This window comes from Zingiber officinale, chromosome 3A (assembly GCF_018446385.1).
Source record: "Zingiber officinale cultivar Zhangliang chromosome 3A, Zo_v1.1, whole genome shotgun sequence".
Taxonomy (NCBI): Eukaryota; Viridiplantae; Streptophyta; class Magnoliopsida; order Zingiberales; family Zingiberaceae; genus Zingiber; species Zingiber officinale.
Genome location: NC_055990.1, coordinates 164,703,769 through 164,839,145, shown reverse-complemented (window position 1 = coordinate 164,839,145; position 135,377 = coordinate 164,703,769). Strand labels below are relative to the sequence as shown.

The window sequence follows — 135,377 nt, the reverse complement described above, 5'->3', positions numbered from 1 at the left end:
CTCCACCTGTTACTAGCGTAGCACCACTGTTGATTCCCGATTTGATCAAACAGAAATCGAATGAGATGAAAATTAGTATGAGCACATAAATTAAGACACAAACAAATACGACAGTTTCTACCTTTTCAGAGAGAACAAAGACAGAAAAAGGAGGATACCTGAGGACCTTGTTCAACACCCTTTTAAAGGGGTCTCCAACAATGTGTTTTAAGGCACGGGCTTTTGCTTTCTCTACAAACTCATCGTATATACGCTCCTGAACAATTTCAAGATCCTGAAGATCACATAAATGTAAACTTTCATGACAAAACATTCTCAAAGTAAATAATGTTCATAAAACTTTGCATGTTAAAAGTAAGTAAACCTTATAACCATCTTTAGCTGGACTTCTAGAACATGCTTTGCAATCACAACAAAGCTGGACTTCTAGAACATGCTTTGCAATCACAACAGTCGCGACAGACAAGACAAGCAATCTTTACCTCCTTTTCAAGCATACCAGAGTACCTTGACAATACTAAGATCCTATATCACTGATATCAAGATGTTCAAGTCTAAAAAGGATATGTGATTCACATCCTGTTTTCACAATATCAAAAAGCTAAAAGAGAAAAATAAATCAAAAGCATTTTGCCAATATGGTTCAATTCTCTTCCTGTAGACAATGCATGCCATTTGAAATTTAATCACAAACAGGGTGGATATACAAACAAGATCACAATTCAAGCCATTGGATGTGAATATAGTAACAGCAATATAGCTCAACCACAATGAAACTTCACCAAAATAACAAAAGCAATCTAGCTCAACTCACAGTGAAACTTATACTCATAAGACAAAAAGGTAATTTAATAATATTAAAATCAAACCAAATCATGAGAAAAAGGCTCAAATAAGATTAAAGCACAATTAAGATTAACCCAAACCTAAAATTAACTTGGATTCATCCTATAATAAATCAAAATTGATCTAAAAATCTCTACTAAAAGTCCTAATCCAAGTGTTCCTTGAGTGACCCTCCATAATGATAATCCATTCAAATCGAAGCTTCTCATACTAAGGAATATAACAGAACCTGCAAACTGAATCCAAAATAAATAAACTATTTGGTATTCAGTTTAGGGAGTAAGAGTTCACAATTCAGCCTGATGACATAACTAGCCCATCAAGGGATACAGAGTGTGATTATATCCATTGTAGAATTTATATGCTTTCAGGACCAAGAGATACCAATTGCAAAACTAATCAGGTAGGCTGGAAACCTAAAGCCATGCTTCTCAGATGGCCAAAAGTTTAACAATAAAAATTTGTTAATATATACCAATATATTGATTAATGGGTGCCCATGAAAGAAATCTTTTTGTCTTTGTGAAATGTTAATATCATGATTGGTTAGCTTATGAAGATTCATAGGATTTCCTATGTATTTCTACCACATTTTCAATGTACAGATGAATTTATCTACTGTTCAAAGAAGGAACTTGCCTCAGCTAGGCCTTTAGGGCCAAACATCAGCAAAGCTACCACTCTAATAACCAATGCTTCAGGAGCACCCACTCCTAATAAAGAAGCACAAACAACTTTACCATGAAATTTCACCTTTTTCTCTGCCAAACAAGTAAAAGAACATCAAACATATTTTCCAAGTAGATTAGACATCCGTGGAAGTCTATGAAAACAAGAAAGTAAACCCAGCAGGAGGAATGAATCAGCTACAAGTAGGTAAGCAGTTTATACATAAAAGCAAAAGATGCTTAATTTAACTATTTAATAAGAAGAAGAAGAAGAAGAAGAAGACCGGAATGAAGCTTAGTATTAGTGATGGGTTCCGGAAATAAATGCATCAGCGTGATCGAACCCCTAATCTTGCCAGAATTAGGTATGCACACGCAACTCTCAAGCAAAGAACTCGTTTTTCAAGAAGACCAAAATCTTATGGAGGACAAGGAGTTACCTTTGCGCGCAAAGTTTCCAAAAGAAAGAGGCCTCACCAGCGGCTTTAGGCCGTCCCACATCAGGGGTTGAGGCAGGTGGAGTGCGGAAAAGAATATGTGGAGATGGAACGAAGGTGGGATTTTGGGAGAAGCCCTAGAGGGCAGACGGGAAGAGATGAGGAGGGCCACCTTCATCGAGTGGGAAGAGGAGGAGAGGGAGAGGGAGCAGTAGCAGAGTGATGCGAGGACCGTTGCAAAGCCCATCATGGCGGAGGAGAGATTGTTTTTGTTTTTCCTTCTTCTTCTTCTTCTTCTTCTTCTTCTTCTTCTTTCAAACAGGTAAAGGAAAGTGCTGCAAAATCTAAACTCGAGAGAAAAGAAGCATATGTAGAAAGCAACCACCACTCCAGCCACATAATCAGAGGGCAGTTTAATGGAGGCACTAAAGAATCCATGGAGGTAGAGATCTTGCGACGCAAATGCAGCACCTGATCACAGAACAAGGTAGGTTCAAAGATGTCCCCTTCTTTTTTAAAAAAATCTTTTAACAGAACCTATTCGCTGGTCGAGGGTGAGGTGGACAGTCCGGCCGTCGCCGTGAAGCATGAGGTTGGAGTCTCCGAACAGTTGGGTGTAGCCTTCCTCAAAGGAGATGGTGGCGAGGTTGGGCAACTCCGGGAGGAAAGCAGCCTCATGGGAAGGGAGTAGAACCGAACACAAAAACAGGAGGAAGTAGAAAGGAAAAAATAAAGTATGGACTACCGGAATGCGAAGAAGGTCTCCTCTTCTCACCCAAAGGGAGGAGTTGGAGGAGATGCGATGTGGTTGGATGGAGAAGCAAGGGCATCGTGTCTTGATCCTGATCGGGAGAGGAAGGGGAGTCGATCTAGGAAGGGGAAGAGGGAGATGAGGTTGAGAGAGATGGCAGAGGTTTAGGTTTAGGTTTAGGCTGAGAGAGATGGTTGGAGGAAGGGGAGCGATATAGGTTTAGGTTTGGAGGGAACTTCACAGTGTTGCAAATTTTGGCTTGTGGGAAAATTAAAATATTTTATTTTGGTTCATTAAGACCGGGTTTTAAAAACCACTATTAAAATCGGTGTCTATTAACGAAAAAAAGGCGCTCAAAGACAGCGCCTAAAAATCGATGTTTATGAGCGAAAATCTGCGCTCATAGACACCGGCTTTTGGAAAAACCGGTGTAAAATACTCAAAGACATCGGTTTTTGCTTAAAACCGTTGTTGTTCCACCGATGTCTATGAGGGTTTTTGTTGTAGTGCTTCTTAGAAGCCTTGGTCACCTTTTCTAGGTCAACTCTAGGGATTTCTTCCCTTGTGACCTTCTTAGTGACTTTCTTAGACTTCCTAGAAGTCTTAGTCACATTTGTTGTTGCAAAGATATTCCTAGGGATAACTTCTCTTGTATCCTTGACTTGACCCCTAGACTTAGAGTTGGTTTCATAGCTATATGGAACCCTATGGTAAGAAATTACATTTTTCTTAACCTTAGGTTTGTATCCCAAGCCTCTATGACCATTGGATGACTATTGTACTTCTAGACCTAGGTTATGCTCATTTTGCCCTTTTAGGATATTTTTCATCCTTTTTAGGGTCTTTTCTATTTTATCAAGCCTTGATCTCAAGATTTGATTTTTCATCATTAAATCCTTAGTTTTGGATTTTTCTTTAAATCCTTTAGCATTTCTATTTTTGGGCTTGTATCTATTATCCTTAGTGTTCTTGCCCAAGTGGTTATCTACCTTCCTAACCTTAGGTGTGATAGTTTTAGCATGAAAAGCCATATATTTTTCATTAATACTATCACGCCTCCTATTTTTATGGTAAATGATATTAAAATGATATAAACTAGAATTAACATGCTTTTTACCATAATTCAAGGGGATAGACTCAATAAATGATACCTTGGGGTTTACCTTGGAAGCTCCCCCTTAACTTGTGCTTTCCTTCTTTGACTTTGACCACTTTCTCCCCTTTTGGATATTGGCTCCGATAATGTCCTTTTGGTTACATAAGAAGCACACTATGTGCTCCTTGCTCTTCTTTGTAATAGGGGTGGTCTCTTTGGGCTTCTCCTTACCCTTCGATGCCACTTGACCTTTCTTCTTGGCCAATTGAGGACACTTACTCTTATAGTGCCTATGTTTCCTACACTCAAAACATATGATATGATTTTTATTTTTAATTAAAACATTTATACCTTCACATGTAGGGATGACACTCAATCCTCTATTTGATTCTTCATGACTTTTGGAGGTTGCACCATTTTCTTCACTCGACCCAAAGATAGAGGCCTCTTCTCGCTCCGGTGTCAACGATCCACACTTCCCCTCAATCCTAGAGGTGGAGGCTTCATCATCCTTATCTTCATTTACATGAAATAAGGAGTATGCTCCCACCTTGTCTTTTTCTTTGCATTTTGTAGAGGATGAAGTTTCTTGTTCCTCTTCTTCCGATGTTGAGCATTTGTCAACGTCGGACTCCTCTCCTTCTTGATCTTGATCCAATGAGTCGCCCTCGTTGGATTTTTCTTGATTTGGTACAGTGGAGGGGATCTCATGAGCCTTTGCCAATTTGCTCCAAAGTTTCTTGGCATCCTTGAATTCTCCAACTTGAGCCAAAATATTGCTTGGTAATAAATTGACCAATAGCTTGGTCACTTTATCATTTACCTCGCTCCTTTGAATTTGCCATTGGCTCCATTTGCTCTTCTTGAGGATCTTGCCTTTTGAATTTCTTAGAGCTTCGAAGCCTTCCATTGGAGCAAACCATTGCTCTATCTCCACCATCAAGAAATTTTCGATCCTTGATTTCCAAAGATCGAAGCTTGTTGAAGTGAACGGTGGAGGCACCCTCGTATTGAATCCGAATCCATCTCCGAATTCCATCTCGAAGTTGAGCTTTTGATGAATTCTTGACTTGATGAATTTTGCTCCAACTTCTTCACCCTCTAGCATTTTTGCCCCTTCCAGTAAATAGCGACCTCGTTCTGATACCACTTGTTAGGGTCGATTTGTAGCTAGAGGGGGGGGGGGTGAATAGCTTGTCGTGCTCTCGTTGCTTGCTTCGTCGATGATGATATGCAGCAGAATGACTCGAAGCCAAGCTATCCAATGCTAACACGTAGATTTACTTGGTATCCACCTCAAGATGAGGTGACTAATCCAAGGATCCACACATGATGCACTTCTCCACTAAGAAAACAACTCCTTCTCGGTCGCAGGCAGAGGCAGAGAAGCCTCGTACAAGCTCACACACAAGAAATACAAGAAGAGAGAAACAAGAAGCTAATATACAAGAAATCTTACAAGATTACACAATGAAACCCTAGCTTCCTCTTCTTCTTGCTTGAGTACACCTCTTGAGATGCTTGAGAATGGAACAACACTCCTCTCTAAGCTTCCAAGGACTGGTGTGTGTCACTCTCGGTGGAGAAGAATCCTGAAGTCACTTTGCTCGCTGAAGAAGAGGAATGCGAAGTAAACGTTCGCCAACGGCTATAACCTGTGCAACGGTTGGATCCCAATCGATTGAATGACTCTCAATCGATTGGAGAGGCTTTGAATCGATCGACTGATCGATTCAGAGCACCTCTATACTCTTTGGAAAGCGCCTGAATCTATTGTCTGATCGATTCAACCTCTATCACGTGATTTCAAACTCCCCATTGATTGGAGGTTTCAATCGATCAGCTGATCGATTCAGAAGCTCACTGTTCACTAAAAAACTCTTTCAATCGATTGGGAAAGTTTTGATCGATTACCCAATCGATCCAGACTATTTCTGCACAAAATCACGTCAACCAATCGATTGGTTGATCGATTGAACCCCCCCCCCCCCCCCAATCGATTGGCCAATTGATTGGCAAGTAGAAATTTGTGTAGATCTTGAAATGAGCTTCATTTCGCATCTGAGTCACCTCATTCCGATATCCAAGTCAAAAGTTATGGCCTTCGGAAGTTTACTACGTCCGAACTTCCTAGTTTTATGCCAACTCCCTATTGGACTTACAACCGCAAAGTGTTCGGTCAACTTTTGACCCATCTGGATTTCCTTGTGCCAAGTATCCAGTCAATCCTTTGACCTACTTGGACTTCTCAATACCAGGTGTCCGGTCAACCTTGACCCATCTTGATTTCCATGTCTTTCCATCTGCCTATCTTCTTTCACTAGGACTTCCCATCTACTTGACTTCACTCACCAAGACTTTCACCTTGCTTCACTCACTAGGGGTTTTCACCTGGCTTCGCTTACCAGGATTTTTCCACTGCCCAACTTTACTCACCGGGACTTTTCACTTGCCTGGCTTCACTCACTAGTACTTTCACCTAACTTCACTCACTAGGATTTCCATCTGCCTAGCTTTACTCACTAGGTCTTTCACCTGACTTCACTCACCAGTTTTCCCAACTGCCTGACCTCCAGTTAGGTCTTTCCTAGTCAAGTATCCAGTCAACTCTTTGACCTACTTGATTCTTCTTCACATCTAACTGGTCAATCTTGACCAGAGGGGAATTGTATCAACAATCTCTCCAACGGACGATTGCATCTGCAATCTCTATGTGTTGTCATATATCGAAACCCAAACATCAACACTCAAGTTTTAGCCAACTCAAGCTTAGTCAACCAAGTCCACCTTGACCTAGGGATATTGCACCAACATATTATTGGAGGAATCATGTTGATAACATCTATGTTGATGATCATATGTGTCTGGTGTGATATTGGAAGATTTATGTTGATTATACATATGTTGTAGTGTGCGTACGACTATGTTGTGTACGTGTCTGGTGTTGCTACTTATTGTATTTGTTGTTTAGTAGATATCAGTTGGATTTACCTATACCTATAGATATAAGTGTTAGATGGATCATTGTACTGAATGTACTTATGTGGATTGGGAGATTGCATTGATGATGGCGGTGTCTATATCATGATTATTACATCATGCCCATCATTGTATTGCATGTTGACAATTAAGTCTCTCTCTATGATTGAGAGAGTTGTCAGTCATTTTTAGCGCTGCACACTCGGTCCCTCATGGGTAGTGGTATTTAAACCAGTTGTCGCTTGTCCCGTCGTGCCACCCACCCACTCAACTTCGAAGTGATATCTGGCATTGTGAGCAGTCAGGTACCCTGATACTATGTAGTTAGATAACTACTTAGCGAATTATCTGCCTCGGTCGCTCTATAGTAGTTGGAGGGTAGTACAGTTATCACGGACGCAAGCTTCTCGGCCATACAAGGGTCGTGGTGTCTTGAGAGGTGGCAGGGGTGACTATGTGGCATGCATGCGCATTTGGATATGATGTGTGGTGCATATGTGCAGATATATCTGCATACATATCTTGTAGTTACTAGCTACATATGATTGTGATATGTTGCACTTGTTTAAGCTATGATTGTTACATATAGTTGTCATGCTTCATACATGCCATTTATTATACATGTATATGCTGTCGTATATATTGCTCAGGGGTTGTGAGCAGATTTGTTGTTGATCCTCAGTGAGTTTACTGATCTTATACCATATGTGTCGATTCCAGTTTGGGTATGTGCATTTATTATATCATTTTTTTTATATTGACCTTATGTGTTAGATCCAGATTGGGTATGTGTATTCATTATGTCGATTATGTTTAAAGGCATTGATTATGTCGGTATGATCATGTTCTTTTATTTCTCTACTGAAATTGTATATTTTGAACTCCATATTTTATATAGATCATGTACTATCTTATCTATTACCCACTGAGTGACCCACACTCACCACTGCATTTGTGTATTGTCTTTTTTCTCAGGTAGCAGGTAGATAATTGTGGAGTCCCTTAGAGTATGCATGTCTGCTAGTCCCACGTCACATCCGATAATGGTTTCTAGATTTGTTTCTTGCTTTACTTACATTACATGTTTTCTTATGGTTTGGCATTGTATTTGGAGTTTAGCTTTGTGGCTACTTTATGATTTTGGTATCCGGTTGTGTTTAAGTCGTGCCAGCACATATTGTATCTTTTTGGTTTGTATGGACTTTCCTTTTGTTTTCCACTGTATTTTTAGTACAAGCATGTGAGTTATTTATTATACAACTACATAGTTGTGATCATTTTATCCAACCAAGTGGGTTATGTATATAACTGCGTGGTTGTGTATGTTCCAACCGTGTGGACTGTTGATTATAGCTAGTGAATAGCCTTATGGCAATGTATATATGTTTCATATTGTCATAGTTACAGGAGAGATGTTGTCTGTTTGGCAGGTAGGAGCTCCTCTGGGGCGTGATAGTTTCGGCCTTCGTGTTGTTGTTACTATCCAACTTTCGAGCCAATGTTACTAACCGGCCTGCGAGCCGATGTCATATCTCGGCCCGTGTGCCACTTTATATTCTGGCTTGTGTATCGCTGTCATATCCTAGCCTACATATCACTGTCACATCTAGCTCCGCGCTATCGCCCCTGGATGTAGGCAGTATCTGATTCCATGCTGTCAGATCCAACTCCTCATTCGGTTCACATCCGTCTACTCTTTTGGGTCAGGATGATTTGATCAACGTCACGACTAGCTCATCGTCTACTAGAAGGTGCCCCTGAACTAGGGTACGCTTTCCATGCTATTTTCTACGCACTTCATTATTCCACTATTTATTCAGCTACTTATATATTATGGGACCTGCCTCGAGGTATCAGGGACCTAGACCACCCGGTCGCTGTCTGTAGATATCATTGACCAGAGATCTTCTGACGAATTGATCAACATAGGAGACAACTCATCATACTCCCTCCAATTGTTATGACAGTTCAGTTAATATTCCAACCACATCATTTGACGATTCATCTGACTTAGCTTCCGGATGGAAATCCGGAAGAAAGTAATAGAGTTGCTAAATTAACATCATATCTCCAATTATTATTATTATTTTCATGAATGCATGATTATGAGATTACTAATGAATACTGCGTAAGTGAAGCAATCCTTTTCAGTGTTTTGAATACTGGACCAGGTAAATGGGATTGTTCTAACTATAGTTTGTATGGGTGAGTTGGTTTGAAAGTGTTAGAACTAGCCATAATCGTCCTCGTCGTCTAATAATAACTAATTATGGTGATAGGTCGTCGAAACTTCTGCGGAACAATCGCTCCCGCACGGGAACGCCTCGTGGTCAAAACTGTTGGAACAGAACGGATCAACGACATTGATTGTCGTCAGACACTTGAATTTTGTAAATTGTGAGCTTTAGGGTGAGAATAAAGTGGAGAAAATGAGCAGGATATTAATATAATTTTTTTAAAATTAGTTTTTGGAAAGAGTTTTTTCAGAAAATATTTTTTAATAAAAATATTACTAAGTAAATATTATTTTGTAATTAACTATTTCATTTTATAATTCTCCAACGGAATCGCGATTGTCAACAACTCTTTTGACATTAACCATCGCAACGTCTTGACTCAGAGTTCATACAGATGATACCAATTTATTCCGGGTAAATACCATGGATGGTCAAGCTACTAATCAATAAATCCGCTAACATGCGCTGCTCCATGGAGATCGTCATTGAAGGAGAAAAAAAGATTTGAAATGCACTGACACCGGAGATGATCCTGACAGACCACTTTGACGTTTAAATTAGTGTTTTAGTGAATAGTTAAGCCAAAGGAAGACGATGGATAAGAAAATTAGAATTTGAAGGAGTTGGAAAAAGAAATCGAAATCCCCTCCTCTTGAAGGGTCTTTTATGCGATCCCCTTCGAGAGCATATCCACGTAAGAGGAAATAACATCATTGTGGGAGCCGGTAAAGGGATCAAATTTGATAACCATTAGTTGTCGTCTCCATTTCTCCGTCTTCATCACTGATATGTATTTGGGAGTTAGCAGCACAGCACGAACTCTAATCTCGCAAAACATGTGGGATTCATATAATTCCACCACATCATATTTAATTTTGATTTTCTCTATTAATTTTTTTTGATGTTCTTTAATTACCAATATCAATATTTAAGAAATGAAATTAATATGGTATTTAGTTTGGGTGTACGAATAAGAATAAGAATGAATTTAATAGTAAACTAGAATAAGAATGAGTTTAACCATTGCAATATTATTTTTTTATTTATAAATTGATATTAGATATAATTGTCAATACAATTGTTTAGTTTGTTAGATGTTTGGTAATACAAATGCAACAAATACAACATTTACGATTAAAATAAATAATAATATTCCTATAAGATTTCTATACATTTTGTCTCCAAAATTACTTCTATAGTATTTTATAATTATTTTCTTATTTATTATTCCTAATAACTTGAAACAAATTTTATTACCTTAGGTTTTAATTACACGTTCTATTTATTTTGTTTTATATCTAATTAAGTATGTTATTTAATTGAATTTTTTATTTAGTTGAGTATTTTTAAATGTTTTAAAATTTTTAAAGGATGTTTAAAATAATTTTCTAAAAGACTTTTTTTAATGTTTTAAAAATAATTGTGAAAGATTTTAATAAGAATTTTTGAAAGGGGTTTAAAATAATTTTTATAAGAATTTTAAATTAATTTTTAAAAAATTATTAAAAGGTTTTAAAAATATTTTTAACAGTTTTTTAAATAAATTTTAAAAGTTTTTTTAAAAGTTTTTTAAAAAAAAATAATATTTTTTAATTTAATCAATATTTTGGATTAATTTTTTAAATTTAATTAAGATTTTGGATTTAATTAACCTTTAATTTAATTTATGATTTTAATTTAATTAAGACGCGTAAGAGAAGAGAATGAATTCTAAATACATCATTATTAATTGGATGTTATTCGTTCCAAATTATTTAGGAATCATTATTATTATTCTTGACTCTTTAAATTCCCATTATTCCATTCCTAGTTTTCAAACCCTAAACTAAACTCCGCTTCATTATTTAAACTCCGCTTCCTTCCAACCCTAGCGTCCTCCAACAATGGATCACAGCCGCCGCCTCGCCGTGACCAGCCGCCGCCTCGCCGTGGCCACCCGCCGCCTTACCGTGACCAGCCGCCGCCTTGCCGAGGCCAGACACCGCATGGCCCTGGCCCTTGCTGCCTTCGCAGCTTCCACCGCGCCAACTGACGACCCCGTCCCCGCCGCGGGCTACGCAGCCAATGCAGCTGCAGCAGTGGCCTACGCAGTTGACGACCCTGACCCAGCTTCTGCCGTCGTCGACGGGGACGACCCTGCCGCCGCCGACTCCGTCAACAACGCCCCGCCGACCCCGCTGCGGCTGATCCCGTCAACAACCTCCCCTGCCGATACTGTCGCCGCTGATCCATTCAACAACCCCTCCCCCGCCGATCTATCAATAGCCCCCGCCGCTGATTCCGTCAACAACCCCCTCCCCCGCCGAATTTTTTAGATGGTCAGCACAATCACTTTTATTTTCCGAATTTCTTTAATTGCAAGACTTTTGTAGTTCTCTTGTTTTATAATGATATAGTTGTTTAATGTTACATTGATTCATGAGAAATTTAAATTGCTATCATCTATATTCGTGCTCTCCTTTCAAAATTCAAGAATTCTGACATAACCCAGAACTTTCTAGATGCTATAGAGAAGGTAAGTTTGACTTTTTCTGTTTTTTTTTTTTTGTGATTATTAAACTGATTTATAAGCTAAGTAAAAAATTAAAACTTCTTTTTTTTTCAAGCGTTGAGAAGATAGGTTATAGTATTTATGGTGCTTTTCAATCACACAGTCAAAGATAATCAACATAATTGTAGAGTGAGTTATAAAAAAATTAATGGAAAATGATTCGGTCCGGAAGCTGAGTTAGACGGACCGTCGGGTGAGATGGATGAGATGTTGACCGAATCGTGACGTCCTGCAGCCAGCAACCGGGTTGACCCAGCCCCCGGTACCCCGATGCTCGAGGCAGATCCAACGAATATATGAGTACAAAACTAAGTCATAAAATAATGAAATGCGTATGGAATATGAACGAAAAACATACCCTAGCCCGGGGGGCGCCCTCGGATGGGACGCGGATTGAGTTATCGCGACCCGGAAGAGTAGACGACGCCCGATCAGGATGGAGAGCTGGATCTGACGACGAGGAGCTGAACGAAGCACGGATACGGAGGACGAGCTGTAGGTCAGGATATAATACCAGCACGCAGACCGAGATAAGGCACCGGCACGCAGACCGGGATAAGATGTCAGTACGCAGGCCGGGACATCAGATCGGCGCACAGGCCGAGAGGTGCTTAGCGGCACGTAGGCCGGGACACGAAATCAGCACACAAGCAGACTTAAAGTCGGCACACATGCCGGGACAAGAGACCGGCACGCAGATCGGGATAAGGGACCGATGCCGGTGGGATCTGCAACGCTCCCAGCCATTTGGAAGGCCGGAGTCATGCCCATACACTATCGCAGGTCACTAGTCTATGCTTTCTGCCTTTCTCCCTGCTTTTACTCCCAAATTGCTACAAGGGCAAAGAGATTTCTGTCAAAAAAAAAAAGAACGGAAAGTGGAAATTTGTGTCCGTTTGGAATACAGCGTCTTCATTTGTTTTGCCGATATTAGTTCAAATTGAATGGATAATGAAATTACTTGTTTAGAATCATGTAAAATTAGGCTATTTTTTTTTTCCTAGTTTGGAACTTTGGAATATTGTGAAAGCACGTAGTTCTTGTTAAAAGGTTAGCATGCTATGAGGAATCAGATATAACTTTGTGCGCAATGATTCTACTCTGTATGCATTAATAGGACCGTCTCAATCTGTAATTTCAGTTCATGTAGTTTTGTAAAGATTTGAAATCGTTCAGGGAATAAATAATCGTGTAAAAACTTACTACCTGACCATATGTTATCTATACATCCATTAGTTTATGAAAACTAGAAACAGATATTTATATCTAACTATTAGTAGGTAGCTCTTGTAGCCAATCATTTTGTGTAAAGATGGACACACATGTTGAATGGATGACTGAATCTCAGCATGTTAAGCATCACTGCAATTATCTCTTTCATAGTTCCTAGCCACTTTGGATGCTTAACATGCAGGGATGTAACATTTCTGAACAGTTAAGTGCATTAATTTACCATATTAGTAGGTATGGAATTGAAAAAGGATGTTTACATTTTGGGGGCATCAATCAATTCTATGATAACGATTATTATGAGAACAATACTTCTTGTATGCATTTTGTAAGCAAGAAATACATTGAACATAAAGAAGAGATATGGACAATGAAAGAAAACAACATCAACAAGAAACACAAACATTATGTGGTCTGATGAGATCTGCTAAGTTGATGACTACATGAGTATAGATCTATTGACAAATATGTGCCATATCATACCACAACCTTGTTTGCATTACGGGTGGTCTATCACAGTGTGAAAAATTTTCTAGGTTGACATTGACAAAACATGTGATAGGATCTTGACGGTCCAACTAGAGTGGGGCAAATAGACAGTGCGTTCAATTTTGTCACACACAAACACAAAACAATGCTACCATTAGTAATGTGAAAGTGCGCATGTGTGTTTAATTGCGTCGAGTATAATCTCAATGGAATAAAGAAACTAAATACAAAAACGAAATATAGAAGACTGCTAAGAGAACTAAACTACCTCACAGTCGCCAAACCTGAAATCTCATTTGTTATTAGATCAATTAGTTTTTAGAGAATATGTCATGACCATTGGTTAGTAGCTACATTATGGTACAACATTAAAGGATATTTTTAAATGCTGAAAACTTTGCAAGCCAATTCTGGTATTTCAGAATAAAATTTTGATTGTATCGAGAATGAAATTGTTTTGATATGTTGTAATTGTTTTCCAATGAACGAAAGGAAAATGTTCTTGTTGTTCCTACATTATTTCATTTCCTATGAATGAACATTATGTTCCTTTCTGTTTCCACTTTGAATTGAATGTAATGTTACTCTCTTGTTAATTCTTAAAGGCTTATCATTGTGGGCTTTGACATATTGCAGTTGCCCTATGCGAAATTGCTTCTTGTTACAATAACTAATGGGGTTATACAGGGTGAAATGTGTAAGAGAAGTTGGTGTTCACTTTACCATCGATGGCAAGGGATTCTTCTACAATGTGCTGATCAGTAATGTTGCAGGTGCAGGTGGCATTGTTGCTGTGAAGATCAAGGGGTCGGCAACTGGATGGCTTCATATGGGTCGAACTTGGGGCCAAAATTGGCACATTGGTGCTGACCTACAGGACCAAGCACTGTCATTTGAGGTCTCTAGCAGTGATGGTGTTACTCTCACGTAAGAATTGGGCTTTTGGCAAGACTTTTGTGGGCAAGCAATTCCCATTCTGAATATAAATATCCATTGTTTTCCTTCTTGTACTTGTATTTTGTCTGTACATATTTGAGAACCAAGTTACCAATGAAGAAATCCAATTTTCTTTTAGTACCTATATATGTCTGTATTCAGCTCCAGTGTTCTTCTCCACTTTACATTGCAGTTATTTAAACTTCTGTCTTCTGTTGTGCTATATATTCTTTTTCTGTAATTTAAGAGTTGTTTAAACTTCTGTCTTCTGTTGTGTTTATACTTAACCTCATCAATTGTAGTTGTTTTCGTAATTTAGAGAGTTTATCTAAGAACTCATTTTCAAGGTCTGTCTCTGCAATGGGGGACGAAGGAAGGTTAAGCTATACTTTATACAGAACAAAATGATGAAATTACACACAGGAAGCAAGATTTTAGGGCACCACAATGGCATGTGCTTCCATCAATCTCCAAAGAATTCAAGAAAACTTCAAACACAAACTCTGTTGAGCTATGAAAAAAAAACGACAGCAGAACATAAGAACAGAGATTCTGAAGACAAAAGTAGGCATTTTGCTAAAGGGATCAAGATGTATACATACCTGCTCCCAATCAAAGACACGTAGTTCAAGAACTTGAGTTTCTGGATCCTTGATAACCAACTGGAATTCCTCATTCTACTCAGGATTAAGATTGCTACGTTTCACAGTGGTCTTCTTTGCTGGCAGATTATCATCTTGAAAAGTTAGCTTTACATATGGATCCGACTTGCCCAAAAGATCTTTCTTCTTCAATTTCATTGCCTGGACAACATTCACTTCCAGAATGCCAACAGGCTTCTTCATAGCTCTGTGAGATTGACACGAAAAGACACTCAGTGCTGGTAGTTAAATGCAGCTGATAATGTAATAAATAATGAGTAGAATCTCATTTCCTACTTCGCGGGATCCATTATCGGGACTTCCTAGTGTTTTAGGCCATATATACATGGCTGCAACTTGCTTCTTTATGGTCTCCTGTGGATCAATGCAGAAAAAAAAGTCTACATCAGGAAAGGCCTCATACAAATCTGAACAGGTTTAAAACAAAACACACATGGGTAGAAGTCGTAAACACATCGTTCGAGCTACAGACAAATATTGATAAAATGTTGGCAACTAGCAAGAGTAGAAGATGTGAAACCTATAAGAAGAGAAGAGAGGGGAAAGACCAAGCAGATCACCAATAGCATCAAAGAAGTGACACTGAATTTGTATTCTATAAGTGCATTGGATATTTTCCTAAATCCTATTAGGTGCCTTATCAAAAGGCCAGATGGATAGTTAGGTGAAAGAAAGTCAGGTGGATTCATATATAATAAAAACAGACAAAATCCTTTCTTGATCTTTATAGCTTAATAGAAATCAACACTTGCATAAAAAAAACAAGAGACTAAATAAAGAAAGGAAGAGACACAAAAGATTAACAACCGAGGAGGTTGTTAATCCAAGGAAGATGAAAGCTTACTAAAATCTCTTTCAGATGGAGAAGTCCTCTTATACTAGTTCAAACACTCAAAATGCAAAGCTAAACATAAATAGAATTGATTACAAGTGTTCTAATTTGCTACTAGGATCAAGGCTGTATTTGTATTTATAACTTTGATCGGGGCGCTTGGAAAGGTTCCAGACACCTGGATGCGGATAGAACTTTATCCACGTTGCAACGGCTCGCGACACCTATCGTGACGATGAAGTTTTCTTGTCCGGGTGCCTAGACCACTTATGGCGCCTGAATCGGGTTAAATCCGCCTCCGCGAAGCCGCTCGGCCGAGGCGCCCCCAAGCCCTCCCGGGGTCCAGGCACCTAGATTGGAAAGTCAACCTAGTGTTGACTTTTTGGTCTCAGTCTTCTACTCCGGTTCTGCTCGCATTTGTCCATCTAGAATAGGATTCATCCGAACTCAACTTCCGGCCTTCTCAAACAAATTTTTGCTTTAGCTTCTCATCCCTTAGAAACGTCGCGCGCCTCCTTCTCATCCACTAGCGTACTCTTTCGCAGCACCTTGTCCCTCAGACGCACCGAGCTCGTCGACTCTCTCCCGCGTCGTCCTTCTCGCTAACTGCATCTTTCGCTCGACTTAATGTGCTCCTAAGTTCCTGCACACTTAGGGCATGTTTGGTTCAGGGTTATTCTCCATAACCTTGGTTATCCAACCAAGGTTATATTGTTTAACCTTGTTTGGTTCAGGGTGATGAGTGATTCCAAAGTTATATTTGATTCTCGCCACATCAGCAAAATGAGGTTATATCCCGGAATCAGAAAACCTCTAAATCGTAAGGTTTTAGACAATTCCGGGGTTAAGTAAATTATTTTCTCAAATATAACCTTCCTTCTATCTCGACACTTTTCTTCCTTTTTGTCGCAAACCCTAGAGCAGCGGCGATAAACCAACGGCGGTGGCAGACTTCGACTTCTTCTCCCACTTTGTCTTCTTCGAACCAACAACGACAGACTTCTCCCTCTTCATCTTCTTCGAACCGGCAGCGACGATAGACTTCTCCCGCTTCACCTTCTTCATCGACGACGACAAACTTCTCTTGCTTCGCTTTCTTCAAATCGGTGGTGACAACAAGCTTCTCCACCTCGGGCCCTTGGAATCATTGGAAGCAGGCTTCTCCATCTCGGTAATTAATGATTACCATCTTGCAGGATGTTCTAGGGATTAACTTTACGATCGAGCTGCTCTGTCGCCGCCGGCGAAGAAGATCTCGCTGTCGTCGACGCAATCAGCATTATTGCCTCCGCCTGATCAAAAAACGAAGAAAAGATCAACTAATATAAATCAGAAACTCATTTTAAAAAAATCAACCTTTTCCGGAGAAATTGCATTGTAAACTTTCATCTTTCCACGGTAGAAGATGGTCAGCGGCAGTAAGTTGTTAAATCTATATATATTATAAGCATAAACATACAGATAAGATAAGCTTCTCCAACAAAAACAAAAAATAAAATGCTTGTGAAAAGAAATCGACGATTTTTGCTACTTGTTTCCATTGCTAAAATCCTCTCCCTCGAGCTGTGTTTGGAATTGGAAGTGGTCCATCGATGCCTTGTTCTTGGCCGTTTAGTTTAGTTCGGGGAAGATAACTAAATATTAATATTAATAATTTATTTTATTTTATTTTAAAAAAATTAATCAAATATTAAATTAATTTAACTATAAAAATATCTAATCAGTGGTAATAAAGTAAATGTTAGATTAGATTATGTCACGCCCAGAAGAGTCCCTGTCCGAGAAAATTTGAGATCTCCTATACTACGGACAATCAAAATTTTCTACAAGCACTAAATACTCAGCCACAGGAGGTGGAATAATAACAGTAATAAAATCAATCACCACGCAGTTTATATATATATATTCAGCCTCTGACTCGAAATCAACCCTACTCAACTACACTCGTAAAGCCCAAATCCGATTTTTCTTACCTCTTCGCCGTCCAGGCAGGCATGTAGTAGAGTAAATCCAAATCATACGACAAGCCCATCCAAAAGCAAGATTCCATCAAATCTCCATATGTAAGTCCAAAACAAAACTCAAATAAAGTCTGATAGCGAAAAGCTAAAATGAAACAACTCAAAAACCAGCAGCGGAGTAGCACTACGTGCAGTGGGGACTAGCGATGGAACTCCCTCCTGACAGATCAACCCGAAAATAACAACAATGGAGGCGGGGTGAGTCCAACAATTTGATATGCACAGTAAAGAAACAACACCTAGCACTAATCACGCGTACAGTCTCCTGATAAGAATGCATCTGAAATAAACAGGAGAATACTATACTAACTCCCGAGTATAAGGTCAAACAGTCAGATAAGGAATCATGTATGATGTCAAACATAGGTATCCAAACAATACGCAGATATAAACGCAGAACCACAAACACAGCAATAAACGATCACGCATACGATGCTAACGACGGTCACCCCGACGCCACCGATCATCTCATACAAAAGTGAGGCCGAGTGGGTAGGGCTGTTGCACTCTGTCGTCACTACTCCTAATGAGTGACCGAGTGAACGGGATCTTGTCAGTACACCTATCCTCCTACCCCAAATCATAGATGGGAGAGCGCAATGCTCTCAACTCCCTGAAGACGGGGAGGAATCCTCACGGATAACACGCTGGGTCACACTACCCACGAGCGGACCAACGGTGCCTAAGAGAGTCCCTGCTGCAACACACTCATCCCGAATCGACCACTAACCCACGAGTGGTGGTGTGCAGATCCATGTATCGATGTGCTCAACAATAATGGAGCGGACTATCGCACAGCATGCAATCATGCAAATGATGCATGGCAATAACCATATAAACATCCTGACCTAATCCATATATATAGAAAAATGCATCAAAGGTCAACGAATCAAAAACAATCCAAAGGTATACAGAAGGTATAAAACCTAAGTCCTGAACATGGTCAAGCATGGTATATCACTACCCCTATAAGCATGTATAAACAGGTAAAATATACCTGAGATGCAAAACCAATCAATCAATCAAGCATGTAAGATTTGGGTAGTGATTAACCGAATCAGATAAGAAACACAATTAATGCAACATGTTAATTTAATTACTAAGCATATCAAATGACATAAGTCAAAAGTACCCGCCTCCAATAGGAATGTCCAAATCCGACATCGAGATACTCGTCTCGCGTCAAAGTCCTGTAATACCAATAGATATACTTTTATTTAGCTAAAATTCAAATGAATTGCTAAATAAATCCTTAAAACTATTTAGGGCAAAAACCCTAATTAATAATCACCAATATACCTAATTCAATTAGGAAAACCCTAATTATTGATCAACCTTAACTGGTCATCAATTAATTTCTCCACAGCAAGACCTAAATCCACAACGTTAAACAATAACCTTACCTTTCACTGATCGGATCAAAGTTGGATATCAAGGAAACAACCAAGGCATTCAATGTTGTGGTAGCCGGAATCCAATAGCTTCACACCACTGTCACTGCCAATTGGAAAACAAATTCCATATCTAACTAATTGGAAATCCCTACAATAGCATACCAAAAATCTACATCACTGTTGAAATTAACAATACCATTACCCGACCTTCTTTTCCGGCGATGGTAGCAACCAGCAGTGGCTGGAATAATCAGGTATCAGCCCACTGCCGGAAACCCTAGGTCAGGCGTTGCTCCGTTCAGCCTCAGGTGGTGGCGGCGCCTGGTGCGGCTCGGAAAGGAGGAGAAGGAGAGATGGACCGGCAGAGGGGAGAAGATATCAAGCGGCAGCAGATGCAAACCCAATACTAGGGCACGGCATAGTAAGGGAATAAGAGAAGATATGGCCGGTGGTGGTCGGCGCTGAAAACTTAGAGCGCGGCGTGGAGAGGCCGGCTCTTACTCCTGTGGCCGAAGTGTCTCGGGAGGGTGAGGTACACAGCCCGACCGGTGGTGGCTTGTGCTAGGGCACGGCGACGGCGTCGGCAGAGGAGATGAAGAGAAACCGCCGGCCGGCGGTTAGGGCAGAGAGGAGGAGAAAGGAGGCGGCGTCGGGATGGGCTCGGGTGCGCGAGGGAGAGAAACGGAGGGATTAAGGAAAATAAAGAAAAATATAAAGAAAAAGAAAAGTAAAAAAGGAAAAGAAAAATAAAACTTTTCCTTACTAAAACTGGGTAGCCTAAACAGGCTTTTCCGGGCCCCATCTTGATCCCCGTTAACTCATCCGTACGAACTCCGAAAAATTCCCGAAAAATTTCTAAAAATTTCGGAAAATTCCCTTATTAATATTTGTCATTTTTCCGGTATTTTACATTCTCCTCCACTAATAAAAATTTGGTCCCCAAATTTCAATATCTACCATCAGCAAGTACTAATAACAGATAATAGAGTATAAATGCTGAACGGTAAACTAAATCACATACCTCAAGTGAAAAGATGGGGATATCGAGCTCGGATAGTGTCCTCGAGCTCCCAAGTAGCCTCCTCGTCCGAATGATGCTGCCATCCGACTTTAACCAGCCGGATAGTCTTGTTCCGCAACTGACGCTCTTTCCGGTCGAGAATCCGTACCGGAACCTCCTCATACGTAATGTCAGGCTGAACTGGAACTGGAATATCTGCCAGCACATGTGTCGGATCAGGCACGTATCTCCTCAGCATCGATACGTGAAATACATCGTGTACGCCTGACAGGGACGGTGGTAGTGCCAGCCGATAAGCTACCGCTCCGATCCTCTCCAAGATCTCGAAAGGGCCAATGTACCGCGGAACTAGCTTACCTCTGAGGCCAAATCTCTTCACCCCTTTCGTGGGTGAAATTCGCAGAAATACATGGTCGCCAACAGAGAACTCCAGTGGTCTGCGTCTCCGATCAGCATAGCTCTTCTGACGATCCTGCGCCTCTGACATCCTCCGTCTGATAGTACGGACCAACTCTGCATCCTGCTGAACTCTATGAGGTCCCAACAACTGGGCCTCTCCAACCTCATCCCAAAGGACGGGTGTCCGACAAGGTCTACCATACAACGCCTCAAACGGTGCCATCTGGATAGCCGAATGGAAGCTATTGTTGTAGGCAAACTCTACCAATGGCAGATGGTCCTCCCAACTGCCTCCGAAATCCATAACACATGACCTCGCAGGTCCTCTAAAGTCCGAATGGTCCGCTCGACCGCCCATCTGTGGATGGAAAGCTATCTAAAACGGAGCTGTGCCCAAGGCCTGCTGCAGAGTAAACGAGGCGTGAACCGTGGATCTCTATCCGAAATGATACTCAATGGAACACCATGTAGTCCGATAATCTCTAATACAGATCCGCCAATCGATCCAGGGAATCGGTCCTCAGTAGTAAATAGGCAAACTTTGTTAATCGATCAACGATTACCCAAATCGGGTCATGGCCTCGTCGTGTCCTCGGCAACCCTACCACAAAGTCCATGGTAATGTGATCCCACTTCTACTCGGGAATAGGAATCCTCTGAAGTCTCTGGTGTTCAGCCTTCACCTGCCGACAAACAAGACATCTAGCTACGAAATCCGCGATGTCTTTCTTCATGCCGTTCCACCAGTAGGAACGCCTCAAGTCTCGATACATACGGGTCCTCTTGGATGGATCGCAAATCGAGAACGGTGTGCCTCCTGGAGTCCTGTAAGACCGGATGAGACCGAGGTACGCATAATCGCCTCGGAAGAATATAATACCCTCCTCATCTCGTAAACTCGATCACGCCCGAAGCTATCCGATCGCGATGAATCGCAAATGCTGATCACCACTGTGCCTCTAGGATCCTCGTCTCGATCGACGATCGAGCAACCATGGTAACAATAATACCCTGCTCTGTTCCCTGCTCCTCAAGATCTAACTCAGAAACTCAGAATCAAGTCATAATCGGTGGCAAGCCAAAGTCCTCTGGACTTCCTGCTTGCATCGCAACCACATTAGCTTTCCTGGGTGGTAGCTAATGGTACAATCGTAGTCCTTCAGAACTCCATCCATCTCCTCCGTCGGAGATTAAGCTCCTCTGAGTAAAATGTATTTGAGACTCTTATGATCGGAGAATCTCAAATGTGACACCGATAAATGATGACGCCAAAGCTTGAGCAAAGATGATGGCTAACTCCAAGTCATGAACTGGTAGTTCTTCTCATGCTCCTTCAACCGACGAGAAGCATAAGAGACTACTCGGCCGTGCTGCATCAGCATGTAGAGACGCGTCGGTGTAAAGTACAAATCCATCCTCTCCGGAAGGTAAAACCCGAGCCGACACTAATCTCCGCTTCAGAAAGCTGGTCTCGCAATCCTGGACCATATGAACTTCACGCCTTTCCGGGTAAGACGTGTCAGTGGCATAGCAATACGCGAGAAGCCCTCGACAAAGCGTCGGTAATATCCGACCAATCCTAGAAAACTCCCAACCGGTGACAGCCTCGATCTTCTGAGGATCAACTGAAATACCTCTGCTAGAAACCACGTGTCCAAGAAAACCAACTGAGGATAACCAGAATGCACACTTGCTGAACTTCGCGTACAGCCGATGTCGTCTAAGAACCTCCAAGACTGTGCGAAGATGCTGTGCATGCTCCTCCTCGGAACGAGAGTAGACCAATATGTCATCAATGAAAACGATAACAAACTGATCCAGATACTCCAGAAAGATGCGGTTCATCAAGTCCATAAACACCGCTGGAGCATTGGTAAGCCCAAATGGCATTACCAAAAACTCATAATGACCGTATCTGGTACGGAAAGCTGTCTTCTGAATATCTGCGTCTCTGACTCTCAGCTGATGATATCCGGATCGCAGATCAATCTTAGAATATACTGATGTGCCTCTGAGCTGATCAAACAAATCCTCAATCCGTGGTAATGGATATTTATTTCTGACGGTCACTGAATTCAGCTGCCTGTAGTCAATACACAACCTCATAGTACCATCCTTTTTCTTGACAAACAGAACTGGAGAACCCCATGGTGAAACACTAGGACGAATAAATCCCCTGTCTAAAAGCTCCTAGAGTTGAACCTTCAGCTCGTTCAACTCTTTTGGTGCCATACGATACGGAGCTTTCGATGTCGGTGAGGTTCCCGGAATCAGCTCAATAGCGAACTCCACTGGCCTTCTGGGAGGCAAACCTGGCAGCTCCTCTGGAAATACATCTGGGTATTCCAGGACAACAGGAACGTCGGAGAGCTGCGAACTACTACTGATCAACAACAGAAAACCATAACAGCCGTGAGACAGCAGCTTCTGCGCCTGAATCGCCGAAATAATCGAGATGCCGTCGTCTCTGATGCCAGTGAAACTCCACGAGGGTTGGTTCGGAGGCCGGAAGGTGACCACCCTCGTCTGGCAATCAACGGTAGCATGATATACTGACAGCCAATCCATGCCAAGAATGATATCAAACTCGACCATCTCCAATACTAGAAGATCTACCGTAAGTATCATGTTGCCAAAGTCTAACGGGCAACCTCTGATCTCCTGGGTGACGTCTAAAGTATCACCAGACGGTAGGGAGACAATCAATCGCCGCAACCTAACAGTAGGTAATCTACCAATCTCCCGCATAAAGGTACGGGATATAAAAGAGTGCGAACTACCAGTATCAATCAAAATATCAGCAGTAAATGCATAAATGGAAATCGTACCGCGGAAAACGGATCCGTCGGCCCGCTGAGCATCCTCTCTGGTAATCGCATGAACACGACCAGTCTCTGGCGGAGGAGGAGGTGGTAATGCTGGGCAGAAGCCTGCCACCGAGGCGCTGCTGAACTATGTGCCAGATAAGACCGAGAGGATGGTGATCTACTGCGGTGGCCGAGTCTCGACATCGCCTCGAGGCGGATAATGTCTGGAACAAAACTCTGGGGTGCTACAGAAGCACTGGAGTACTCCTGTCCAAGCATGCCAAATGCTACTGCGGAGGGAGCTGCTCCCTGCTGACGCTGTGAAGATTGGGCTTTCTGCCCTCCTCGATATGCCCCTGACTGACTAGACTGCCCCCTCTGACCTGACCCTCCGGAAGCCGTGTGCTGAGCCTTCAGCTGACAATCTCGGCTCTGGTGCCCCGGCAGTTTGCAATAAAAGCAAACTGACTGTCCCAGAGAGCAAGCTGGGGTGAGGTGATCTCTGGATCCACATCTGAAACAATGAGTATCACCGGAAGGTGGTTGCCGGTTCTGCTGAGAAAACCGGGAACGTCCTGAAGAAGACCGCCCTGATTTCTGAGGCCTACGAGACGCCCCAGAAGCACCCTGACCTGACCGAGGCTGTCCTGTCGCCTGTGTCTGCTGGACCTGCCCTGATGTCTGACCCGTATGCTTTCTTTTCCTGTCCGGATATGCTGTCTGCCGAGCTAACTCTATCATCAAAGCTCGATTCAATGCATCAGAGTAAGATGTAATCCCTAATCCGGCAAGCTGTACATGCAGATAACCATCCAATCCCTGTATAAACTGCATCATGCGAGTTCTGTCCTCCGCAACTAACTCTGGACAAAACTGAGCCAACCGGAGGAATTCAGTATTATACTCGGTCACAGAGCGATAAAATCCTATCGGCGAGCCATCTGATAGGACAGTGGAAAGAAACGGCTCTCAAAAGCCTCTCTGAACCTGGTCCATGTGACGTTGCGCTCACCAATAATAGAACGCTGTGTAACCCACCAGGTATTAGCTTCATCCCGTAAATGATAGGCAGCCAGCTCTGCTTTCTCCCACTCGGAGCAAGCCATATAGAAGAAAGTCTGCTCCATAGTCTCTATCCATGACAGAGCCATACTCGGATCGAGATCTCCGCGGAAAAGAGTGAAACGAGTCTTCATTGACTCGGCCAGTGCTGGAATCCTAGCTCGTGCAGCGACAATATCAGTGAGCTGTGTCGGGACGGCTGCAGGAACTGGCGGAAACACTGGAGCTGATACTACAGGTGGTACCGTGGAATAAACCGGAGGAGGAACTCCCGATGCTGCTGTATATACCGGAGCATAAGCCGTTGGTGGTACTGCCTGGGGAACAAAAGTGGTGGCAGCTGGAGGTACGGTAGGTAATGGTACCGGATATGGTGCAGCTGCTGCTACTATAGGCACTGGGGGCACTGGTGCCACTGGTGTCGGGTACACTGTAGGTCCAAGTAGCGGTGGTCCTGAATACACCGTAGGCTGCGCTGGAGCAGATGTCGGGTACACCAATGGTACCCCTGATGGTACTGTAAATAGGGTAGGCGTGGATACCGTCGGTGTGGCCAAAGTAGGTATCTCTACAGGAGCTATCGGGATTTGAGAGCCCGATGCTCCCGCTGCATCCTGAGTCTGTCCCTGACTGACAGGCTCACTAACAGTGGGTATCTCTGGCATATCCAGAGATCCCGTGGTCCTCGCACGTGGTCGTCCAGCACCACGTCTCGCAGCAATACGAGTAGATCGTCTCATATCTGTTAAATTAAATTACAGATATCAATACCAATATAACCAACATAAAACAACAACATACCTATTTGCTGTCTGGAGATGTTCCGTCGCTGTCCAGTCCCCAATTTGACCTAAAAATTCCGAACGTACATATCGCCGGAAATCCAAATAAATCCGAAACGGAAATCCGAAACATAACCATATCGAAAATCCGATAATGCCCAGTTTGTCTCGCAAACCTGGCTAACCCAAATATCCCGAATACCAACAACAGGTATCCGATAAATTTCCAGAACACCCAAAAGCAGGTATCATAACCCGCTCTGATACCAAATAAATTGGTATCAGATAAATTCCGAAAATCCAAAATACGAAACAAAAGATCGTAAAACTGCCTAGACCACTTATGGCGCCTGAATCGGGTTAAATCCGCCTCCGCGAAGCCGCTCGGCCAAGGCGCCCCCAAGCCCTCCCGGGGTCCAGGCACCTAGATTGGAAAGTCAACCTAGTGTTGACTTTTTGGTCTCAGTCTTCTACTCCGGTTCTGCTCGCATTTGTCCATCTAGAATAGGGTTCATCCGAACTCAACTTCCGGCCTTCTCAAACAAATTTTTGCTTTAGCTTCTCATCCCTTAGAAACGTCGCGCGCCTCCTTCTCATCCACTAGCGTACTCTTTCGCAGCACCTTGTCCCTCAGACGCACCGAGCTCGTCGACTCTCTCCCGCGTCGTCCTTCTCGCTAACTGCATCTTTCGCTCGACTTAATGTGCTCCTAAGTTCCTGCACACTTAGGGCATGTTTGGTTCAGGGTTATTCTCCATAACCTTGGTTATCCAACCAAGGTTATATTGTTTAACCTTGTTTGGTTCAGGGTGATGAGTGATTCCAAAGTTATATTTGATTCTCGCCACATCAGCAAAATGAGGTTATATCCCGGAATCAGAAAACCTCTAAATCGTAAGGTTTTAGACAATTCCGGGGTTAAGTAAATTATTTTCTCAAATATAACCTTCCTTCTATCTCGACACTTTTCTTCCTTTTTGTCGCAAACCCTAGAGCAGCGGCGATAAACCAACGGCGGTGGCAGACTTCGACTTCTTCTCCCACTTTGTCTTCTTCGAACCAACAACGACAGACTTCTCCCTCTTCATCTTCTTCGAACCGGCAGCGACGATAGACTTCTCCCGCTTCACCTTCTTCATCGACGACGACAAACTTCTCTTGCTTCGCTTTCTTCAAATCGGTGGTGACAACAAGCTTCTCCACCTCGGGCCCTTGGAATCATTGGAAGCAGGCTTCTCCATCTCGGTAATTAATGATTACCATCTTGCAGGATGTTCTAGGGATTAACTTTACGATCGAGCTGCTCTGTCGCCGCCGGCGAAGAAGATCTCGCTGTCGTCGACGCAATCAGCATTATTGCCTCCGCCTGATCAAAAAACGAAGAAAAGATCAACTAATATAAATCAGAAACTCATTTTAAAAAAATCAACCTTTTCCGGAGAAATTGCATTGTAAACTTTCATCTTTCCACGGTAGAAGATGGTCAGCGGCAGTAAGTTGTTAAATCTATATATATTATAAGCATAAACATACAGATAAGATAAGCTTCTCCAACAAAAACAAAAAATAAAATGCTTGTGAAAAGAAATCGACGATTTTTGCTACTTGTTTCCATTGCTAAAATCCTCTCCCTCGAGCTGTGTTTGGAATTGGAAGTGGTCCATCGATGCCTTGTTCTTGGCCGTTTAGTTTAGTTCGGGGAAGATAACTAAATATTAATATTAATAATTTATTTTATTTTATTTTAAAAAAATTAATCAAATATTAAATTAATTTAACTATAAAAATATCTAATCAGGGGTAATAAAGTAAATGTTAGATTAGATTATGTCACGCCCCCAGAAGAGTCCCTGTCCGAGAAAATTTCGGCAGCATCTCCCCTATACGGCGGACAATCAAAATTTTCTACAAGCACTAAATACTCAGCCACAGGCGGCTGGAATAATAACAGTAATAAAAATCAATCACCACGCAGTTTATATATATATATTCAGCCTCTGGCTGACACAACCACGCAGTAATAATACTCTGACTCGAAATCAACCCTACTCAACTACACTCGTAAAGCCCAAATCCGATTTTTCTTACCTCTTCTGCCGTCCAGGCAGGCATGTAGTAGAGTAAATCCAAATCATACGAAAAGTCCATCCAACAGAAAGATTCCATACAATATCCATATGTAAGTCCAAAACAAAACTAAAATAAAGTCTGATAGCGAAAAGCTAAAATGAAACAACTCAAAAACCAGCAGCGGAGTAGCACTACGTGCAGTGGGGACTAGCGACTGGAACTCCCTCCTGACAGCATCAACCTGAAAATAACAACAATGGAGGCGGGGTGAGTCCAACACTCAGCAGGTACAGTTGATATGCAAAGTAAAGAAACAACACCTAGCACTAATCATGCGTACAGTCTCCTGATAAGAAAGATAAGAATGCATCTGAAATAAACAGGAGAATACTGTACTAACCAGGTCCTGAGTATAAGGTCAAACAGTCCGAGGGATAAGGAATCATGTATGCATGTCAAACATAGGTATCCAAACAATATGCAGCATATAAATGCAGCAACCACAAACACAAGCAATAAATGCATCATGCACATGATGCCAATGATGCGTCCTGGTCACCCCTGACGCCAGTCGATCATCTCATACAAAAGTGAGGCCGAGTGGGTAGGGCTGTGACAACCGTGCACTCTGTCGTCACTACTCCTAATGAGTGACCGAGTGAACGGGATGCTGTCGGAGTACACCTATCCTCCTACCCCAAATCATAGATGGGGGAGCGCAATGCTCTCAACTCCCGGTACTCAAAGACGGGGAGGAATCCCTGCCGGATAACACGTTGGGTCACACTACCCATGAGCGGACCAACGGTGCCTAACAGAGTCCCTGCTGCAACACACTCATCCTGAATCGACCACTAACCCATGAGTGGTGGTGTGTGCAGATCCATGTAACTGGCGATGTGCTCAACAATAATGGTGCGGACTATCGCACAGCATGCAATCATGCAAATGATGCATGGCAATAACCATATAAACATCCTGACCTAATCCATATATATAGAAAAATGCATCAAAGGTCAACGAATCCAAAACAATCCAAAGGTATACAGAAGGTATAAAACCTAAGTCCTGAACATGGTCAAGCATGGTATATCACTACCCCTATAAGCATGTATAAACAGGTAAAATATACCTGAGATGCAAAACCAATCAATCAATCAAGCATGTAAGATTTGGGTAGTGATTAACCGAATCAGATAAGAAACACAATTAATGCAACATGTTAATTTAATTACTAAGCATATCAAATGACATAAGTCAAAAGTACCCGCCTCCAATAGGAATGTCCAAATCCGACATCGAGATACTCGTCTCGCGTCAAAGTCCTGTAATACCAATAGATATACTTTTATTTAGCTAAAATTCAAATGAATTGCTAAATAAATCCTTAAAACTATTTAGGGCAAAAACCCTAATTAATAATCACCAATATACCTAATTCAATTAGGAAAACCCTAATTATTGATCAACCTTAACTGGTCATCAATTAATTTCTCCACAGCAAGACCTAAATCCACAACGTTAAACAATAACCTTACCTTTCACTGATCGGATCAAAGTTGGATATCAAGGAAACAACCAAGGCATTCAATGTTGTGGTAGCCGGAATCCAATAGCTTCACACCACTGTCACTGCCAATTGGAAAACAAATTCCATATCTAACTAATTGGAAATCCCTACAATAGCATACCAAAAATCTACATCACTGTTGAAATTAACAATACCATTACCCGACCTTCTTTTCCGGCGATGGTAGCAACCAGCAGTGGCTGGAATAATCAGGTATCAGCCCACTGCCGGAAACCCTAGGTCAGGCGTTGCTCCGTTCAGCCTCAGGTGGTGGCGGCGCCTGGTGCGGCTCGGAAAGGAGGAGAAGGAGAGATGGACCGGCAGAGGGGAGAAGATATCAAGCGGCAGCAGATGCAAACCCAATACTAGGGCACGGCATAGTAAGGGAATAAGAGAAGATATGGCCGGTGGTGGTCGGCGCTGAAAACTTAGAGCGCGGCGTGGAGAGGCCGGCTCTTACTCCTGTGGCCGAAGTGTCTCGGGAGGGTGAGGTACACAGCCCGACCGGTGGTGGCTTGTGCTAGGGCACGGCGACGGCGTCGCCAGAGGAGATGAAGAGAAACCGCCGGCCGGCGGTTAGGGCAGAGAGGAGGAGAAAGGAGGCGGCGTCGGGATGGGCTCGGGTGCGCGAGGGAGAGAAACGGAGGGATTAAGGAAAATAAAGAAAAATATAAAGAAAAAGAAAAGTAAAAAAGGAAAAGAAAAATAAAACTTTTCCTTACTAAAACTGGGTAGCCTAAACAGGCTTTTCCGGGCCCCATCTTGATCCCCGTTAACTCATCCGTACGAACTCCGAAAAATTCTCGAAAAATTTCTAAAAATTTCGGAAAATTCCCTTATTAATATTTGTCATTTTTCCGGTATTTTACAGATTATATACTAAAACCTCCAACCAAACAAGTTTTTATTACATTATCTAGGATTGAACCAAACAACATTAGGTTATATTGTATTCCCCATAACCTTGGTTATGTGATTACCTGGTAATCATATAATCAAGGTTATAAATGATGACCTGAACTAAACGCACCCTTAGATGTTAAACACAATCAGGACCTAATCCGATTTACTTGATCACATCAAAATTACCTTAAAGTACTTGCACTAAAAAAAAAGTGAGCAATATTCTCTCCATGGCACCAAGGCAATATAAAATAGTTCAAGAAGCTGATATGAGTGGAACCACCATGGAATTCTCTAAACAAGTCCATCGTATTCACTTTGATGTCGTACCACATAAAGAGCAAAAACTTAGTGTTGAACTCATTTGGCCCTCAACTGTTGTGTTGTGTCAATCAGTGAACCATATACACTTTTGCTTAAAAATTGTCAGAAGATGAATCCAGCATATTTTACACTGTTTAGATTGTTAAATATTAATGGAGATTAATGTTGTTTAATAGACAAGTCTTTAGAACGGCTATTTATGCACATCATACTTTATCCATTGATCAACTACAATAGTGATCACTGCTACTTTGTTTAAGAGATAACCCTCAGTAAGTTTCCCCCCTAACTTCCTGACTGCTACTTTGTTTTAACCATTTTCAGTTAGCAGTTTACAGTAGTTAGTACTCTATAATAGTCAAATGGCAGTTATAGTTTGTAGCTAAAACTTTCTTGAAGCACTACATTTTGGTTTCAAGTTACCTTTTTGGGTGTTGAAAGAACTCTGAACTAGTGATGCGGTCTCTACCTATAGTTATTTGAGTTTCCGACCATATATATATAGAGAGAGAATTATATAAATTTGTCTCCATGATCTGACACGTATTCTGTTAGTAGTAATCAGTAGTTATCTCATGGAACTCATGTTAATTATCACGCACTAATAGCACATACTTAGGTTTATCATGCACCAATAGCACATACTTAGGTTGCTGCCTGCCTGCATAGTCTCTTGTAACTTTGAACCTGTGCAGATTATGTAGTGGAACTCTAAAGCCTATACTTGACTTCATTATAGGTTAGAGATCAATAATTGTATATTAAGCTTTTGTTAAGTCTAACAGAAGGAAATCTACACACAAAAAAAAAAAAAGGGAAAAAAAAACTAGAAAGAAAGGCCAATGGTTAATAGTTCTCATGCTTGTATGCATTGCCTACCAAAAGAACATAAAACAATTTTGGTTAGCAACAACTTGCTATAAATATCATAAAGGAAGACTTTCTCACAATGTAAAGGGAATATCAAAATTCATTCCATAAACTTCCATGTCGTCTAACAAAAGAAGTCAGTGTGTAAATCTTAATATTGAAGGATCTGCATCATTAAGGTCGAATGCATCTAGACATGTTTAATTTTCTTTCTGGCAAGCAGTTACTTTATATTCCAAATTATTTCTTATGAACTGAATAATGATGCAACATAGAGCAATAGAATCTAAGTAATTGTCTCAGTGGAACAATATATATCCCCACTTTAGCAGCTACATTAGTATAGTAATTTGATAGGATGTATTGCCATCAGTTTCAGTTTAACAGGTTGATTCGATCAATTAAAACGAAGATATCAGATTAGCCACTGTTGCCCTTATGGAGAACATGGCCCCATTCTTGCAGCAAACTTTTGAAGATATATTTTTTCTATTATAGAAAATCTCAAGTTAACTTTGCTTGAATCTCCTTCCACTGAACTGGATAGTAACTTATCCAATTTGCATACATCCACTAGCAGGAAGATAGACACTGGCAATAACCTTTTCTTTTTCTTTTAGCTTTTTGGCTTCAATTTGGTCATTATGTGGTAGAAAAGGATGTGCACACACGATATTTTGAGACTGAAAAAAAAACATATTAAAGAATTAAATACCATCTTCTCTTAGTAAAGGTACCATTGTCCCAAGGCTCCTGAGGTTGAGTTTTGGTTTTGTAAATATTAGATACTATTAATTTAACAGAGATAAAATTTAAAGTTGCAGATATGTTAATTTGGTAATATTATTTTGAGTTTTGACTACAATATTTTTATTATTTATTTTAAACTTAATTAATAAGATAAAATTAAATATCCGAGCCAACTAGATGCTTTTTGACCCTACTTATTCTTTTTGTGGTCTGGAAAGGCAGTATTCCATTTCAACTCCTTTGTGATGTTGAGTTATCCATTAAGGAATATATTTCTTTCAAATTAGAGCTTTCTCTTCAATTATAACCTTGCTGATAAATATGATGAGATTATGTTTACTTTCTCACTGAAATATTTTTTTTTTCAAAAAATTAAATTTGAAAAAAAAAAATATTGTTTGCCTAATCATGTCGGTAATCTTGTTTGGGGTACCTTTCTATCTTCCTCAGGACTTTATGTACGCAATTGCCTACTCTTTCCTTGTGTATTAAATTAGATGATATTGATAGGTATTTTGTACGGTCATCTTTAAGCTTTTAGCCTAATCATTGTCTAAGACGAACTAATAGTGTGTTAGTCTTTGAATGATATAATTAATTAGAGTATATGGTGTTACTCTTAAATAATACTTTTGAAAATTTTCATTTCCACTTTATGATATTTATCTTTTCATTAGAACAGCTCAGAAAATTTTATAATCATCAAATATCCTTTATTATTTTCAAAATCTACTTATTCGCCTAAATCTGTCATTTTATTATTATTATTCCATTAAGGGAACTTTAATAAATAATGCAAACTTTAGGAGCTAAAATGAAATTTACCATCATTTATCATGCTTATTAATTTTGTGTTTGAAATAATATTATTTCTACTATTTTGTGCTATAAAAAGCAGAGTTCCAACTCACTACTCCCAAAACTCGTCCCTTGAAACTCGGTCTTCGATTTTAAGCGACTACGAAATGCGTTCTCCGGCGAGATTTCTACTGTCGTCGGAGGCGGAGCCGCCGAGTCCCCTCCCCTTCGACTCTGACGTCGTTGTCATCCTCGCCGTCCTCCTCTGCGCCCTCATCTGTGTCGTCGGGCTCGCCCTCTTCGCCCGCTGCGCCTGGCTACATCACTCGGTTACCTCATCGGCCCGCATCCCCTTCCCTGCTTCGCCCAACAAGGGCCTCAAGATGAAGGCCATCCGAGCGCTCCCCACGCTCTCTTTCAACTCCTCCTCCGCCTCTGCTGCGGGTGGCATCGCCCTGCTCGACTGCCCCATCTGCCTCGCCGAGTTCTCTGACGGTGAGCTCGTCCGCGTCCTGCCCCAGTGTGGCCACGGCTTCCACGCCAAGTGCGTTGACACCTGGTTTCGGTCCCAATCCTCCTGCCCCACCTGCAGACGGATCTTGGCGGTCGCCGCCCCGCTGCGGTGCCAGCAGTGCGGCGCGAACTCAGGCGCCGCCGCTAAGCTGCACGATGGTGGCGCATCCAGTACGTTCCTGCCCTAAACAACAAGCACGCCACATGTTTGTTATTACGTTTCCTCCTAGTTTTGAACTGATTTGTTGTTCATCTCGTGTGTAATTGCTACACGACAATCAGAGAGGCAGCTTGATATTCTACTAGTTTTGTGTTTTTTTAATGAAAAATGTATCAACTTTCTTGCAAATGGAGTACTTAGGGTAACCCTCACTCCCATGTCGTTTTGAGAACAAGATACTTATGATATTCTTTTGACTACTTTTGCCTCATTTTTAGTTATTGTGATCATGAAGTCGTGCTTTTCATAATTATTTTGATTAGATTATAACTTTCATCCTTTCTTTATGTTTTATTCCAGACTATAATACTCGAATCAATTGAAGTTTTTTATTTTTATCTTTGTTAATCATATTTTTTTTGGTACTATATTCCCACCGGAATTGAGTTCTAGAAGAAGGGAGGAATAAGGGATGTGGCTTTGCACCGTTGGCTAGCGTCCAAATTAACAAAAGCACGCGCGAGTTGTGATCGGGCCATTAGCAAATATCTCGTAGAAACTTTTTGACCGAACTTTCGTGAAATGAAAACACTACCCAGTTGGATGAAACCAACTCGGAAAATTTCCAAATTTATGTGATCTCATATGTTTTTACTTACCTTCCAAAAATCATTCGGTATGAATGCATAATTCAGCATTTGTAATTAAATGTCAATGTTCTAGTTGTCATTATTAATCCTTTAGTTTAGGAGTTAGGTTTGCAAAGCTTTTTATTTAAGAAAAGAGAAAATTTTATAGTTAAAAATTAAGAATTTGTTAATAGACCATTTAACCTTATCTTGTTCACCTGTCCCTCATCACCCAAGGAAACCAAACCAATAGCTGACTTCCCATAGCTGCTTGCAACCAATGCTCGCAAATGATGCTTGCCATCGCCTCCATTAATCCCTAAATCCACTCATCTCCCTGTAAGCTGAAGGTTAAACAATGACCTCTCATAAAACTTTAGAGAGAACCATGGAGATTGCGCAGCTTCATTGTGAATGGAAGCCAGATTAAAGGAATAAAACTTGGAAGGTTTTGTTTAGCAATCTTTCCACAAACACACGGCATATTTTTCTTTCTCAATCGGTCGTTGAACCAAAAGTTCAAGCCTTTTCGAACTACTTCCGGAGAATAATTTCTTCAGAGTTCATTGACAATTTTAAAGAATCATAATTCTACAAAACGATTAAAAGTCAAAGATAAAAATGTTTTTCATATGAAGGGGCTTCTGATTATTCTACAATTGGATGACTTTTCTACAAGCAATGGCCCAGACTAATTGAGAAATATGAATACAAGATTATAACTCTCTTAGAATTATAAAAGGGATTAGACTTGTCCCCAAACAAACAGCGGTATACCATGTTTCTAAAACGACAGATAATTTATAAAATAGTTGAACCACAATTCACAAAAGTCAAATTAGCATCCAGCGATCAAAAATAGTTCAGCAGAACAATTCCACCTGCTCAACCAAACTAAAGAAGAACGACTAATGAAAACAGATTTAAGTGGGGAACTAAATTAGACTAATTTGAGCGAAAATAAATACACAATCTGAGCGGCGAACTGCCAAGGCATGGCTTCTTTTACCATTACAGGAGATGATGATAGGTTATAGGAATATTCCAACTTCAAATACTAACAATAACAAAGAAGAAAAATGAAGAGAGAAACACGGCGTACGTCGCGCTTTTGCTTCCAATTTCCTCAGTCGTCGTCCTCTTCATCCTGTTCGACAAAATATTAGATGGAAATGAAGTACACACAAAGCTTAATTTTTGTAGTTCATTAAAACCTCATCCTCTTCATCATCTTCATCATCGTTCACCTCAGATTTGGACTTGTCGGATTCTTCGTCTTCATCTGCAGCAGCAGCAGAGGCAGCGGCGGGACGACTTCCTCCACCAGACTGTTCAGATAGTCAAGCGCCGTAATTATTGGAGTAAGAAATAAAAAAAAAAAAAATCTAAGGTGAGATCACTACTTACTTGACCCTTATTGTAGGCTGCCATTGTCTTTGTGTAATCTGATTTCAGTTTGGCCGCCTTAGCGACGTAGGGAGCCTTCTCCTGGAATCAAAAGGAAAATTTTAATTCAGAGGAAAGTTTTCAAAAGAATCGTGAAGCTGAATTAAAGATAGACTAGTTGAAGCAGATTACTGACATCCTCCGACAATGATTTCCACTTGTCTCCTCCTGCCTTGCCAACCTATTCCGATCGAATCAATAGAATGTTAAAAGAGTAAAAAAATTACGAAGCTTATGAATTGAACTAACTCCCCAAATCGAGGAATCTTACTACTGCGACCGACTTGTTATTAGGGTGTTTTTCCTTGTACGTCTTCCTGAATTCTTCCCTGCACGTCATCCAAGTTGAATAAACTAAATAAATCAAACAAAATAAACGAAAATTTCAAATACAATCAACAGCCGAGAAGAAAAGATCTCACATGAACACGAAAAAGGCACTGGGAGGCCTCTTAGGCTTGTTGGGATCCTTGTCGGCCTTCGACTTTCTAGGCTTCTTAGCTACCCGTTCCGATCCCTTCTTTACCGCAAGCCTTTAAGAAAAGAGCATCAGATCTAAAAATACAAAAACTACTTCCGGCAGCAATTTTCCAAAAATTCACTCACAAAAGGTTCACAGTTACTCACTTGGTTTCGGCCTTCTTGGGGGCGTCTGCCTTCGACTTTCCCCTTGTCATGGCGAGACCTAGGGCAAAAAAACCTATCATATCCGACGGAATCCGATAGAAACCACCGAAAAAACCTCACAAAAAACACGGGAAAGTAGGAAACTCTACCTTGCGATTGGAGTTTCGAGACGGCGTCGATGGATGGGGGCGCTGTGTGAGGAGGGTGGAGAGGAAGAAGGAGATAAGAAGGCGAGCGACGAGTGGGTGCGTGGTGAAGAGTAGAAGACTCGAAATCCGACGGCCCGCGATGGAGCCGCGGAGACGAGGTCGAAGCGAAGGGATTCGGGAGCGGGTGGTCTTATACTCGTACACGTCACCGATCCCTGTGATCTTCGCTCATTGGACTTCTGCATTGTGTTTTTGCCGTCTTCGGTCTTCAATTTCCTGGCTATGGGGTCCATGTTGATCTTGCTTTCTACTCCTTGGTACGTTAATACGTCTTTTTGTCGCGTTATCTTATTCAGCTTGGTTAAGATATTTTTGTGGATATGATTATTTATGGCGTTCGTTCTTAGCGGCAGCGGTAGTTGCTAGGAGAGCTTTGGACCGTCGGATGAGAATCGGACGGTGGGAGAGAGACAGGCCAAGAGGGGATATGTTGGATCATAAATGAGCACGTGCTTGGGAAATGCGAACTCCTGAAACGTCTGTCCGAAGACCCACTGGATAACCGCTGTTCGAATTGCGCATTATTTTGGAGGTCCCACTAGAAACGGCTAAAATATAGAGTCTTAAAGAGACAATGAGGGAGGAGGGCCTACTTGAATTATGAAGCTACCAAGTAGGGAAGGCAGTGATTGACCAACCAAACGAAAGGCAATGATGAAAAATACATTTTCTAAAAATCATATGAGAATATCACATTTTTAAATTCCAATAATATTTCTGAAAAAAAAGGGGTAACATAGATTCTTTACCGCTTGTATTGTTTCTTGCCAAATCATTGACCTAAAAAGCACACTTTCACTTTCAACTCTATACATTGAGATTGTCTACTAGCTTAGCAAGAAAACGCAACTTAGGAAATGTATGAATTCTGCAATCTGATTAGCTAATGAGTAACCCTATTTTGTTGGCATGGAGGACCTTCCATCCTGATATAATCATACATGATCCCTTGAAAAGGACTTTGACACCTTGTCTGAGTTAAATAAATTGTGTTATCACCAGCAACAAGCCATGAACTATGCACATCTACATGGAACAACCAATACAGGCCGTGGATTCCGTGTCTTGCAATTGAATTATCTCGGCCGATGAGTTTTGTTGTGAAGTGAGGGCGATTCAAGGTTGGGTTGTTGAAACGAACCTTCACCAAATGGGAAATGCAATCAATTTAATAAACTAAATAGCACTGCGAAGGAAAGTAAGTGACATATGAGGTCTGTGAGGTGCCTGTAGTTCAGAAAGCGTGGCAGAAGCAAGTGCCACTCGAAGCTTGTACATTCCAGTTTTATCGATAGTGTCAAGATGGAACTTTATTTGCCACGTGGTTGGTTGATGACAGTTATCTCCAGCCTTTCTGCAAGGAAAGAATACTATAAATATACAAGGTAAGATGAACTGTGATCCATGCAAACATATGACAAATACTACGATGAGAAGGTGCCGACGCAAATTTATAAAGACACTAGAGATGAAGGAGACAACCTAGAGGATTCCTCATGAAGTAATATCGCAAGGGAATTAAGTAGATAAATTTCTAATTGGTACCAAAAAAATTCAAGGGGAGAATCTACAAGTTAAACCTGGTAACATGAGCAAAAAACCAATCTTTTGTATAGTCACTAACGCCAATAGTGTAAATTAAGTCGCTGTCAGGATATAACTCAGCATATCTTTCCCATAAGCCATATTGCCTAAATCTGCAAACACAATTATTCAGATAAAAGTTTTGAGCAAGCTTAAAAATAAATATCATATACTTCTTGCAGTCTAGGGGATGAGTTACACATGGATAATATTAAACATTAATTTCTGCAAGGAGAGGGAATATAGATTTGGATAACCTATCGCAGTGATTAACATAAAGTTTGTTGATGAAGTTGGGGTTAGGATCCGGGATGAAGAACTCAGCAGCAGAACGGTCAGGGATGCCTATTTCCCAGAGAGTAGGACCATCTCTTGGTGGTTCATAAATTAGATCACCTAGATCAATTTGGCTACCTGCTCAAGAATTTCCAAAATTATTAATTCTATCGGGCAGGCGTATATCTTGTATAGTTGTATCCTAAATGTGTTTGATTGGATACGACCAGATATGAACAACAGAAACAACCACCTGAAGTAATAGTTAATGTTATTTCTAATTTGTAGTCTCCAATAAAACCAGGAACCCATGCATAAAGATTATAATCTCCAGTTCTCACATTATGTATGGAAAAATTCCCCTCATCATCTGCCATAGTCCAAAATTGGTATCCCTAAAATAATAAATTTCCTTAGCATATGAACTACAACTTATGAAATATAATAAGAGATTTATTTCATATTCATGTTAACCTTGCACTCTCTTTGCCAAGACCCAGGTTCACCTGGTAAAGCCAAACCAACAAAAGCAGCATTCGCATATAAATAGTCATCATTTATGTACCTGACAAAAGATGATAGATATATGCTGTTAGAAGTTCTTTTTCAAAGTTTCAGTTATCAAGTGGTTGCCGTTATCATCATCAAGCTATGTTTGTAACTATTGGGGGATGATTACAGGATGGACCAACTACAATTAATCACACTGTATTAAAGAAGTGTACATATATGGGATAGAAACAAGCATAAATACAGATAGGGTCATTTATATTCAGTTAACTAATTCAAGGCTTAAATGCTCTAGATAAGAGAATCATACTTATCTTGTACGAGCAGTCTCCCCATAACAGACCCTCTTTGCTCACTTTTTTGGAAGTCCTCAGAAACTGGAAATTGGTATGGCCAACTATCCATTTCCGTTTGTGCCTGCTTGATGAAGAAATACAGTGTAAAGAACACAATAAACTGCTAGTGTAATACTTGAAGTCTTGTTGTCATGATTAGATTCAACTTTATTAGCCCTGCTATTGTTAAATCTAATTGTCACTATGCTTTGCAATATCAATATCAGACTACTAAAAAATAATTACATTTTCTATTGACGATGAACAATTAGTAGTAAAAACATGTATTTTAATTACAACATACCATCTTAGACAACCTGGTCTTATAAACTATTTGTGTTAAGTTATAGTATGTATTTTGATGTAAAAAAGGGAACCTGAAGTTTTGCATCCTCCCAAAGAACTCGTGGATCTGTATCATCCATAGCAGAATTAAGGTAGATGAAGACTGGACCAAAAACCTTCTTCCAATATTCACCATTCCTAAACTTGGGCACAAGATCCACCCCAGCATAATGAGCACTCATAAACATCTGTGAAAAATATTTAAAAAAATGGAAATCAGGAAAATAGTGGCCTTACTGATCATAGTTGTCATTATAAATAGGCAACCAAAAGTGGCTTTGACATATACACTAATGCATCCTACAAAACATGAAGTGACTCCTATTGATTCAACAATTAATCAGAAGTAGCATAAAATTATGCCTAGCAACATAAAGCAAATAAAATGAATTCACAGAAATTTAGCATTATGAAATAGGTAGCTGAATATTATTGCTTTTAGCTAGTATGCAATATTATCAAAATAATAGATATAACTAAATGAACAGATCTTTTTCCATCATATTCAAATATTGCTATATATTTCTCACAATAAAATAATACAAAAAAATTCTTAAAATACCATAACCAACCTGCTACTTGATTGTTTCACAAAACATATTGATTGATTATCTACTATGAAAACACTATTAGATGTAATTCTGATATTGTTCTTTTCCTACACTGCTCCATCAATAACAATGTTCTCCTTTTTTTTTCTTTAGGAGCTTTAATTAAAAAGTAATCGAACAAAAGTGAGGAATTAATAATATATTCAAAAGTCGTAATAATGTGATACTCACAGCAAGTGTTGTTGGACCAACATGAGATGTTAATTCTTGCTTGACTGGGCCTCCTGTTCTGAACTCATTACTGGGCGTGATTTGCCAAAATCCAACAGGAGGTTTGAAACATATCCATCCATGGACTTTTATGTCTTTGTCTTCACAGGAATATTGGTACTTGTCGTCAACCTTAAGCCATTCAACATAATATGCCAAGGTCAACTAAAACAGGATACAAAATTATCAGTGTCTGCCAATAGCTTTTCCTTACCTCTGCTTTCAGTTCATTATTGATTGGGTTAGTTAAGAGAACAGCCTCAGGATATGCTAACTTCTGTGACCTATTAGGCATGCGATCCTCTGGCATTGGCATGAATCTTTGTCTATCACCTGCTATTGCCATGTACTGAAACCTGAACCCAAAAAAGCTAAAGTTTTACATGTAGGGGAAAAAAACTTGATGACACAATAAAAATATGGAGCAAAGTTACTGAGTTGGCATGGTTCATGTCGTAAATGAAAAAAACATTTATGCAACATAAAATAGGCTTAAGACAATTTACTTGTCTTTCCTAAGCTTGAAAGCTACCCTGGTCTCTGCCATATCGAAGTCTGGCCATCCTTCTAGGTGCTCATAGATGCCATAAGTGTAAAATCCTGAGCAGCCACAAAGCACAACAAACCTACATGCCTTCAAGTTTTACTTATGTAGAAACCATTTTAATATGGGATAGAGAATTTCTTTGAGAGACTATAGCTTCATGCACCTTTTGTCTATGTTTAAAGGGACATGCTTGCCTTGGAGTGATGGTTCCCACTTCCTTGTGAAGGACACTTCTATCTGAGTCTCGTCTTGATATATGAGTTCAGAATGTGTCCCCTCAATCCTTTTAGCCATTTAGCGTTAACCTATTTAGGCTCAGTACTTGATAAGATAGTGAACAAGAAAAATACCACCATGAAGAAACTACTCACACGTCAAATATACCAGAACCCTGAGGTTCATTCCATACTAAATCCCAGTAGCTGCAAACAAAAAGGATATTTGACATAACAACATGCTCTTGTATATATCTGTATCAACATTCGTGTTTTCATAATATGTTTAAGCATCTTTGATTAGATAGTTCAACTGAAACCTTTCCTTAATGAGGAAGTAAAAGCAAGTATAGAAATCAAGGTAAACAGTCCTGACTTGTATAATTGAAATGCTGAATTGATTGTTGTAGGAGTTCAGGAATCAATATATTGGAAAAAGAATTATTAATGATGACTATAATATTTCTAAAACGTTCTGAAAAGAAGACAAACAATTATATCAAAAATCTGATATTGTCCCATTGCAAAAAATAATGATAATAAGGATCTAATAAAACATAAGAAGCAGGAAGTATTACCAACTGGCATTGTTGGTAAGGGTTTTGAAAATTATTGGCAAGGCCCTAGGTTTTAGTTTTGATTTCATCAATCATCATTTAAGATGGGATTTTTATTTCCTTCCTATCAAGATAGCATACGAGCAAGAAAGGCTAAAATTTCTAAACTATGATTTTTATTCCTTCACAAGGAACGGTACTTTGATGATTTGACAAATCCTGCAAACTAGAAATTAGATATTATTCGATGGGATAAAAACGATTCATCAAAACATTAAGTATAATTTGGGTGGGGAATAAGAACATGGTCCGTTAAGTATAGTTGGAGGTATGAAAAAATACCCACGGTTCCCTTCTTTGTTTATAACTTCCAACAGATTATCAATGCCGTTGTATCTAATTCCAGTGATAAGCCCTCCGGGATTTGTCAAGGTCAATTGGAGAATACCATTGTCTATCACAATCTGGAAATTTGTAGTCCCACCAAAAAAAATTAGACACATACGTTCGAGAATCATCTAAAAAACAGTAAGATAGAAACTGGGAATTTTACATGTCTCTCTTTCGCTTCTAATCTCAGGCCAACAGTCGCCATCTTGTGAGGCTCCCTCGAGCAGGAACAGCAACTCGAAAAAGCGGCGCTGCAACGCAAAAGGAGACAACAGAGACCGAAAAGACAAATTAAAAACTGGGGAAAAAAAAGACAGATTCTATCCGATTAAAACAGATCAATATATCCATGAAGAAAGAATGTTCTTTCACCTTAATTTGCGAAGGCTTGCCATCACCGTGGAGGCGGTCCTTGGATTTATAACATCTCCATCTCTTTCTATGGTTATCCCTCGATCGGGAAACAACAAGCAAATGGATGGATGTCTTGAAAGCCAAGGAAATCTTTACCTGCGCCGGTGCCGATCTTTCGACGCTTGTCTGTGTTGCGAGAAACCTACGGCAAGCAGCACAGACGAACCAAGGGTCAAGGGCCTGCATCCATTTATTATTTGAAAAATAATGGTACGCATAAGGAAAAAAATGATATTATAAAATTTAATATTTTATTTCTCTTTCATTCTGTATTTTTAATGGATTTGATGATTTTATACTGCAACAAATATTTATTATTATTATTTTACTCGTGAATTCAGTTACAATTAGTTGTAATTATCTCTTGAGTTTACCGTCCTCTAAAATTATAATTTAGATTGGGATAGATAATAAAAAATCTCGATAATGGGTAAGTGGCTAAGTTGTCAGGCGTCGAGCAAGGTGATCTCCGGTCACTTGTCCTGCCCTAAACTATAACTTAGGGGATGGTGACCACAGAGAGGGATCGCAACCGATTATGTCCAAATTACTACCATGATCCAACCGCAAATGTAAGTGGTCCATTTTTTTTACTAGGGGATTTAGTCTCATGAAAATATTAGCTTGTATACATTTATCCTATACATTGATGGGCGTCTCTCATAGGTCCGAGCGTCTGGATGCTCGCTCAGGCTACCGGATGCCCTCCCGTGCGCTTAAATATTCGCCCGGGTACTCGGATACTCGCTTGGGCACTCGGATTCTCAAAAAGTGAATCAGGCCGCCCAGGAGTACTTCTGAGTAGTTGGACCTTTGAAGGTCGCCAAAAAATGTGCAAGGTAAGGATGTGCGAGTGGTAATATCCTCCACACCCAGTTCATGGACGATTGTTGAATGACTCTCACCGAGTCTAGGTGCCTCAACTGACTCTCACTGAGTCTGGGAGCTTCAACCGTTCTTGGTCGCTTGAGCAATGATAGTGTAATGATGTGACAATTTGTTCGAGGCGCCTAGAATTAATTCAGGCACCTCAATTATTTTTTTTATGTTTTTTAAATTTTTTTGGTAAGGGAGCTCAAATTTTTTTTTTTTTAAATGAAAAATTCTGTAAACTTTAAATCCCATACCATATATATTATTCTATGTGAGCACCTAAAAATTTTTATCTTAAACATTATAATCCAAGAAGAAAATTCAAAACTTAGAAAAAAAATTATTAGCTTTAAATCTATTATAACTAATCTTTAAATTTTAAATACATATAATATACCAATGATAATCTAAATTTTTAAATCTTAAAACACTATGATAAAAAAAAATAATCTTATAGAAAAAATTTTATTAATTCATCTAAATCTTAAATTTATAATTCTAAATACATATAAACTTATAATAATATACGAAAGTTATAATAATATTTTATTTTAATATTTTTTTTTAATAGGTGTGTTAGTTTAACTGCAATAAGTAATTTTAGAACGCCATTAGAAGAGTTTTGAGGTCTGAATAGGTACCAATATGAATCCAAATCAAACATTGTATTTGATGTCGGTTCAGATACTAATCGTCGACGGATATTCAGAGTGGGAAGAGCTAAAAACAAGGCTTCTTGTGACATATTTCGCAATTTACAGGGAAGGGGTGACGATGTTGAGGAGTGAGACCCTAATGTTGATCAACCTCCTGTACAATCTCCCGCTTCCTTCCTCCATTCCTTCCAAGGTCTCTTCCAGCACTGCCATCGCCACCGTCGCCTCCTCTCCCTCCTCTGTCTTCTTCCTCGATCCCCAAATCCCCCTCCATGGCTCCTCCTTCACCATCGACGATGCCGCTGCCGCCGCTGCATGGGAAGACCTCGAGAAAACCGCTGCCATAGCGGCCGCTGCCGCCTCCGCCAAGATCCCAACCACCTCGGCCTCCGCCGCGTCTGCCCATTGCCCTGGAGGTAACTGAGGACATCTGGCCAGATCCTTGATGGCCGCCGCGAGCCCCGCGATCTCCTTCTCTGTCCGCCGCAGCGACCGGGCCGTGGAGGCGAGCCGCGCGGGATCCCTCCGTCGGGAGGCGGCGCGTGCCTCCGCGGCGTGTTGCGCGAGGGAGATCGCGGCGGAGCGGTAGGAGCCCTGCGCGTCCGCGAGGCGGAGGAAGGCGTCGAGGAGGCGGTCGGTCACGGCGGAGCGGCGGCGGAGGGAGTCCTGAGTCTGCGGAAGCCGGATGAGGTTGTCGAGCGAGGCGAGCAGGCGGTCGATCCGCTCGAAAGCCGATGTGGCGGTGGCGGCCGCAGAGGAGGAAGAACAACCGATTTCGGCGGAGGCGCGGAGGGAGCGGATCTCGTCTTGGAGGAGGGAGAGGGTGGGGTGGGAGCGGCAGGGGAAGCTGGCGGAGCGAGTGTGGTGGGCATCGCGCCGGCGGCAGCGGGAGGGGCTGGCGCTAGGGCTCAGCCCTGACAAGGAGATGGAGCGGCGGAATCCTGCGACCATAGCGTTCGTCGGATCAGATGCTGTCCCGGTAAGCTTACTCCCCTTGCTTTCGCCTTCTATTTGGATCCTTTTGCTTGTTTCTCGCCGGCGGTGATGGATTAAGGAGCGAGCGAGAGTTGTGGGATTTATAAACGCCGGGTGCAGATCTGGGTGGGTTGGGTGGGAATAAAGTAGTAGTCGAAAACGTGAGAAGGCTCGCGGATAGGGAACAGAACACCACCTGCCCACCTGGTAAACAAAATTAATCACAAATCACGAAGTTAAGTGCTCAACTCGATTTGAAAATATGCTTAACTCAGAGGTTAAGGTCGGAATCTTTCTCACCTCGGCTTGGCGATCAAGTATCGTGCATGTGTAGCATAGACCATGGCACGAAGAAATGGGCACCTATGGTATGAGAAAGAGGGACGCGTGTCATATGACAGCGCATGCCAAGAAGCCGAGACCTAACGCACCAAGCATAATAGCTGTTAGCTCACCTACTATGTTGACACGTAGCGACCGCAGGGATTAAATATGTTTCGGTTGTTTGTGTATCGCATCAAGTGAGTGGGTCTGCGCTACATGTACTTCAGCCTAGGTACTATGAACCCTATGACAATAATATCTAATAAAATCTTCTCTGATTTATCTTCTACTCCTATTTAATTAAATTTATTTGATTTGTCTGACTAAAGAGTGTTTTGATCTCGTTTTGTATATCTTTAGACAATTTTAACATGCTTTGATATATCTTATCATTAAATTATAGGATTTTGTTCTTTTGATATTTTTAAGAGCTTTACCCGTTTATTTGGCTCTGTTATTTTTTTGTCGGTCTTGCATATGTTTATGATATGCTAACAGGATTTTTTTTAATCTATTTTAGCATCAAATTAAAGGATTTTGATCTTTTATTGTTTAAGAACTCTACACATTTATTTCAATCTTTTATTGTTTAATAACTCTACACATTTCTTTTAGCTACTTTGTATTTTGTTGTCACTATAATAATTTGGAATGCGATGGCTCTGGTCTTTCTTAGTTAGTTTGAGGTGGGTCTGGACTTTGCTCCACTTATATTTCTGAATGAGGGAAGAGGGTGTAAAATTCCTCATTCATGTATTCTGCAGTTGAACGTTGTCTCTCTTTCTTTCTTAGAACAAGTTCGAAGAGTTGCGATGGTACTTAAAGATGACTTTTAAATGTTCGGATAGCAAGCCAGCTGCTAACCATCGTTAGTTCCATATTAATGGGCTCATCTCAGACTTCTGTTAGCTTCAGTAATTTTTCTCATAACAAGTGAAATGACGGTAGATGATTGACGTGAGACTTCGATGGAGGATTAGTACGGGAGAACTTAATCTTTAAGTGTCATAATTTTTAATTCAGGATTCGAAATTAAACTTTGTTTATATTTACATGTGCAGAATTTAAAAATCTACGTTTGTTATAAAAAAAAAAAAATAGGTAACCATCAAGTTGCGAGTCAAAAAATATTGTTTAGGCTCTTTTCAAAAAATCTGAACATATTTTATTTTTTTTAGTCATTTCAATTTTTTATAGTATTTAAAATATTTTTGGTATATCATATATGTCTATATAAGTGACTAAACTATATGTATATAAGTGTCATGTTTAGTTGTTTGAGAAATTATTTTCTAATTTTAATAATTTTTTTTTTATAAAAAAGTTAGAGAACTATGAGCATCTTTTTAGTTTTCATGTGGTTCCTCTTCTCATCTTCTTCTCAATTCCTTCTTTTCGTCAACCTGTAAGATAATTGTTATTCTACTTAACGTCAATTGGTATCAGAGCAATTCAGATCCAATGGAAGGTCGTTGTGGTCGTAGTTACTGTCACAATAACAAATAGGTTCCGATTGAGGAAGCTGAACGTAGTCATAGCGTTTAGGATATAATAACAATTAAGGATTTACTGAGACAAGTCGTAGATTTAATCCAGCGTCTAGTGGAGATAGTGAAAATATTGAGGTTTGTGAGATCTCGGATCGTGGATTTGAGTCTACCTTTAAGAACCCCCAACGAACTATACATCATGAATGCCATGGTCGAGTGGAGCCCTATAGAGACTTCGATTTTCGAGTTGAATTGTATGAATTTTCTAGTACGTTACAAGCGGAGGGTTTCATTAATTGAATCAATGAAGTCGAGCAGATCTTTAACTATAAGCAAGTTTTTGATTGGATGAAAATGAAGTTGATTGTCATCAGATTCAAGTGATAAGCATCTGCATGGTGGGATTAGAGACAAACAAGACAAATCTCAAATAGCTGACTATAAGAAGATGAAGAAGAAGATACCATCAATTTTAAGGGTTCCTAAAAAATTAAGCTTAAAAGCGATACCATTAAATTAGAATAAAGTTTGGAGACGAATGGAAGGCCACATTCAAGACATAACATGGGATATACGAGTGGATGGTCATGTCTTTTGGATTGCCTAATGCGCCCAACACATCCATAAGGTTTATGTATAAAAATTTTTTGTCTTTCATGGTAAGTTTGTGGTGGTTTACTTTGTTGACATTCTCATCTACAATCTAACATGGTTATCACACTTCGATTACCTCCATGCTGTTTTTGAAAAGTTGAAACTGGAGTGCTTATTTGTTAACAAGAAGAAGTGTTAACAAGAACACTTCGATCACCTCCATATGGTGTCTACTGATGGTGTGTACGCAAATTAAGCAAAGATAGATGTAGTCTTGGAGTGATCTCAACCAAGAATCTTGCACGATGTCAGATGTTTCCATGGCTTAACTTCTTTCTATCGTCAATTCATAAAAAATTTCAGCACTCTAATTGCTTTCATCATCGAGTGTCTTAAGATATGAGATTTTAAATGGTCTGTAAAAGCAAAAACTATTTTTCAACTAATCAAGTAGAAGATGACTGAGACATCATTTTTGGCACTTCTTAATTTTGACAATTATTCAAGGTCAATTGTGATACATCCAACATTGATCTATGGGATGTTTTGAGTTAGTCTAGATATTCAGTTGATTTCTTCGTTAAGAAGTTATCCGGATTCAAGAAGAATTACTTTACCTATGATTTGGAGTGCTATGTCATTGTTCAATTCTTAAAGCATTATCGTCACTACTTAGAACGGAAGGAGTTCATTCTGTTCACTAATCACGAAGCCTTGAAGTACATTAATAGTTAACACAAGCTGAGTAGGCGGCATCCCAAGTGGATGATTTATTTATAGGAATTCAACAGTATTGATCCGGTAGTAAGAGCGGGCCCCCCCCCCTTTCTTGCAAAGTCAACGCCAAGTGAAAGTCACCGGAGCAGCCGCCCATCCGAGGAGAGTGTGGTCCTACCGGACGGATGACCGTAGACGGCCGACCCGACCGGACTGCCGGCTGGCCGATGGAATCGAATACCCGGATGGGTCTGGCCGGCTCGCACTTATGGTTGGAGGACACCCTGTCAAATCGGGGTTCCGACGCTCAGTTAAAAAGGTCACGGACCGAGCTGACCTTTTGACCGGCCACAGTCATAAAGCGCCCCTGTTTATTAGTCTCCACAAAGCACAGGTAAACCACTGCGTATGTCCGGTCGGATGTTGGGGGAGCTGTCCGCTCGGACGACAAGTTTGGAGCAAGGAAAAAGACCCGAGGATTTCTCCTCTGACAACCGGTAGGTTTCACGTGTGTGTCATGCTCCAAATCTTGTGACAGGGGATTCTGCTGTCCCATCGAGGGCATGCTTTGACTGTAGCGATATGGGTCAGGTAAGTTTTTCTGACAGCCACATACCTAGGAAAGGACAGGTAAGCTTTCTGACAGCCGCATACCTAGGAAAGGACAGAAGACACGTATGCACCTAGATACGCGTGCCCAGACCCTTCATAGCTCTATATAAAGAACCTCAGGTTTCGCCGGGGAGGTACGTATTCTGAGATTTTGGAAGCCACTTTGTTCATCGTAGCTTACCTGACTTGAGCGTCGGAGGGCTGTCGCCGGGACACCCCTCCCGGTTCGGTTTTGCTGCAGGTTCACCGGAGCACTCGAGAATCCAGCAGGGAGCGCCGCATCCCCAGCGTTTGTTGACTCTTGGTTCGAACAGGATCAAGTATGTTGAGGCACTAAGTTTGAAGTTTGAATCATGTCGTAGATGTTTTGACTCGTCGCTCTTTATTACTTACTATCATGAGCAGTAAAGTTGCAGACTTTAAAGTCTTCATAGATATGTATGCTGACCCTTCATTTGGAAGGGTATTCTAGGATATACATGATGATTTATGTCATAATTTTATTTTATATAATGACTATCTGTTTCGTAGATTGCAGTTATTCTAAATTGCTTTCAGATGCATCATATTCTAAGTGAGCTTTATAATGAGGGGTATTTTGGACGTGATAAGACATTGGTCTTCATCTCAATTAATTTTTATCGATTCAGGTTGACCAATGATATCACTCACTTTGTAAACCAATATTCTGTATGCCAACGGTCTAGGGGATTCTTACCAATGCATGCTTGTACGCTTCCTTATATATTCCTAAAGCCCCTTGGTTCGACATCAGCGTAGATTTTATATTGAGATTACTCCACATCCAATGAATCTCGAATTCTTGTTGTGGTTGACAAGTTTTCAAAGATGACGCATTTTGTAATCACAGGAAAACTATGGATGCTGTTTAGATTACTCATCTTTACTTCAAGGAAATCGTGTAGTTGCATGATATTCCTCGATTAGGCCATGACACTAAGTTTATTAGCAATTTTTGAAAGAATTTATTAGGAAAATTGAGAATACAATTAAACTAGTAGTGCCTATCACCTCAGACAGATGGTTAGATTGAGATGGTGAATTAGAGTTTGGATAATTTTCTGAGATGTCTAATAAAAATTAAGTCGAAGCAGTGAGACTTGAAGTTTCCTGAAGTAGAGTTTGGTTACAACAGATCAAGAAATATGACCACAAATTTGAATCTTTTTAAGATTATCTATGGGTGAAATCCATTCGGGGTTCTGGACTTAGCCTATGTTTCACGTATAGGACAATTTACTCCTAAAGAAGATGAAATGACAGAGCATTTTGGGATATTCATAAGCAGGTGAAATTGGAAATTCTTGAGAGCAATACTAAGTACAAGACTCTGGTTAATAGTCATCGTAAGGTACTTTTCTATTTCGAAAATTTTATCTGGGTTGTATTAATTCGTGATCATTTTTTTATTGGTGAGTATAATAAGATGAAAGATTGAAAGGTTAGATTATGTGAGATATTCCTACAAGTTACACCTTCTTAGTCATTTGAAGATTTGTGATGTCTTCGATATAAAACACCTCACTGCTTATTCTTTCAATACTGATGATATTACTATAAATTCGTGAACAAGTTCTTTGCAATCTGGATGATTGATGCATGATTAACATAGAAGTATCCAATCTTTAACGTGCAGAAATTCTACGTATTTAGGATATTTTTTGATAGGTTGGATATCCAATCTTCACCTGACTGCTTAGTTTATCTATACAAGGTTGGATGAGGGTTTATCTCTTTTTTTTCTTAACTGCTTAGTTTATCTATATAAGGTTGTATGAGTGTTTATCCCTTTTTTTTCTTAACTGCTTAGTTTATCTATATAAGGTTGTACGAGGGTTTATTCTTTTTTTTTTTCCTAATAAAGTTTTATTTTATAGTAAGATATAGCGGGTCTCTCTTTGGTTATGGTTTTTCTTTTTTACTTTCTGCTTAATTCCCTTCAGGATAATTCATATGTTATCCGTATCAACTCATTAATAAATCTAGGTCTGAATCTTATAGCAATTGGAAATTAATAGAGACTATGATGCGTGCAATGCAAGTACATGTTCATTTTCTTTGATCAATTGACAGGATGCGATTAGTGCATCACTCCCATCTGTTCACAATACGGCTTATCTAACTCCTCTGCCATTGCAGGTCACGCGGTGGTCTAATTGCACGAGAAACATGTCTTCATCTATCCTAATTGAGCGTTTGAGCTCGGCGGAGTGCTAAGGTAAGCCTCGAAGCATAGTCGGATGTGAGCGAATATGTTTCAAGGAAATTACGACTCGCACACCTCGGTCAGCTTGCCCAGTCGGTCTATTTGTCAGACTGACAGACTTCTTTGTCCGCTTGGGATCTTCGCTCAACCTATCAGCTCGCTCGGTCGGCCAGTCTCTTTGGCAGCTCGATTGGTCTGTTTGCTCGACCCTGCCGACCTCTTTGACAATCCGACTTGCCTGCTTCGATCGGTCTATCTACTTGATCCGGCTGACCTCTCTGACAGCTCAACTTGTTTGTCGTCTGGTCTGTCTGCTCGACCTGATCGGCCTCTCTTGCTCGGCATGTCTGCCTCATCCGACCGACCTTTCTTGTTAGGTCAGTCTGTCTCGTCCGATCGATCTCTTTGCTCGGACGCTCTGCTCACTCAGAGTGTCACTCTGAGGTTGACACTTGAATAGAAATCAACCTTTGTTACAGCCTAAGATCACCTCTCTTGCCTCTCCTTGTGGGAGGTTCTGTATGGAATAGTATAGTAAAAAAAAATTGATTATATTCATTTTAGATATTTTTTATAATTTATTTGTAAATTATGTGAAAAAGATAAATAATAAAATTAATTTATAATCGATTGTAATTAGTCTTATATTCTATTATAATAAAAATGCTAAATTAAAGAAGCACCCATAGATCATATTTGAAGCATTCGCTCTGTCTCGTATAATCATTGTCAAATTGAAATTCCTCCACATCGAAGATAAATTACTTCGGTGTGTTAAAAATTGAACGCATGGACTAGTCTTCACTTTCAGTCCAAGTGTTTGATTTATGGAAGCCACGATAGTACTGTTCTTGGACTCAGGTCATAGCAGGAATGTTCAGGATTACGATTTATTAATTTCGTAAGTAGATTTTAAAATTAATTAAAAGAAAATCATTTTAGGGGCAAATCACATTGCTTGTCGGATACTTCAATAACTTTACGTTCTGGGTAAGTCTAGATTAAAATGATAAACTAGTAGTTTGTTTTTTTTTTTTTTCCAAATCAAACTATTTTGATTTGAGTTGGGTCATGAATTCGGTTGGTTGGCTCTTGGTGCGGGATATGGACGTTAGAAGAACATAGTCATGGCCCTAACCGGGCCCAATACTAGCCTCAAATTATTCAGCTATGAGCGAGTTACTAATGCATAGGACATGACTACGGAGAATATTTCGAAAGTATACTTATCCGATAAATCGAACGGTATTTCTTAGTAGGAATAATCCATACTGAATAAAGTCAAGTCAACACAACACTAATGTGATATCAAAAAAATCATTAAGTTATTAAAATGTTAATGTCAGGGCGTCTTAAAATTCCTTAAGGCCCTAGGCAAAAAAATTAAAAAACAAATTTTTTTAATATATTTTAAATTTTCTTTAACATTTTTCATTTAGATTTGGAACCGAAAATAATAATTTAAAAAAATATTTTTAAAATTAGTTATTAAAAAGAATTAAATATTATTTTTTTTTTAAACTAATTTTTTTATATAAAATTTAGTTTTCTTATTTTGATAATAATTTTATTTTTTATTAATAAAATTATTAAATTATTTAATCTTTTTAGTTAGAATGTTAAATAGACTTTATTAATTTTAATTTTGAAAAAAATATTTTTGCTAATACATTTTACTTTGTATTTTATGATAAAAAAATCTCTAATTCATATTATTATCGAAAAAAAAAAGAGCGAGGAAGAAATATTATTAGCAAAGGAAGAGAAGGGCGTTCTCTCCGAGTATCATCGATGAGGAGGAGAAACATGTAAAATCGTTGATGAAAAAAAGAAAAGGACACAATACACTGATGAGAGAACTATTAGGATTTTTAAGAAATATTGAGGAGAAAAGAATTCATTAGGTTTTATAAGAATAGTATTACTAATTGCAAAATAAAATAGGAATCGGAGTAATAATAATAATAAAAAAAGAAATATGTCAATTTAAAAATGAATTATATTTAAGGCAGAATAAAATCTCATATAAAATTATGATAGACAATTAATGAGGAAATAAATCTCATATATAACTACAAGGTATAAATAGGAAGTGGAATCAATAATAAATTAATTGACAAGGTGTCATTAATGAATTAGCAAGACATTTATAATGAATTAATATTAATAATGTTAATTTAATATTTTTAATATCTTTAATTAATTAATCAATGGACCCCAATAAAATTGGTGCCCTAGGCATAGGCCATTGAGCCGGGCCTGGTTAATGTATGTATACATGCATATATGCACATACTAAACTAAACAAGATAACCATTATAATATTATAACAAAACTTCAGAAGGAATAAATTCATAATACATCAAACAACTCGAACAGAAATCTGAACTCGAATGAGATCGATAGCTAGAATCTTTGAGCACAATATGCTAATCTAGAAATAAAAGGAAATGCAAGGGATAGTGAGTACAAAATACTCAATGGGTAAAGGATAGATAGTGCATAATATTATATATAAAAAGATCAAAAGAAATAGTCTCGGATAATAATACTTACTACAAAAGTAAGAGTACCAATATAATCATCTGCTAGCCAAAAGTCTAACAATAATATAATTCTCTACTAATTCGCTCAGCCGTGTATAATACAATGAACAATGATATGTAATGATCAACATGGATATTGCACATTATATGCATATACAAATGCAAATAACAGAAATAAATCATCATACATGGGAGCAATCGCTTTACCATAAAAAGTACAAATGACCAAGACATTTAAATATGTATATATGGACCGCGGGAGAAACACTCTACCATGAATGGTCTCGTATGCAACCCGAAATGTTAGGGTCCTTGTGTGCGAGAGAAATGCTTTAACATGAGTGATCTCGTGGATAGACAGGTAGTAGCTATCAAGCTAAGAGTTATGGGAGAAACACTTTACCATGAATAGTCCCATGGCAGCCCAGGGTACAACAACCATATAATAATAATGAAACAAACATATCACAAATATATGCAATAAACATATCACAAACATATGTAATATCTTACAAGCATATACGCCAAGGTCACAGTCGACACACAACTCCAACTACCATTACTTTGAGTAACCAAGTGGGCAAACCTGACAAGTAGCTATCTAGCTACTGATTGTACTCAATTCTAGATATCACTACATTGAATGGTCAAGTGATCAATCACAATCTCATCAAGAGGGTATTAGCCATCTGGTTGTAATATCTTAACTAACTTCATGATATCATAAATACATGAAAATAACATGCCACAATCAAGTAGTCCTACATCAAGTAGTCTGACAAAGATAACTTAATAGAATATTCTACTGCTTTACTACAGTCTAACATCTATCACGTACAAGCATGAGTCTAAGCATATAACTATATACTATGGTATAAATGTACGAGAATAAGTCTATAACTACACATGGTTTGGTATGTCCTATATATATAACTAATTCGAGTATGAAAACAAGGAGACTACATAAATGTTAATATCGACAAACAAATAAAGACAAGCATCGTAGGAACGATATAGAGTGGAAGTTAGGTAAGTAAGTAGTTATCACCTAATCAACATGTAACAATAAATAATCATGCATAAAGATCAAAAAGATTATAAAGATCCAAGCAGGAACTATCCATCTTAATGTAGATGAATCTAATCGTTTTCAAGTCAAAGGTCTATTTCAAGTTCCAATCCTATAAATATAGAATGCTAAGTAAAATTAAGCACTAGAATCATCCTGGTAATCAGGAATAATATATGTATGTTAATTTCTCCTTTGATAATTTTCTAGATATCTCAACTACTATGAAATAAATCTAGAATTTAATTAGTCATATATCACTGATCCGATTGGAAATTCAATTAACTACCAAATTAATTAAACTAGATTAGTTAATTCTAAATTGATATCTAATTGTCCGTTTGATAATTACTCCTTAATCAATTATTAAATCAGTTAAGAATCCAATTAACTTAAAACTTTATGTAACTACCTAATAACATCAAATAAATCAATTAGTTAGTTAGTCCTTTAGCTATCCCAATTAATAATCTATTATCTCAAATTAATCATCATAATTAAACTCATTAATTAAATAATCTAGTACACCTGATTCTGTCAATTAATCTATTAATTAACTATTCAATTGATTCATCTTTTATCAAACCTTTAGTAATCAATATTGATTAACTGTTAATCATGTTAATTAATTTAATCAATATTTAATTCAATTACTTAATCAACTAACAAATCAATCTAAATTGTAATTTGAATTAAACCACTTTAATTAATATCACAATCTCACATACTAATTATTCATTCCACTAATTAGCCAACTTATTAAATCAATAAATTGCTTAATCACCTTAATTACCAATTAAACTATATGATTAAACATAATTAATCAGTGTACAAATTTATCGTAATTAAATACTTATTTCTTCTGCCCGACATCAAGGTATCGATAGTAGGAGACCGATGGTCGTAGCTGCAGCTTGCAATGCTTCGACAGACTGTGGCGGTTACTAGTCGTTCGCGACGAGGGACAGGAAACAAACGGGCGGCAAGGAAAACGGTGCTCACGAGAGCAACGACTCTACCGAAGGCCAGGTAGGCAGCGCTACCGATTAGGGAAGGAGACGGTCGTGGTGCCTACGACGGCCGTGGGGCCCACTTGGATGGAGAGGTGCGCCGGGCATGTGGAGGCTGCATGCTTGAGGAAGAGTGACGATGTTGAGTGGCAATGTTGGTAATGAAGATCAATCAGAGCGTGACTTTAATTAAATTTAGATTTAGAGTTTATAGCTTAGATAAATTTAATCAATCAATAGATCTACTGATTTATCAGCTCAGATTCTCTGTTCTAGGGTCTCTTGGATTAAGAGAGACCCTACAAGCATATTGATAGAGTGAGTTGGATCTCATTTGTTTAATAGATGAGGTATAACTTATCCCACCAATGAATGAATAGGTGTTTAGGATTGATCAAGGGAAATTGGACCAGAAGATTCTTGCCCCTATTTATCACCTTAAAAAAAATATGAAAAAAGCTATAAAAATTCTAATAACTAATATATACTCTTTGTATATTTTTTTCTTTATTTATTATCTTATTATTTGTTAAAGAAAATTTAATTATGTTAAATTTAAATAATTTAAATCCTCAGTGATCCAACTTGATATCGTCTCCTTAGGAGGTGGATCCTCTGATCCGTAAAAACTGAATTAATTCATGATCCAATCTTTATATTGATGGAGAATAATGACCCCCATCCCTTACCTCCTATCCATCTCCTTGTCCCTTGTCTCCTTGTTAGTCCTAACTATTAGAGCGTGACAAAATCCTTTGCAAATCACTAGACCTGACATTTTAATTAGTAACTTTACGGTCTTCTTTTTGTTCACTAGCATCAACAGCCGTGGTAATCAACAAATATGTCCCAACGCGTAACTCTGCAACTGGATGGCCTATCGAGGAATTGAGCCGCCATTAATTTTCCAAGCGACACAATCACATGCAATTCAGGGAGAATATTCGCATATCCTCCCATCAAAATCTCTGCAAACTTTCCCACTCATATGTCACAAACAGTACTGTCAATGGTGGGTAGCAACTGATTTAGCCTATAATCCAGTTCCGCCGGTTTACTTGACCAAATGATAGACCGGTTCGAGTAACCGAGCTGATTTGATAAGAGCAAAGGTCTTAATGGCCGCAGTAATTTAGTGTTGATTCTGAAAGGTAACATGTACATGTTGAGCACCACTTCGTAGTCATTCAATTCTCTTGCACATCAGATGTGATATAATTTATCGTATTAAATTCAAAGAGATCACTTACAATTAAGGCCCTCCCTACATGTGAAATAGCTCATGGTTATAGATGTGTTTCGGTCGGAAGGACTTTGTCGAGTGGAGCCTATCTAATGGTCCATCGTAGATAGGCAGAGTGTTCAATCATATCATCCAAAGAGAAAACGCATGATCCCCCGTGATTCACGAAGGCCATGTTCTAGCCAAGTTCAATTAGAGGCAGAGGCAATATAATCCGGTTACTCAGGCGGTCCCCGGTCTTAATGGCTCGCAGTTCCGTAACTTGTAATACTGAACAATGATGCCCATTCTCTGCGCAGCATGTTCTTTCAATCTCACGAAGTGACGGATGAACCAAACAAATTCAACTGCGGCGGCCGGTCCGTCCGGAGCATTATGTATGTATTATCCAGTGACATGCACATCCAATCAGCACATGGTTTTGGTGCCCTATCTCGGCGCGGCACATGGAATGTCCTAACTGTATACACACATCCATCGATATAAATACACTGACTGCCCACTCCCGTTTCTTTGTGCTCAAATCCCATTCCTTTGGCTGCAATGCTGAACGCCAAGAAGCTCATCAAGATGGTGAGGCAGTGGCAGAAGGTGGCCGCCCTCGGCAGGAAGAGGATCACGTCGGACTGCAGGAGCGGGGAAGTGCAGCGGTGCTCTGCGGCTTCGGTGGCAAGCAAAGGACACGTGTTCGTGTACACTGCTGACGGGCAGCGCTTCATGGTGCCACTGAAGTACCTGAGCAGCGGAGTCTTCCGGGAGCTACTGCGGCGGTCGGAGGAGGAGTTTGGGTTGCCGGCCGACGGCCCCATCACGCTCCCCTGCGGCGCTGCGTGCATGGAGTCCGTCATCAGCTTGCTCCACGGCCGGGGCACGAGGGACGTGGAGAGGGCCGTGCTTGAGTCGATCTGCAGCGGTGGAAGGTGCACGTCGGAGGCTGCCGCCGGAGCAGGCGGGAACAGCCGGCAGCTAATCCTCTATGGCTTCTGAATAGTTGATCGATCGACCGTTGTCGATTCTAATTAATTCTAACTATTTTAATTTCGCGATAAATTAACTATTGCCCGAGCAATTATATATTCTATTCAGCTCAAGATGGAGATGACCATTCTTTCACCTTGTAGTTGGGCGTTCAGTTTGTATCATAAACATTCACTCGTTTATCAGAACGAGTCAATATTCTACTTGTTTATGTAGAAGCTCTATAAGCTCGGACTTTTATGGAGCTCAATAATTCTCCTCATAAATTAGCAAGAAACTGTCTCCAATGAACAAAAATTATAGCTATCAATCAACTTTGGAGGATCCAAAGAATAATTCATCTAATTTTTTCTACTCTAACTCGCGTATTAAGACGATCAATACTGTTTTGTGTATGTTTTTAAAAAATCTATTTAAATAGTTAATACCTGAATTCATTTAAGTACCTGTGCCTTTTTATGATAAACAAGTGCCCAAACTGATCACGAATATAGACACACGACTATATCAGTACTTGTGAGTGCCAATGATTATAGGCAAAACTAAATTCATCCCGTATCGAGTATAATTGGACTACTCCTATTAAAATAGATCATGACTGTTAATAAACCATGACTCGACCTCAATTATTTTGGATCGGATTGGGGAGCAGCAGGCAGAAGAAGAGTGGGGCATGCATATTCATCAGCCTATGAGCCTCTGCTTATAGTGGCAGCACATGAGCTGCTCTCAGGCAATGCATGTATCCTAGTTCCTCCTCACATTGTTTCTGATGTATAGTCAGTCCACATGCAGCATTCCTTTCTCTATTATTTCTGCTTTGGCCACATTTATTACTAAGTGCCCTGCTTGTCGGGTTGCAAATGCCATCGATGCACGAATCCTACTTCTTAAATTGTTTATGATACACTGCCCATAGCATTCTTCTCTCTATTATTTCTACTTGGGGCTGATTTATTATTAAATACCCTACTTTACTTGTCGGTATACAAATGATATGGAGGGGTAGACCAGGTCGGGTCCAGCCTAGGTTCGGTCCAAATCCGACCCTGGCCCGTAACCGGGTCAATGGATTGGTTGCCCGTTTACCCAATTTGCCGAGCAGAGGGTCAAGAATCGGTGGACCGCTGGTTCGGCCCATTAGTTCACATTTTTTTTTTTTGCTTGTTGAAATTGGTGGTTCCTAGCCGTTGAGAGGGGTGGAGATTTTTTTGGATTTTGTTTCGACGGTTAAGATCATTTGACCATTTTTTTATTAATAACTATGACTTAATGCCTGTTACTATGCAAACTTTATAAATAGAGAATTTATTTCATCATTTTCACACACATTTTCTCTACTCTTAATCTCAATTTCTCATTCTCTATATATTTTCTACTTCTATGCACTTTCGTTTCCAATTTTCAATTAAAATGGGAAGAGGTCGTGGAAGTGCATCATTTCGAGCTTGGAAGGGAAAAGAAATAGTGAATCGTGTGAGGACCCCCAACATTCAATCCACCGATGATGAGATCAAGCGCCTTCCGAATTTGACACCCGAAACACAAAGAAACACCGATGCAATTATTTATAAGATTTGGAAATTTCTTCTCTAAAGTCTTTTATTTTCGCTAAACAATTGAGAATGTCACACTTCCATCAAAAGAATTGCGTGCAAAATATAAGCACACTTCCTATAAATTTCAAGCCGGCGGCGGTTATGGGTAGTTGAAACAACATGTAGAAATGAAACACTTTACGGAATATGTACTCAACCGTTTTCAAACACAATTATCTAGATTTTTTTCAAGTACTAATTCTGATTTATTTTTATATTCGACTAATAAATTAAAAGAATCATTAACTAAATTTGTTTTCGTAGGACATTTATTTTAGTTTTGGATCTAAATGCACATTTGAAGATTTTTGTAAAGAATCTCTTAATCCAGGTGCTAAACATGTTCCTAGGACTACACTTACTTATACAATTAAAAAATTAGTAAAACAAGGAAAAAAGAATTTAATTGATGAATTTAGTAAATTAGATAATAAAATTTCTTTATGTTCCGATATTCGAGTGATCATTGGCAAACACATTTGTATACGGGTGTGACTTGCTATTGGATCGATAACTCTTGGAATCTTCAAAAAAGATTATTAGCTTATAAAATTTTTCGATGAATCATATAATGCTCATAACATGTAACAATTATTATGTTTAATTTTAAGAGAATATGGATTAACTCATAAAATATTTTCAATATTATTAGATAATGCTGGTTCCAATACTTGTATAGATAATCTAACATTTTTTTGTGAACCTATTATTGTTGATTTATTTTTTCATATTTATTGTGTATGTCATATTTTAAATTTATGTGTTCAAGATATATTAAAAATTTGAGAAAAATATATTAAACCAATTAGAATTGTAATTTTCTATTTATGGTCACATCTATCTATAATGAAACAATGAGATAGGTTTTGTAAAACTAATTAAATAAGATCTAAATAATTTTCACATGATCTACCAACATATTAGAATTCAATATACCAATTAATTATCAAATTTATTTTGATATAAAAAAATATTATGTTCATTTTTTTACTAAATACTAATACTAATATATATTTATTTTCACAACAATGAAGTTTGTAAAAGTATTTGTGAAATTTTAAAAGTATTTTATGATGCAACCAAATAACTTTTCGGTATTTATTATCTCAATGCTCAATTAGTTTTAGAAAATTTTTCTAATATAGTATTAGTTTTAAATTAATATATTAATAATGAATCTTTTTATCTTCTTACATAATAGCTATTAAAATTAAATGGAAAAAATATTTTTATTTTATTTCAAAAATTTATTTAATTGCATATACTTTAGATTCTAGATTTAAATTAGAAATTTTATACGAAAAGTTAACTTTATATTATTACATTTTAATTCTTTTTAAAATTTCTTATTCTCTTGATCCAATTAATATTATATTTAATATTAGAATTTATTTATATAATATTTATAATCAATATTATGTAAAATATGGAATACAAACTAATATTTATGAAACACAACAAACTACTAGTAGTAATTTAAAATATACAAAAGCACAACTTTTATTAAAAGAATAGACGAAACGTCCATGAGGATCCTCAAGTTTCATACAGGAACTTGAGAATTATTTTCTGACTTCTTTTGATTTTAATGAAATAGATAACGAAAATTTTAATATCTTAAAGTAATGTTCACAGAAGACTCAAAGTTTTCCTATCTTTTCTATGATCGCCAAAGAAATTTTAGCTTATCCAGTGTCAACTATTGCTGTGGAGCAGACGTTCAGTGCCGACGGTAACATATTAGATGAACGGCGATCAACTTTATCTCCCGATACATTGGAAGCTCAAACATTACTTGACAATTGAACCAGAGCCGAGAAAAGAATCTAAGGAATGTAACTTTCAGATGACGAAGTTGAAGATTTTGATACCGAAGAAACGAATACAATAGGAATGAGAAATGGAAGTGAGTGACAATGTCACTTTCAAATGTAAAAGAGTAAAAATATAAAAGAACAACGTGTGTTTTGATTCTCCTATATATACCTTAAGGCAATACGTAAGCAAATTAAATGAGTGCAAGCTCTTTTTTAAATAAGTTTTAGATTTTAAAATTTTAAATATAATAATCTCAAACCGTGAACCAAATTTTGAACCGGTGGTTCCAAACTCTGAACCATAATCATCTTGGGCAGTTAAGGCTGTCAGGAATCATGAAACCGGCAGTTCTGAACTATCAAATTGTTGGTTCCGAACCGTAGTCAGTTCTAGGGAGGGGTCCTTCCTAGTTCAGTTGCAAATCTAGACCACTGATGGTAACAACTTCATAAATAATTAATATGTACTATTTATTCCAATAAGTATGCTCTATATTTGATTTGATTGCACCTACAAAATCCCTTTTTTTGGGTTTAAATCCTTCTAGAGTGATACGACACATTGTGAGTGACCCAAAAGTAAATGAGATTGATATTTAAGATGATGTAACAATCAAAGTCAATGTGAGGTGTTAGTCAAAGTTAGGGTGTATGCAGTCGAACAAATCACTTTGAATGGGGCTCAGCTCCTTACTTTTCATGGGCACAACTCCCAGGATAAACTCGATCGACCCTAAAGCCGATCGTACCTCAACTGCTTAGTTCCCCATTTTTTTATAGGCATGACTCCCAGCATACACCCAATAAGCCCAGAGTCGTCGGACCTACAGGGCTCAGCTCTCCACTTCTCATGGGTATGACTCCCAGTATAAACTTGATCGGCCCAAAAGCAGGTCGGACCTATGGGGTTCAACTCTCCACTTCTCATGGGCATGACTCCCAGCATAAACCTGATATGCTCTAGAGCTGGTCAGACCTCCGGGGCTCAGCTCCCCACTTTTCATGAGCATGACTTCCAACATAAACCTAATTGACCCTAGAGCTAGTCAAACCTACGGGGCTTGGCTCCCCACTTCTCATGGGCATAACTCCCAGCATAAATTCGATCGGGCCCAAAGTTCATCAGACGTATGAGACTCAACTTCTCACTTCTCATGGGCATGATTCTCATCATAATCTCAATCGATCCAAGAGTTGGTCGGACCTCCGAGCTCAGCTTCCCACTTCTCTTGGGCATGACTTCTAACATAAACCTGATTGGCTCAGAGCCGGTCGGACCTCTGAGGCTCAGCTCTCCACTTTTAATGGGCATAGTTCCCAGCATACACCCGATCGACCCTAGAGCTAGTCAGACCTATGAGGCTCTGCTCTCCACTTCTCATAGACACAACTCCCGGCACAAACCCGATTGACCTTAGAATCGGTCGGACCTTCGGGGCTCAACTATCCACTTTTTATAAGCATGATTCCTACACTACAACAAAAATGTTAAACGACAACACCACAAAGACAACGGTTTTAGAAGAAACTGTTGTAAATTTGGTAAAAGACAACGATTTTAGATAAAACCGTTGTCTTTGAGCTCCCATAAAATACAAAAGACAATGGTTTTGTGAAAACCGTTGTCGTTGAGCAATATTTTTTTAAATCAACAACGCATTTTACAACGGTTATCTAAAACCGTTGTCTTTAAGCACTTTTTTAGGCGATACGACAACAGTTTTGTAAACCATTGTCTTTTACTTTATTCTTTCGGTGTTTTTCCCTCTCTGTGAAAAATTTTTGGCGCCGTGTTTTCCGCCTTAGCCTTCCTGAACCCTTCTTATCCGTTTTTATTTCCCTCTCTCCATACGATCTCTTCACGCTCCTGCTGCCGAAAACCTAAGCATCTTCATTCAACCCCTCTCCGGCGAACCCCTCTCCACAAATTTTTAAGTGGAGAGGAGGTGGAGGAAGGTGATGAGTTTGTTCACCGGAACATGCGCCAATGACGAGAACTCGCCGAACCTTGTTTGCTAGCTTGACTGCGTCTAGGGCATGGTCGATGCTCTCCCTTTTGTCTGGTGGAAGTGTCATCAGGTTAATGTCTCCCTTCACCTCTTTCCTCTGCTTACTCATTAGGGTTTCATCTTACCTGCTTCTTGATGAGGATGTTGTCGTTGAGATCTCCGAACATGAACTCGTCATCATTGTGGAGGAGTTTGGGTGAGGGGGACGAAGAGGGGACGAACCGAAGCCAATCCCCAAGGGGAAAACCAAATCTCCGGAGCAAATCTTCCCGGTCATCTCGCCGTCGAGTGCATTCTTGATTTGTTCGCCCCCCAGTTTTCAGGGCTGCGTTAGTTGAGCACTGTACGGCAGATCGAGATGTGGATTTCCTTGGCGACGCGGATGTGGGCCTCCTTCGGAGCTTTCTTCCTTTGGCTCATCACTTTGGTCTACTTCACTCAGGTTCCCTTCCTTTGGCTCTTATTTCCGACCTTGTAGAGTAGGGCTTCTTTGTCGATTCATTCTTGTACCTGCCTTTTTGATAGTTTTCATTGATCTTGTTTCTCTATAAAAGACATAATTTCGATCGTCATTTTTATATACTTTGGCAGGGTTTCAGATCCTTTGTGTGAACTGTAATTTCTTACCAGATGAAATACATACTGAAGTTATCGCCGTCTTCATCACAGTTTCTAGTTTCTGTTGCTCATTCTCCATGGAGTATCAAACCAATTTATGGGTAACCACTTAACCGTCTTGTGTTTGGTCCACTTAACCGTCTTGTGTTTGGTGGTTCGATGGATCTTATTGCCTGCTGCTTGCGTTGTGATTGGTACTTCAACACTTATAGACAAATGATCTGCATTTTATGTTAGCAATCACATATTGTTAGCCAATTTATCTTATAAAATTGTTTTAGTAATCTGTATGCAATTCTAATTCATGACTCTTTTGTTATTGATGTGCATGTTATCATGAGCTTGCTAACGGTTAAATTATACTAACTCGACGTGTTTATTTCTTTTGGAACACTAAACTTTAAATGACTTGGTCTTTGTATATTTTCTCATAATAGATACACATAGCTGGACTCACAAGGGCATTTGGGCATTATGTGTGAGATCATACTGTTTCTGATATTGATGCATGAAGGTGCATAACTTGTTGAGCAACACAAGGCAAATATGTCAGTATAAATTTCTTAAAACATAATATTTCATATCAAATTGTTTCCATATTTGTGATGTTGCTAAATGCATTTCTATTACTTACATTTGTATTGCTCGTATGAATTAGCTTATCCACCCAAATCAAAGAATAAAGGAAAACAAATGTCAAACACGATTGTTCTCATGGTGATAATTATTTTTTCTTGTTGAACTCACACAGGATATTACTCTTGGTGTTTCCCTTGGTTCAACAACCCAGATCTCCATGTTTGTTGTAAGGATTTAATTTGATGTAGCTTTGAAATGAAATGTTGTGTATATGTTAAAGAATAGCTTACAATGTACTAATTTGCCCTTTTAAGGTTCCATTATGTGTTATGGTGGCTTGGATAACGGGAATCAAGATGGATCTTGATCTTAATCTGTTAGAAACTGACTCATTGATCATGGCAATACTAGTAATCGCATTCACGTTATAGGTAACTCATTGGGGTTTGTTTGTTAGTTACACTAACTTCTGTTGTTATTTTTCAGTTATTTTGAAATGCTAGGATTCAACCAAAATTCTTCCTGCAGGGCTCAACTAATGGTACTTTTACAGGATGGAACTTCACATTACTTAAAGGGGCTTGTTCCCTTGCTGTGCTACTTGGCAATTGGTGCATGCTTCTTTGTTTTCAAATCCCCACTTGAGTAAGTCTCAAAAAAATTAAGTCTCCTCCTTAAGTGCATCTTTTTCATCATTATGGTTCAAATTTATGAACTCTGATATAAATTTAACTGACGAATACATGAAGGCATCAGCCAACAAGTTCCATAATCAGAACAGCTGTAGTGACTATGGTCTAGCTAATAGCTAGTAAAAAATGGTAAAATATTCTTCATAATTACCCATTAATTTCCTACTTGTTGGCTTTACTCTTGAATTCAACACGTACTTGCTTGTAGAGCAGGAGCTGGCGAATTGCTGCTTCAACCAAACCATATTCCCCTGAACAAATTGAGTCTTACAATAACTTTTTTACATATACTTTTAATTTGAGTTTTGCTTAGTTGCTTTCGTTTACCTCATGACAGGTGATGCTAAGACGGTTTTGTCCTCATAAGACTACTCTACTGTTTGTTATACGAGATAAAACAAGGGTGAATATTTTCAGATGTGCATTTTTTAGCTTCCGTATTGGAGACTCCTAATCTAATGAAAATGAGTATTCATGTGCATTTTTAAAACAACGATTTTTAAAAACGAAAGCAACATATGGTATAGGTCACAAATATTTTCACTTATGACGAGTTGAAATGATATCAGCTGGTTCTAATAGTTATACTGATCCATAAAATTGGTATAGTTAGCACAATTTGGTTTATACCAATGTTAGTTCAGATCTTATTATAGGTTTGTAAAGATTATATGAAAATGATTCACATGGTATAGGCCATCAACTAGCTGGTAAAATCAGTTTTGTTCAAAGTTTTGGACCATGGTCACTCTGGCTTGTTATGCCCAAAGAGAGTAGCACAAACAACACCACTAAATTAGAAGTTGAAGCTTAACTGAATATACCAAACTTGATTTCCTCTTGTTAGAGTCAAGTTTATTATGTTCTAGTGTACAATTTTGTTCATACCACTGTGGCTTTAGTTTTGCTGATAGTTTCATGCTATGTGATGACCTTATTTCAGTCACAATTGAATGAGGCTATTTTAAGAGAGGATTATGGAGAAGCTGCAAAGCTGAAGTTGGCCATAATTGGTGCTACAAAAAGGATATTGTTGGAGCAGCATTGACTATTATGAATGTATGAAACTTGTCTTATACACTTATTGTATTTAATGTATATTCTAAGCACTCTTGTTGCCACAGAGAGCTATAGAGGAAGAGCGATACATCGATGCAACTTTCATTTGTGATCATGTTGGGGCAGGACTGGTCAGTTTATTGGAATTAACTTGTTGCCAATTCTTACATCATCTCCATTAAACTATGCTTGTCCCAATTTTTTGGTTTCAGCTACATGAAGCTATTCACTCCATTGAGCTTTATTCATTTTTCTATATGCAAGGCTATAACAGTGGTTGCCAATTTTTATATATTGATTGAAAAAGAATCAGCAAGTGAGAAAAAAGAGTTCAATGAAATCCTACAAGTTGAAGATTGTGATGAGACTTGTTCATTAGTTGGTTATTGTTCATTAGTTATAAATGAAACTTATTTGTTTATTTGTATTGAGATAAATTTTATTTAAACATGAGACATGTTTCTTCTTTTGTGATTGTAATTCTTGTATAAGTAACATTTTGAATGATATTGATGTGAGAAATATTCTTCCTTTTGTGATTATGATTCTTTATTATATATTTATATTGAAATATAATATATTGGTATTAAAAGATAATAATTTAAAAGATAACAGTTTAAAACAGTTGTTGTTGTTTATCACCCTCAAAGACAACGGTTAAAAACTATTGTCGTAGCCTCAAAAATGATTGTAACGGACAATGTTATTAAAAAAAATACTCTAAACAACAACGGTTTTAAACCGTTGTCTTTTCATTCAAAGACAACGGTTTTAAACCGTTGCAAAACTGTTGTCTTTTCAATCAAAGACAACGGTTTAAAACTGTTGTCGTTGTTGGGGTTGCAAGGTTGCAAACATAGTCCCATATTGAAAACACATGGAAAAGATCATGGGTTTATAAGAAAAAGATATCTTCATTGGCATGAGGCCTTTTGGGTAGAGCCCAAGAGCAAAACCATGAGGGCTTAGGCCCAAAGTGGACAATATCATGTCATTGTGGAGATATCTAAATTCTTTTCGATCCTACAATTGGTATCAGAGCCCGGACTGCCAGAAGGTTTAACCGCCGACTGTGCACAAGAGCTATGGTCTGATTGAACCATGTGAGTACAATATTGACCTCGAACAAAGAAAGTGGGGGCTCCTATGTTCGGATCAAGAGGACTAGACACCAGGCAGGAAGTCCTAGTAGGTCGGGTGGACCGAGGGGCAGGAAGTCCTAGTAGGTCGGGTAGACCGAGGGGCAGGAAGTCCTAGTAGGTCGAGTAGACCGAGGGGCAGGAAGACCTGGTGGGTCGAGGATCGGACGTGGGAAGCCCATGGTCCTTTGTTTGAGGGGGGGATTGTTGGGGTTGCAAGGTTGCAAACATAGTCCCATATTGAAAACACATGGAAAAGATCATGGGTTTATAAGAAAAAGATATCTTCATTGGCATGAGGCCTTTTGGGTAGAGCCCAAGAGCAAAACCATGAGGGCTTAGGCCCAAAGTGGACAATATCATGTCATTGTGGAGATATCTAAATTCTTTTCGATCCTACAGTCGTAGCCCCCCACTTTTAACAACACTGCCAATTACAACGGTTTTAAAGGCTTACGACAACGGTTTTTAACCGTTGTCTTTTAATGTTTTTGTTGTAGTGCTAGCATATATCCAATCGGCCCTAGTGTCGGTCGAATATTCAGAGCTCAACTCTCTACTTTTCATGGGCACGACTCTTAGCATATACCCAATCGACCCCAAAGCTAGTCGGACCTCCGGGACTCAGCTTCCCATAGGATCAGTGCACATGAGAGGGGGTGGTGAATCACGTATTTTTAAAAAACTTTTCTTTTTTGAAATATAAATGTGCAGTGGAAAAATAAAAATAATTGAGTAACGACAAACAGAATGCAAAAAGAAAAAGGATATGATTGGTTACTTGATTCTTCGGCGACTCCTACTCCAAGACTCACGATCTCTCGGACTATATCGACGGGCAATCCACTATAAATCTCTTTCAGAACAGTCAGAAGAGGGAATCAAATACAAGTATGAAAGACAGAAAAATGAAACAACCTATACTTTTCTTTTAGACAGTAAAGCAAATGACTTTAATTAAAATTACCAACACGAAAGATGTAGAGGTGAGAGCGCTCGTGTGTTGGTATCAGTCTGATGGTAGCGGTCGGATGTCTCGGCATAGTAGCACAATAGTAGAGCTTAGTTGAAACAACAGAAGAGTTGTTGAAACTTATAAAAGAGATGATTTATCAATGCTGGTCAAAGAGCTCTTTTATTGGTTGTTGAGGGCGCCTCTAATCCTCCTTGGAGGCGCCTCCAAGCTAAAACATAATCTCAAAAATTTCAAACTTGATCAACCCTATGAGCTTCGATTCCTATCCGTGCAAGGGCGCCTCTAAGCTCTTCTGAGGTGCCTCCAATGAGCCTTCGAGGCGCCTTCAACGCCTCTAGGGCTCCTCTGCACCACAAAACTTTATCTGTAAACCTTATTTCTTCGAGGGCGTCTCCACCCTATCTAGGGTGCTTTCCACGTGGATTTAAGGCACCTACGAGCACCTTTGAGGCACCCTGACACTGTTCATCTTTAGTTGATTTTTGCTATTTAACCTTGCAAAATGCATTAGAACAAAAATAAAGTGTAACCAGTAAAATAAAATTAGCACAATATAGAATTACATTATTAATTAGATCTTGTCTTACCAAGATCATGATCTAGTCATGATATCAGTTTAGGTTTCTAAAATGGACTTAAACTTGATCAACGCCTATAGTCCCAATTGGGACTCATTCTCATTAAATCACTTTCTTCTAGTGACTTACCTCACTTAGATTTGTCTTTTGATCCACCAGGTCTTCTCGCCAGTTGTCAGGTTCGTAAACTCAACTAGACTTCGACCAACTGTCAGGTCTCGCAGATCCAGCCGAGCTTTCTGCCACATATCAGATCACACCTTAACCTATCTGGACTTTCCACTAATTATCAAGTCCTACATGTTAGGATCCTTCGTACGGAGGCTAGAGAGGGGGGGTGTGAATAGCCGACCCCAAATTCGCTTTCTTTCTACAAATCGAGTTAGCAGAGGAAATAAAACAGTAGAAAGGAAACGGTGAGAAGATCAAACCTCAAACTCGATGGATGTAACGAGGTTCGGAGATGAACTCCTACTCCTCGGCGTGTCCGTAAGGTGGACGAAGCCTACCAATCCGTCGGTGGATGAGTCCCCAGAGAACCGGCTAATACAATATACTCCTTCTGGGTGGAGAAACCTCGCCACAATGTTTCTTGCACAGGCAAGATAGGAGTACAACAGATACAAGAAAGCAAAAAACGAAATGAAACACTTGCTTGCCTTTCTTGTTGACTGGAGTGATGAAGCAGCAGCTTCACACCAGCAGCAGCTGACGAGAAGCTCACGCGAAGCTTCAGCTGCGAGGAGCTCAGCAAAGCTCTGATAGCAGGTAAGAGCAGAAGCTCTAGAGCACAAGAACAGAAGTTCTAAGGAGGAAGCAGCAGCAGCAACGAAGCCCTGTAGCTTATTTTATACCTGCGAAGTAAAACACGAAGGAATATAGCCGTTGCGTCGCAACGGCTAGTGCCCTGATCGGTCCACAGATCGATCAGCGCTTTCTCCCGAACTCCGCTAGCTAATGATCGTGCTCTGATCGGTCGTGGGGACCAATCAGGGTATGGCATGATCGGTCTGCTGACCGATCAGGGCTTATTGAGTGCGGTTCCTCGCACTCCAGAGAGGCTGATCGGTCGGCGAGACCGATCAGATACTGATCGGTCTTGCGGACCGATCAGGCTCCCGATCGGTCCCCGGACCGATCGGTAAGCTCCGAAATCGTCGTGCCTTACATTTTGTTATCGATCGGTCGTGACCGATCAAATACCTAAGCGTATCCTTGATCGATGCGGTGACCGATCCAGAGCTTGGTTTTTGCCCAAACCAAATCCCAAGTCTCCCAAACCAACATCCGGTCAACCTTGACCTGTTGGTACATCATGCTTAGCATCCGGTCACTCCCTTGACCTGCTAAGACTCCCTACCAAGTGTCCGGTCAATCCCTTTGACCCACTTGGACTTTCCTCTTTGTGTCAAGTATCCGGTCACTCCCTTGACCTACTTGACCTTCTCAACACCAGATGTCCTGATCACCCTTGATCCATCTGGATTTTCCCTTGCCCGGCTTCACTCACCAGGACTTTCACCTAGCTTCACTCACTAGGGTTTTCACCTGGCTTCACTCACCAGGATTTCCAATCTGCCTGGCTTCACTCACCAGGACTTCCAAACTGCCTGGCTTCACTCACCAGGACTTTCCAGAATGTCTGGCTTCACTCACCGGGACTTCCACTTTCACCTAGCTTCACTCACTAGGATTTTCACCTGGCTTCACTCACCGGGATTTCCCGACTGCCTGGCTTCACTCACCAGGACTTCTCCGACTACCTAGCTTCACTCACCAGGACTTTTCCCCGTGCCAAACTCCCTGTTTGGACTTTCCCCGTGCCAAGTCTCCATACTTGGACTTTCCGCGTGCCAAGCTACCTGCTTGGACTTTTCCCCGTGCCAAGTCTCCGTACTTGGACTTTTCCAGTGCCAAGTCTCCATACTTGGACTTTTCGCGTGCCAAGCTCCCTGCTTGGACTTTTCCCGAATCAGGTCAACCAGGTCAACCTTGACCTAAGGTTGCACCTACAATCTCCCAAACACCTATTCTTGTCAAACATCAAGAATACAACTCTCTTCTCGTCAAACATCGTCAAACATCAAAACACAACTCGAGTCAGGTCAACCAGGTCAACTATGACCTAAGGTTGCACCAACACTACAGACCTAGTTGGATTTCAGCTTGGTGTTAGGTCCCTATACCCATAAATTCCTGCACACTTGGTAAAGATATCAGATCACACAGAACTTAACTTTAACTATTTGTCATTTATTAAAATATAAGTTTGACCATTAGTGCCAACTACACCAACACTTTCCACTTTTCATGGGCATGACTCCTAGCGTATTCCCTATCAACCCCAGAGTTGGTCAGACCTACAAGGTCCAGTCCCCTCATTCTCTTAGTCGGCTCTAGATCAGTCAGGCTTCCAGAGCTTAGTCCCCTTATTCTCCTAGCTAGCTCTAGCATGTTTAGGTCCTGAGGGCTCAGCCCCTTTATTCTCCTTGCCGGCTCCAGCCAGGTCAGGCCCTAGGCTCAGTTTGCTCATTCTCTCGGTCGGATCCATGCTGGATGGACCCTATTCTACTTTGCACATCTGCTAATATACGCCTGACCGGCTCAATATTTCAATAGTCACTCTGTTGGGCTCCTATCTCAATGACCAATCTACCCGGCTCTTATTTCAATCGTCGCTCTGCCCATGCTCCTATCTCAACAACCGTTCTGCCTGACTCCTATCTCAATCGCCGCTCTGTCCAACTCTTATCTCAATCATCGCTCTACCTGACTCTTATCTCAATCATCACTCTGTCTGGCTTCTATCTCAATTGTCACTCTGCTCGGCTCCTATCTCAATCATCGCTCTGCCCGACTCCTATCTCAACAACCGCTCTACCCAGCTCCTATCTCAATTGTTGCTCTATTCGGCTCGTATCTCAACAACCGCTCTGCTTGACTCTTATCTCAATCACCGCTCGACCCGACTCCTATCTTAATAGCCGCTCGACCCGACTCTTATTTTAATAGCCGCTCTGCCCAGCTCTTATTTCAATCGTCACTCTGTCCGACTCCTATCTCAATAGCTGCTCTGCTCGGCTCCTATCTCAATTCCCGCTCTGCTAGACTCCTATCTCAACACTCGCTCTAGTCGGCTTCTATCTCAATCGCCGTTCTACCTAGCTCCTATCTCAACAACTGCTCTACCCAACTCCTATCTTCTGCCCATCTCTTATCTCAATCGTCGCTTTGCCTGACTCCAATCTCAACAACTACTTTGCCCGACTCCTATCTCAATAGTTGCTCTACTCAGCCCCTATCTCATTGTTGCGCTGCTCGACTCCTATTGTAAGATACGATAATTAAATAATAAGTGTTATTGGAGAAATAACTTTAAAAAAAATTCTGAGAATTTTTTAAAAAATTCGGGATTTAATCCAAGTCTGGATGACACGTTTTAAGTGGTAGATTTATTAGGCTAAGAGGAACCTGTTTAGATATCCCAATTAAGTTGGGAGTTGACTGATTAAATTAATCTATAGTTGGTTAATCAAATCCTAAACCTAACTTCATTTGGCTGATTCCCTTCTCCTCTCCTTGATCCCGATCCCCTCTTTTCTTGCAACATCGTCCGACGCCGAGCCACTCGCCAATTAGCCGGAGCAACCTTGGCCATTGCTGCTACTGTCGGATTACAATCACATCGTGGCCCCTTTCGTGGGAGTCTAGCGTGTAGGTGCAGCGGAGGCCGGTAAGAGGGGGGTGAATTGCCTGCAAATAAAAATTATACCCTCCTCAAACTTTCAACTGAAAAATAGCAACACTAAAATCAAACAATTAAAAAAAAAGAAATCGAGAAGACCCGGAATTAACTTGGTTACAACCAAGACGGTTGTTAATCCAAGGCGATGAAAGACGCAGCAAGAAAACTCATTCTCTGAAGGCGGAGAAGCCTTTTACACACTTAGAAAGCTCAACAGTTACTAGGAAATCTAATACTGAGTTGAATGAATAATTCCTAGCTCCAGGGGCTTTTATATAGCTCCTGGAAAGTCTATCCCAAGGGTCCAAGACACCTCCAACAAGGTTCAAGGCGCCTCCAGCTCGGTCAGCGGATAAAATTTTATCCGCAGCGCAAACGGTCAAAACTGACCTGTTGAAGGCGCCTTCATGCTTCATGAAGGCGCCTTCAAGCTGGTTTTCCAGCTTGTGCTTCTTTTCCAGCTTCATTGCGTTGGCTTCCGATGCTCCGATAGTTTGGGTGATTCGGCTAACCGAAATAGGGCTCACCCGAATCTAATTTCCGGCCTTCTCCTCGAACAGTCTTCCTCCTCGGCTTAACGTCCCTCAAACGCCGCACACGTTCTTCTCGCCCACCGGTGTACTCTTCCGCAGCTCTCTCGTCCTTCGGACGCACCGAGCCCGTCGGCTCCCTTCCCGTGCCGTCCTTCTCGCTAGCTACGTCTTCCGCTCGACTTCCTGCGCTCATAAGCTCCTGCACACTCAGACACAGGGATCAAATACAAAGCAGGACCTAACCAACTTGGTTGATCACATCAAAATATCCACGGGGTCCAACATAGCGTGGCTATGCCACAATGCCACCCTCTTTTCTGATCACGCAGGTGCCACTTGTCCACCGTCCCCTCCTCACACCGGAGCATCATCTTCCATTCACGAAGCCGAGGTCATCCTAACAGCATTGCCATTTCCCCCTGCTCTAAGCCATGCCCTAGCTTCCTATCGTCGTACCGCCTCGCTCAATCGCTGTGAGCTCTAGCACTGCCTGCACACCTTCCTCTCATCTTGTGCCCTAATTCTAATCTAGAGCCGTTATAGCCTCCCTCTTCGCGCACACGTGATGCCTCGCATAGTCATTGACTAGTTGATCCTTTACAAACATCTAGCTCAGCTTGGTGGTGTAATTTGTACTAATGATGTAACTCAGGTTTTGATGAATGACAAGTGAATTAAAGTTAGAGTATTTTGTGATTTAATTACTTTACCAAGTGTGTAGGAGTTGAAGGATCTAAAGGACCTAACACTAGGCTGAAATCCAGCTAGATCCGCAAAATCTGATAATTGGTGGGAAATCCAGATAGATTTGCTATAGTTCTATTTTCATACTTTTTCCGCTCGACTTCTTTCTGACTTGAGCGTCGGAGGGTCTGTGCTAGGGGCTTCTTTCTTGGTTCTCGCTCTAACGCTCCCAACCGAGTGCTTGGTTTATGGTGTTTGCAAGGCCACGGGTACCATCTGCGATCATCCCCCTCTTTTTTCTGTCGATCCCAGGCCTAGGTCTTCTCCTATCAACATTCTTACTCTCGTCACTAGTCTCTTCTATCCGACTCAGTTTCCGGATGGAATAAATGATCAAGGATTTTAGTAGCCAGATAAAGTCTATCTTCAAGAAATTAAAATGCCTACTTGATAATAGTAGTTTACATGTAGTAGAAATAATAATCACTTTTAAAGGTGTAAAGAAGAACTAGCTAGTCATCTGCATTCGTAGAATTTCTACCTGCAGCTTATTTTTCACAAAAATCTCTCTCTAGACTTTGACGAGACATTTGTTACTTTACCAGTCCAGCAATCCGTTTGATTTATTTGATCATCCGGTTCGTGAGGGGCGATTAAAGCTGAAGTCGTTACTTTCAAAGCAACAAAAAGGAAAAGCATCTATTCGAGTGGGAGAGCCGAAAGAGAATTCCTCACTTCTTTGTCTCATACAGACTCAAGCGTAGCATCTCTTTCTTTCTTCCTTTCTTTCTCCATAATCCATTTAATTTCTAAAAGAGTACTAACTCTTTACTAGGTTGACCTATTTTGTCAAGTCAATCTATATATATTCATTTAACTTTTTTCAGTCCACCATTTGTCTTGTGCAATCTATTCAATTTGTCTCATTCATCTGCACCATTCCACTTGTCCAGTTCTTCAACCCATTCAAATCACTCAACTTGTCCAGTATATCCACCGAATCTCGTGACTGTAATCTATCGTGCATTGAACAAAAAAAAAAAATGAAGGTAGTTTAAACTTAAAGAACTTAATAGGGCAAATATTAAACAGAATTGTTATTATGGTGACTGTAATCTATTGCTCACGTGAAAACCTTGTTGATGCAATCATGTATATATGCTTTGCATGGAGCGTCTGTTTTATCATCGAACAAATTAATTAATTAATTAATTAATCAATCAGTGTTATGATGAGCCAGCATTGCTACATTGCTTCACGTCTACGGGTTCATCACTCACAACAACAGGAAAAGGAGAGAGCACTGCCACTACACATGGTCTTATCTTGGGACTGATCATTCTCTTCACTTTTATAATAATTTCTCCTCAATTCGATCGTTCATGGTTTTTTATCTAAATACATATTTGTATAAATTTATATTTTTAACAAAACCCTGTAATATTTTTGAAAATTACAAAAGGGGGGCGAGCAGTGCGCTTTCCTTTCCATTTCTACGCGCACAGCGACTGACACAGAGCTGAGAAAAAGTGACCGAGAGAGAGCAAGGCGATTGCTTTTTCCCTTCTTCCTCACCAGCTTTCCCCTCTCCAATCTGAAGCCCTCAATGGATGATCACCGACTGCCTATCCAATTCCCATTTTCTATGGAAGAATTCGCCGCCGGACGTCTTGCTTCCGCCCGCTAAATCGCCTCTGGCAGTGCCATTTTTTTGTTTTTGCTTTTTTTTTTTCAGCGGCAAAATGGTCGACGTATCGTCAAAACAAGAGGAGTATGTCTACGACAACCCGAGCGTCGCCGGAAGCTACAGCCCCAGCGCCGATGTCTCCTGCTCCGACTCCTCTAGCGACTTCTTCGCTACGTCTTCCTCCGCGGCTGCGGCTCTGCCTCCTGACAAGGAGGCGTTGTTCTGGGGGAAGAAAGCGGTGGATTTTTCCGGTTTGTAGCTTGCTTCTCGTCCTCTTGTTTCTCCCTTTCAGTTCGTCCTCACGAGTCACAGTTGCTTAGCTCGGTTCATTCAGAAGTAGAGATGATGAAGGAGAGATTCGCCAAGCTTCTCCTCGGAGAAGACATGTCCGGCAGCGGCCAAGGCGTCTGCGCCGCCCTGGCCATCTCAAACGCCATCACCAATCTCTCCGGTGAGATCCGATTCGTTCCGTTTTGCCGCCATTACTTTACACGGATCACAAATTGAATTTGACGTCGCTTCCTGTTGTCCGTAACCATTCAGCAAGTGTTTTCGGTGAACTTTGGAGATTGGAACCCCTGGCGCCGCAGAAGAAGGCAATGTGGCGACGGGAAATGGACTGGTTCCTGAGCGTGAGCGACCACATCGTGGAGCTCACCCCCTCGGTCCAGCAATTCCCTGGCGGTGGGTCGTTTGAGGTGATGGTATCTCGTCCCCGCACCGATCTCCATTTGAACCTTCCGGCGCTCAAGAAACTCGATGCCATGCTTCTAGAGATGCTGGATGGGTTCTGCACAAGTGAATTCTGGTATGTTGACCGAGGAATCCTGGTCTCAAATGATGATGATGATAAAAGCGGTGCGCGCCCGTCTTCTTCGTTCAGAAGGTCCTCCGTAAGGCAGGAGGAGAAATGGTGGTTGCCCTGTCCGAGAGTCCCGCCAAACGGTTTGTCTGAGGAAGCAAGGAAGAGGCTGCAGCTGTCTAAGGATTGTGCGAACCAGATACTGAAGGCGGCCATGGCGATTAATAGTGGAATCCTGGCTGAGATGGATATTCCTGATGTCTACTTTGAAACATTACCCAAGGTACAGACCTCTTCCTTCCTCAAATAAAGCTGCAAGATAATAAACAGAAAGAAGCAAAATCTAAATTTTGATCTAGCAGCAGACAGTAGATTTCAAAACTTCACAAGTTTTATTGTTATCTAGAATGATAATGTAATGAGTTGCAGAATGGGAGGTGCTGTCTAGGCGACATGGTCTACCGCTACATAACTGATGATCAATTTTCGCCCGAGTGCTTTCTCGACTGTGTAGAGTTTCCATCGGAGCACCATATTCTGGAGCTGGCGAACAGGACCGAGGCAGCCATTCATGTTTGGCAGCAGAAGGGCCAAAACAAGCACTCTCAATCTAAAGCGAAGAAGAGTTCATGGGGTGAAAAGGTCATGAGCCTTGTTAGTGACACAGAAAGATGCCTGCTTCTTGCGCATCGAGCTGAGCTTCTTTTGCACAGTGTTCGACTTCGTTACCCTGGTCTTCCGCAGACTACTCTGGATATGTTCAGGATTCAATACAATAAGGTAATTCTTAAAAGGTTACTGCAATGAAGTTTATGACTAAATTGATTGTGCACTCTAATGACAGTTTCTGATTCTGGATATTCTTCATTCATAATACATGCTGAGAGCCTCCAGTTACTAAATCTCTGTGTAGGACCATCTCGCATGACATTAGATTGATTCTTTTACAGGATGTAGGGCAGTCAATCCTCGAGAGCTATTCGAGAGTAGTGGAGAGTTTGGCATTCAACATCGTCGCACGGATTGAAGACTTAATCTTTGTGGATGATGCTGCTAAGAAATACGCAGCTGCTGAAGCTGTTTCTGTATTTAATCAGGAAGTTTTGGAAGGAATTCCATTGAAGAAAAGATCACCACCCAGCCTGATCTCGATTCATACTCCTTGTACCTCATCATTTGCTACTCCTATGTTTTGCTCATCCTCACCTATTGCGGAAAGTCCAGCATCCTTAAGCAAGGAAACTCCCGACGAACAACACAGGAGAAAGGTGGAGAAAACCTGGTCAGGGAACTTAAGTAATAGAAAAGATGCAGGAGATGCCCCTGAAAGGGACTGACTGAAAATGAAGGGATTGTTGATAATCCATTCCAAGAAAAGAGCAGAGAAGAAAGAACCAGTGGTTCCTCAGTGGATCAATTTAGTCCCGTTAAGCTACGACACTTGTTAGATGTAAGTCAGGAACTTGTATGCCCATCTTTTAACTTCCTTTTACTAAACTAAATGCCCACATGAACAATCTTGAAACTTTTACAATGTCCTCTGATATACTCTTGTGGAGTGTTTGTTTCCATGGTAGGTTAAAATGTTGAACTTAAAATTTTCTACTTTATGATATGTTAGTTTTCCATTAGTAGTACTGATTAGAGATGCAAATTGGGTAGTGTCAAAGGGTTACGCCATACTAGCAGCTTGCAGGGCAAATCCAATTCTCGAGCCGTACTAAAACCATGTCAAACTGAGCATAGTGCGGAAAGTGACTCGAATGGATCTCTATCATGCCTAACCCAGGCACATTCCATTGATTCCTCTCTTCTGGTTTAGATAAAGCTTGTTTGGAATTGTATGAGATTGTATTTACCTGTCTCTAGATGATCATAGTGTTCCTGCCAAGAACTCACACGCTGTTCCTTCCACTTCAATCATGCTTGCTCCTGAGGATTGTTTGATGTCCAGATCACACATCAGTTTCCTCACTTTCAATGCATCCTCTGTTCTACCAGTAATCGCATACAACTTTTGCAGAGCTACATATCCACTTTCCTCCAGTGGCTCAAGCTCAATGAGATGCCTCGCCACCACTACGCCCAACTCGTAATCACCATGAGCAAAGCATCCGCCTAAAAGTGCACGCCAAGCAGAAGCATTTGTTTCGAAAAGCATGCCCTCAAGCACTGATCTCGCCTTATCGAGATACCCCCCACGAGAAAGAGCATCCACCAAGCATCCAACATGTTCTGCCTTTGGCTCAACTCCATAGACCGTCTTCATGCAATTGAAGCCGATGATAGCAGTGTCAATCATGCCTACATGGCTGCAAGCCATCAAAATTCCGACGAAGGTAATCCTATCTGGTCGTAATCTGAACTTGATCATCTGCGCAAACAGGGAAAGAGTAGCCATTCCACATCCATTTACAGCCAATCCACACAGCATTGTGTTCCAAGACTCCAAGTTCTTAGGATTCTGCTCAAGGAACAACACCAAAGCTGCATCAAGTCTACCACACTTCGCATACATATGGACGAGGGAATTGTTCAGCGTTATCGAACGCCTGATCTCCACATTGTGTCGATTGATATAGCCATGAATCCATTCACCCAAATCCAGACTCCCCAACTGAGAGCACGATGACAGGGCAAGAATAAGAGTGACCTCATTTGGGCTACAATTCGACTGCTGCATTTCCACGAACAACTCGAGAGCGGACTCCGGAAGCCTACACTGGGCATAGCCACTCAGCATGGCGTTCCAAGCGATGACGTCTCTATCGGGCATGGCATCGAACAAGCCCCTCGCCTTCTCAATCTCGCCATTCTGCACATAGCCAGTTAGCAAAGTGGTGTGGAGCGCAGCATCCTTGAGAGGAACTCCGTCGAACACCTTGCGGGCGGAGTCCAAGTCGGAGACGGAAGAGTAGAAGCGGACGATGGAGCTGGCGATGAAGCGATCGGCGACGAGGCCAACCTTGAGGATGCAGGCGTGGACGGCTCTCCCGTGGCTATCTGAGGAGTGGAGGGAGGCAGCCTTCATGGCGGAGATGTAGGCTGCTTTCCCCGGAAAGGAATGCTGGGTAATTGCGAGATGGCTGAGGAGGAGGGCATCGTCGTCGCCGGTACTGTGGCGATCGCGCAGCTGGTTGAGTTTGGGAGGATCGGGAAATGGCGGGAGCGGGGTTGTTGGTGATAAGGGGAGCACTCCTGCCATGGTTTTTGAGTTCGCTCAAATGATATTTTTTGTATGTACGTATTTATGCGTATTGGTGATACTTCTGTCATAGACAGGATAATTTTTTTTTATTAAATAGTTTGACCTAAAAAATATTAGATGGATGATTATTCATTACAAATATTTTTAAATTTATTTTAGTAATCAATTGGAAAATTTGTATAGAATCAAATTCTTATCATTCAAAATATATAAGTTGTGTATACATAAGTGATCATCACTCTCCTATAATATTCTATATTAAAATACTTTATATCAAGGGAGCAACTACTTGTCAATTACTTCAAGTTAAATAATTTGAATAAAATTGATAAAGATTATTCGGGAATTTATCAAAGCATTTAAAATTTAAATTTATTAAAAGAGGCATGTTACTTTACTATTTATTAAAAAGTGTACATTTTTAAGTGTAATTCTCATTTTACTCTCTTGATAATCTAACTTTTTTTTATTATTTTTTTTCTCTATCATTTTTCTCTCTCTTCTCTTTTTTACATACATAGAACATATGAATAACATTACATAACATTTAGTTAATTTTTAATAACATTTTAATATATTTGAAGAAGTAAAAAATAAATAATGGATAACATATTTGAACTCCTTGTAATCTCATAAATATATTGGAATTGAAATGAGTGTAATCGGAACTCTCTAGGTCCATCAGTGAGTTTCGATCAAAACTCACTGATGGAGTTAGAGAACTCCGATTGCACCCATTTCAGTTTCTATGGATTTTTAAGATTTCAAAGAATTCAAATATGATATCCATTAGTTATTTCGGCTTTTCATAGATGTTAACATGTAAAATGGAAGAATCGTCAAAAAAGCTCATGTTGGGTCTAATATGAAATCATATCAGATCCAACGTGGACTTGATTGATATGAAATGATATCATATCAGGTCCAACGCGGGCCTGATTGATATGGAATGATATCATATCAAATCCAACATGGACTTTTTTTATGATTTTTTAATTTTATATGTTAACATCTATGAAAAGTCAAAATAACTAATGAATACCATATTTGAACTCTCTGAAACCTCATAAATCTATAAAAACTTAAATAGGTACAATCAGAACTCTCTAGGTCAATGGTTTTGATTGAAATCCACTAATGGACCTAGAGAGCTCCGATTACACTTATTTCAGTTCCAATAGATTTCTGATATTACAAGGAGTTCAAATATACTATCCATTTTTTTTAAATATCTAAATCATGTATCATAGTTTTAAAATTATTAAATCATATACCAATTTTCCATTTTACCCTTATATTCAAATTAATTCGAAAGGGAAAATTTTGCAGTTGAATTAATTTCTTTCTATATGTTTGAAAATTTTCATCATGTAATTTCGCTCAAAATCGAATGATCTAACTAGAGACCTCGAAATGATGTGAAATCAGTTCCTATTTGTTCGTCTATTTCTTCTAATTGTAAAAATATTATCAAAGATTAATTTGACTCAATATATTAAGAGTATGAATTTTTTTAAATAGAATGAAATCGATTCAATTGATTTATTTTTTTTAGTTAAATTGATTTAAAGATGAGGGTAAAATAGAAAGTGGGTATATGTATATAATTTGATAATTTTAAAATTATATATGTGATTTGTATATTTTTTTAAAAAAAATATTTACTGGATTAGACACGTAAGTGATGATGTAGGATTTATAATACTTAAATATTTTTCGTGGAACCCTTTATTTATATAGTCAAATATGATTTCGACATTTCAATATTATATATTTACGTGTTGATTAAATATTTTTTTTGTGGAAACGTTTCTCTGAAAAGTCAAATTTGATATCGACATGTCTATAAAGAAATTTTCTAAAAAAAATCTCATGTTCTTACCTACCGTGGGCGCTCAGCACTGGCGTCCATCACAGATTGAGGTGTCGCTTGGTCGTCTTCATCATTTTATTTATTTATTTATTTTTAAAATTTTAATTATTTTAATTAAATTTTATTTTTAAGATTTAGAGTTGTACCAGTAAAATTTATTTTTAAGATTTATCAGTTGAATTACAGTGGATCCTATTTAAAAAATTGGAAGTTTGAAAGTTGGAGATATGGTGACTTTGTTGGTCGACTATAGATTTCGTTTCGCTCTATAAAACATTCGCTCAACAAAATAAGTCATGTTAGTGTCAAGTTAGGAAAGGGATCTCCTATATTGACCCTCCGATATTCAAATCAGTCATTGGTAGTGTAGAAGGAAAGCGGAGCAACAGTAATGTAGGCGAAAACAGCGAATAACGTGTACCTCCGTCGATGATGGACCCCCTTTTATATAGACATCTGGTGGGCGACGTGCACACTCATTGAGGCATAAGCATGTTCTCTAATATGTCCCATGAAGGTGTCTGTCACGAAAGTACCTCTGACACCATACCTTAACAGGATCTGCTTGTCGACCATACCTCGTGTACACTAGCTCTCAAAAGGATGTCGACATTTACAACAATGGTCTGTTGCTTGACCGAGTGGGGTAGCCGCTTGGTTGGGACTTCTCCACTTCATCCATGACCAAGTCCCGTTGCTTGGCCGAGCAGGGTAGCCGCTCGGTCGGGACTCCTCGATTATGTCAGCCTCAATTGCTCTTTCCTGTGATGATTGAGTAGTAACATGTCCTCCCCTGTTTGTTTGGACAAGCTATCCGATCTCCTAAGCGTCTTGTTGCTCCACGCTAAATGTCGGATTATTTTATCATATTATTCTGAGCTAGATGAGTGGTCCGCTCGTCCATATCTCCCGCCAGTCAGACACTGATTGTGCCGACCGGCCATTGCAATCGACCTCAATTTGACCCTTTGACATCCTAACATTGATCATCTTGACTTTGACTTTCACTTACCTCTGTCAGGTGGGCCTCCTTATATTGCCACATTAACATTATTAAACAAATAAAAAAAAAACTTAAACCTAAAAAAAACTTAATTGTGCACAAATAAAATAATTACAAGAATTCAGAAAATCATGACTTTAATATTTACTAAACAAGTTCAATTATTAATTAAATCAAACTAATATATGTATAATCTAACCCTAAATCTTGTAAAATAATTGAATTAAAAATTTTAGTTGTGTAGTGAAGAAAAAAAATAGATAATTCACTATCTAACATTTTTTTAAAAATAATGCTTCTATTAACAAATATAACTATAACTATATATATATATATATATATATATATATATATATATATATATAATCGAATAAAGTAAAATGGCTGTTTATATTATATTATATTCTTATCACAAAAGTGAGAATCTATTGAATTTATTTATTTTTGTCACTTTTATTTAAGATAAAGATCGTCGTATAAAAACAAACCATTCTAATTTCACCTTCTTATCAACATCTTAATTGTTGACGGATTATTTCAATTTTATTAAAATTTTAAACTAGCAAAAGTAAATATTTATAGTGAAGTGGATATATTTATTTTAAAGAAAGCTATTAATTTCATTTTTAAATGGTTAATAATTTTATAATATGATTAATATATATTTCCTCTAGATGAAATATGGATTTACCTTTAAAAAACTCATTACGATCTTAATTTCAAAAAATAAAAATAAAGGATTTCATTTCAAATTTTCTCTCAATAATTTAGATAAATTTGAACTACTCGAAGAATCATGGACCACCTAATAAATTTTATTGTTTGGAAGTGTTAGGGTTCGATTCGATACTTGATATAAAAAATTAATATTAGAATTCAGTTATTAATCACATATAAGTTGTATGCAAGGACATGTTATCTAATAGCGCCCATATCAATCAATTATCCTATTGATAGATTTTAGTCTAAAATTGACATAGGATAATTAAAAAATATATAAATTATTTCTTAAATTTTATATTTATAAATAGTATTTTTTTTAAAATTTAGGAAATAAATTATATTCCTTACATATCATTGAGGTGAGAGAAAAAAATAGTGAAGTTGATATATAGTATAATAAAAAATGGATATCTAAATTTAATAAAATAATTTTTTTATTCTAAATTATGTGATCCTGTTCAAAGCAGAGAAGATGATAAACTGGAGATGTGGCTCAGAAGTTGACAGGATGAAAATTCCACATGGTCTTGCAACACAAAGATATTAGTGTCAGGCCAAAAAGGGATTCTCGACGTTGACCCTCCGACGCTAAGTTAATTTCCAGTAAAGAGGAGAATAGTTTGAATCATGTAGCAAAGAGCGTGTAGAATAATAAAATTACGCATACCTCCGCCTAGAAATATGAATCTCTTTTTATAGTGTTACTGTAGTATTTGTGCACGTATTTTAAAGCGTAACACATTTTCCAAAATGTCTTAGAAAAAGACAAGATAAAAAAAATATCCTTGACACATTTCCTTAAACTAACATGAAAATCCCTAATATAACAGGTTGGAAGCTTTTAATGTACGATTTATCTGCGGAACATGTTCTGTTATCAATGGCACAAACATCTAAAATGATATGGAGAGATATATAGATAAGTTTCATTATAAGTTGATCGACATCTGCTCGATTAAGACACCCTGTTTGATCGTGCTAAACAAAGCAATCTTCCTTCGCTCTGTTCTACATCATCGGACGATTGCCTTTTACCTGGATGAACATGCCATCCACTCGGCACGGACGACGATCAAAAAATGCATTGCATTGTCTGTTTATCTCATAGTCTTTTACTATTCGTTTGACCTTCCTCATCCATTCCATCATGCCATTCATCCTATCTAACCAGCCCGCTCGGCTAATTTTAACGTCTTCCTTACCTTTGACTTCTACGTCAATCAATTTCTGTCCTTTAACGTATATGTGATAGGACACTCTTTCATCATCATATTAATAGCATATTAAAGTTGGTAGAGCAGCCCTGATTAATTTTTCAACATCAAAGGCATTTTTTATAATATAAAAAGGTGATGATGCTTGTTCGGATTCTTACTGTCCGTCATAGACTGTCTATGTGATAAGGCAGGACAGAACAGAGAGATCAGTGAGAGCAGAGATGGAGGAAGCTTTGCTGGGGAAGAATGGAACAGGCAGAGCTGGGAAAGAAGAAGACATGGCGGAGATCAAGAGCGTGAAGCAGTTCGGTATTGCATGGGCAGAGGAGAACAAGCGTCTGTGGTACTTGGCCGGCCCCTCCATCTTCACCTCCATCTGTCGCTACTCCCTCGGCGCCACCACCCAAGTCTTCGCCGGCCACCTTACCACCCTCGAGCTCGACGCCGTCTCCACTGAGAACATGGTCATAGCCGGCCTCGCCTTCGGGATCATGGTCACTATTTACAAGCCCGCTCCGTTAATTAGTTCATCGATTTCTTAATTACAACCAACAATAACGCCCATATTGATCCAACAAAATATTTCTTGCAATTTTTGTCAGTTTGAAACCTAAAGCAGAGTCCCCCCTGCTGTTTTTTTCGCGGTTGAAATTTAGCGCATTTATGAAAAATTAATTAATTAGTCATTTCGCGGTTGATCTTTATCGACATCTTTCGTCTTCCTCGTCGATCATCATGAAACAGAGCAAGATTGTTAATTACTTGTTAAAAAAAACAACAACAATGGCAGATGGGGATGGGGAGCGCCCTGGAGACGCTCTGCGGGCAAGCCTACGGCGCGAAGCAGTTCCACATGCTCGGCGTGTACATGCAGCGTTCGTGGCTCATCCTCCTCGCCATGTCCGCCTGCCTCCTCCCTGTCTACCTCTTCGCAACTCCTCTCCTCCGGCTGTTCAAGCAGGACGAAGACATCGCGGTCCTCGCCGGCCGCTTCGCCCTCTACATGATCCCCCAGTTGTTCGCGTACGCCCTCAATTTCCCCATCTCTAAGTTCCTGCAGGCGCAGAGCAAGGTCCTGGTCATGGCCGGCATCGCCGCCTTCGCCCTTGTCTTCCACGTCGCCCTCACTTGGCTCCTCGTCGGCCACTTCCGGCTCGGCCTCCCTGGTGCGGCGGTGTCTCTCAACTTGGCCTGGTGGACCGTGGTGGGAGGCCAGTTCGCGTATATCGCCATGGGGAACTGCCCCGGCGCATGGAACGGCTTCAGCTGGGCAGCCTTCACAGGATTAGGCTCCTTCGTGTGGCTTTCCATTGGATCTGCCATAATGCTCTGGTAATTAATTAATAAAGGATGAATCGATCGAGCGAATTCCTCGCTACAATATCCCTCAATTGTCTTGTTGTTTCTTTGAATCTGCAGTCTCGAGTTCTGGTACTATATGATACTAATCGTCCTAGTTGGCCATTTGAAAGATGCTCAAATTGCAGTTGCTGCCGTATCCATCTGGTAAACGATAGAGAAAATTGAATTTCGCTTCTCATATATTTTCTTCTACGATTCAAATTAATCTCCTAATTATTGATCCCATCTCAATGCAGCAACAACATCAATGGGTGGGAGTTCATGGTGTTCTTCGGCTTCAACGTAGCGATCAGGCAATCACCAACATCGATATATATATATATATAAATATATATATATATATATATATATATATATATATATATATATATATATATATATATATATATATATATATATATATATATATATATATCCGAAGTACACTACTTCCTCTATTTGTTAATTTCACCAGTAATAAGCTAAGTTATCGATGATGATGCAGTGTGCGGATATCGAACGAGCTGGGAGCAGGGAGGCCTCGAGCGGCTAAGTTCTCGATCCTCTGCGTCCTCATCTCGTCCTTGACGCTGGGCATCATCTTCTTCAGCTTGGTGTTGGCTTTCAGAGACGTCTACGGAGTTCCCTTCACCAACAGCCCCGACGTGGTGCGCGCCGTTTCCGACCTCGCCGTCGTCTTCGCCTTCACTCTCCTCCTCAACAGCGTCCAACCCGTGCTATCCGGTCGGTGCATGCAATTAATGCCGTATAATCTCGTTCGATTTGTTAATTTGGAGGATTTTAATGCAAAAAGGGAGAAGTGATTCGAGTTTATAATTTGATAGCTTCACATGGGCAGGTGTTGCAGTAGGAGCAGGATGGCAGTGGCTGGTCGCCTACGTTAACCTGGGTTGTTACTATGGAGTTGGGATCCCGATAGGGTGCCTTTTGGCATTCTATTATAATTTTGGGGTTAAGGTACGAAACTATTCAAAGTAAAATAAAATAAAATATAGGTGGTCTAGTTGCAAACATCCCACAATGATCCCTCTCTACTCTCAGAAAAAAAAGAGTCCCCACTACATTCTTGCAATTTGGTACTTTTAATTTTAAGTTCACTTAAATGAGAGAAAAGAAAAAAGAAGAATGAAAGAGGTATTAGCGTGCAAAATAGGAGGGCCTTTACGAAAATTGATCCTGCGTCGAATTAACGCAGGGAATGTGGAGTGGCATGCTGGCTGGAGTGTGCTTACAGACTGTAATTATAGTCGTCATCACGGCAGGGACCAATTGGAAAAAGGAGGTAAAATCTTTGAACCTTTTTTCACGTGCATGTTGGTTCACAGATTAAATTTTCAATTAAAATCATAAAATTGTATTTCATATGATTGTCTCAGTCGAAAGATTCTAGACATTTAAGTATTCAGAAGTGTATTTTTTGATTCTAAATAAGTCAATTTGTTGGCACACTCGTAATCTGATTTGTATCTTATGCTCAACTGTGATGGGAATGAATGATTAGTGTTGGAATCTTTAGTGAAGTGTTTTTGTTCCTCTCAGGCAATGAAAGCAGGTTCTCGAATAAGGAAGTGGGGAGGAGAAGATGAAACAAGGGATGGTTCTGGAGTCATTGCGGGACCTCAAAGGCTCACATAACCATATTAAAATGTGTTTCAGAGAATAACTTCTTTGGCAGAAGAAGCTCAAGGTCAAGAAGATGGTGTGTTGTTATTATAGCTAAGTTTGATTTGGCGTAATATAATCAACATTATAATGTAATTAAATTTATTATATTTGGCATACATTACTATGTTTGGTGAAAGAATTGTATTATTTATGTCATCTTTAATTATAAGGATGAGATTTCATGTTTTTATTTGACGTCCATTATATTTTATAAAAAATATAATTTATATTATTATAAAATAATAAAAATATCTTATAACATTTACCGATGATGGTCGGCAGGAACAGATGACGGCAACGGCCAACGGATGAGGTAACGACCGGTGGACGGAATGACGGCCGCCGACCACTAGTGACTGATTGGTGCAGAAAAAAGAACTATAAGTATATTTGACATATTAAATTTTAGGATTGTAATATAATTAGATTATATACTATTTACTTTATAATCTATATTACATAAGTTTATTATCTTTTATAATCTAGATTATTCAAGTTTAAAATTGTACTTGCGTGATCCACCAGAAAATGCTCGCGGAAGGCCATTGAGAGCTGCACCAACCCACCTTGAGAGAACTCCGCAGGATTTAGTGGAAGAGCAACTCATATCTCTCGACAGAGCTCTGCTGGATCGAGTGGAAGGGGAACTCAACTCGGTGTGTGTTGCGTGAGCTTACAAGAGGGCACTTGGAGCTCCACTTAGAAGGAGCCCCATCAGGGATCAAGCATAAGTATAGCTCAACTCAAGTTGCACCACCTTGAGGGAGCTGGGTAGAGAGAGCGCAAATAGCTCCACCTCGAGAAGGTGCAAATCACTGCAATACTACTACCAGTACAAAACAAATTACCTTTTTCTTGTCCGACACGGACACAAAAGAACTGCTCCAGTTTATGCATCTGCATATTCATTGAACGAAGCTTGAAGGGTCTATGCCAATGTTAGCAATATAATTCCATCGGGAAGAGCCCATATTGGTAGCTGTTCTTCCTTTCCGTTGGTGGCCGAGGTTGCAGGCATAGAGGAAAGAAGGCACACTCTGAAGAGAATTTTCCTTCTGTTCTTTAATTTGCTCTGGTTGGCAAGAGCAAATACAGTGGCTTATTTTATTACTAGCTTGCCACTGTAATTTTCCTTCTGTTGGTAGCTACAGTGCAAGATTGATTCGTACCATTACTTGAATGCGTAAATACTAACTAAAATCCAACAACAAATTTTATAATAGGGATTTTAAAATAGAGGAGCCTGATCTAGGAAAATCTCCAATACTAGGAACCGGATTTGGGTGTTTGCTCTGCGGCATAAGATCGTTTTAAGGATCGGGTAATAAGAAAACTTAGATTAGATATCGTCGCTGAGGTCCATCATCTAGATAATAAGAAGTTCCAACAGGATCCATATAAAAGGCAAACTAAAGTAGTATTTATGTCCCTTGTCCTTTATCAAACTTGCATCCACTTAAACAGTGACCATAAACAGACAATAAATATTTTTTACTTATGATTAAAAAAGGCAAACTGTATCTCAGATTTACTGTCAAACTATTCCACTGTAGATACACAAAAGAAAAGAAACTATAATTTGTACTTACAAATGTGAAGAATTTAATGTCTTAGCTCCTCTTTGAAGAATAATTTCATACGTCCTATGACAGAGGTCTTGCAAGAATAACTCCAATGCTTTTGCTGTCAGTTTGTCGGAGAAGTAATGTATTAGTCATATCAAAATTCAAACCTCATTTTTGAACAGGTTGGATAGAAAACTGACTTCTGCTTTCACGAGAGAGAGGAAGTGAAAGAGATAAAGAAATCACTTTCAAAAATAAGAAGAAAGAAGCATAAACTATGATCTATTTTCATTTCACAATAGACACATTTGTCAATCCAAAATGTAAGAAGAGTAATACCAAACAAAAGATGCAGAATGAAAAAATGTCCTAAAATTACTCAAAAGCAATAACAAAATCATAAATCAAGACAACTATGACTTCGTTTCGTTCAGGTCATGAGGGAGTAAGTAGTTCATCTTGGAAAAAAGGCCACCTCATGCCAGGCCATATTAATCTTATATTAGCAATTTACAGAACGCTAAATTAAGAGTAATGTTAAACTTTTCCATGAGATGGAATTTCATTCAAAACAAGGTTTTTGCAATACGAGAGACCCTCACATTCTTTTTCTCTATGATCGTAATCAGATAATTTACTTTATTGAAATTTCATTTGATTCAGAATGTCATGTGCCCCATTTTCTCTATTGATCAGAAGAAGGAGGAACTAGCCATGAATGTCATGGAGTAAGAATCTTTTAATATTTGTCGCAATTTTAGTAAGAAGTTGGGCAGGCAAGCAGAAGTAACCATATAATAGTCTGTAGCACTTTTTGCATGAAGGATGTACAAGCAGGAGATATGGTCATTGTGGGTCATAGCATTTTGAAGAATTAAGGTAGATATAGGAGCCATGTGGTATATATATTGAGCATATCGTTTACCCAAGTAGTATCGCTGGGCCTATGGCAAGACACAGGCAGGTGGAGGACGTTTGCCCAAGCGCTGTGACATTTTGCATGGGGGAGGTCACGCACCCAACAAGACATTTTGCACCGGAATTGATCCCAAACCCTATTGGAGCAAACACTCATACATGTATTAACTGCGTCAATCCGTGGGGGCCCATGTGGTGTGTATATATATATATATATATGGCTAGAGGATACAAAGCTGGCAAGTTATAATTCAAAAATAGTAATTTCCTTTTTCACTTGTAAAGAATTTATTCTTTGATCAGTCATTCATTTTATCAAGAAGATATGCATATAATTAGGAGCAATGAAGTATGTAATACGTGCATTGTCTCAAGAGGTCAAGCAAGCAGGCTAACGAATTGTGGCTGATATGAGTTTGAAGTAATTGCATAGGTAGTCATGTAATCCATTTCAGAGGGAAAGGGAACGATCGGCTGCACAAATTACAATCAAAATGATCTCTCTTTCAGAGGGGGATAGCACTGAGTATTCGAAAAAAGCTGAGTATTCAGTATCAATAGTAATAAGTGCACAACCAAAGAATAATCTTTCCAAATTTTATCACTTATAATAACCTTGGACTATCTTTTAACATCTTCAATGGAAACAGATGAGTAAACAATATTAAGGTGAACAACAACATTAGTCAAATGGAACATGTAAGCAATAAAATATCATAAGGTGAATAACTATCAAAGAAAAAACAATTTATCAAAATAAATCTCCCAAAAATAATCAGAGATAACAATACAAAATTACTGAAGCACTTACACACAAGAAGAGGCACAGCTAGAGCAATTTTCCTAACGTCTTCATCTGCTTGCATTATCTTCTTTATTTGTGACCGTAATAGCAAAATTAAGTAAATATCATGAGTTCCAACTTGCTTCAAAATGAGCATAAAAATGATATGACACAAATCTATTAGCAGCAATGATTTTCACTTATAAAATATCAACCTAGCATCGTCATGGAACACCGACATTGGATTAGAATTCATTTGTTATTATCTTGAGAAATTATAATACAAATGGGAGGTTTCATGGTTCACGTAACTTGTTACAACTTACAACAATAAAATGCCATATAGTTCAAACTTGTAAGGGCCGGTTACAATTATCTAACTCCATCATCGAAGTCCATGGAAGACTATATCGCTAGTAATATTAACAACTATTCTAGCTTCAACATGATAGTACTAGATACTCGTGAAAAAAATTCTATAAGGAGAGCTACTGTTTGATAAGGAAACAGACAGAGAGGAATTACCGCAGGGAATCGAGCGCCGAGCTTCTTCCTCATTGCCTTAACCCTCTTCTGTTTCCTCCGTCAAGAAATTAAGTTCCACATCTTCTCATATGGACGCCGATAGACAGAGGAGATCGAGCGACGAAGAAAGACGGGGAAAACATGGTGAAAATAGAGGAAATTTTTGGTCAAAAAAGACGATACCGTGGGCTTAGATCGTAGGGAGAGATCCATCAAACGATCGCCTCGACTTCGTCGCGCCTTCTTCCGTTCTTCGTCCCAACCCTTCGCTTCCACGCATGAAATCGAACACAAGACTCGGATCGGACTCGGTGTGCGCTTTCGACCTTTTCAAGTTTACCGCATTAGAGGGAAGTTCGATTCTACTCCCTGAAGTATACTTATTTCCTTGAATACCCTCAAACGTTTGAAAATTGAAAGCAAAAAAAAACTAACGTGGACTTTCAATTAAAAAACAAAGAATTTTTAAGCTACAAAAAAAAATCATAAATTTCCAAAATAAACTCTCAAATTTATTTGGGAAAAATTATAGATAAAAAAAGAATTTAAATTAATATTAATTGTGATCGAAGCAGAGTCCCCTGCAAGAAATACGGAGGCGTCAGGTTCACCATCAATGGGCTGGACTACTTCGAGCTGGTGTTGGTCAGCCACGTCGCCGGCGCCGGGTCGCTCCAGTCCATGGCCCTTAAGGGGTTCAAAATCGGGTGGCTGCAGATCGATGTTCGGGAACCAGGGCGCCAACTGGCAGTCGAACGGCCAGTCTCTATCCATCAAGGTCACCGTCACCGACGACCAAACCCTGTTCTTCGCCGACCTCGTGCCGACCAACTGGGCGTTCGTTCAGGCCTACTCCAGCCACTTGCAGTTCACTCGAAGCAGCTGATATATCCATGCAACCTTTAGCTTTTGCCACAGCCATGCTGCCTACTTTGCCAAAGTTGTTCGTCATCATCGATCCGCGTTTCGACTTAGAGCTGTAATTTTATCTGTTTTAAAAAAACAAACAAAAAACAAAAAAAATGTGATTCATTATTATTATTTTTCATTGTCAGAATTCATAATCTTTGTTGAACTCCGATCTCTCAATCCGTAGCCTGATCAAAGGCTACCCTATTCTAGATAGATTACGTACAAAACCAAGCCAAACATGAACCAAGATTCACGCATCTCTGCTCGCTCGATTCAGCTATTTAATTATGATACACAATGAATAGCAGACAGGGAATCCCATTCGATTAGATTTGCATCCCAAAAGCAAAGTTATGCTGCCCAATCATTAGTGTCTGTTTGCTGATGAGCATTGATCTCCCTCTGGATCTACAGGTAGCATCTCTGTAGCCTTAGCAAATAAAGCTGCAGGTCTGATGCCACCATCAATTAATTACAAGCACAGTAGTCGACGACACAAATAATCTAAGCTCACGTCTTCCTTGCCATCTCTGTGTTCTCCTTGATCATTGCGTAGCTTTCGCTGTGCCATTAAGTACTAACAGGCCTCCTTCGGCCGACCTTTCTCTGTTAAGCTCGTACTCAATTTAGCCAGTAAAGGAAGCAGCACAGCCTAAGCAGCAGCTTTATATAGTGGATTAAAGCCATGCCTCTTTTTGCTGCTCCGCTCAGGTAAGTTTACTAATTAGTCTTTGGTCCATAAGCATAGAGCTGCTTATATTTATACCGTCTGGTAGTGTGCATTGGATGAGAGGGTATGGAGATGAAGTCAAGGAAGAAGAAGAAGAAGAAGAAGAAGAAGAAGAAGAAGAAGAAGCCTTCATGTTGCATGGAGCTTATCTGCAATGTGACAATCAAGGAAGAAAAGAAATAGGGTCGGTAGTGTTAGTGTTACTCAAGGCCAGTCAATGGGCTCCCTTCCTATATTCCAAAGTGTTTTTTTTCTTTATCTTTCTTTCAGTTTGATCTCTGTTAAAGCTTGAAGGTGAACTGTGATGCTTGTTGATCTCTTTAATGGTGAATTAGCATTATGTAGTCTTAAATCTACTTTACGGTAGACTGTATCTTTGGGAGGTGTGATGTTTGTTGGTTAACATAAAGATGTATGTTCTTAAGTTTGTGCTAAACTTAAGGTTTCAATGGTTTAAAACAATAACTTATCGTTATTATTAATATTATTTTGATGAAATAATATCTAAATAAAATAACTTACATTTTTAAGAATCCACATTAATTATCTTTTTGAAAAATACTAAATACACTTTCTACTAATATCCTGTTTTGTAGGAAGTTGCATCCTCATATAAATTTTGTTGGTCCACGTGTTGGAAGCAGCGATCGTCAACATTCCTTCTTTCTCTCTTCCCCTCAACTGTCTCCCTTCATTTTGGAACACACACCATTCCCTTTCCTCTCTCTCTCTCTTCTCACCATCTTCTTCTTCCCTTTGTAGTGTCTTCTTCACCACCAATGGATCCATGGGCGGAACTCCGAAAAATCTTAGAACACCCATTGCCGGAAAAGTCCATCTTTATGCGATCTCTTTCGTGGAAGGAACTCCGACTCCCCGATTCCATCAATTCCTTCGACGTCTTTGGCGCCGGAATCCACTTCAAGGAACCAAAACCATTGCCGCCGCCCAAAGATCCTTTCTCAGACTCCAATACTGCAATCGAATCAGACGACGAAGCAATCAAGGCCAAAGACTCTCCGAGGAACTCTTCAGAGCCCCTTCGCGACCCGGAAGAACGCTACCCCGAATGCTCATCCGACGCCGAGTACGAGGCCAAAAGATCAAGAAGTGAGGAGGATGAGGAAATGGGGGGGAGGTTGTTACTGCGGAGCCGGTCGGACACCGGGCTCATAGGGCCGGATCGATTCCCCCCGCCGTTGTCGACCATCGGGAGAGGGGTGAAGCCGTGGGTGTGCCTCAAGTCGTTCAAGAAAGATGGGAGATTCGTCCTCAAAAAGATCAGAGTCCCTACCCAGCAGTGCCTTCAAGCCACTAGGGAAAATGGCAGGCTCATGCTGCACTTGGCGCAGGAAGAAGACGATGCCAAAACCGAATGGAAAGGCCGAAATGTAGAGCGACAACCAGAGAAAGAAGAGAGAGCATAATAACTATATTATTATATAGGGATCAGTAGATTTCTGATGGAAGGTTTAATAATACGTGTTCTCTCTGTAATTTTGTTTTTTTCTTGGGTTGGTTCTTTGATGCAGGTCAACGCTTTTAGATAGGTTCGACATTAATTGTAGTAATACTTTGAATATTATAAATTTTGTTCGCGATGTTTTTGAATCTAATGCGTTGTGACTTTGACCAAATCTTTAATTTCTTGTGGATCACACCTTGATCGATTTGGAACGGTTCGACTACACCTTGTGATCTCAACAACCTTATCATTGACTTCGGCTTACTTTAAATCAATGGGGGCAAGAGATGGCTTCTCTGTTCTCAATCCATGGCTAGTTCTCTTCTAGCCCCCGCCATCCTCTTCTTCTTGTCTCTCTCTGCTGAAATCTGCGTCCGAGCTACAGAGTACACCGTCGGCGACGGCGACGGGTGGGACACCGGAACCAACTACCTCCGCTGGTCGCAGAACCACAACTTCACTGTCGGCGATGTTTTAGGTATATACCGGCACCGTGCGATCGGCATCTCGATCTACATATATATAGATTTATATATTCTTTTTGCGGTCTTATAATTAATCGTTACCGTTGTTTCAGTATTTAATTATGTGCGGGTGCTGCACAACGTGTATCAGGTGACAGAGGAGACTTACAGATCGTGTAACTGGAGCTCCGGTGTGATTAAGATGTACGACAGCGGCAGCGACCAGGTGACCCTGGCGGAGGCGACGAGTTTCTGGTTCATATGCGCCGTGGAGGGCCACTGCCAGGGAGGCATGCGGATGGGCGTCAAAGTGGCGGCTTCCGGTGGAGGCGCTGCTGCTCCGGCTCCGGAGGAGCGGAGCAATGACGCCGGCGACGCCGTAGGACGGGTGGTGGTGCGGCGGTGGTGGGTGGTTTGCTGGTCGGTATTGTTGATGGTGTGGGGCCTACGTGCTACGTAAGGATGGGCTGGGTCTTCGACGACTGTTACTGGTCTGGCCCACTTGGACGATGTCGTTTTTAAATTTTAATTTGATTGGGAATGTTAATTCATTTTATTTTCATCAATTATTGCCATCGCCCCCACTGATTGGCTCCGGTGGTAACTGCTCTAATAAATTTTAGATTAATTTCCAAAGATCGTTTAGGATGAACATTATCCCTGTTAGTCCAATTAAAAAATGATGTCGAGTTTACAAAATAAATTCTCAATGACTAATTAATCGATTGGAGCTTTCTGATATGGATTGACTTTCTGCCTATTTCTTTTTTTTTTTTTTTACTTCAAAGGCACGTCTTCATTGTGGTGGGCCTAGAAATTGAGAATAAATATGGAAAAAAAAATCGAAAGTAGTAAACAGAAAGTAATTGTGATACCCATGGCTGAGCTCGATGGCGAAGGATTGTTAAGAAAGACAAGATTGGTTGTAAAATCACAAGAGGACAAGAAAATTACTATTGTTTTTTTTTTTAAATTTTAGGAAGAACATCTTTCAAGTAAAGATTGTGCCTCCCTCGAAGTAAACACAGCATGTCACAGGGTGTTACAATATCAATAACATAGCATAGATTAAGGTAAACAATCTAGTTCTCAATACATTCAAGTGATTGATAGCATATTCTATAAACTCAGCGCCATGTTTCTGCAACCAAACTACATTCAAACGACAATTCCCTAATCGTAAGTATATGCGACTGTTGTACCATGTTGCAGATCATCCACAAGCCAGCTGATGATTTGAAAACACCTTTTAGATAATGTTCATATAACATCATTCCGGGATCCTTGAACTTGAAAGTGTTAAACTAGAGGTTACCTTTTGTGCACTTGAGTTGACTCTTACAATATAGAACAATTTTTATGTTGCTTCTTCTTCTTCTTCTTCTTCTTTTGCTTGGGTGGTTGAAGAACAATCTTGATAGCCGCATCGAAGACTGCCTTGACGTTCTATGTCACAGTTTTTTTTTTCAGGGCAGTAAACAATCAAAAAACAAATGAGAATGCAGTTAATTCATGGAATGGGGCAACTGAGGAGGAGAATATGTTACTTGCTGAGTCTTTGAACTGCATTCCAAGTAAGCGGCCGCGCTTATTTGCTTCTGCAGTTCCTCGCCCTAGAACATTATCAGATTTACCCCAAGTATTCTAAGCAACTCCACTCCACGGGTTGCATAAAGAAAAGATACAGTTTGTGATGAAGGAATTTAATCGAATTACCTGAGCACTACTTATAGGAACAGCTCCTGGGTGATCAATGAAAAATTGTTTATCATCCCGAAGATCTGCCAATAAATCGATTGCAATGTCAGATTGGAAAAGATACAAGATGACAAAATTTGGAGTCCAACAGCCAGAATAATCATTTTTGTAAGCTGAAAATCAGCCAGTATCATACATACATCAAATAATAGGTTTCGAGCAACAGAAACTGAAAAACAATGAAATGCTCACCAGCTGATGCATTTTAGATTTGTATTTCCAACTTAGGGAAATACACAGATTACAAAGATAACTAGGTTGATAGTAGATGTTTTTGCTCTATGGCAAGCTTTTTTGGTTCGTCAATCTGGACCTAAAGATACAAGTTTAATCCCCCATCCCCCATATAATAGTTCTAAATCTGTCTCCTATTTTTCCTGATCTTTTCCAATTACTAGTAGCTTCATGTCATTGATAATCACCTGGATCTCCTTCCCAAGCTTAAGATAGACCTTTTTCAAGAACCCCAGGTACTTACTGAAATCAATATATTTCATAAAATGCACTGCCATCCCAGTGTGTAAATGGTGGATCAGAAAGTTCAACCCTCAAGTGGTTTGGTTAACATTCTGTGGTAGCTTGCTACAAAACCTTTGGCATTCTCATCCATCATGGAACCTCTTCTATTTCGCTCAGATGGAAAACATGACATAAAAAATACCAGGAAATGGTTGTGGGGGCTTGACGACCTTAGAACGTAGTGTAATAGAATACCATAGTGATTCCATGTGAAGAGAACAAACTATGTGAACCCAAAATGGTGGGTCAACCTCCCTGCTAAAAGGACAAACAGCTGTGTAATGTGGTTCCAGAATAGAAAAGAGTAATTCTGCCAAGAATTACTTCACTAACATGTGTTTCTAGCTTTAAATTAAAGCAAAAACTAAGTCAACTAAAGTCTCAGTCAATATTAGCCAACTTGACTTCCAAACGCAATAGTTTGTTCTGGTAGATGTGTAATTATCTAAACAATTATGCACTGACAAAAAAAGGAAGACAACGACCATCAAAAATTTCCTCGGCTAATATCAATTGCCTGCCACCTATGGAGAACCTTTAATGCAAATACTGATCTTATTCAGTATCATCACGATGTAATGCATCCTAGTGAATTTACCGTTACAGGAATCCAATTTCTCATACTAAATCTTTTATCAATACCCAAAGGGCGTAGGAGGCTTACAAGCAACAAGTCAAATAATATGATAAATATGATGACAATACCAGAATAAATATACACAAGATACATACCCTTACCAATGAATGTACCACAAAAGATTATATTCTAAGAACTGGAGTATCACAGTAAATCAACATTACCCAGCTTTGTTCCAACAAGAATTATCGGCACACCAGGTGCATAGTGCCTCAGCTCAGGTATCCACTGGAAATAATAACCAGTACAAAACATCAGTAAATCATTAAGACTTAACGCCTTTGGCGAAAACTTTAAATGCCTTAATAAAGTAGTAGCAAAGGCAAACAGCGCAACACCTTCTTTGCAACATTTTCATAGCTGGCTTTGCTAATGAGAGAGAAGGCAAGCAAGAAAACATCAGCACCACGATAGCTCAAAGGTCTCAATCGATTGTAATCCTCTTGGCCTGTTCAAATGACGAAGATATTATTCAAGGCTTAAAGAAAACAGGTGTAAATAAGAAAAGGAAGATAATAAGCAGGAAGAAAAGAAGGTGATTTATATTACCTGCAGTATCCCACAGACCTAAGTTAACCGTGCTACCATCCACCACGACATTGGCACTGAAATTGTCAAAAACTGTAGGAACATAATCCTGTCCAGAAGAGAGAAAGTAGAAACATAAATGTCTGTAAAATGAACCTTAAATACCCTTTCCCAACATTTTTCATCTATGAAATTGTAAATAACAGTGGCAACCATTTTGTGACAATATAGCTATTTTTCTCACTTAAAAAGATTGAGTTTATGCTCTGAAGTAACCTAAAATAAGAGCTGGATAGAATGCTTGGTTGAACAACTAAATGAGTCACATTTTCAATATTTGTCCACCACAATATAGAAAACGAAATAAGTAATCAAACACAAAATACCACAATGATTTGCATGCGATGGAGGACTATTCCTACAATTCAGCACAGTAAAAAATAAAATAAAATTCTGCAAGTTTTTAACCAATCAACGAACATTTCTGGCATCTCCAGATCCTTGAATTGATTATTATTTTTCAAAGTGACCAGTAAGAAGGAAAATCACAGGAATCATGGATCAAGAATTGACTGTTCCTTTTTCCAAAATAATTGACATAGAAACAATAAATCCAAAAACTGTCTCAGCACAAGAACCGTCTAATACTGATAAGAACAAGATTACCATTTTCTAGTATAATTTTTTCTTGAGTGACAGCGTCAACATCTTTACGTTACTTACAGTTGGGAAAGTGTTGCTGGTGTAGGAGATAAGCATGCAGGTCTTGCCCACGGCGCCGTCTCCCACAGTGACGCACTTAATAAACCTCGAAGCACTCATCTCCTTCACCGATCTCCTCCTCTACCCTCCAATGGCACTAAAATTCACCAGAAACACAAAGCAAAGTCAAAAGAAAAAAAAAAAACTCCTCCCTTCGATCGCTCTCCTCCTATCTTCCACCTCCAGCTGCTTCTTCAAGTTCACATCGCGCAGCCAAAGCGAAGTCCACCTCCATTGACGACAACAGGCACGCAGATCAGAAAGGAGCAACAACCCTAAACCCACGCAGATCTGCCAACAAGATCCCGTTTTTTCCTTTGTCTAGTTACCGGAGTTGGCGAGGAGAGAGGGAAAAGGAGCGCTTTTGGGTTTGGGGAAGTTAGAGAGAGGGAGGGAGTATGGCCGGGAAACGGTGCGGCGGAAGCGGTCGGTGAAAACGCCACCGCACCAGCTTATATGCCCAATCACTTTGCTCCCTTCCATTTTTAAATTCCCGTCCCTAAAAACGCCATATTTTTTGATTTGGCCCTTGTATTTTATTGGGATGATATTTCATAATATCAAAAAAAAAACTCCATAAAATTTCTATTTTATTATTTCCTTGAGCAAAATACCTATTTTATCCTTTCAAACTATTACTTAAACCGCTCACAATTTGTTAATGGATAAATATGCATTTTAAAAATAAAATAAAAATTGTTAATGGAGTATTGAAGAGGTAACATATGCACTGATTTTAGATGATAAATTGGCGTATTGGTTGAAGGTGTTAACTCTGTGCCTAATTTAGACATTTCAGCTCACGAGCCGTACGAAAATCTATATCATTCAACCGATTAAAGTAAGCCATAAAAAAACACTAAATTAAATGAGGTCACGTGGAGTTGTAACCTAACTCACTTGTAAGTCGTGACCACATTGATGAGCATGCATGTGTAAGGACAAGACAATAAACCTAAACGATATTGTAGTAGTTATTTGAGTTGGAAGATTAGGTAAGTTTCGGTAGACCATATAGCAATGCTATGAATATTGTATTGGACCGGCCAATGCAATCATTATATAGTCCAATTAATATAAATTTTTTTAAAAAAATAGTGTATATTGACTATCATAATTTTTTAATTTATCTTATATTTTAATTATGAGTATTGTTGTAGCAAAAGATGAATATATTCATCCAGTGTCCCCGTCAATCCGTCTCAAGACCAACTATGAGTATTGTTTTTCAAATTTGTGGTGCAATGTCATATTTTGAGGGTTATATTTTGAGGGTTGATCTCTAGTTTTTTTCCCCTCCTAACATAGGTCAGGTTCTTATCTTTATAAGCAATTAATTAAAGAGATGTTTGGAGGATAATTATAATATTATTTCAGTAACTTTATGAGCTTTAGCTAAGAATTAGTTCAACCTCCTTATTGTATATATTATCAAGAACCCTACCTGCCTGCAGTATTACTTTTGCTCCAATATTATCAAGAACCCATGGACTTTTTATATTTTTATGAACGTAATCGTAAGTAATTTTGATCATTAGAAAAAAGATCTAATGATGATACAAAATCAATTATAACAAAAAACTCATTTCAATTCAAGAAAAAAAAAAGAAAGAAAGACCCATCTCTCTTTGTAACTATGAGAATAAAAAAAGTGCAATTGGTAATAACCGACCCTAGCAGGAAGTTCCACTGGCTTGCACGACAAACTTAATTATAGGGAACAAATGAAGTTTAGATAAATTCACATACAAATTGAAAGCTTCAAATTAGATAGCAAATCACGAGAACATACAAATTTAGGAATCTTTAGATGGGGCCTTTTTTGCAGCCTCAGCTGCAGCTTTCTCTGCCTCTATCTCAGCAACAATAGCATCTATCTCAGCTTCTTCAAGTTGACGAAGACCCTGTTCTTTGGTCATCACTGCAATTTCTATGTTCTTTCCTCCGCTCTCCACCACCTAAATAGCAAAATCATCATCATCATCATCATCATCAAAGTTTGAATGAGAGTCCATGCTTTGTTTTTGTATTGGAGGGTGTCCCATGGTAAGAAATCTGGTAACTTTCAATAGGAAAAATATTTGTTTTCTTTGCATTCATCATAGATGACAACCGCATAGCTTTTCATGGCCTAAGTAACTACCGAAGTTGTGTCGGTTTCACACAAGCTACACATTCTCTAGATCAAATTCCAACTTACCACCCGAGTACAATATGACCCAGGCATGTTCGATCCCCTATAGTCCAACTGCCCAGCCGTCTGAGATTGAATCTGTCTGAATTGTATAGTAATGCAGGCTCCCTTCATACAAGGGCAGCTCTACAAGGGACCTGCATGCTGGCTCTGTTCAGGTCTAAAAAAGATGTTATTGTAGCACTTGGAAGTTCCATAGGTAGAACAAATAGGAGTTAATAATGTTTGGTTAAAGTTATATATAGTTAAAATGCTTTATTCTAGTTCCAGCAATTATCTAATTATATATAACTTCTACTTTTAGTTATTTTTCTTACAGCCAAATGTCATCTCAAAATGGAAAAAAGACAATAATAAATTATTAGATAATAGTAAATAAGTTGAAAGTGATCAAATTTGAAGGACCTTGTTTGTAAGGTTTAGAAATTAAAACAGGTTATTATTGTTAGTGATGGTCATTATGTTACTATACTATAGGAGATAAACACTCTATTGAGAATTGAGATAATATATACATGATTTAAATAAAGTATGTGCAATCACAATTGTGAACCTTTGCATTTATATTTTTTTTTAATAATGCACAATTATTCAGATAAAAAGGCATCCTCTCTACTTGATTATGGCTATAATTCTCCAATTATAGCTCTTGATGATGTTCTAAATGTTGATATTCACGCTCAATATGATCAGGATATTACTAAGAAATATAGGAATTATACATGGTAAATATCATTTGTCCTCCAACACAATAGTGGTCCAAACTATTCAAAATCTACCTAATAAAATGAAGGCAAAACTTCTACAGACAGAGAGATATATGACTAACAAAAGCACAAATCAATAAAATGACACTCATTATCATCCAATAGTGGTTTAAGCTATATTGAACAATTGATGTATCATGTTGTCTTCAAAAATATACAATAACAAGTTGTGCTTTATTTGGGGTTAAGCACATGGATCTCATCTTTCCATTCCATTGAACTCAATGCGTCTATATGAAATAATATCCAAATATCTTAAATCAATTTTAATTAACTTAAATAGAATATTTGTCTTTGTCTACTCCATCCAACCTTCCTAGGAACATGTCAACACATCTCTCTATAAAACCTAATAGTTATCTTTATACATTTGTATTATTTGAAACTATTTTCTGTTGGTGATAAAACTAATTGCTTGAGTATATTAAGATTTTGTGTTATTTTTCCAATAACTCTGTACATCTAGCTTACCTTCTCATCTGTGATACTCTTAAATTTCTGTCTTGTATCGGAATTGTCCAAAACTTTGACCAACAAAATATGATTGCTTGTACTATAGTCTTAAACTTTCTTTTATAGTCAGAGAACAAGAAGATTCCATACAATTTCAGAAGCTTCTTTCCTTTCAATCATTAAAGAGATTTTATCTTTTAATGACCTGATTTTTATTAACGGATCCAACATGATATTTAAAGCTGTTCTACAATAAGTTTATATCCATCCATCTTAAGAATTGTAGTTTCTCTTCCTATCTTTGAAATTACATTTCATGCATTCAACTTTAGTCCTACTTTATATTAAAATCTCAAGTTTCTAAAAATTAATTCAAACTTCATTTTTTTTTCTATTTACACTCTCATCAGTTATCAATTGCCTCCACAAGAAAATATGTTGCAGTTATAATAAAACTTGAAAGATGCCCTGCTTTAGTGTCAGTCACCTTTTATTTATTTTATTGATTTATTATTTATTTAATTTATCTCACTGATTATTGACTTCAATTATAGATGCTAATTGTATCTCCCATATCACGAATTTCCTACAGTACGACAATGTTAATGGCAACAGCATCTTCATAAACTTATTAAGATTATATACGTTCAGAATGTCTCAAATCACACCTCCATATTTTAGCATCTCAATATGAAATGATAAATTCTAAACATACAAACAAGTCATTGATTTGGAAAATTCATCCCACAAGGCATATGACAAAGAAGCTAGGATAGACTCGCTCTTACAATAAGCATGTTCATCTATTACGAAGAGCCCTAAAGTATATCTCATATTCTCATTATCTCCCATGTTCTCACTTGACTATCTAATCCAAGACATAATCTGTAGCAACTAGAGCCACAATGTGTTTTATTGGCTTGCAACTTTAACAAACAAAAGTTGAAAGTAACAGTTGACGCAATTAACCAACTGCAGAATGAATGTGAGCAATGGAAAGATCAGAGAATTCTCAAAGAGTTGCACTATTATTTAGAGACAATTAGACATAAAACATTCGTTAATCAGTAAAAAAGTTTACCAATAGTAAACTGATGACAATATCATAACCATGAAGAGAAAGTGAATAACAAACTTACTTCAAGTAGTGCCCGAATAGCCAGTTTCACGGTTTCCTGCCCGGAGGTCTCCTTATAGTTCTTTTCCAGGAACTCCCGCATTGAATTCGAGTTCCTTCCGGTAGCATTTGCCTTCCAGGCCGAGAAAGTTCCGGACGGGTCAGTCTGGTATAGCGCAGGCGCGCCAGAGTAAGGGTCAAAGCCAATGATGAGCGCCGAGAGCCCAAAGGGTCGTACACCGCCACTCTGGGTGTACTTCTGCTGCAGACCGGCGATGTAGCGAGTGATATACTCGACCGTGACAGGATCCTCCACGGTGAGGCGGTGGCTCTGGCACTCGATCCGCGCCCGGTTGATGAGCACACGAGCGTCCGCCTTGAGCCCCGCGCATGCCAGCGCGATGTGAGTGTCCAAGCTCACGATCTTACGCACCGATCTGGGAAGCGGGCAGGGAGAAAATGGACCGTAAGAACCCCTAACATGAGTAGGCAGACACCGGACGCGAAAACTGGAGAAGGGTAGGCAATTACCGGGAGTCTTGGAGCTTCGGGGTGGATTTCTTCTCCACACCGAGGACGATAACGTCGGTGCCACGGACGCCGACGGCGGCGTTACCCTTGCGGACTGCTTCTAGGGCGTACTCGACCTGGAAGAGATGGCCATCGGGGGAGAATACAGTGATGGCGCGGTCGTAGCGAGCCATGACATACGATCGGGTCTCGTTGCTCTGCTGCTGTTGTTATTGAAGAGGGTTTACTTGGACAAGAAGAAGGTGAGTTATGTGGGCCGGGCCCGAACTCTCCTTCCAATTGGGCCATTTTAGCGCCCCAAAGATTGCTCAACGGCCATTTTACTCACAAGCGCCTTATATAACTATTATTTACAAAAACACTGTAAATATGCATTCATTTTTTGTTTATTTTTTATTAATTACCGTAAACTAATTTAGAAATAAACTAAATAAATTTTCCATTTCCAAGCTCCCTCCGTGGCGCGAGCGATCCCAACACACCCGCGCGTGGATCCCTCCAATCCCCTCGCTCCGCTCGTTTTCCGGCCGCTGTCACGAGGCGTATCGGGCGTCACCGCGTGAGGCTGCTTCTACGGCGACGTCGATTCCACGCCGATTTAGGCAGGCCGGAGTACGGCGCGCGAGGATCAGAATGGGCGAGGCAAGTTGAAATCGGATTTCTGGGAGCAAACTTTGCTTGCCAGGATTCGGTTTCGGTTGTTCTTCGATGGGTCGTTGGCTCGGACGGCCATTGTGATTGTTTCCGATAATTCTCGTCGACGACGAGTTCCGGCAGGAAAGATGGATTTGGAGGATATTAGCGTGGAGCTGGCTCAAATTGAGGGCAACCTCAACGATAACTTTCGCGCATTATCGTAAGGAAGATTTAGCTTCTTTTACTGTACTGTTGCCATTCTATTTGATGCAAGAAATGAAGTTTGCATCTCTAATTATTTATTTTGGAGCGAAAATCTCTGTTAGGCCTAGCATTGGTCTCTCCTGATGCACATCGTTGGTCTTGAATAACTACACATCCTAAGACTTCCATAACGAATGTCTGATCCTCCTCTCTTTTTCATGAATTATATCATGTTTTGTAACATTATATTGAATATGTTGAATAGGTTTGATAAAAGAAGTTATTTTGAACTGCTCCATATCCTTAATTATAGTTTTGAGAAACAATGTGAGATCTTTTATATTAAATAAATATAAAAAAGGGAGGTTGAGGAATATAATGATTGAACTTTTGATGAAGAGAATGAGAAGAATTTGCCCTTCTGAATAGGGGAAGCTTAATATCATGTCTAATTAACTCTCACTGAATTTCAAACAGAAATGGATTTCAGAAGCTGCAAAAGATCAAAGAACCAAGCAGACAGAGCAGGCAGTTAGAAGAACTGAGTGACAAGATGAGGGAATGCAAGAGGTAAATCTATGAAAAGCTTCATTTTTTGTTAGGGTTCTGATGATTTTATTTGCACTCTTTCTTCATCTTTTGTTTCATTTATCAGCATCTCTTTTTGAAGTTTTATTATAAATCATCATCTTTGTGACTGACTGGGCATGGAAGACATTATTATGATATGTTAGAACAAGCTTCTCTACCCTTGTAGACTGAGCAATCTTCGGCTAGGAATCTTTTCATATTTTTAAGTTCAATTTGGATATTATCTGCGACAGTTGCCAATTGTTTGGTTTTCACAGACAATATATAAATAAACTAAGAATTTTTCTGAAAATGTGTAGCTGGATTATCAGGCAATGACTTCTATTTTTACATTATATTTTTTAATAATTATACTTAATTCTGACTGGAACTTCTCATCTTGGCATCTTAGGCTCATCAAAGAGTTTGAAAGAGTCATGAAGGAAGAGGATAGTAGAAATCCACCTGATACGAAAAAGGCGTTGAATGAAAGAAAGCAAGCAATGGTGTCCTTTTGCTAACTGAAGTTCTCAATTTGGCCATTTCATTGTTTACTGCTTGACAACTTAGTAGTGGATATCTTATCTCTCTCTCTCTTTACAGATCAAAGAACTAAACTCATATGTTGCTATGAAGAAGCAGTGAGTTTTCTATCCTTTTCGTTTTAAAATAATAATAATAATAATTTTCTCCTCTGATGCTGTATATTTTCTGTTTTTTATTAAACTTATTGAAGCTTGATATCTCTTTCCAAAAAAAAAAATCATCCTCTTGTCATGAAGAAATAATTAGGAAGCACATTTGGATAAATTACTTTCTTCAAAATTTGTGAATTGTTAGACATTTTTATTGCTCTCTCTCTCAATTCTTATGTATATTTCAAAGTGAATATAGGCATATAGTTACTTTAAGAGAGGAATTGATCAAGCTTCGTGTGAAATATATTCCATCATGGGAATGTTTTCAATTTCTTCTCCCGACCATGACCTCTTGTTGTTTTTCTTGTTTTCCCTGTTAGGATCCTTCGTACGGAGGCTAGAGAGGGGGGTGTGAATAGCCGACCCCAAATCGTCGTTTCTTTCTACAAAACTTGTTAGCGCAGCGGAAAATACAAAGAAACGAAAGAGAAGAAAACCAAACCTTAACACAAGGATGTAACGAGGTTCGGAGATTAGGGCTCCTACTCCTCGGCGTGTCCGTAAGGTGGACGAGTCCAGTCAATCCGTCGGTGGATGAGCCCCCGGAGAACCGGCTAATACAATATACTCCTTGTGGGTGGAGAAACCTCGCCACAAACGTTTGCAACAGCAAACAAAGAGTACAAGAACAGTAAGAAAAGCAATACAATATGAATACAATAGCACTCTACCAATTGCTTGCTTTCTTGTCGACTGGAGGTGAAGCAGCAACTTCACAACCCAAACGCAGCAGCTGGTCGACGACTGGAAGCTCACGCGAAGCTTCGGAGGCGAGCTCAATCAAAGCTTAGTTGAAGCAGAAGCTTCAGCAGCAGAAGAACAGAAGTTCTAGAAGAAAAGAAGAAGTCTTTTTGTGCAGCAGCAGCCCTCGACCCCTTTATACCTGCGAAGAAGACAGCGAAGAAACTAGCCGTTGCTACGCGCTGGGGCGATGGACCGATCGGTGAAGCCCGATCGGTTCCTGCGATCGGTCGTGGGGACCGATCGAGGCCTGTCGGTCCCCGGACCGATCGAAGGCTCCTGAGAGTTGCCCAACTCTGTGGAATCTGATCGGTCCGGACCGATCCCACTGATCGGTCCGGGGCCGATCATCTTGATCGGTCCCAGGCCGATCGAAGCTCCTGACCTTTTTGTTATCGATTGGTCACGGACCGATCGGATACCTGTCATGGATCGGTGCGACCGATCCGAGCTTAATTTTGCCCAAACCAAGTCCCAAGTCTCCCAAACCAACATCCGGTCAACCGACTGTTGGTACATCATGCTTAGCATCCGGTCCCTCCCTTGAGCTAAGACTCCTCACCAAGTGTCCGGTCAATCCCTTTGACCCACTTGGACTTTTCTCTTCGTGTCAGTATCCGGTCACTCCTTGACCTACTTGACCTTCTCAACACCGGATGTCCGATCATCCTTGATCCATCTGGATTTTCCTGGCTTCACTCACGGGACTTTCACCTAGCTTCACTCACTAGGGTTTCACTGCCTAACATCCAGTTAGGACTTTCTCACTTCACTCACGGGACTTTCCAAGCCTAACATCCCGAGATAGGACTTTTCCGCTGGCTCCACTCACGGGACTTTCCACACCGCCTAACATCCAGTTAGGACTTTCTCCTTGCTGGCTTCACTCACCAGGACTTTCCAACTGCCTAACATCCCAGTTAGGACTTTCCCACTGCCTGGCTTCACTCACCAGGACTTTCCACACTGCCTAACATCCCAGTTAGGACTTTCCCCGTGCCAAGTCTCCATACTTGGACTTTCCGCGTGCCAAGCTACCTGCTTGGACTTTTCCCCGTGCCAAGTCTCCGTACTTGGACTTTTCCAGTGCCAAGTCTCCATATTTGGACTTTTCGCGAATCAGGTCAACCAGGTCAACCTTGACCTAAGGTTGCACCTACAATCTCCCAAACACCTATTCTTGTCAAACATCAAGAATACAACTCTCTTCTCGTCAAACATCGACATGCAACTCAACTAGGTCAACCTTGACCTAAGGTTGCACCGACAATCTTCCCAAGTCAAACATCAAAATACAACTCGAGTCAAGTCACCTCGAGTCGGGTCAACCAGGTCAACCTTGACCTAAGGTTGCACCAACAATTTGTGAATTGTTAGACATTTTTATTGCTCTCTCTCTCAATTCTTATGTATATTTCAAAGTGAATATAGGCATATAGTTACTTTAAGAGAGGAATTGATCAAGCTTCGTGTGAAATATATTCCATCATGGGAATGTTTTCAATTTCTTCTCCCGACCATGACCTCTTGTTGTTTTTCTTGTTTTCCCTTCTATGCATGAAAAATTCCCTCCATTTGTGCAGCATTCTTTTAAATTCATTGTTAATATATTTTCAGGCATGCGAGTGAAAATAAACGAGTTGATCCTTTCAGTGGTAGTGAAGACGTATATTCTGAAGAAAATGTTCTATTGGCATCATGTATGTTTTCTTTAGTTGATGCCATTGCCTACATCTTTTCAGTTGAATTTATGATCTTAAGCAACAATTTGTCTGTTGCTGGTGCACAAAGGTGATTATTATCTAGCATTATTAGTAAGCAATCATCAATTTTGTAAGCATTCCTTGATTTGATTCACACTGGCATTTCTAAACCATAATAGTTCATAAATAAATATTAACACAATTTCATTCAATCTTGTTTGGTTTTATGGGCAATTTCATTTATTCTTGATAAAAAAACATCAATGTCACCAAACATGGTGTATTTAGTTTGGTTTCCATTTCTACTACCTACAGTGTTCTAATAGAATTTTCCTAGTTTATCCTTTCCCTGATTTTTCTTGTGAACTATCCTATTTCTTATTTGTTGTCTCCCATATTAAGTAGAAGTATTTCAATCTGAACCAACTAAGATCCCATTTAAACTTTACACTTCAGTGTTTATCTATGCCACAAAAATGGACTTAAACTAGAAAAACGGCATGGTAACACTTTTTTGTTATCAAGCTTCAATGATCATTGAACTAATAACTGTGCCTAAACAACTAGACCCTTTGACAAAGTTTGCATAAAAACTATGATTTTTTAGTTATTCGCAGGGGCTTCCTTGAAAGATTACATGTTTAATAAATGGCTTTTCAGTTTCCCTGAATTTTTAAATTTAATTTTTCTGAGGTCTCATTATAGAGAGAACATAAAAAAGGCCCCGAAAGATTTATTCTCCTATTCATTGCTTTTCAGCTATGACCAATGAACAGTTGATGGATACTGGATACCGTATGATGGATGAAACAGATGAAGCAATTGAGCGATCAAAGCAGGTTGAGAATTCCTCTGCTGGCTTGCACATATTGTTCAAATGGCTTCTTCCTTGAAAGTTTCAACTTTGTTCTCTCATTTACTAATACTTGTTATAGTTATATTTGTTTAATCCAATACTTACTCTACCCTGTTTTGAAATTGTTTGGACTTGCAATTTCTTATTATAGACTTTGTTAGTGTATATCTCATTGAGGAATCTAAAAAAAGCCTTGTCTGGCATAGGAAATCAAGTTATTGTCTTGCTATTGGTAGCTTGATTTACCAATTTCAACTGTTAACAAACTTTCAACGTTAAGAATACAAATTTCATCATTCTGACAGTGATTTTCGCAAACTGCTTCTGGTTGTGAAACTTCTGAAATAAATGAACTTTGGTTATAGGTTGTTCAAGAAACCATTAATGTTGGAGCAGAAACAACAGCTGCTCTCAAGGCACAGGTATGCCATTCTCAAGGTCAGAATTTCCATTTCCAGAGTACCATTTAGAACAGATTAGCTGTTCTTCTTCAATTCGTTCCTAGTGATTTGATATTTCCCAAACATGCCAGACTGAGCAAATGAGTAGGATTGTGAACGAACTGGATTCAATTCATTTCTCAATCAAGAAAGCATCCAAACTCGCAAAGGAATTAGGCAGACAGGTTATTTCTCTGCCACTCATCAGTTATCACTATGGTTCTCCCATTGTCCAATCTTTAGCCTTTACTTTTGTGTTTAACCATTTCCAACCCAACAACTTTCAGATTGCAACTGACAAATGCATAATGGCAATGCTTTTCCTGATAACGATGGGGGTTATAGCTATCATAATCATCAAGGTGTGTTATTTATTTGCCTATCTATATAGTTACATTTTTGATTCAAATGTGAGACACCCAATTTAATAGAGTTTTGAGTTAATGAGTTTATAAGCGAATTTTACTGTTAATTCGGAGTGAAACATTTTGAGTCAGCCTCACAATGAGTAACTCTCATCTAAGCGAATGGTGACATTGAGGAGGAGCCTTAAGCTGGAAGAAGAGATTGTGACATCTCAATTTACTCTTGCATATTGGGTTGTGAAGTAACAAGGAAGAATTATAAGCTTAGATGAGAATCATACTCTCCATATGATCTTAACATTTTATATTAATGATTAGATTTGAGAAAATGATAAAGCAATTCTTTTGTCTAAGCAGATTGTGATAAAATATCTATAATTTCATCACTGTTTGACCATTGGATTTCTAAAGCATGTCATCTTTCTAGATTGTGCAACCAGATAACAAAGACATACAGGACATTCCTGGACTTCCTCCTCCGGCAAGTCGGAAGCTTCTGTGAAATCTGTGTCAATTGAAGGTTTAATTCTTTGTCTCAAACCTCAAAACTTTTTTTTTCTTCCCCAAATGCACTTATCGTAGAAGTATAAAACTAAGTCCTGTCTCTGATTGTTTATACTTGTGTTAAGAATGTATTTTAAGTGAAAATGGGACAATATAATAAATTGAATGAATGTATATATATACATATATATTTTGTTGTATTTAAATTGTATGATACGCGGCTTACCCATATTATTTAGTCTAATTATTGTTTTAGAGAAAAATTATTTCGTATTGATTTTTTTTTCTTATTGCGATCATAACCAAATTAAAACCTTTTGAATTATCAGAATTGACAGTGAAATCCTTAATTAATCAACTTAGATAAAATACTTATAATTTAAGAAATTTAAATGAAATTATATTTTTATTCAAATATTCATTAATCCATTTTGAATCAGGTTAACTTGAATCTTATCTACCAACGCAAGATCAACAAACTAAAATTTTCAAACATTAACTTGCTAAATCACACTTTGATCATACATCATCATCACCACGTACCATACCACAACAGATTCCTTGGAGAGTATATATATAATACATTCTGACAAAAAGCGAATACGCTCACTCCCAACATCCCCGCCTACCCGTCCCAAGACCAACACGAGTATATATATAATACATGTGTCATATGCAACAAGTCCATATATTGAACCGTACGTAATTTCCAAGCTACGTGATCACTCGGATGGATAGACAGAAAGCAGCCAGATATAAAAGGTTCTGCTTTAATTAACTAGCTAGCTACTTATCAATTAACCTAACCGATCCTAACCTAACTAACAGTTGAGATATGAGAGCTACTAATACAAATATAATCTGTAATGTACATAGTTAACTAAAAGTCCCATCACATTTCACGCTATAAAACATCACTAATATAATTAACAACACTAATTTCGAGTCTTAATTAATTGCCCTCGGACAGGTCATAAGATTAACTTAATTAAACAGCACTTCATATAATTAAATAGCTTATACTAATTGCATGCGTGCATATATACATGCAATTAATCATATATATATATATAAATCAAGCAAGACGTAGATCATGATGAGAGGCATATGATCTGATGGCCTGAAGGTTTGGTTGATTGGGTTGAACCCTGTAGGAGTACATGGGATGAGCAAGCACTCCATCATCCTCCACGCACAGGTAAACACCTCCATGTTCATCTTTCATCTCCTATAATTGATTGATTGATTGATTGGTTAAACAATTCCGGAGAATTCAATTGATATTGATGGTTAAAGGAATAAAGAACAGTTAGATATATAGTTTGATTTGAGGAAATAATTAATAAAAGTGGATTGTTGTAGTTAATTACCAATTGATGCAGTAAATTCTTGTGAGCTTCTTGGGAGTTCTTCACCTGCATATGTCCAGCTCCATCACGAGCATAGTTATGTAATTAAAAAACCAGTTTACACCAAATCATGGAGCAGGATATATCATTAAAAAGTTTATTTGGAAGTAATTGAAAGAAATAAACAATCGAATTGTATCATGTTTATCTCAACTTTTAAATCCTTCATAAAGAAATATAAGACTCAATAAATTCATATAATATATGGTTTTGACTTCTTATGCCAAGATCACAAATAACAAATTAGTTTGAAACTTAAACGTGAAAGAATAATTAAATTGGCTTGCCTTCTTCTTGTAGGTTTCTGTTTGAGTGCTGATCACATGATACTGCAAGCAAATGCAAAGAAAGAATTAACTCATTGCATACAGCTTAAATATGATAATTTATCTTCTACTGAAAATAAATACAGAAGAATCTTGATGAATAAGGGATGCAGTTAAAAATCACAGTAAAATTATTTTTCCGAAAATAAACAATGCCGGAATTTAACTATGGAAGGAGAAGCTGTTCTTACTTTTCTATTGCGAACAACCTTCAATGCCTCATCTAGATTTTGCTCAAGACCGCGCAGTTCCTTAATGTCCATCCCATCAAGATCTTCACCCATCCTTTGCCTATTTATATACATCATAAAATCAGTTAATAATCACACAAGCATCTTGTTTTTCTACAAAAAAAAAAAAAAAAGATGATCTTGATGATAAGTAATTAGTTCATGCATGCCTTATTTCTCTGCGGAGTTTACGGTTGATCTCTTTGAGACGGCTCAGATTATTTTGCATTCTCTACTCGATCGTTCCAAGAAGAACACAGAACACAAAAGAAGGAGTATCAAATTCAAAAGCTTAATCATAGATGAAACAGCACATAAAAAAACTATGGTGCTAATCTATATCAATCACCTCATATTGTGCACTCCACAAGTCGATCCCTGACACTTGTTGATAACGATCAAAGATACTTTTGGTGCTGTATCAGCCCAAAATCAAATTTTTAACATAAAAATCTGTCTTTTTTTGGTGGATTAATCTGTCAAACAGGGAGAGAAAAAACTGGAACGGATCGTACTTAGTGGAAGGGCTGCAGTAATCAGAGAACTTGCCGGTGCTGGAGAACATGATGATGGAGACCTCAGCATCGCACAGCACGGTGAGCTCCCTCGCCTTCTTCATGATCCCTGACCTCCTCTTGGAATAAGTCACCTGCCTATTAGTTGGGTTCTCTATCTTCTTTATCTCAATCTTCCCCCTCCCCATGATCTCCTCAACTCCTCCCTCCCGCTTGCTTCTCGAAGCCAACGCTAAGAAGCAAAAGCTTGGAGAAGGTGAGTATGTACTGACCGGAGGGAGCTCAAAAGGAGTACTCCACTACTCCATAAAAATGAGAGGAGCAAAGGAAGGGGAGGAAGAAGGTGTTGTTTCCACTTTCCAGTTGAGGAATGGAGTGCAAAGGACAGAGTTGCCACAGATGAGGCCAACGTTTCCACATCAGTGAAAGAGCTGTAGGCAACTGGTTGCATGTGATGCCTTGCCAGTTCTAAGAATCACTCACTTTTCCAAACCTGTATTCAATTTCCACAATAACATCAGATTAAAGTGATTAGTTCCTCTTTCTTTCTCTCACTTTCTGTAAAAAGAGCACACAGGCATGCTTACTTCTACTGGTCAAAAACTTTGAAGCAAAACAAGGACTCCTGTTTTGGTGCATGTTTAAACCTTTTGTTTGAGAATGGATGAATGAGCTAAGTGTCACCTTCTTGTCAACCAAACTTTGCAGTGGTTTAGACTTTAGAGGGAGTTGATGTGAGTAGAGAAGTGTTGCAGTTGTTAATTCCTCCAAAGGAGAGAGTCAAGTCATGGAGGAGGCCATGTCATGTCACATCCTAGTGAGTAAAAGTTTATTATACTCATCTAAACACATCTCATAATCCATCTCAGTTTAGATGAAGAGAGATAAATTATAAAATTAATTGGACCATCATTCTAAATGCTAAATTGGACCATCATTCTAAATGCTAGGCTGATCTATATCTGTGAACTGTGAAATGTGAAATGTGAAATGGTTGACTGATCAGGCAGCAAGGAGGGAGGCTAGGAGTAGTAGTAGTAGTAATAGTAGCCGTCCTATAAATTGGCCTGCAGGGAAAAGGAGAGTGAATTATGCCTATTGTTGGAAAAGGTTAACGAAGACTGATAGAAAAAAACAAAAGTTGAGTCCATGCTCATTCATTAAGGGGTTTTTATCCAAAAGGCGCATCTAATATCTAAAATTTTATGCAAGGTTCCTTCAATTGATTGAGACGTTTTGGGATCGATAAAGTAGTAGAAAAGTTTTTGAAATAACTAAATCACTCGTCGTTATCAAATTACATATCCAATTTTATTTTTACCCACCTAATCGATTGCTATAAAATTATCAAATTACATATTCAATTCTATTTTTATCCACCTAATCGATTGCTACAGAATATTTCCGTGACAAGGAATGATAACTTTAATTGATATCTATAAAAGAATGATTAAAAAGTCCTTTACGATCAAAAATATGTTCCCCTAGATTAAATTGATATTTGAGAGCATAAATATACTTAAGAGAATCAGATAAGTACATAGGACTTGATTCTATATCATTTCGAGCTCTCTAGGTTTATCAGTTAATTTTGGTTAAAATCGATTAATAGACTTAAAGAGCTCGAGATAACATAAAACAAGATTCTATGTGCTCGTCTAGTTCTTCTGATTATATTCATGCTCTCAAATATCAATTTGATACACTATATTGATAGCAACAAATTTTTGAACATGAATTAGATTTTTCAGACATATTCGTGTTAAAAAAATTGTTGCTTTTAATATGACGTATGAAAATTATATTTGAGCGCATGCATATAATCAAGAGAACTAAACGGACATAGAAGACCTGTTTTATATTATTCAAGGCTCTGTAGGTCCATCGGCTACATTTGATCGAAACCAACTGATGGACATAGAGAGTTTAGAATAACATAAAACAAAGTCTTACTAGGGGTGATTGCGGATCGGGTTGGTTATGTTATTTGGGTAAAAAACTATCCGACCCTACTAGATTAGATAATGAAATATCAGGACCTATATCCGGTCCTATATCTGGTGGTTCTTATGTATCAGATATCCGACGGTTTGTCAGTTATTTGGATATTCGACCCTATATCCAATGAAATATAAAATATAAATATAAATATAACAAAAAAAATAAAATATTTTAAAATGATAATAGACATTACTCATTACACGTTATAGCAACTAATTGACAGTAGCTGCTACAACGTGTAACAGCTTATCGGCAGTAGCTGCTACAACGTGTAGCAGTTTATCGATAGTAGTTGCTATAAGTAGGGGTGATCGTGGATTGGGTTGATTCGATTATTGAAATAAAAAACTATCCGACCCTACTAGATCAGATAATACAATAGCAGGACCCTACATCCGGCCCTATATCCGGTGGATTTTTTTTCGATTCGGTTTGGGTCGGTATGAGTGGGTTGGTCAGTTTGATGGATTGACGACTCACCCCTAGGTCTACGTGCTTGTTTAGTTCTCCTGATTATATACATACCCTCAATATTAATTCAATACATTGTATTGGGAACTATAATTTTATAAAATATAAATATAATTTTCCTAATGGATTGTTATAGTCTTGCAACCAATTTGAAATATTTATGTGATTCTTTAATCAATTACTACACTCAAACTTAAAAAATGATTAGAAAGATTCTTGTGATAAAAATTCATCACTCTCAATACGGTATATTGAATTGATATTTGACGGTATGGATATAATCAAGAGAATGACACAAACATATAAGACCTAGTTACATATCATTCTGAGCTCTCTAAGTCCATTAGTCGGTTTCAACAAAAATCGGGTAATGACCTAGGGAGTTCGGAATGATATAAGGCCAAGTCTTAAAATTGGTTGATGAATCTATAGAGCGTAGATTGCTACACTCTAGAAATTGATTAAAAACTTTTTTAAAAAAAGATTAAAAAGTCTTCTATGATAAAATTCGTTCTTCTTAAAACGGTATATCAAAATTGTCTTTGAGGCATGAATATAATCAGGAGAACTAGACAAACACATAAGATCTTATTTCATGTCATTTTGAGCTCTCTAGGTGCATATGTCAATTTCAACCAAAAGCAGCTTATCTCATCCGGAAGTAGTGGAGAGCGGATTACCGGGGGGGGGGGGGGGGGGAGGGGGGGAAAGTTGACCAAGCTGAAGAACTCCTGGAATCACCAAGTCGCCATGAACTGGAGGGGGGGGGGGGGGGGGGGGCTATCTTCTAGGTTGACTGAATCACCGGATCTTCAAAAAAAACCAAGAATAGGGAGCCAAAGGTGTAGAAATTAAGAAAAGAAAAAACTAGCTATATTATTATTAAATCCAAAATTGATTATTGGAAATACAGAGTATAAGGTCTTTATATAGTTTAGTTAAGAAATCTTAAACTCTAAATATATAAAAAAAAAAGATCAAATTGCCCTAAAAGTTATAAACAAATAAATATATATAATCTAACAAAAAGTACCAGAAAGTTTTCCGTCAATAGTGTTTGCAAGACTGTTAAAAGACAGAAAGAAGGTAAACGGAGTGTTAAAGGGAGTCTGAGTTGCCCCAGCCTTCCACTATGATTTTCAAGTGAGTCTTCGGCAATAGAAATGAGTTAGATAAATAATGTAGTAAAGTAAGGCTTATGTATATGTAAAATGTCTAAAAAAAATTCCCATCCCTTCGCACACAGGGGTAGGGGTTTTTATAACCTGAGAGGGTGAGGTGTCACATCCACAACTGTCAGAGGGGATGATGCAGATGTCATATCTTGGTATGGAAGATGCCCCATTGCCATATCAGCCGATTACATCAATCACATCTGATATGGTAGAAGATCTCGTCAGATCCATGAAGGAGAGGGGAAGGGGGTGGAGCCCAGTTGAGGTGGTGACACCGATGCTGGTGAAGGTGATTGTTGACGAGTGGCTCATATTTGGATGAAGGGATGTCATGGAAGAAAAATCTGTTAAGATTTTTCGTAATAAAATTCTGTTAAGATTTTATATAACAGAATTTTGTTATGTTTTTCATAACAAATTCTGTTACGTTTTTACCGGGTCTGGGGGTTTAGCAGTATTTATAAGGATCATTGTAAACCCATTGTAGATCAGACAACACAAGAATCATTAGATGTGATTCTCTTGTGTAGAAGAGAATTCTAATAAAGCTTCGGCCGTTTTGTGGAGTAGGCAAGTCGCCGAACCACAGTAACTCTTTTTCTTTCTCTTCTTCTTCTCTTTCCTGGTGTTTGTCTTGTTGCTTTGCGCGATCTCTTTTCTCTCTTCCTCTTCTTCCGCGGTTTAGAGGTTGAGAGGTATTGCCCTCTCTTTGCACAACAATTGGTATCAGAGCTCCAGGTTTTTGGCAGATTTCTTCAACATGTCGGGGACGACTTCTGCGAAGTTTGATATGGTGAAGTTTGACGGAACCGGAAACTTTAGATTATGGCAGAGAAGGGTCAAGGACTTGTTGGTGCAACAAGGCATGGTGAAGGCGCTAGGAGAAAGAAAACCGGAAAGCATGGAGAAATCAGATTGGGAAGAACTTCAGGCGAAGGCAGTAGCAACAATCAGGCTTTGTCTTACGGATGACGTGATGTACCATGTCATGGACGAGAGTCACCGGTACATGTCAAAATCATTGACAAACAAGTCATATCTCAAGCGAAAATTATTCGGCTGAAGATGACGAAGGGAACCGATCTGAGCCAGCACATCAACGTATTCAACCAGATTGTAAGTGATCTGGAGCGGATTGATGTGAAGATCGAGACGAAGACAAGGCGCTGATGTTGTTGAATTCTCTACCTTCATCTCCTACGTACGAGAATTTGGTTACTACTTTGATGTGGGGTAAGGAAACTCTCAAATTGGAGGAGATCACAAGTGCGTTGCTAGGTTTTCACCAAAGGAAGAAAACAAGCGATGAAATTTCTCAAGGAGAAGGACTTGTGGTAAATAGCAACCAAGAGCGTGGTAGGAGCAAATCTCGACATGGATATGACATGACAACAATACTCGTTCTAAGTCGAGAAGGAAGAAGGTGATCACGTATGTAAGAAAGATATCAAGAGAAATTGTCCAGAGATAAAGAAATATGTTGCAGAGAACAAAAGTAGTTCGGCAAAGTCTGCAAACATAGTTGAAGAAGAAAATTCAGAAAGCGGTGATGGAGATATGCTATCAGTTATGTCAAGTTCGGAGCAGCTGACGGATGCATGGATTTTAGACTCTGCATGTTCATATCACATGACTCCAAACAAGGATTGGTTTGACACCTATAGGGCAGTGGATTCTGGTTCAGTGTTGATGGGAAACGATGCATCATGCAAGGTTATCGGCATAGGGAATGTCAGAATCAAGATGTTTGATGGTGTGATCAGAACTTTATGTGATGTCGATATATACGAGCTAAGGAAGAACTTGATCTCACTAGGCACTTTGGATGGTATTGGTTGTAATTACAAATATATAAATAAAGTGATGAAGGTGAGTAAAAGTACTCTGATAGTGATAAAAGGACATAAACTAATAAGTATCATTTATAAATTGTTCGATACCACAATTGTAGGTGGAGCTACCAGTGTAGAACATGGATGAGACCATAGTGTTGTGGCATATGCGACTAGGTCATATGAGTGAGTATGAGATGATGGAATTTCATAAAAAATATTATTAAAGAGTATCAAAACATGCGAACTCGATTTCTGCTAGTATTGAGTTCTTGGAAAATAAAATAGTGCAGTTCAAGATAGAGGGAATTCTTGACTATATTCATACAAATCTTTCAGCGACAACCATTGTAGTATCACATGAAGGACATATATATTTTGTGAGTTTCATTGATGATTATTCACAAAAGATCTAGTTGTACTTCATACTCACAAGTCAAAAAATTTTGTAAAGTTCAAGACATGAAAAATGAAGTAAATAATCAAATTGGGAAAAAATCAAATATCTTAGATTAGATAATGGTATTGAATACATAGATTTAATGAGCGGCATGGGATAATGAGGCACTTCTCGGTTCGCAGGACACCTCAGCAGAATGGGGTAGCGGAAAGGTTGAACAGGACAATCATTGAGAAGGCAAGATGTCTCAGGCTGAATGCAGGGCTTGTAAAGAATTTCTGGGCGGAAGCAGTTAATATGGCATGTTATCTCATTAATAGATCACCAAGGGCAGCACTAGAAGGTAAAGTATCAGAGGAAGTATGGACAGGGAATCAAGTAGAATACTCTCATCTTCAAGTTTTTGAATGTCCAGTCTATATGCACATATCTAGTGAGGAAAGATCAAAGCTGGATGCAAAGTCAAAGCAATGCATTTTTCTGGGCTATCAGAAAGGAGTGAAAGGCTTCGAGCTTTGGGATCCTAAGGCAAACAAGGTGGTGATCAGCAGAGATGTGGTGTTTGACGAGAAAACTATGTTACAACGTACTCAGGAAGAAGGAAAGGAAACACCACAAAGCAACAAAGAGAAAGATATTGTGCAGGTGGAGCTAGAGACTCATGACTTCGATGATTCTAGCTCAGAGCACATGGAGCATCGCACTATAGCTAGTGGTAGAACGAGACGAGTCGTAAAACCACCCACTAGATACGGATTCGAAGACTTGGTATCTTATGCGCTTAACACTAGTAGCAGAGACTCTACATCTTTTCAGGAGGTGATACATAGTTCTGAGAAGGACAGGTGGACGGGTGCTATGGCAGAGGAGATGGAGTTGTTGCATAAGAATCAAATGTGGGATCTAGTGGAACTTCCTGAAGGAGAGAAAGCTATAGGGTGCAAGTGGATATTCAAGAAGAAAGAAATAATGTCAGAGGGAGAAGAAGTGAAGTTTAAGGCTCGGTTGGTAGCAAAGGGGTATTCACAAAGAAAGGGGATTGACTATGAAGAAATTTTCTCTCCAGTGGTAAGACATACGTCAATTAGAGCGGTATTGGCTTTGGTGGCACATCACGATTTGTATTTGGAGCAAATGGATGTGAAGGGCATTTCTTCATGGAAATTTGGAGGAGCAGATTTTTATGTCACAACCTGAGGGATTTAGTCAGTCCGGACAAGAGCAGTTGGTTTGTAAGTTGAAGAAATCGCTCTATGGACTGAAACAATCTCCTAGGCAATTGTACAAACGTTTTGATTCATACATGATTCAAAACGGATATAGGAGATGCGAGTATGACTGCTGCATATATGTGAAGGGCCTTGAAGATGAATCACTGATTTTCTTACTACTATACGTAGATGACATGCTCATTGTTGCGAAGAAGATGAGAGAGGTTGACAAATTGAAGAGGCTACTGAGCAAGGAATTTGGCATGAAAGATTTGGGAGAGGCCAAGAAAATTCTTGGGATGGAGATTCACAGGAATAGAGTTGCAGGGAGATTATGGTTGTCTCAACGTAGCTATGTGGAGAAGGTGTTGGATAGGTTCAACATGAAGAATGCAAAGTCGGTGAGCACACCCCTGGCGCATCACTTCAAGTTATCCAGTACACAGTGTCCAAAGACGGATGACGAGATCCAAGAGATGTCAAAGGTTCCTTATGCCAGTGCAGTTGGTTGTCTGATGTATGCCATGGTTTGCACGAGACCAGATTTGGCGCAAGCAGTTAGTATGGTAAGCAAGTTTCTCTCAAATCCTGGTCGACCACATTGGGATGCAGTGAAATGGATTTTCAGATACTTGAGAAATACAACTAATTATGACATCATGTTCAGTAGACAACCGGAAGATCCTTTAGTTGCTGGGTACGTAGATGTAGACTATGCAGGAGATTTAGATAACAGGAGGTCTACTACAGGATACGTATTCACTGTGGCAGGAGGACCTATTTGTTGGAAATCTATGATACAATCTATTGTTGCATTGTCTACTACGGAATCCGAGTACATGGCAGCAGCTGAAGCAGCGAAGGAAGCTTTATGGCTTACAGGGTTGGTCAGAGAACTGGGTGTTCAGCAAGGTGGAGTCAAGTTGTTATGCGATAGTCAGAGTGCTATCTATTTGGCGAAGAATCAGGTGTATCATGCGAGAACCAAACACATTGATGTGAGGTTTCACAAGATCAGAGAGTTGATTGCTTCCGGGGAAATTCAACTTGAGAAGGTTCACACTGCAGACAATGCTGCAGATATGCTGACAAAGCCAGTGACCACAGAGAAGTTTAAGCATTGCTTGAACTTGATCCATATCTCTAGATGCTAGAGGAAGGAAGCCCAGACCCAGAGATCCAGATGGAGTTTTGTCCAGATATTCGTATTCTTCGAAGGGTGAATATTCGCCAAGGTGGAGATTGTTGACGAGTGGCTCATATTTGGATGAAGGGATGTCATGGAAGAAAAATCTGTTAAGATTTTTCGTAATAAAATTCTGTTAAGATTTTATATAACAGAATTTTGTTATGTTTTTCATAACAAATTCTGTTACGTTTTTACCGGGTCTGGGGGTTTAGCAGTATTTATAGGGATCATTGTAAACCCATTGTAGATCAGACAACACAAGAATCATTAGATGTGATTCTCTTGTGTAGAAGAGAATTCTAATAAAGCTTCGGCCGTTTTGTGGAGTAGGCAAGTCGCCGAACCACAGTAACTCTTTTTCTTTCTCTTCTTCTTCTCCTTCCTGGTGTTTGCTCTCTTTTGTGCGTCTTTGTCTTGTTGTTCCGCGCGATCTCTTTTCTCTCTTTCTCTTCTTCCGCGGTTCAGAAAGGTTGAGAGGTATTGCCCTCTCTTTGCACAATAGTGATGGTGTGTGTGATCGTGCTAGGGAGAGAAGAGGGAAGGCAGTGCATGAAGGAAGAAGAGGAGGAGAGTGCATGAAGGAAGAAAAGGAGGAGAGCAACGGCTTTGGCCAGCCATGACTGCTCGTAGCCAGTGATAAGAGGGGTGGCCTGCATCGGCGAGAAGGCGAGCATGGGAGGCAGTGGCCTTGTCATGAGGAAGCAGGGGGCTCCCCCTCCTCGTTGAAAACCCCCAAACCCCTCAAAAAGCTAAAACAATAAAATACCCAAAATGTTCGTGATACGGTGAATAATGGTAGGGTCTGATCGTCAGAAGTCAAGGGGACGTGACAGTCAGAAGTCAAGGGGACATGACAGTCAGAAGTCAAGGGGACATGACAGTCAGAAGTCAAGGAGATGTGGCAGTCAGAAGTCAAGGGGATGTGGTAGCTAACATATGGAGTAGGACCATCTGGGGCCATCCGGCGTATAAAGTCAGGGCGGGGTCTACCGGTTAGGAAACTAGGTTTGCGACATGACACATGATCAAGGCGAAGCCTGACCTATCTTCACCGGTCGAGTTTTCTCACACTAGCCCGCGTAAACAGACTTGTCATTCTTGATCGGGTCTGAATCATAAAAGTCGGAAGAAAGGGACTCCGATCGCACCCTTCAATTCATCAGTCTGTTCATCAGCACTTAGCGGACCAACCCGGGCTACCTCGATCACACCCGAGCAGGATAGTTGGCGCAGTACGATAATAGGTTAGGGAATCGTAACCACCTGTCAGAGAATATCTGTTGCATGTTAGGAAATATTCCAACGGTTGGAGTCATCTACAAATAGAATCTTCCTCCAGTCTATAGGAGAAGGTCACGAGCCCTCTACCACCAGACAAAGTCCTGACACCCAACGACACCCTCTGGTAGGGGTCAGTTTTCAGAAGGTACGCACTGTCATATAAAAAGGGGCGTCCTCTCCCTTGCACAAGTACGTTCACTGACACACTTGTCTTCCACTTTTCTTCTTCGTACACTGTTCATCTGGGGAAAAAGTACCTGACTTGAGCGTCAGAGGGCCTACTCCAGGGATTTCCCCCCTGGTTCTCGGCCTCTAACGTTCAATGTACTTGTCTGAGTGTGCGCAGAGTTCTAGTACCGTCGGCTCAGGCCTAGCAGTCCTTCAGGGTCACATGGGGATCCATTCTCTGAAGCTCGTGCGACCGCAACATCACTGTCTCTTCCCCGTCAACGCCCACGACACTTCATTCGGCCTTCATCCGACTTAAATTCCGGACAAGATCAGCTCGTGCCATTCACGTGGCTCTCCCTTCCTCCTCATCGCGCATCACCAACTGATATACCTAGAGAACTTGAAATGATATGAGATTGGATTCTATAATCGATTGATGGATCTAGAGATCTCGAATCTCGAAATAATATGGAAACAGGTCTTATATGTTTATCTTATTCTATTGAGAACGATATTTTGTTTAAATATGAATTAAAATTTTTAATCGCATACTATGTATCAATCAATTTAGGATATTATTGTTACGATGAATCCGAATCGGTAATAGACTTGGAGGGGTAAAAATGAAATTGATTACGTGAATATTTTGAAAACTTTCCTACTAAGTTGCCGTTTTGGATTCAGGTCTCCTAGTAACTTACTGGACAAATGACATCCCCCTAACCAACAACTGCGAACCTGCAGCTTATTATTTTCACACTTTGGTTAGTGAAATTATGTACTCAGAGAGAAAGAAATAATATCAAAACAAGCAAAACATTCCTTTCAAGAAAAATTTGAACTCTGTAAACAATCCTCACTCTGTAATTAACAAAACATATGATTTTCTGCTCTTTTTAATTCCTTTCTTCCTTTTCAGATCCTTTTTCATGCTTTACACACGGGACTCCACTCCACCTGCACATCAGCCAGCCTAAGTAAGAACAAGGCCAGCATCAGGGTTTGCCACAAAGTAAGCCAGAGCTCCAACTAATGGTGCATTGATGTAGGTCGTAGGCTCGGATTTACGAAAATCCACTCGATTGTCTTCGTAAACATCATCCTCCCCTGGCCCTCCGACGACCGCTCCGACGTGGCGGTTGACATTAGGCTCCGGCGACTTATAGTAGTCCGAGCCATCCTTGCATGAAATGAGCTGAGGGTGGGTGGAGACCGATGGCAACGAAGAGCCCCTGTGGTGAATTCTTTTTGGATATTTGCCACCATATCCAACCATGTACGACATGTTCATCGGATTATCACCAAGTAGATAATCAATCTGACAAACAGAAATACAACCCCACATTATAAATATATATTTGTGTTTATTGACTAATCTATTGAGAGTGGTCCATCCGTTCAGCATCGAAACTCTGTACCTGCCTCTTGGCTTGGAGCTGAAGGGAGGCTGGAGCAACTTGGACGCTGCCACAATTCACAGTCTGCGAGGACTTGGAGAGGTAGTTGGCGTAAGTCAGGAGGAGGAAGGAGATGGAAGTGACATGCTGCATGTTGCTGCCCCCAGGTTTGTAGATGAGGCCACCAGGTGTGTACTGAATGTGTGACGACGCCGATTCAGGTATCAGTGTGCACATGAAGCTGTCTGCGAAACCCTTGTAGGACTCCAACGACAGCACTCCACCTTCCATGAACTCCTGTAAACATTAGCACAAAAGCTGTCGGCAGTTGCAGTTTCTCCCATATATAGACTACAGACTACGGAAGCAAAGATCAAACCTTGGAGACGAGGACATTGAGACCGGCATGCTTGTTGTCCCATCCAAACTCATTGATGTTGTCATCTGCTCCGAGAATTTTTCCATTGTTTTGGATGTAATTGAGGAAAGAATCATCTTGTGAGGCTCTTCTTAGCCACGCAGCTCCCCAGAGTAGCTCATCCTGAGTAAACAAGCAAGTAGATGAGAAAGCCTCTTGGAGGAGGAACAGGAGAGATGAAGGAAACCCTCATCTCTCAAAGAGGCATCAACATGCAAACTAAACTGTAATCGCAGATATTCATATAAGAATGAGGAGTAAAATAGCACGAACGGATCCAATGTCAGTAATTAACTAATAGAAGATGAATGTAGAACTTGGTTTCGAGATTTCAACAAGATAATAATGGTGTCGGTGATTGATCATGTGAAAGCTGCAATGGCGCTATCCTCTCATAATTGACTTCATCCACCCTTTTCACCAGTCTCATGAATCTAAGTTAGCAATTTGGTAAAGTGCCCCTACCCGACAGGTTTAGAGTTTTTAGAAAATTTCGATGAAAGTATCGAAATTTAAGCCATCTCATCTTCCTTAGAGATACTGACCAGTTGAGAGAGCTCGAGAAAACAGAGCGAGTTCATCATTCATGGCTGCGCATGTTGCACTACAAGAATCTTGAGCAGTCAAAAAAGTTATTCGAAAGAATTCCTCTCTTCCCAATGCTTACTTTTCTATTCCTCTCAAAGGCTTTAACACAGAATCCAACGATCGAAACAGTATGTCTTCTTTATTAAATTTTCTCAGATTCTAATAAAAATGGTAAATTTTTTTCCCATGAAGAGGAGCAGAGGATCTTGCCTGGTAGCCGTCGAAGTCGCAGTAGAAGGGGCAGACTCCGGCCTTGAGCCCTGGGTCGTCGCTGTAGGCGCCCTTGTAGGCGTCGGCGAACTCGAACGCCCTCCTCGCGTTCTCCATAAGCTTGTCCGAGTACCCCGGATCAATGTCCCGGAACACCATCGAAGCCGCCGCAAGCGCGGCCGCCGTCTCACCCGCCACCTCCGACCCCGGCCTGTCGGCGGTCACGTTGTACACCGTTCTCGCCGTGTCCATGTCCTCCGGTCGCTCCCAGCAGCTATGATCGCTTATCGGGTTCCCCACCTGTTCGAGAAAACAATGCAGTGAACTCCACCGCTCGATTTAGTAGCAGTCGCAGTGATAGTAGCGTGCGAGTTGTGACCTGAACGAAGATGACGCCGGGGAGCGAGAGGGTCTTGAGCAGGTAATCCGTGGCCCAGCGGATGGCGGCTGCCGCGTGGCGCAGCTCGGCGGCTGGCATCAGCTCGCCGAACTCGATGACGCTCCAAGACAGCATGGTGGCGGTGAAGGCCATGGGGAAGCCGAACTTGACGTTGTCCCCGGCGTCATAGTACCCTCCGGCGAGGTCGACGCCGGCCTCAGCGCCGTCGCTCAGCGCCGAATCGCCGCGCCATTTGGCTCGCTGGCCCGCAGGCAGCTTCCCCGACCTCTGCCCCTCGAAGAACAGAATGGACTTGGCCAATGCGTTGCGGTAGTCATGGCGACTCGCCATTGCGCACATCCTGATGCCAAGCACTAGTAGAAGAACAAATATTAGTCTCATCACTACAAGCTACTGGATTGGGAGGAGCAAGTGCGCTTAACCCGCTTAATGAAGTGGTAAATGAGGCATATTGGCGCCTGGAGAAGATGACTCCGCTATTTATACAAGATTAAAAGTGGGGAATCAAGCAACAAGCCAAGCAGAGCGCAGGGAGAGAGAGAGAGAAAGAGAGATCACGGGCACGAGAGAGAAGGGCCAATGTGAAGAGGTGGTAGCCGACACAGCAATGGCGGTGTCAGCTCCTCACATGCATGCTTTAGCACGAGAAGCCACAGCAACGGTGGTGGGAGAGTGGGGCCATCGGCCAACACTGTGCCAAATCGAGCTAAAGCCACAAGCTCGGGTCTTTTTGCAGAAGGTCTTACGATTCCAAGATTTTCTGTTTTTTGTGGTTCCATTTCGATGAAGAACAGAGCAGTTGGAGCAGTTTGGATTCGACATAGTTTGGATATTTAATTTTCCATTCTGAGGTTTAGTGCTGAACAAGTGATTCAAAGAGCTTTCCAAGCGGAGCCAATAGCTTCTTCCTTTATGATCAATAACAGGAAAAGATTAAAAAGAGTCGTATGATGCACATTCGACAAGCTTCTTCCCTTTTGGATTAAAGATTAAAGTAGATCACGCCACAAGAAAAGATTAAAAGGAATCAAATCACACTCAAATCTTATTCAACTAATTCCCCATTCACTGTACCGCTACTCAGTGCAGTGCAAGTCCAAAACTTCAGTTTGTCTCCTAATGACACTGCACTGATGATGGAGTCTCTGTGCAGTCGTCAATTCATGCTATAAACAATGCTCGCAGCAGATGGATCGAACAAACTGTGAAACCAGGTATTTTATCTTACAAAAGGCCAATAATATAAGCCTATCTGTAGTCGTATTTATTGAAGCATATAAAATTGTACGGGGCAGGAGAGGAAGGTGAAAGAATTAAAAGCGAGATTGGAGAATCATGCATGCATTGAGGAGGAAGAAGCGTTTTCACTTCATCTATGAGCTTTTTTCAGCGACTAACTCGTGGAGATTTGATGGCTTTTTAGGGTTTGATTAGAGACTTTGCTTGTGAGAAGCAAAAAGATGAGATTCTGCAATTCTGTCTTTTCCGATCGAATTTGTGCTAAAGAAAAAGGATCAAAGAGAAAGGAGGAGATCATGCAACTGCATTGAATTTTACCATGGAGAAGGCAAGTATATAGTGCTTTTTGTTGAGCTCTTTTGACAAGTGATCCAAGAGATCACAGCAATGGCAGAACAATTATTGCAAGAAGATTAATAATTAATTAGAAAATAAATTATTTCAATGTGATATTATTAATAATCTTATCGGATATGAAGCTATCCAAGCAACCATCTTCTACGATTCTCTTTGCCACGTGGAACTGGAATCTATCGATGGCGAATCTAGTCGAGTCTGCCCGATCCTCGATGTCTCAGAGGAGCTTGTTTTGGGAGGTAGTTTCCGACTCATTCAGCCAAGCCATGGAAAAGGGTTGGCTGAGATGGAGCTATTCTCGGAGAATGCTTCGCTTGGAACGACGCCTATCGAACCGAAGGAGCGCAAAGGAGCTTCTTTTAGGAGGTAATTTTCCAAGTCATTCGACCAAGCCATGGAAAAGGCTTGCCGAGATCAAGCTATTCTTGGATATTGTTTGTTTCGTTTGCTGCTGCAGTTTGGATGGCGATCCTCGGGCTCTTGCAATATGCCCGGAAACTGCTCGATCAATTGCCCCATAAATTTCCTCCCGATTCTCACCCTTTTCTCTCATTACTCCGGCGCCTTATGTCACTTCCACCGGCACATTAGTCGAAGAGTCTCGTATCGGAGGTTTGTTTACAAATTCGTCAACGACATGGTTAGGTTAGCAAGTTTCAAATGTGAAGTTTGGAATGGATGATATTGTAGGGGAGATTGCAGAAGAGACAGCGAGAGGCAGACGAAGAAATGGCACAAGTGGGGAAGGATGAGAGGATACTGGTTTCAGTGAGGATGCGACCGCTGAATGCTAAGGAGATTGCGGGAAATGACCCCTCTGATTGGGATTGCCTCAACACCACCACCATCGTGTTTAAGAGCAGCGGCCAGGAGCGGGCTTTGTATCCTACATCCTACACATTTGGTGAGTGTTCCACATGACATCCAGTTGTCTTCGTTGATTAAATTTTCTTCATTTATGGATTTGATTATTCACGTGGGATGTAAGAAGAGAAAAACTAGACGAAAATGAGAACCATGAATCACGTTGGGTGTTTCAATCTCACAACCTGCTTTAGAAATCATGCTAACATATGCATATGTCAATTTGAAACCTGAAGGTGTTTCAATTTTATGCTTATGATCCCAAAAGCTAGCCGAAGAACATATCAAGAATGAATCTTTTAGATAAAGCCTTGTCCTTTTTCTTCTCTTGAAAATACTGATCACGTGTGGATCATATTTAACAACGCAAATTTCTCCCCTGGTTCTGTTGCAACAATTTAGCTGGTTTTGTTGAGACCTATTGTTTTGTGTGACTAAATTCGTAGGACAGATAAAGTTCATGTATATTTCTTGAACTGAACTGACTCATTTTCCATTTGTCTTACTCTTCCTTATTACTTTGGGAATCTTAGACAAAGCATTTGGTTATGACTGCACTACACAACAAGTCTATGTTGAAGGAGCTAAAGATGTTGCTTTATCAGTTGTCAATGGAATTAATGGTGAGCACAAAGTTTATAAACTTTCTCATTCCATTAGTCGCATGGCATAGATTCAAAAAGTAGAGTAAATGAATTGCAGCAAGCATCTTTGCTTATGGACAAACGAGTAGTGGAAAAACATACACAATGACTGGGATAACTGATTGTGCTATCGAGGACATATATGACTATATAAAGAAGGTAGGAACTGATCATTGAAAATGAATGTTGGCTTTTAGATGCTAAAGTGAATTGTATACATTTTATTTTCCTTTTTTCACGTTATGGTTATGTGTTCTTTTATTCTTGCAGCACAAGGAAAGAGATTTTGTTCTAAAATTTTCTGCTATGGAGATATACAATGAAGCAGTAAGAGATCTGTTGAGTAGTGATAGTGCCCCTCTCAGGCTTCTTGATGATGCAGAGGTAAGGAAGTGTGATTAGGTTTGTTTCATCAATGAATTTATTGAATGGAAAGCAAACTTCACTAGTTAATTTTTGTATATCATATCAGAGAGGGACAGTTGTTGAAAAACTTACTGAGGAAACTGTGAGCGACCAAATGCATCTCAAGGAACTTCTTTCATTTTGTGAAGGTATACCCCATATATATGTCTGGCACATATTCTAGTTATGCCTTAAACATTAATTAATCAATACAGTTTAACTCGTTTGATCAACAGCACAAAGACAGGTTGGAGAGACCTCATTAAATGAAACAAGTTCTCGATCTCATCAGATACTGAGACTGGTTGGTCCTTTGTTCACATAAATGACTGAAATCTGAAAGTAAACTTGAATAATTTATCTCACTCTGTTTGTTAATGAGTGTAGACAATTGAGAGTACGCCTCACATGTTCGTGGGTAAGGGGAATTCAAGTACTCTTCTAGCTGCTGTGGTAAATTCTTATTTCCTTGTTGGCTAATTTTTTTCTTTTGCATATTAAATTTCCAAATGGAAAATAGGACAAATGGTGATTTGAATTTCTTTTCATGGATACAGAACTTTGTTGATTTAGCAGGAAGTGAACGTTCATCTCAAATATCATCTAGTGGTGTTCGTGTAAAAGAAGGTTGCCACATCAATAGAAGTTTGCTTACCCTTGGAAAAGTTATCCGGCAACTAAGGTTATAGAGATTGCCTCTTTCTAGTACTTATTCTTCCAAAACTTTATACTTGAAAATTATAAACATGCAAATGTCATGAATTGCAGTATAAGGTGTTAATATGAAATTAGTTGATGCACATCAAAACAAGATACAATATTACTTGGAAGAAGAAGATGGTGACTAATAACACTGGCCGAAGATCTCTGTTCTTTAGCTGAACCTTGATAATCACTAAATTGAGCACTTTTATGTTCCCATTAAAACTTGCAATTCAAGGATGAAGTAGGTTTAGCTTCTAAAGGTTTGGGAGTGCAATCTTACCTTTGCCTTTCTTTTTGCAGTAAAGGAAGGAATGGGCATATTCCATATCGGGATTCCAAACTAACACGCATATTACAACCTTTCTTAGGAGGTAATGCAAGAACTGCTATTATTTGCACAATGAGCCCTGCTCGAAGCCATGTTGAACAGTCCAGGAATACTCTGTCATTTGCAATATGTGCAAAACAAGTAGTTACCAATGCCCGAGTCAATTTGGTGATGTCTGATAAGCAAATGGTAAAACTATTAAAACTAGAGCTTGCTAGATTGGAAAATGAACTGAGACAAAGAGGATTTGCAACCTGCACAAATCATTCTGATGTCCTGAAAAATCAAGATGCTCAAATTAGAAAGGTTATTTCTGATCTCTGTTTTTAGTGAATGCAAAATTAAACTGTAGTATGGATATTTTTCCTTCTTGATATCACTAAACACTACACAATTCTATTAGCGGAATTAACATAGTGGTTCTTCTATGGCCAAACACTACTTAGACAACTTTCATTTTCCCCCAAAAGTTGCTAATCTAGACTTAAATTACAACATTAGCTAATAATGTCTAACAACAGCGCCTCTATCAGCAATCCTCAATGTTTGTCTTTCACTCTTACTATTGTTTAGATGGAACAAGAAATCAAGGAGTTGATGTATGAAAGAGATTTTTCTCAGTCTCGATTACAAGATTTGCTCAGATTTGTAGGAGAGCCAAGGCAATGGGTAAAGATTCTTTATGCAAGCCAAGTCCTCAGGGTTTGTTTTGTTCATTAACCTTAGCTTGTCTCTTTTGTCTCTGGGCAGGATCAATTCAGTCAGTCTGAGATGTCACTCGCAAACAGTGAATATGAAGATACATACTCAATTTCTGGTGCATCTGGTATTACATACCAAATTCCAGATTTTGACTCTACAGCACTTGATACACCAGAGGAAATGGATGGTTACAACAGGATGCGCCTTGAGCTTCTTGATAAAATGAACCCATCTAGATGCTCAATCAGCAGTGAGGCCATATATGAAGACCAGTGCAAGGAGGTTCAGTGCATTGAGATACATGATATGAGCATAAGTGGGCAATCTAATCTTCTATCAAACGAAAATGTCACTGATGTGTGCAAACTTCAAAATCCTTCATTGCAATGTGATGAAGATATACCCTGCGCTACTGCAATGGAACAATCAATTAATATTACAACTAAGACAAATGGCAATAGTGACATGCCAAATACTGAGGGATCATTTCCATCACCTTGGGTGCCAGAAACTATGCATTCTAAAGTGTCAGTACTAACTAGAAGTAGAAGTTGCATTGCTAGTCTGATGAATGATTCAGTCTTAGCTTGGCTTGAAAATGTTCATCAAGCTAATAAGACAGAGCCCTATATATTTAAAAAGATTCCTAGTGCACAACCTGAATGTTCAGAGAGAAGAACTGAAGATGCAGTGCTTTCTGTTAGTGTATACCAGGACATCCAAAGATTCACTTCCGTTGACGTGATCGAAATTGAGGATACCAAAACAATTCCTCAAGATTCTGATTGTAATGATCATGCTTCTCCAGAATTGAATGTAGCGGAGAAGAGTCAGAATCAGAGACTACTCCAAGATGAGACCCATAACCAGGAACTACTACTCACCTCCGCTGACATGATCAACATTGAGGATATCAAAACAATTCATCAAGATGTTGATGTTGATGACCATGCCTGTACAACTTCTTCAATGTCGAATATGATGGAGAGTCAAAACCATAAACTTCTTCAGGAGTTTCAGGATAACCAGGAACTGCTCCAACTCCCTTTTAACCAGGTTTGTATGTTCTCATGCAAATGGAGTCATATGCTATTGCCTTGTTCCATACATTACTTTTTGTTTGTTTTGGTAGAGTCGGAAACTGCTCCAACTCCATTTTCCCTTCCCTATATAGTTACTATGCAAGCTTTAATACCATTAGTATATTCTTCCTGCTTGATTTTACTCATCTGTCTTTTAAAGATTAGTATGTTATTGTGAACTTGATGACTATATTTGTTTTTTTTTTTTGCCTTAAACCTTGTAAACATAAAATCAAAAGGAAAAAAGAGATATAATTGGTAAAAAAACATGAATCAAAACAGACAAATTAGGAATAATTAGTTTCTTGAAAATAAACACCTCATTGTCAAATTAAGATCCACCTGTATACTTACATTTTATAGCTAGAACAGCTGCAGAAAAAAATGATCAAGAGGTTTGAATTGAAATTCCATTCTGTCAATACATGAACACTTCTTTAAAATTTCTTTGCTTTAGAATGCCTTTTCTATTTTATACGTCTCACATGTTGTTGTTTATCTGCAACTTATTCATCCTAATCCTCGGATGATTCAGTGTGCTCAACAGACTGTTAAAGAAGACAATGAGGTTCATAGGAACATTGAGGATGTAAGTCTGGATCCCGTGCAAAAATCCTTGGGGACTTCATGGCCATTGGAATTTGAGAAAAAACGTCGTGAGATAATTGAACTCTGGCAAGCATACAATGTATCCTTGATCCACAGAACTTGCTTTTTCTTGCTATTTAAAGGTGATCAATCCGATGCCTTCTATATGGAAGTTGAACGCAGAAGGTTGTCCTTCTTAGGAACCATTTCCTGTGGCAAGGCTGGTGAGGTATTGGTCAAAGATGTTCACGAATTCAGACCTTCTACAAGGTAAGTTAATATTCTATCAATTTACTGACATTTTAATGGTTTAAGTATCCTATGATTCCAATAGATAGTGCATTTCACATTCCTAGTTTGTTCACTCCTTGCAGTTCGGCCCACTGTTTAAGCTAAGTTGACTTTGAGACTAATAAGCTTATTAAACCATGGATCTTTATGTTGAGACATTTTGTAGCAGCTTAAGTTTTTGGATAAGTGATTTTTCATTCAGGCTAATAATTGTTGGCATTGTGACTTAAATACTCTAAATCATGTCTTTTCAGTTTGAGATATCTTTGTCGCGAGAGAGAAAGGTTGTGCAGGGAGATGAAGAAGAAACTTCAGACAGTGGAGAGGAAGAAGCTTTTTGCTGAATGGGGGATTGCTTTAAACTCCAAGAAAAGGAGTTTTCAACTCACTCAACGCTTGTGGGCAAGAACCGATATCGAACATGTAAGAGCCAGTGCATCTCTTGTGGCTAAGTTGATCGGATTCGTAGAAAAAGGAGAGGGCGTAAAGGAGATGTTTATACTCAGCTTCATACCACAGAAGACTAGGAAGAGATCCTTTGGCCAGCGCTACCTTGGGTGTGGGATGCCTCCCTTCATGTTGATTTAAGTGAAAATTATGTCTGCCCTGTAATCACAACAACTAATTTGTGGAATTTCTGATTCTTCATGGTTTGTAATCTTTTCTATTTGTAATTGATAACAAATGCAACTTGTGTATCTAGAGATACTTCTGGTTGGAATCAAAGTATTTTTCTTTTCTTGTTGTTCCAAATTTGTATTACAGAAGACAAATTTTCCATAAACTCGTGGAAAAGTTTTTACTCATTTTTGCTGCCTTTGCAAGGTCAGTTCCATATTTGTTCATAAGAAATCAGTGAGATTTGATGATTGTTATATTGGGGTGCGAGATTGATTGCTCTTTTATTATTTGCATTATCCCCCAAAAATATAAAAATCTTGTTTTCCTCCTCAACATTGGAAAATCCTTCAGAAAATAATTTTTACTCCTCAAAAAATTCAAACATATATTTGACTGAAAATGGAAATCAGATTCCAGAATGTTTCCTCATTTCATGCATTTCTGGGAAACTACTCAACATCTCCAGTTGCCTTTCATTACTTTTTTATAGACTTTTTTTCTCAATTCAAAAGTTTTTTTTTTCTCATTGATTAGACTTCATAAACTTCATTGCCCATGGATCAAGCAATATCTTAAATAGTACGAATTAAGGTCAGTTTTGATGGTCATCCTCATTAAACAAGTTCAAATTGGATGCCATCATGTGTGAGCCTCAGAAAGTCTAACTGTCTTGCAATCCAAGCCAATTGACATTTCACAACATTTTCCTAGTCTTCTCAGGAAGTCATTAGATCTTGAGTATTCAAATTAGGAATCACAAATTTGATTTGCCTGGTCAAGAAAGGTTTGATGATTTTGACACTGCAATTCCACAATGAAAGCTAAGTCTAAAACTGCTAAAAATTATGATGAGTTTAAATATGTTAAGGATTTTTTTGAAAATTCTCATTCATTCTAAAAGGAAAAAGTTGATACTTCATGTGGCAAAAGGTGATTCGTTTGTCCCTAGTGTTCCCGTCAACCCGTCTCTAGGCCAACACGGAGGAGGTAAATCACGGATGACTACTAGCCATTAGTGCAAATGGTCAAGACATGAGGGGGATTATGCTCGGTCATGTAGAGTTTCGACCCCAAGACCTCATGTGACAATACCCCATGTCTTAAATAGTTCATGTATTTGGATTGCATTGTAAAAGGCCAGATATATTTTCTGAATAATTAAGATTGATGAAGTTGGGGCACTACGTAAGAAAATATTATACTTCTTGAATTTACTTGATGGAGAAATGTGGGGTCGGAGTGTCTATTTCAAGATTAATTGGATTATAACATCTAGATTTATGACATATAAAAAAAAGTCAAAAACTATACAAAATTATTCTGAGTTTAAATATCTTAAGGACTTTTTGGAAAATCCTCATTCAATCTAAGGAAGAAAAAGTTGATTGTTCAAATCTTTGGGGTGACTGACTAATTCTTTAATTGCAATTTAACTCAGTCACATTTTGGAAGGGACTGAGTTATTTCGAGGATGTATTGAGAAAGTCAACTATCACATGCCCTGGTTCGTGCGTTTTTGAAAAATTGAATCGTTGACTAGTCTTGTTAAATTTTGAGTTTTTTTCTCCATTTTTAATTGGACCGACATAGCCTTGGTCAAGCGTGGATTTCCTTTTGAAAAAGTCAAACAGTGGCAAATCACGAGGCAAACAACAAGAAAGATTTGAAAAACAATGATCAAAAAACAGCCTCAATTAGTCAATTTAAGGAACGTGTCTGTTTGTTTTGAAACAGTAAGCGTCGGGCGTTGACCGGTGGGTTGTATTCTTGAAGTCAACGAAGGCGTGAATCAGGCAAGACAATTTTGATAATTAATGAAGTTACGATTTTTATTAGGATTTGTCGACAGAAATGCAACAATATAAAAAATTAAATAAATTGTGAGATCAAAAGGGAATTGACAACTCATCGTATATTATTGATTAAGAAGTTAGAACTCTAATTTAGATTAATGACCTGCAACCTCTGGTCCACGTTGAAGACATCTCATTAATATCAAAAAAGTCAAAAAAAAAAAAAAACTAATTATCTTAATAA

General features: G+C 39.5%; 16 protein-coding genes and 4 long non-coding RNA genes across 32 annotated transcripts; 8 read left to right on the top strand and 12 right to left on the bottom strand.

Annotated features, from left to right (window-relative positions):
* Positions 1 to 10,829: 10,829 nt before the first annotated feature.
* LOC122053386 lies at positions 10,830 to 14,367 on the top strand. 7 transcript variants are annotated; one of them, XR_006132198.1, is made up of 3 exons: positions 10,830 to 11,332; positions 13,921 to 13,981; positions 14,064 to 14,367. XR_006132198.1 is itself a non-coding variant. In XM_042615415.1 (3 exons), the coding sequence occupies exon 1, from the start codon at positions 10,898 to 10,900 to the stop codon at positions 11,327 to 11,329; it is 432 nt and encodes a 143-aa protein (XP_042471349.1). In that variant the 5' UTR covers positions 10,830 to 10,897; the 3' UTR covers positions 11,330 to 11,332; positions 13,972 to 13,981; positions 14,058 to 14,367. The 7 variants fall into 7 exon arrangements, 5 of the variants coding, with proteins under 5 accessions (XP_042471349.1, XP_042471348.1, XP_042471345.1 ...); XR_006132197.1 differs by having other exon boundaries at positions 14,058 to 14,367; XM_042615415.1 differs by having other exon boundaries at positions 13,972 to 13,981; positions 14,058 to 14,367.
* LOC122053389 lies at positions 11,591 to 27,513 on the bottom strand. The gene is made up of 4 exons (XR_006132200.1): positions 27,466 to 27,513; positions 15,159 to 15,236; positions 14,823 to 15,069; positions 11,591 to 12,398 (listed from the first exon to the last, which is right to left on the bottom strand). It is a non-coding gene; the product is annotated as an uncharacterized LOC122053389 (long non-coding RNA).
* Positions 18,867 to 19,806, bottom strand: LOC122053388. Its single transcript, XR_006132199.1, has 3 exons — positions 19,337 to 19,806; positions 19,139 to 19,232; positions 18,867 to 18,925 (listed from the first exon to the last, which is right to left on the bottom strand). It is a non-coding gene; the product is annotated as an uncharacterized LOC122053388 (long non-coding RNA).
* Positions 27,514 to 28,536: 1,023 nt separating the features above from the next.
* On the bottom strand, positions 28,537 to 29,375 carry LOC122054239. Its single transcript, XR_006132610.1, has 3 exons — positions 29,007 to 29,375; positions 28,809 to 28,902; positions 28,537 to 28,595 (listed from the first exon to the last, which is right to left on the bottom strand). It is a non-coding gene; the product is annotated as an uncharacterized LOC122054239 (long non-coding RNA).
* A 3,210-nt stretch (positions 29,376 to 32,585) lies between these two features.
* Positions 32,586 to 33,393, top strand: LOC122053384 (probable E3 ubiquitin-protein ligase ATL44). Its single transcript, XM_042615409.1, has one exon. The coding sequence runs from the start codon at positions 32,653 to 32,655 to the stop codon at positions 33,184 to 33,186; it is 534 nt and encodes a 177-aa protein (XP_042471343.1). The 5' UTR covers positions 32,586 to 32,652; the 3' UTR covers positions 33,187 to 33,393.
* A 1,316-nt stretch (positions 33,394 to 34,709) lies between these two features.
* Positions 34,710 to 36,197, bottom strand: LOC122053385 (HMG1/2-like protein). Its single transcript, XM_042615410.1, has 8 exons — positions 36,010 to 36,197; positions 35,861 to 35,918; positions 35,656 to 35,766; positions 35,505 to 35,562; positions 35,370 to 35,414; positions 35,195 to 35,275; positions 35,002 to 35,115; positions 34,710 to 34,934 (listed from the first exon to the last, which is right to left on the bottom strand). The coding sequence occupies exons 2-8, from the start codon at positions 35,908 to 35,910 to the stop codon at positions 34,914 to 34,916; spliced, it is 480 nt and encodes a 159-aa protein (XP_042471344.1). The 5' UTR covers positions 35,911 to 35,918; positions 36,010 to 36,197; the 3' UTR covers positions 34,710 to 34,913.
* Positions 36,198 to 36,764: 567 nt separating this feature from the next.
* On the bottom strand, positions 36,765 to 42,250 carry LOC122053383 (probable rhamnogalacturonate lyase B). Of its 3 annotated transcripts, XM_042615406.1 has the most exons (16): positions 42,022 to 42,250; positions 41,813 to 41,900; positions 41,602 to 41,723; positions 40,859 to 40,909; positions 40,651 to 40,770; positions 40,447 to 40,566; positions 40,155 to 40,296; positions 39,902 to 40,072; positions 39,152 to 39,307; positions 38,750 to 38,856; positions 38,404 to 38,494; positions 38,183 to 38,324; positions 37,911 to 38,067; positions 37,650 to 37,766; positions 37,297 to 37,423; positions 36,765 to 37,210 (listed from the first exon to the last, which is right to left on the bottom strand). In XM_042615406.1, exons 1-16 carry the CDS (start codon positions 42,042 to 42,044, stop codon positions 36,953 to 36,955), a joined length of 1,992 nt encoding a protein of 663 aa, XP_042471340.1. In that variant the 5' UTR covers positions 42,045 to 42,250; the 3' UTR covers positions 36,765 to 36,952. The 3 variants fall into 3 exon arrangements, with proteins under 3 accessions (XP_042471340.1, XP_042471341.1, XP_042471342.1); XM_042615407.1 differs by lacking the exons at positions 37,911 to 38,067; positions 38,183 to 38,324; positions 38,404 to 38,494; XM_042615408.1 differs by lacking the exons at positions 41,602 to 41,723; positions 41,813 to 41,900; positions 42,022 to 42,250 and having other exon boundaries at positions 40,447 to 40,574; positions 40,651 to 41,526.
* Positions 42,251 to 43,691: 1,441 nt separating this feature from the next.
* On the bottom strand, positions 43,692 to 44,543 carry LOC122050886. Its single transcript, XM_042611755.1, has one exon. It carries the CDS (start codon positions 44,541 to 44,543, stop codon positions 43,692 to 43,694), a length of 852 nt encoding a protein of 283 aa, XP_042467689.1.
* A 12,376-nt stretch (positions 44,544 to 56,919) lies between these two features.
* LOC122054238 (auxin-responsive protein SAUR68-like) lies at positions 56,920 to 57,633 on the top strand. Its single transcript, XM_042616049.1, has one exon. The coding sequence runs from the start codon at positions 56,943 to 56,945 to the stop codon at positions 57,384 to 57,386; it is 444 nt and encodes a 147-aa protein (XP_042471983.1). The 5' UTR covers positions 56,920 to 56,942; the 3' UTR covers positions 57,387 to 57,633.
* Positions 57,634 to 74,753: 17,120 nt separating this feature from the next.
* On the bottom strand, positions 74,754 to 79,141 carry LOC122053382 (pentatricopeptide repeat-containing protein ELI1, chloroplastic-like). Its single transcript, XM_042615405.1, has 2 exons — positions 77,753 to 79,141; positions 74,754 to 76,205 (listed from the first exon to the last, which is right to left on the bottom strand). Exon 1 carries the CDS (start codon positions 79,096 to 79,098, stop codon positions 77,767 to 77,769), a length of 1,332 nt encoding a protein of 443 aa, XP_042471339.1. The 5' UTR covers positions 79,099 to 79,141; the 3' UTR covers positions 74,754 to 76,205; positions 77,753 to 77,766.
* Positions 75,015 to 77,524, top strand: LOC122053380 (rop guanine nucleotide exchange factor 1-like). Its single transcript, XM_042615402.1, has 5 exons — positions 75,015 to 75,342; positions 75,426 to 75,542; positions 75,635 to 76,176; positions 76,323 to 76,673; positions 76,844 to 77,524. The coding sequence occupies exons 1-5, from the start codon at positions 75,015 to 75,017 to the stop codon at positions 77,228 to 77,230; spliced, it is 1,725 nt and encodes a 574-aa protein (XP_042471336.1). The 3' UTR covers positions 77,231 to 77,524.
* A 4,934-nt stretch (positions 79,142 to 84,075) lies between the features above and the next one.
* On the top strand, positions 84,076 to 87,976 carry LOC122053381 (protein DETOXIFICATION 33-like). 2 transcript variants are annotated; one of them, XR_006132195.1, is made up of 10 exons: positions 84,076 to 84,411; positions 84,708 to 85,249; positions 85,337 to 85,423; positions 85,516 to 85,572; positions 85,764 to 86,002; positions 86,118 to 86,236; positions 86,475 to 86,561; positions 86,819 to 86,978; positions 87,227 to 87,328; positions 87,470 to 87,976. XR_006132195.1 is itself a non-coding variant. In XM_042615404.1 (8 exons), exons 1-8 carry the CDS (start codon positions 84,139 to 84,141, stop codon positions 86,912 to 86,914), a joined length of 1,500 nt encoding a protein of 499 aa, XP_042471338.1. In that variant the 5' UTR covers positions 84,076 to 84,138; the 3' UTR covers positions 86,915 to 87,134. The 2 variants fall into 2 exon arrangements, 1 of the variants encoding a protein (XP_042471338.1); XM_042615404.1 differs by lacking the exons at positions 87,227 to 87,328; positions 87,470 to 87,976 and having other exon boundaries at positions 86,819 to 87,134.
* Positions 87,977 to 88,416: 440 nt separating this feature from the next.
* Positions 88,417 to 91,058, bottom strand: LOC122053379. The gene is made up of 3 exons (XR_006132194.1): positions 90,737 to 91,058; positions 90,239 to 90,299; positions 88,417 to 88,627 (listed from the first exon to the last, which is right to left on the bottom strand). It is a non-coding gene; the product is annotated as an uncharacterized LOC122053379 (long non-coding RNA).
* A 3,048-nt stretch (positions 91,059 to 94,106) lies between these two features.
* LOC122053376 (mavicyanin-like) lies at positions 94,107 to 95,016 on the top strand. Of its 2 annotated transcripts, none has more exons than XM_042615400.1 (2): positions 94,107 to 94,321; positions 94,421 to 94,996. In XM_042615400.1, the coding sequence occupies exons 1-2, from the start codon at positions 94,153 to 94,155 to the stop codon at positions 94,765 to 94,767; spliced, it is 516 nt and encodes a 171-aa protein (XP_042471334.1). In that variant the 5' UTR covers positions 94,107 to 94,152; the 3' UTR covers positions 94,768 to 94,996. The 2 variants fall into 2 exon arrangements, 1 of the variants encoding a protein (XP_042471334.1); XR_006132193.1 differs by having other exon boundaries at positions 94,156 to 94,321; positions 94,459 to 95,016.
* Positions 95,017 to 95,349: 333 nt separating this feature from the next.
* On the bottom strand, positions 95,350 to 98,979 carry LOC122053375 (rac-like GTP-binding protein 5). The gene is made up of 8 exons (XM_042615399.1): positions 98,473 to 98,979; positions 97,771 to 97,858; positions 97,560 to 97,669; positions 97,386 to 97,449; positions 96,024 to 96,088; positions 95,855 to 95,920; positions 95,623 to 95,753; positions 95,350 to 95,535 (listed from the first exon to the last, which is right to left on the bottom strand). Exons 1-7 carry the CDS (start codon positions 98,569 to 98,571, stop codon positions 95,646 to 95,648), a joined length of 600 nt encoding a protein of 199 aa, XP_042471333.1. The 5' UTR covers positions 98,572 to 98,979; the 3' UTR covers positions 95,350 to 95,535; positions 95,623 to 95,645.
* A 1,133-nt stretch (positions 98,980 to 100,112) lies between these two features.
* Positions 100,113 to 103,794, bottom strand: LOC122053374 (proteasome subunit alpha type-7). Its single transcript, XM_042615398.1, has 3 exons — positions 103,574 to 103,794; positions 103,065 to 103,479; positions 100,113 to 100,469 (listed from the first exon to the last, which is right to left on the bottom strand). Exons 1-3 carry the CDS (start codon positions 103,744 to 103,746, stop codon positions 100,308 to 100,310), a joined length of 750 nt encoding a protein of 249 aa, XP_042471332.1. The 5' UTR covers positions 103,747 to 103,794; the 3' UTR covers positions 100,113 to 100,307.
* A 228-nt stretch (positions 103,795 to 104,022) lies between these two features.
* LOC122053378 (novel plant SNARE 11-like) lies at positions 104,023 to 110,423 on the top strand. The gene is made up of 10 exons (XM_042615401.1): positions 104,023 to 104,429; positions 104,891 to 104,983; positions 105,396 to 105,489; positions 105,587 to 105,624; positions 108,040 to 108,122; positions 108,885 to 108,964; positions 109,347 to 109,403; positions 109,514 to 109,606; positions 109,709 to 109,783; positions 110,214 to 110,423. The coding sequence occupies exons 1-10, from the start codon at positions 104,356 to 104,358 to the stop codon at positions 110,286 to 110,288; spliced, it is 762 nt and encodes a 253-aa protein (XP_042471335.1). The 5' UTR covers positions 104,023 to 104,355; the 3' UTR covers positions 110,289 to 110,423.
* Positions 110,424 to 111,126: 703 nt separating this feature from the next.
* LOC122054237 (MADS-box transcription factor 16-like) lies at positions 111,127 to 113,247 on the bottom strand. The gene is made up of 7 exons (XM_042616048.1): positions 112,771 to 113,247; positions 112,605 to 112,671; positions 112,426 to 112,487; positions 112,217 to 112,316; positions 111,987 to 112,028; positions 111,661 to 111,705; positions 111,127 to 111,518 (listed from the first exon to the last, which is right to left on the bottom strand). The coding sequence occupies exons 1-7, from the start codon at positions 112,956 to 112,958 to the stop codon at positions 111,366 to 111,368; spliced, it is 657 nt and encodes a 218-aa protein (XP_042471982.1). The 5' UTR covers positions 112,959 to 113,247; the 3' UTR covers positions 111,127 to 111,365.
* Positions 113,248 to 123,298: 10,051 nt separating this feature from the next.
* On the bottom strand, positions 123,299 to 125,967 carry LOC122053373 (endoglucanase 23-like). Its single transcript, XM_042615397.1, has 5 exons — positions 125,494 to 125,967; positions 125,115 to 125,414; positions 124,278 to 124,439; positions 123,920 to 124,195; positions 123,299 to 123,819 (listed from the first exon to the last, which is right to left on the bottom strand). The coding sequence occupies exons 1-5, from the start codon at positions 125,893 to 125,895 to the stop codon at positions 123,475 to 123,477; spliced, it is 1,485 nt and encodes a 494-aa protein (XP_042471331.1). The 5' UTR covers positions 125,896 to 125,967; the 3' UTR covers positions 123,299 to 123,474.
* Positions 125,968 to 126,752: 785 nt separating this feature from the next.
* On the top strand, positions 126,753 to 133,466 carry LOC122053372 (kinesin-like protein KIN-7J). 3 transcript variants are annotated; one of them, XM_042615395.1, is made up of 15 exons: positions 126,753 to 127,476; positions 127,702 to 127,722; positions 127,801 to 128,014; positions 128,508 to 128,597; positions 128,677 to 128,777; positions 128,889 to 129,002; positions 129,091 to 129,172; positions 129,260 to 129,327; positions 129,411 to 129,476; positions 129,581 to 129,705; positions 130,029 to 130,362; positions 130,630 to 130,725; positions 130,807 to 131,814; positions 132,376 to 132,698; positions 132,974 to 133,466. In XM_042615395.1, the coding sequence occupies exons 3-15, from the start codon at positions 127,840 to 127,842 to the stop codon at positions 133,305 to 133,307; spliced, it is 2,916 nt and encodes a 971-aa protein (XP_042471329.1). In that variant the 5' UTR covers positions 126,753 to 127,476; positions 127,702 to 127,722; positions 127,801 to 127,839; the 3' UTR covers positions 133,308 to 133,466. The 3 variants fall into 3 exon arrangements, with proteins under 3 accessions (XP_042471329.1, XP_042471330.1, XP_042471328.1); XM_042615396.1 differs by having other exon boundaries at positions 127,568 to 127,722; positions 132,388 to 132,698; XM_042615394.1 differs by having other exon boundaries at positions 127,568 to 127,722.
* Positions 133,467 to 135,377: the final 1,911 nt, after the last annotated feature.

What these genes read in the sequence shown, in the direction of transcription:
- LOC122050886 (XM_042611755.1), bottom strand. Translation starts at nt 44,543, where the DNA reads ATGGTCGCAGGATTCCGCCGCTCCATCTCCTTGTCAGGGCTGAGCCCT.
- LOC122053372 (XM_042615395.1), top strand. Translation starts at nt 127,840, where the DNA reads ATGGCACAAGTGGGGAAGGATGAGAGGATACTGGTTTCAGTGAGGATG. An exon ending in GTACTCTTCTAGCTGCTGTG is followed by an intron (nt 129,477 to 129,580) that starts GTAAATTCTTAT and finishes TCATGGATACAG; the next exon opens with AACTTTGTTGATTTAGCAGG. An exon ending in GAATTCAGACCTTCTACAAG is followed by an intron (nt 132,699 to 132,973) that starts GTAAGTTAATAT and finishes ATGTCTTTTCAG; the next exon opens with TTTGAGATATCTTTGTCGCG.
- LOC122053374 (XM_042615398.1), bottom strand. Translation starts at nt 103,746, where the DNA reads ATGGCTCGCTACGACCGCGCCATCACTGTATTCTCCCCCGATGGCCAT. An exon ending in CCGAAGCTCCAAGACTCCCG is followed by an intron (nt 103,480 to 103,573) that starts GTAATTGCCTAC and finishes CCCGCTTCCCAG; the next exon opens with ATCGGTGCGTAAGATCGTGA. An exon ending in CTATTCGGGCACTACTTGAA is followed by an intron (nt 100,470 to 103,064) that starts GTAAGTTTGTTA and finishes TTTGCTATTTAG; the next exon opens with GTGGTGGAGAGCGGAGGAAA.
- LOC122053381 (XM_042615404.1), top strand. Translation starts at nt 84,139, where the DNA reads ATGGAGGAAGCTTTGCTGGGGAAGAATGGAACAGGCAGAGCTGGGAAA. An exon ending in GTTGCTGCCGTATCCATCTG is followed by an intron (nt 85,424 to 85,515) that starts GTAAACGATAGA and finishes ATCTCAATGCAG; the next exon opens with CAACAACATCAATGGGTGGG. An exon ending in GGCTTCAACGTAGCGATCAG is followed by an intron (nt 85,573 to 85,763) that starts GCAATCACCAAC and finishes ATGATGATGCAG; the next exon opens with TGTGCGGATATCGAACGAGC.
- LOC122053385 (XM_042615410.1), bottom strand. Translation starts at nt 35,910, where the DNA reads ATGACAAGGGGAAAGTCGAAGGCAGACGCCCCCAAGAAGGCCGAAACC. An exon ending in GGAAATCATTGTCGGAGGAT is followed by an intron (nt 35,276 to 35,369) that starts GTCAGTAATCTG and finishes TTTTGATTCCAG; the next exon opens with GAGAAGGCTCCCTACGTCGC. An exon ending in AAGATGATGAAGAGGATGAG is followed by an intron (nt 34,935 to 35,001) that starts GTTTTAATGAAC and finishes TTTGTCGAACAG; the next exon opens with GATGAAGAGGACGACGACTG.
- LOC122053383 (XM_042615406.1), bottom strand. Translation starts at nt 42,044, where the DNA reads ATGGCAAGCCTTCGCAAATTAAG. An exon ending in AACAAAGAAGGGAACCGTGG is followed by an intron (nt 40,910 to 41,601) that starts GTATTTTTTCAT and finishes TTTTGTTTGCAG; the next exon opens with CTACTGGGATTTAGTATGGA. An exon ending in GGGAGGATGCAAAACTTCAG is followed by an intron (nt 38,857 to 39,151) that starts GTTCCCTTTTTT and finishes TTCATCAAGCAG; the next exon opens with GCACAAACGGAAATGGATAG.
- LOC122054237 (XM_042616048.1), bottom strand. Translation starts at nt 112,958, where the DNA reads ATGGGGAGGGGGAAGATTGAGATAAAGAAGATAGAGAACCCAACTAAT. An exon ending in TGTGGAGTGCACAATATGAG is followed by an intron (nt 112,488 to 112,604) that starts GTGATTGATATA and finishes ACGATCGAGTAG; the next exon opens with AGAATGCAAAATAATCTGAG. An exon ending in CAGAAACCTACAAGAAGAAG is followed by an intron (nt 111,706 to 111,986) that starts GCAAGCCAATTT and finishes GGACATATGCAG; the next exon opens with GTGAAGAACTCCCAAGAAGC.
- LOC122054238 (XM_042616049.1), top strand. Translation starts at nt 56,943, where the DNA reads ATGCTGAACGCCAAGAAGCTCATCAAGATGGTGAGGCAGTGGCAGAAG.
- LOC122053380 (XM_042615402.1), top strand. Translation starts at nt 75,015, where the DNA reads ATGATCACCGACTGCCTATCCAATTCCCATTTTCTATGGAAGAATTCG. An exon ending in CGCCATCACCAATCTCTCCG is followed by an intron (nt 75,543 to 75,634) that starts GTGAGATCCGAT and finishes GTAACCATTCAG; the next exon opens with CAAGTGTTTTCGGTGAACTT. An exon ending in TCAGGATTCAATACAATAAG is followed by an intron (nt 76,674 to 76,843) that starts GTAATTCTTAAA and finishes ATTCTTTTACAG; the next exon opens with GATGTAGGGCAGTCAATCCT.
- LOC122053378 (XM_042615401.1), top strand. Translation starts at nt 104,356, where the DNA reads ATGGATTTGGAGGATATTAGCGTGGAGCTGGCTCAAATTGAGGGCAAC. An exon ending in AAGATGAGGGAATGCAAGAG is followed by an intron (nt 104,984 to 105,395) that starts GTAAATCTATGA and finishes TTGGCATCTTAG; the next exon opens with GCTCATCAAAGAGTTTGAAA. An exon ending in TAGCTATCATAATCATCAAG is followed by an intron (nt 109,784 to 110,213) that starts GTGTGTTATTTA and finishes TCATCTTTCTAG; the next exon opens with ATTGTGCAACCAGATAACAA.
- LOC122053386 (XM_042615414.1), top strand. Translation starts at nt 10,898, where the DNA reads ATGGATCACAGCCGCCGCCTCGCCGTGACCAGCCGCCGCCTCGCCGTG.
- LOC122053384 (XM_042615409.1), top strand. Translation starts at nt 32,653, where the DNA reads ATGCGTTCTCCGGCGAGATTTCTACTGTCGTCGGAGGCGGAGCCGCCG.
- LOC122053382 (XM_042615405.1), bottom strand. Translation starts at nt 79,098, where the DNA reads ATGGCAGGAGTGCTCCCCTTATCACCAACAACCCCGCTCCCGCCATTT.
- LOC122053376 (XM_042615400.1), top strand. Translation starts at nt 94,153, where the DNA reads ATGGCTAGTTCTCTTCTAGCCCCCGCCATCCTCTTCTTCTTGTCTCTC. An exon ending in CACTGTCGGCGATGTTTTAG is followed by an intron (nt 94,322 to 94,420) that starts GTATATACCGGC and finishes CCGTTGTTTCAG; the next exon opens with TATTTAATTATGTGCGGGTG.
- LOC122053375 (XM_042615399.1), bottom strand. Translation starts at nt 98,571, where the DNA reads ATGAGTGCTTCGAGGTTTATTAAGTGCGTCACTGTGGGAGACGGCGCC. An exon ending in ATGAAAATGTTGCAAAGAAG is followed by an intron (nt 97,450 to 97,559) that starts GTGTTGCGCTGT and finishes TATTATTTCCAG; the next exon opens with TGGATACCTGAGCTGAGGCA. An exon ending in GCAGTTCAAAGACTCAGCAA is followed by an intron (nt 95,754 to 95,854) that starts GTAACATATTCT and finishes ACTGTGACATAG; the next exon opens with AACGTCAAGGCAGTCTTCGA.
- LOC122053373 (XM_042615397.1), bottom strand. Translation starts at nt 125,895, where the DNA reads ATGAGACTAATATTTGTTCTTCTACTAGTGCTTGGCATCAGGATGTGC. An exon ending in CCGGCGTCATCTTCGTTCAG is followed by an intron (nt 125,415 to 125,493) that starts GTCACAACTCGC and finishes TTTCTCGAACAG; the next exon opens with GTGGGGAACCCGATAAGCGA. An exon ending in AGCTCCAAGCCAAGAGGCAG is followed by an intron (nt 123,820 to 123,919) that starts GTACAGAGTTTC and finishes TCTGTTTGTCAG; the next exon opens with ATTGATTATCTACTTGGTGA.